General features: G+C 39.1%; 4 protein-coding genes and 2 pseudogenes across 4 annotated transcripts; 4 read left to right on the top strand and 2 right to left on the bottom strand.

Annotated features, from left to right (window-relative positions):
- The first annotated feature begins 16,056 nt into the window (after nt 1-16,056).
- Nucleotides 16,057-29,598, top strand: LOC139464295 (sodium-dependent dopamine transporter-like). The gene is made up of 13 exons (XM_071245818.1): nt 16,057-16,171; nt 21,369-21,500; nt 22,948-23,221; nt 24,329-24,461; nt 24,710-24,844; nt 25,093-25,196; nt 25,454-25,578; nt 26,756-26,868; nt 27,256-27,384; nt 27,896-27,995; nt 28,796-28,896; nt 29,117-29,287; nt 29,503-29,598. Exons 1-13 carry the CDS (start codon nt 16,057-16,059, stop codon nt 29,596-29,598), a joined length of 1,728 nt encoding a protein of 575 aa, XP_071101919.1.
- A 19,219-nt stretch (nt 29,599-48,817) lies between these two features.
- LOC139465144 (sodium- and chloride-dependent glycine transporter 2-like) lies at nt 48,818-102,341 on the top strand. The gene is made up of 13 exons (XM_071246834.1): nt 48,818-48,932; nt 88,671-88,802; nt 89,752-90,025; nt 91,206-91,338; nt 91,721-91,855; nt 95,854-95,957; nt 98,198-98,322; nt 99,067-99,179; nt 100,053-100,181; nt 100,490-100,589; nt 101,166-101,266; nt 101,633-101,803; nt 102,249-102,341. Exons 1-13 carry the CDS (start codon nt 48,818-48,820, stop codon nt 102,339-102,341), a joined length of 1,725 nt encoding a protein of 574 aa, XP_071102935.1.
- On the top strand, nt 78,758-80,242 carry LOC139464296 (uncharacterized; annotated as a pseudogene).
- A 1,750-nt stretch (nt 102,342-104,091) lies between the features above and the next one.
- On the top strand, nt 104,092-109,942 carry LOC139465145 (uncharacterized; annotated as a pseudogene).
- A 5,055-nt stretch (nt 109,943-114,997) lies between these two features.
- Nucleotides 114,998-118,293, bottom strand: LOC139464906 (latent-transforming growth factor beta-binding protein 4-like). The gene is made up of 4 exons (XM_071246497.1): nt 118,212-118,293; nt 116,658-116,780; nt 115,592-115,759; nt 114,998-115,083 (listed from the first exon to the last, which is right to left on the bottom strand). Exons 1-4 carry the CDS (start codon nt 118,291-118,293, stop codon nt 114,998-115,000), a joined length of 459 nt encoding a protein of 152 aa, XP_071102598.1.
- A 14,804-nt stretch (nt 118,294-133,097) lies between these two features.
- LOC139465146 (uncharacterized) lies at nt 133,098-134,387 on the bottom strand. Its single transcript, XM_071246835.1, has one exon. It carries the CDS (start codon nt 134,385-134,387, stop codon nt 133,098-133,100), a length of 1,290 nt encoding a protein of 429 aa, XP_071102936.1.
- Nucleotides 134,388-144,179: the final 9,792 nt, after the last annotated feature.

Genomic DNA, 144,179 nt, shown 5'->3' on the forward strand with positions numbered 1-144,179 from the left:
TAAGTGTGCACAAACGAGTGCGTATTATACGCGAATAAATAAGTCTTGTGTACATTAATCAATCGGAAGGGGTGCTAATTGGGATTGTTCACTTGCCAAAATATTAGCAAATATCGCCGTTGGCGTTTATTATAGCGGCGAGGTTATTACGTCGAATACGGTAACTATACTTTGCATTTATGTCTCAGAAATGACTGTTGATAAGATGGCCTCACTGAACACAATGAATAGCGGAAATACCAACTTGAATATAAAACCAATCAACTATCTATTTCCACATTACGGTTACTGAGAACAATATGTCATCCAAAACTAGAAATTACATAATGGACATCCGGTAGTATTACCATTGCTTGGGTGAGGACTTCCACTTTGATGACATCTACTCCGCAAACAGAATAAACATTGATATAAGCGTTGTTTTTAGGAAAACACTATTGCTTTTTAGGAAGTACGTACTATTGAGCGGTGTGTTTTGCTATTAGTTTTGATAACTTGGCCTGGGGGCGGGGGATCCAATAGCTAAATAGGGCCATAAATTAATCAAATTCTTTTTTACGCAGAAATACGTGGATTGTTATAAAAGCACATATGTCTGTACTGTTAAATCATATTTAAGTAGATAGTGAGAAAGTTTCAACATTCCGTCCATATGTATAATTTGAAATGCGACTGGAAAAATCTCAGCTCTCTTTTATGATTAAAACCCACATTAGCTCCAGTACATATAGTATGCTCCAATATGTTTCATAAATTGTTTTTAAATATGACATTGCATAAATAACTAAATTGTGTATACATTTGCTTGGTCTCGTCGCTATATGGCTGAAATAATGCCGATGCGACGTTAAATTTTAACTCACTCACTCACTCCCTGTTGTCTGGAACCGTTCCCTCAGTCTGTGAATGACAGACGGTGACACTTGAAGACGACGGGCCACATTCCTTATGGATGCACCATCTTGTAGCCACGCTATGGCCCTACTCCTGTCCTGAATGCTTAACGGTCTTCGCTGGGGCATGTTTAAGGAAATGTAACTTCACAGTGTCTGAAGCTTCTTTATAAAGAAAAGTTGCCACCAACTGCATGGGAATTCTGACTTTCACGTGCACTAGGTTGTTGTGTTTTGGCGTTTGAATCTGACATGGCGAGGGAGTCTTTCTGCAAACAAGTTCTTTCCTGTTTTAGCATTTAATCAATTTGACCAAATTCTTAAAAAAATGAAGCACTTGCAAAAATGCATGACTCAACACGTCATTTAAAGTGCCCTCAGTGCACACAAAAAGTTGCATTTAGTGAAGTTCATAAATGACCTAGCCACGTTAAGTTTCATACATGCCTATGAAATTTAGGGGTGTTTCCATACTTTTTTGTGTAGTATATTTTGGCTGATTGTTATCAGATGACTTTGTTGGAGAGATAGATTTGGTGAGGACAGGCTGATCAGAAAGAATCCAAGACAAATCTGTCTGACATTGGATAGAAGAAGTAGAGACGGGTTGAGAGACAGCTGCGGAATGATTCAAGGTTGAGGGAGTTGTGGACTGGTTTTTAACCAGCTTTTTGCGTCAAGGTATGACATGTTTTGTTTGCATTTGACTTTCATTAGTTTTTATTCTGTCTGCCACACAGGGCAGGACTTCGACGAAGCAACATGGTCATTGTCACAGTTAGCACACTTGATCTCTTATACACAACTGGTGCCATCATGATCACCTCCAAAGCGATAACAAATCACCGCGTAGGTCCGTGGCCAAAGTGTTGACAACTGAAGCATCGGAGTGGATTGGGGACATACACTTCCACTCCGATGTTGTTATAGCCTGCTTTAATAGTTTGTGGAAGAGATGCACGTGCAAAGGTCAACAAATAGGTATTTGTGTTTTGCCGGCTGTTCTCTTTCTTTACAGTAAAACGTTTAACAGCCGTGACAGCCTGATTCTCCAACTCTGCAGTGATTTCATCTTCTGACATATTGGCCAGACAACGAGGGCTGTCTCGAATAATGCCTCTGCAGGAGTTTAATGACATGTGTGCGGACACAGCAACCTCAACATTAGCAAATGTACTGATCGACAAAAGATTAAGAGATTGCTGTCTCCGCAAACATTCCACCAGGAGGGAACCACTACGGAGACGAGTGACATTCTAAACCTCGCCACAAATCCAAGAAACAGCTTTTGAAATGGCAAAAGGATTGAGTTTAATGGGTAGTTGATCCTTAGCCTCAACGACTAGGAATCTAGCCCACGAATATATATTTTGAGAAACATTGTCTGTTGAATTATCAAATTCAAGTCTCCTCTTTTTTTCCTTTCGATTTGAACCAGGTTGTTGAACACCTTTCTTGACTCAATTGGAATATTATTTAAGCATTAGACCTCAGTAATCTATTGCTAAAATACAAGCCAAAACTGCTTCATACGCATTTCCATCATAATACCATTTTTTATAAAGTGATAAACCTCCCCTTTTTTCAAAAACAACTATTTTTGTTTTCGATAGATTGACTGGCATTTCCCATTTAAAACAGTCATCATGTAAGATATTCAACTTCGTTTGTACGTTGTTGACAGTATTTCCAAACACAATAAGGTCTTCCGTTAATAGAAGTAGCAAACTATGAAAATATTCCGGATGTAACTTAACACCAGAACGACAATTTTGTTCCATTTTATAACCAATTCGTTTATGAAAAAAATGAAACAAAAAGGGACAAAGCATACACCCTTGACTCACACCCATTAAGCAACAAACATACCAGATACTCTGTTGTTTGAACGAACACAAGCTTTTACATTACTGTACAAGGATTGTAACATTTTACCCATTTTTGCACTCAAACCATGTTTGTACAATGGTTTCAACAGATGTCGTCAATGCCAGCTGATTTATTATGTTTCTAGGCACTGTTGCTTTCAAAAAGTTCGGATCTGGTGATTGTGGATTCTAAAATGTCAATTGTCAGTTCTTGCACATAACCATGACCTGTCACTATGTCCTCCACCTCACCAAGATTATCCCGAATACCCATTGGTTCAGAATTTAGCGACGAGAAAAAGTCCCCCAGTCTTGTATATCAATAGGGTTGTGTCGTTGCGGTCGTCGAGGCACACGTTTTATAATGTCCCAGAAACGTTTAGAGTCTACCGCTGCTACATTTTCTAGGTCACTCTCTTTACATTGTGCAAACTGGTCCTTCTTGATTCCACACAGTTATCTGTATCCATTGCAAGCTTTGTTTCATCTGATAAGGAATGCGTTATCTTTAGTTATTTCTGAACGCATTTACATAATGGCACCGTTAATGTTTTTTACAGAGTCATTCATCATCATCGGGGAACATGTCACTCGATGCCAAACCATAATCTATCACACTACACCCTTAATACCCAACAGGAGGCACGTGTGGCCCAGTCGTCTAAGGCGCCGCGATTCGCTGTGCAGAGTTGCGTCCCTTGGGCACGCCAGAAACCTGTGATTGTAGGTTCGAATCCCGGTTCGTCCCGGTGATGTTTCTAGGTTTGTCAGCACCATACCCGTACTTGTGTGTTTCACCGAAGTGGTAAACGTCTGAGGCCTGCGTCACTTCGGGCTTTCCTCCCACAATAAGCTGACACGCCGTGTTATATACGGAATACTGTTAAAAATGGCGTTAAACCAAACTCACGCACTCCCTTTATGCCCAATAAATGTTCAGTCACCGATTGATAGTCTTTTACAAATCTCCCATTTACAATATGTATGTTCAGAGTTGAACACATTTCCAAAAGAGTTTTTCCAAAGTAATTTATCACAAGAATATCTTTCCGTCTCAAATTGTGTAAAAACATCTATTAAAGTAATTATTACTTTCAAAATGGTGAATAACATCGTCCTCCACATAGTCCCGCGTCACAGCGGTTCTACTGTTCACGTACAATGGACCTGTGAAGATCCGGGGTAGAATAGGTCTTCAGCAAACCATTCGTGCCGTAAAAGTCGACTATGCTTGTCGTAAGAGGTGACTAACGGGATCGGGTGGTCAGACTAGCTGACTTGGTTGATGCATGTCATCATATCCCAAATGCGTGGATCGATGCTCATGATGTCGACCACTGGATTGTCTCCATGTACAGACCACCGTCATGTAGCTGGAATATAGCTGAGTGCGGTGTTAGACAACAGGCAAACAAACAAACAAACAAATCCAAGTACAATGATAGAGACAACAACATCTCTACCCCATTTTGTCTGTCTTTGTTAGTATTACCAGGTCGATCCCTCCGGCTGAATATATGTAAACACACATAATGTAGCTCTACTGTAACCAAACATACGTTTATCCAACAGAATAGTAATAGCATGTTTTCTGTATCGTAAATCAACACGTCTTACCAGTGAATATTTTATAAAAGGTATTCGTCCCGAATTCCTCCCGAAAGTGGACCTTTTTTGGCTGGTAAACAAAAAGGTTTATATTCTGTAAAAATGTCACAAAAGTAATTTTCTATTGACCAATTTTTCAAATAAAGCAACAATGTCAAGTTCAGATACAAAAGAAACAAAGCCAATGTCGAACAGTTTGATGGTTAAATCTTCTATATTCCTTGCAATGTCCTTGCTTTTGCATAACCTTCGACTTCGGTGGCAGCACCCGCTCCTGACCTACAGCTGACGATGTTCCACTTGAGTCGTGATCTGCGACTGGAGCCGACAACTGATGCTCATCACCTTCCAGAGTAGAGTGAGTGAGTGAGTGAGTATGGTTTTATGCCGCTTTTAGCAATATTCCAGCAATATCACGGCTGGGGACACCAGAAATGGGCTTCACACATTGTACCCATGTCGGGAATCGAACCCGGGTCTTCGGCGTGACGAGCGAATGCTTTAACCACTAGGCTACCCGACCGCCCCTCCAGATTAGAAGCTTGCATGTCCCCAGTAACGAGCCTGCCATTTTTATAATAGCACCTCTTGTTCTCAGAGCTAAGCAAAGTCAGTTTCTCATGCTGTCTCTTATTTCAAATTGCAAACCGAGCAAATACAATAAAAAACGTGAACATATTGTTACGTCTATTTTGACATTTTTCATTTTTGGTATATTAATTTTCTATTCAAAGAAATTCATTTAGTTCTTTTTACTACATTTTGGTATTTTCTTTTTTTTCCTGGTTACAAATCCGTGTCAGAATGCTCAGGGTATCTTCCTGATTTTAAAGGTACTTCCTCTCATTCAATGTTCTCTCAAGACAGACATGTTGTAAGTGTTCAAAAGGAAATCAAAGAAGATTTAAAAGGAATCCCAAAGAATTCATTAGGGGGGTGGAAAATCCACAGTATTTGTAAGTTTTTATTTTGTCATTTATATACTGAACAGCATTGAAAACGCACCACCATGAAAATGGATGTATTTTTATCCGGGCTTAATTCATATGAAAATATATAAGTGAATGAGTAATACACGACGTTCTCGACGAAGCATGAAGAAGAACAGCTCGTCTAAACACATTCCTATTTTTTTTGTGAGCGAAATCGCCAAAACGCATCAAATTGCGTGCACATCGTGGAAAACGTGTCTTGTTTCACGGGAAGCATGCAGAATAGGGCTATAAAAGACATACTTTGAAAAGTCACATCACTTGTTGTTGCAGACGTAAAGGGTACTGACACAAGAAATGCCAAGATTAACAGCAGAATAACGTGAACGTGCCTTGGGCATGCTTCAAGTTGGTACGTCAAGGAGAGTCGTTGCACAAGCAGGTACCAGCAGACAAGAACCACCAGACATCGACCAAGTCCGGGTCAACGTCGTGTAACTACACCACGTCAGGATCGCCATATTGTTCGTCGGCATTTTCGTGATCGTACACTTCCGGCTACCAGGACTGCAGCAACCGTAAAAGGCCGACGGGGTTGATCAGCGCTGACACCGTACGTCGACGTAGTACTCGGCGTCCATAAGTTGGACCCATACTCACTGATCGACATCGAAATGAACGTCTGCGTTGGGCCAAAAGGCATCGTCATTGGAGATTGCGGCAGTGGCATGATGTGCTGTTCTCTGAAGAGTCCCGTTTTCATTGTCGTGGAAGAGTTAATGCCCTTTACTACAGGAATAACATATTGGCAAATCACGTCATCCAATTCTTTCATCAGCACCAGTAAATGTAATTACTGTGTGGTATTACTGTTTCCTTTGTCGTCTTTCTTAATAATCCATCTCTGTCTGTTCTAATTAAAATCGGACATTGCTCAAGTTGTTTTTGTAATATTTCAAGATTCATTGCTGGTGCGTTTTCAATGCTTTCAGTTTATATTTCAAAATTTATTATTTTATCATAAAATTTCAGTATTTATAAATGTAAACAAAGTATGTTTGTTTATTTAAAGGTAAACGGTTTAATATTTGGGTATAAATTTAAGTCTTTTTTAAAGGGGCATTCTCACTATTACATTGATAATTTAAAGGTAAATTTATTGTATGTTAATTTGATTTATTTTTTATTATTTTGTTTGTTTGTTTACATTTTTACTTATGAGTGTTATTGTTTGTTCATTTTAGCTTGTACCGGTTTAACTGTGTACAGAAATAATGTATTTACCACCCACACATAGCAAAAGGTATCCTATATTTCCAATCAAACTTTGTTTATAAGAATGTTTTACATTAATGGGCGATATGTACGATATTAACCCTTATTGTAAAAAAATATGTTTTTCATTAAGGGTTGTTGGTTGTTACTCTTAATGTAAATGTTCTTACATTAAGGGTCAAAGTCACCACTCTTATCATGCAGTCTCACTGGTCTCCTTTGTTTCTAGTTCAGGTGGGTAAATCATTGGAAGGGAATTGTCAAGTCCATGGATTGTTAAAGATATCAGATCATCGATACATCTGAATCTAAATTTTAACATCTTGGTAAATGAACCTTGTTTCGACTTTGCCAATCCGAGCAGAAATTGAATATGCATACAGAAACAGATCAGCATGAATGGAATACAATGGGTGCCCATGTCATCATATCATACAATTTAGTAAATAATTATACAATTAATAATACAAAGTGATCATTTTGAAAAAGCAGTAACCTTTCTGTTTTGTTAACTGTCATAGCACACGCTGTGCGTATATTGCATAATATTTTAATCAGATCTCGTGCACATAAATGCTGCGGATTGGTGACAGTAGTTTGGCTTCGCTGGTTCACAATTGATGATGTTATAACCACATTCCAAACAGAGGTTTGCATCAGTCTGCCGATTTGTTTTAACCGAGGGACAACTGCGCTCTTAGTGTCTGGAATACAGTTGTGACTATAATCTAGTATTTCGACAGATAACCAGGTTTGACACTTTTTATGCATAGCAGCTTCTATATTCTTTGTAACGACGTTTCCGGGCTACTTTGTGCCCATTCATCAGATAATTACTGAAGTAATACTGAGTTGATAGGGTAGTATAAAATGTAGAAATTATATCCTCAACTTTAAGAAAGTTCAATGTGCCTTATTATATGAGGATTTATTTCTAAACTCCCAGATACCCCACACGATGATGCTAATCACCTGTTAACATTCCTTGTTGATATCGTGTTATTGTGACATAATGTTGATATTTGATTGAGTGAGTTGGGTTCAGCTCAGTATTGAACAGTATCTCAATTATGTCACGGCGTGTCAGCTTAAAGTGGGTGAAAATCCTGAAGTGATGTATTCTCAGATGTCTACCACTTTGGTGAAACTCACGAGTACGGGTGTTGGTTAACCTAGAAACATAATTGGGGCGAACATGGATTCGAACCCACGATCATAGGTTTCTGGAATGCTTAAGAAACGCAACTCTTCGGCGCCCGTGCCCCCATGATATCGGAAAAGACACATTTTTGTTTAATGGATTTCCATGATCAAAAACAACACTTGAAATTGCACTTTCAGAAAAGTGTGACTTTATTTGGAGTCTACAGTGTCATATATGATCCAGTTTGAGTTGACCGTAAATGTTCTATCGGCCATTAGAAAAAGAGTACAAGCTTTCGGTATAAGACAAAATACTGATTGTCACGTCATTAATTTTTCTACTCTTTGACATACTTGAAGCATATTTCATAAAGCTATTTCTGCAAGATGATCAGATGAATATGAAGAAAATGCTGTCGGTGCCTCCCGGTCATATGTAGAAGTATTGTGTAAATACATTGATACTGTATGTCATTGAAAACATCGATTACATAGATACATTTATTTGTTATTTGGTTTGTTTTTACATGTATAGTTCAGACATAATGGGATTCATTGTGAAAGCCTATGGCTAACATCACAAAGGCAAAAGGTAGCAATAGGTAAAGTGTGTGAGATGTCCAACATCTTCATATTGATATCCATTCTCACCTGAAAATATACTTCAAATTTCTTGTACTTTGATTACATAGGTGATGGAAGTCTGTATCTGTAATAAAATATGACATTAAACCATGTTTTAGACGAACTTCTGTTGATTTGCCTAGCATACATTGTATTGAACAAAATTAATTTATGGTGTGTATGTGATTAGTACCATTAAGAACATAATTACCAGTCAGAACATCATACTCATTGCATTTTGTGAAGTGGATCTCTTTGTTCGCGTAAAGAAATTGTTTTTCATAATTTATCTTGAACGCGACCATAATTATGCATGTTGATCTTGGATATGTGGAATACCCTGAGTAGACCCGTCTGCTAGAACTAGAAATTTAGGATACCAGTGAGGCAGCCTCATGTGTTCAACATTTAGATTTATGCTTAAAGATTCAGAGTGATAACACACTCTCCACAAGACTGTATGGCAAGCGGGATGACTTTCCCTTTATGTCTAGCAATATTCCTGCAACTCCAGATTTAGTGTTTACATTTAACAACTTTTTAGATACAATTGAGCATGCTCTTTCTACCAAAATTTCATGGAGCGTAATGCGACTCTTGCTCAGAAGTTGTTTAATCAAGGATACAACATTCAAGGCCTCACTAAAGCTTTCAAAATGTGTTATAGTAGACATGTAGTGGACATTTCCAAATTTGACGAATCAGTGACAAAAATTATGTCCGATACTATTCCCTATTTCCATGTGTTCGCATGTTTTTTAGGTAAATAGTTGACTTGCCTTTTCGTGTGTTTTTGACGGCTGCCCCCGGTGGAAAAGGATACGACCACCTTTTTTGCAAATACCTATATCATCACTATTTGATAGTGATTCATAAACACATTCTCATGAAATAGTCGAAATCGTACAATCCACTTTTCTTTTGGTAGACATTTCTAATGACGTGGAAAGAGCTTTTTCTATAATGGCACCGAGGGGCCAGTAAGATACATATCCAAATATTAAATACAAATGATGCAACACACGGTTGAACATGACACTTGCAGACTGAACTAACATTGAAAACCTATAGGCAATATCTTTCAAATGAAAACCATTTCGCAGTCTACATTGCACGAAGAATAATTGAGTCCTTTTATATCTTTCCCTATCTCAGTGTAGTGAACAGGATAGGCATCTCTGTGAAAAAGAAATGTTAAAGGCACAAGAAAGGTTGTAAATGGTAACCCAGTGTAATATAGAAACAAATTCCCGATCTTTGACGCGTTGACAGTTACTAGCTTCATTTTTCCATTTGGTGCCTTTGGTGTCTTAAGGTGTTCAGTCTTGGTCTTGAGTCTTTGATCTTCCTCCTCCAGTTGCTGGCAACTTGATACATAGGCCATCATGTTCCAACAGGAATATACTGAAACAGCATTTCATGTTCTTCAAAACATATACTTATGTAAGTACACCTGAAGTGAATTGCTGATAAATTTTCAGATTAAATATCTATACTAATTAATAATGTCTTTAAGTGTAACATTGTCATCTATGTCAATTATAACTGTAATATTAACTAAAAATATTTCAATTTAATGTATACTAAACAAGCTGAAATTACAATAATACAAAGATCGATAAAACTAAGCAGTTGTTTCTGCATGTGGTATTACAGCTAATGATGTTAATCATTGGACTGTCTGGTCAAGACTCGATTATTTACAGACCGCAGTCATATAGCTGGAATATTGCTGAGTGCGGCGTTAAACAACAAACAAACAACATTCAGATTCAGGGTCAGCTATTTGTTACAGTATACTGTCTCTGAGTAGGGTATTCATGTTAAACTGCGGCATGGTATCTCAGTGAGCTAGCACTATAAAACGACATCAGTCCAGACTAGTACAAGCAGCCACACACACACACACACACACACACACACACGTACAGGCACGACGCTATATAAGTGCAATTACCTTGGACGCGACATTAAAAAAACCATTTCACCTCACCTCACCTCACCTACTTGTTTTGGTATTGAGTGGGTACTTGGAGTAATTAATACTTTACGTTTTTGTAAAACATCAGTTTTGTTTTTCATATTTGGTAATGTGGGTTATAAAAACTGTGCTTAGATTTTCCCTATATGTTGTTATCCGTTCTGTGGTATAGTCATTTCATAACCCACCTTTTGATATCTCGGCCAGGTGCCATCGGCCTATTAATCAAGACCCGTGAAGATTCCGGTGTAGTATAGGTCTTCAGCAACCCATACTTGCCGTAAAAGGCGACTGTGCTTGTCGTAAAAGGCGACTAACGGGATCTGGTGGTCAGGCTCGCTGACTTGGTTGATCCCAATTGCGTGGATCGATGCTCATGCTGTCAATCACTGGATTGTCTGGTCCAGACTCGATTATTTACAGACCGCCGTCATATAGCTGGAATATTGCTGAGTGCGGCGTTAAACAACAAACAAAAAACATTCAGATTCAGGGTCAGCTATTTGTTACAGGGGCGCCGTTTTGTAAGTATGTGGTTCACAACAGGAAAGATACATTTTGTGAGTATGTGGTTCAAACAAGGAAAGAGACATTTTGCGAGAGGATATATGCTGACAATGCCAAACAGATGGAACTGATGAACAAATTGGTTGCATTCTATCAAACACATGGTATTTGTACCATTCACAACAACCAAGCTTTAACAGTATCTCCATGATCTATGCAAGCATATGTGTATGTATAAACGTCAGGTATGTACATATGTTAAATGATGGAGGCATTGTTACTATTTGAAGTGAGCTTTGGTATGCTGTGGACCTTGACATTATTGATCACTTCTTACAAAAATGTACTTTTGAGTCAATCCATTTTATGAATATCAAGAAAATTGTATAGTCAGTATATAGTTGCTCAGTTCATGTATGTCAAAAACTTTGACTACATCTTTGAAACTAACTGAATAATGGTGAATGTGAATGAATACCAATTATGGTATGATGATTATGTATTGCATCTCTATCAATTAATAATAGAATGTAATAATTGTATGTTTAGTTTGTCCACTGCATTGCTATTAAGACACTCAAGACAAACAGTTCAATCAAGTACTATTGAATGTTCACGCTGTTGTTTCTATATTGTTAAATGTATTCTTATAATTCTTGGACCCGTAAAGATTCCGGGGTAGAATAGGTCTTCAGCAACCCATACTTGCCGTAAAAGGTGACTATGCTTGTCGTAAAAGGAGACTAACGGGATCGGGTGGTCAGGCTCGCTGACTTGGTTGATGCATGTCATCAATACAAATTGCGTGGATCGATGCTCATTATATTAGTCACTGGACTGTCTGGTCCAGACTCGATTATTTACAGACCGCTGTCATATAGCTGGAATATTGCTGAGTGAGGCTTTAAACAACCAACCAACTAACCCACTTTATAGGACAACACTATTGACAATTGTCCACCGGAACTTAGACAATGGGGCAAGTTCGATCTGCACTGACAAAATTCATCTCTTTTATGTTTCTTTACAATACGTCGCCAGCTGGTCACGGACAATTCCCTTCTCCTGTTTCATAACCACATATGCCGCTGACTCAAAACCCGATATTGACCCCCTCATTCAAGAATAATTATGCTGTTATAGTCACAATCCTTGTTAATAACCGGTACGAAATCTTATCTTGTTACTTGTTGTCATGTACTTGTACGTGAAAATTCTCACCTTCGAGCAGACGTAAGTTTCGTGAACGGGTGTGTTGACATAAGCTGACCATGAGGCCTGCCGCACACCTTGATCCATCGCAAATACTTCTCTCGCGACCGTTTTGGTTTGTGGATATGTGTGAATCGAACCCCAGCAATACGCAACGGACATCTGAAGCAAAGCACTTCTCCGACATTGTTGACTCCAGAAATAAGTCTGACAAATCTGCAAAGAGCGCTCGGCCTTCTTAATGGCTCAAACTGACCGCATGCGCAAGTTTTGTTTGACAGACTAGATCGGTCTATTGCATGGATCGATGCTCGTGATATCAATCACTGGACTGACTGGTCCAGGTTTGATTATTTACAGACTGCCGTCGATCATATAACTGGAATATTGCTGAGTGCGGCGTTAAACAATAAACAAACAAACAAAAATTATCAATAGCACCTATGCGTTTAACTCATGCTGTTATAAACATAAGAAAATGGAAACACATTGTAACAAATCAAGCTAGTGATAACTGCAATGATAGAGGTTCATCATGTATATTTAGTTTGTGACAGAACTATTAGCTAGAAAGGAATTAATAGAGAAAGGACATTTCATATTTATCATCAGAATGTATCCGGACATTTCATATTTATCAAAGATTAGTTAATGAATAAGAAGAGAGGTAACACACTTTTCATTTGTAGAATCAACAAGTGACTTACAAAGTCAATAGAGAGATGCTAAATTTGGCACGTAGGTTTTGATATTTTTCCGATTACGACACACCATGGTCAGATCTAACTTGCATCCTATCAAAGTGAAGCATTGTTACATGTGACAAAGAAAGGTGAGACTCGAACATGTTAAATAGATACGTTCAGCACTAGCTGAGGGTGCGCGGATTTAGCACTGACCGAGGCAGATCGAAAGTACTCTGTTTGTCCAGTCAATGACGAGTCTAGCCTTTGTTATGTAGAAGTTGTATTTTGAAGATGGACTGGAGCGTTATTTAAAGTATGTGAGTATAAACCGTATGTTCAAGGGCCGGTGTATGAATGTTGATGGAGAGAGTTCGGAGTAAGAATCGATAGACCAATCACTCCTTGACTAAGATGACCCGATTCTGACCAAGCGAGTTGCTAAGTCTTGGCTCACCTTGCCTATGACGACACGGAACGACAATAACATAGGTAACTGCAGTAGGGCTCAGTTAACCCCAAAACGCAGTTATGACAATACTCGTCGGGATCGGATGGTCAGGCTCGCAGACATGGTTGATGTATGACATCGTGTTCCAATTGCCTAGGTCAATAATATCAAGCACTTGATTGTCTTGTCAAAACTCGATTATTTACCGTGATACAGCGTTTAATAACAAACCAACAACAATTTATGCTTTCGATCTTTTCCAAAGTATGTTTCATCAACGTTTGCAGTAGAAAGCAAGAATCATTTCCAGCATGGACACATGCTCTTTGGTTGTGTCTTAAAAAGAACCAATTTGTTAATCTATATAGCAAGGCATTCGCTGGCTTTTTCACTAAGCGGTCTTAACGTTGTTATTATTAAAGTGTCTAAGCAAACGATTCTTACCTATGTCTGTTCTCGAAGCTGTCTTTGCGCTAAGAAGCTTACGATGGGTAAGATGGCGGACAATTGATGTCGTGTTTAAGAAACGATTCGACAGTATATGTTTACTCCATCATTTCTGACGGTAAAACCAAGTATTTTTCCACTAGTACTTTCAAATATAGAAGGTACTTGCATTTCTATTTTATTAAATAGCTATATATATGTTATATATTGTCAACTTATTATTGAAATGCCCAAGTTGTTATGAATTGTTTAGTTTTAGTTTTATTCAAAACCTGAAATAAATTACATTTCTTTGCAAAATAATGGGAGGTTCATCATAAGCAGCCAGAATATGATACACAGGGGAAGTGTGTGTTGGTTACTTTCAGTATACTAGGGAGGAAATCACATAGGGGTCATGGTTGTCGTTGTCCCAAACAACCTTAGCGCTACGACTGTCGTAAGTCTATGTTGAGGTATGGGAGTTACGATTGCCTTAGCGTCAAGATCGCTTTGTACAACGGCACTATGGGGTGACAGGGAATGAACTAAAACCAATATTGTTTATATTCTTTAAAACACACCTGACTTGATCAGACAAAATTGTTTTATTGTAAAGTAATTTGACGAATAATGACTTGTTTTATTGGCATTCCTAAGAAGATGACGGATGAAAAAGTAGACACATCCTTATACAGCAAGTTCAGCCTTGTTTGACAACGGTATAAGGATCTATACCATAACGTTGCCATTACAGTAAAGTTGTTATCCATAAATTGTGTCTACTTTGAACAATGAAAATAAAGGAAGACACTATGTCCTCGAGTTAACAAAAGTTCAAATGTGAAACGTGGGCATAATTCCCATTGGTAGAAAGCGTAACCTTAAACAGAGGAAACGGAATATGAATAAACTCATTCTGTCACAGCCAGCTGTTACCCAAAGTCTGGCTGCCCCACACGACAAGTTTGTAGTTGTACCCACTGACAAGGCCTCAAATAACATAACCATTATATGTACGCATCACTACATTAATTATTTCATCAAAGAACTTGGTTTAAATGACATTTCAGATAATGATATATAATCCTTAATACAATCAAGGAAGGACTTTATTTATATTCACAGGAAGTACTTGAGACAAGTGGAATTAATATCATGTTGAATCTAAAAACTTCAAAAGTTGTGCCTGAAGTTTTGCAATCTCAGAAAAGAACGAAGTTCCAACATGTCAAAACATTTGATTTTTCAACTTTGTACACCACTATCCCACATGACAAACTAAAGGTAAAACATCGTTTCTTAGTCCCTTGGGATTTTGTTACCACAAATACAGTTACGTATCTATACTCAGCGGTTTAGGGCAATTTGTCAAAAATGAAAGCAAAAGCCATCTGAAGTTAAGTTGCGAGAAAACAAAATGAGATTGCTGGACTTCCTCATTCAATAAACAAAATATAATTTTCGGCGGTAAAACGTTTAGGCAAGAAGTAGGCACCCCCATGGGCACCAATTGTGTTCCCCGTCTTACGGATCTGTTTTTTATGTATATGAATCAGAATTTCTGCTGAGATTTGCAAAGTCAAAACAAGGTAAATTGGTTTAACTTAAGCTTCAAGTATATTAATGATCTGATGTCATTTAATTACCCACCTGAACTAGAAATAAAGAAGACCAATGTAATCGCCTTATCTATTCCGTATTAAGATCTGTTCATAAAGATAAAGAGTGACAAAACACTCTCCACCAGACTGTATGACAAGAGAGATAACTTTAACTTTCAAATAGTCAACTTTTCCGTCATGCGGAGCAATATTCCAGCAGCATTAGTGTTTACATTATAGACCTTTTGAGATACAATCGAGCATAATGTTTCTACCAAGATTAGAAAGACTGTCATACGACTCTTGCTTAGAAGTTGTTTGATCAAGGTTACAATATTCAAGGCCCCAGTAAAGCTTCAAAAAGGATTTATGATCGACATATGGAGGATATTTCCACATTTGACGCATCAGTGACAAAAATGCTTACCGATGCAATTCCTTATATGGACTTGTACCATATGTTCCTGTGTTTTCTCGGGTAAACAGTTGACTTGCCTTTGCATGTGTTAATGGCGGGTGCTACTGGTCGGGCAGGTATCTGGTATCATCCTTACGTGTATATTGACTTACAAACACATGCCCATGATATAGTCGGAATCGTAATATCGACTCTGCTTTAAGAGTAAATTGAATATGGTAAGGTTTTGTCGCTTTTATTCCAAAGAATTTTACTTGCTTTATAACTTTAATGGGACTGCCCGTTAGAGGTACATTTAAGTCTGGATCACTGTGTGGTTTAAATTGTCCACAGACGTGGATGCATGTAGTTTTTTTAATTTTGAAAACTTAAAGCGATTCCGTTGTGACCAATCACTGATTCAGTAATGGTGTGTTGATCTCGTTCCAGCTATGCCACCTGAACGATGGCGTCACCACTTGGACTACCTCGTCACCCTCCTCGGTGGCAGCATTGGCTCTGGTTCACTCGTCAAGTTCCCGTACTTATGTATGCGAAATGGCGGAGGTAAGTGACATTTGAACATTGAACATCGTATCATGTCTGTCTGTCGTGTTTCAGACAGATAGGAGTGAAAATGGTTTTGACCTTTGTTGGATAATGTATTTCATAAGGACAGGACCTTGTCACTATTGGTAATGTATGATCATACCATTGTCCCTGAAGTTTATTTGTTTTCAGGTTTTGCAATGGCAAATTATCTTCACTATTAACTAAACTGGCGTCCAAAAGAAACTTTAGCAACTGAAAATATAAATTTCAGACAAAGTATTCTTTCTTTTTCGATGAAGTCTATCTAAAACACATAACCTAAATACAACAATAGTGTATGCAGAAAATGTTAATCGTCTGTTACATGTTTGCGAGATAACACGCGAAAAAGTGAAAAACACGTGCACCACGGACAACTGCAAATGCACGTGCGGGTAAGGGTATAAAACCATTGCAACGGCAAGTCAGACATCCACAGTGATAAAAACACACAAAAGAAAAGCCACGACTCACAGTCGAACAACGTGAACGAGCCTTGGGTATGGTACAGATTGGAACCACCCACACCCATATTGCACGAACCTTCGGTTGCTCCCGTGTTGTCGTTACCAACTTGATGCAACGTTACAGACAGACAGGGCGGACCGCTGACAGGCCAAGAACATGGCCTCATGATGACCGGGGGGCGGTCGGGTAGCCTAGTGGTTAAAGCGTTCGCTCGTCACGCTGAAGACCCAGGTTCGATTCCCGACATGGGTACAATGTGTGAAGCCCATTTCTGGTGTCCCCAGCCGTGATATTGCTGGAATATTGCTAAAAGCGGCGTAAACCCATACTCACTCACTCACACATGATGACCGGTACTTGCGTACCTTGCACCTCCGAAATCGCTTTCTGACAGTGACGTCATCGGCGACAAATGCCTTAGGTCACAGAGTTAGTCGACAGACAGTGCCCAGGAGACTCAGGGCTCATGGAATCAGGGCTTTTAGACCATACAGAGGACAGCTATTGACAGCGCAACATCGTCGTCTGCGATTGAGATGGGCCCGGACTGTGCGACGTTAGCAACGACGTGACTGGCAGAGGGTTGTCTTCACTGACGAAAGTCGATTCTGTATGTTGAGGGCTGATGGAAGACACAATGTTTACCGCCGAAGAGGTGAAAGAACGGCGACGTGTTGCGTGCAGGAGGTCGTACCATATGGTGGAGGGAGTGTCATGGTGTGGGGAGGGATCTGTGGGCAGGAGAGGACACCGCTGGTCATCGTTGACGGAAACTTGACATCTCAGCAGTACATGGATAACATTCTTCGTCCAGTTGTCCTACCATTTCTCCAACAGCAGCCACGTGGTGTCATTTTTCAGCATGACAACGCTAGAGCCCATACAGCCAGAATTGTCACTAACTTCCTCGCAGCCAACAACGTCAACGTCCTGCCGTGGCCTGCACGCTCATCCGACATGTCCCCCATAGAACATCTCTGGGACTTGATGGATCGTCGTGTTCGACAACGACAACACTCTCCAGCTAACCGGCAAGAACTTATCTTGTCCCTCCAAGAAGAATGGCGTCAAATCCGACGTGACCTCATCAGACGACTGACTTTTTCTGTGCGTCGAAGAGTTTTTGCGTGTATTGAGGCATTTGGTGGTCACACACGCTACTAATGACTTGTTATTGAACGTGAGCGATTGTTTATGTACTCTGCCTATTGTCAATGATTCTGAAAGCTCGAGTTTTGTACCACACCTAGCTCTGGGGGGCTCTGACGTCATTCTCGGTCGCGGTATGATTGTCATTTTCAGTGTTGATTATGTTGATATATTGATCTTCTCAATACACTTTACTTCATGCATGTATGTTTTGTTGTTTTTGAGCAAGAGTGATTTCACACTCTGGTAAAGTTTCTTTTGGACGTCAGTTTATATATGGTAAATACTGTGTTTCTGTCGTCTTGAGCTCCACACATTGAAGATTAGGTGCAGAATAATAGCCATCATATAGCTGGAATAGTGCTGAGTGCGACGTTAAACAAAAAACAAGCAGACTAATAGCTAATATATTGATAATATGGAATATTGAACATTGTTATATGGCGGTGTAATTTATTGTTAAGCAATGATTGTAACTGTATTACATGGTTACTGTTGAGATTCATAAGAAGTCCACTGGATTGTATTTGGGTGATGATAAGTTGTCAGGAATGTAGTATAACTGAATGTTAGCAGTGGTGAGGAAGTTATTATTTTTAGATGCTCGAATTATCTGTAATTCTATCATGAATTTTGAAACAACTCGATTCTGATTGGTCAATCAGAGGCTATTAAATCACAATAAACCCCCTTTGATTGAAACAGATGGTTTGACGGCCGCATCACCGCGGAAACTAATATTCATAAAAAAAAGTATTTTTTTCAGTCATTGTCGGTAGGCATATTCCAAAATTGTATCTACAGTTACAGGTAACAAAATGCACAGTAGCGGTTACTACAGTATTCAAAGGATGTGTGACAATACATTTAGTGCAGAAAGCACGATAGAAATCAATAAAGCGAATGTATTTACGTTTTGGAGACAACAGAGAGCTTGGAATTTGGCGCTTTTCTATATACGGCCGTGACGTCATATCTTTTGTGTGACAATGAACGATATGACGTCATAATGGTTACGCGCTGTGTAGAAATAAAAGCCTTGCAAAGATTGCTTAGTTTTCTTTAGGGATGCCTACACCATGTTAGCATACTAAATTGCCGTGCTTATATGCTTTCGATGCCTGGCATGTGTTAGCGTGACGTATTACGGTGTAAACACACTGCTTGTCTATATACAGCGCCATATTTTGTTTACCGACTGTTGTCGGTGATTCCGTTATTCAGATCGACAACCCACTCAAAAGACTGGACTCAACCCATACCGCCTCACTCAATATATTTGCTAGCACCAAAGAGTTCGCGTTTTATTTAGTCATGGTAGAATGAGGATAAACATACCATGTTTTCAATGTAGAGCTAGGCTGCGAAGGGCGTTCAATAAGTTTTGCAACTTCAGTATAACACCAAGTCGCAGAATATCTTTTGCACTTTTATTTTTCAATATAATCTCCATTCACCTCAATACACTTATTCCATATGTCCTTCAAGCTTTTAATACCACTTGTATAGGATTCCGCAGATTGGCGCTCCCTATCTGAGGGAGTCGAAGCCTACGTTGACGATGTTATCAATCACTCCATGTTAGGTCAGGTACATTTTGTACAAGCAAAGGTGGAAGCTATTTCAAAATTCCACAAAACAAATAGGAAATTATGAGATTTCTGTGTGTGGCTGGTTTCTAAATTTTGTCAACATTTATCACATGTGGAGGCCCCTTTCACTAATTTGCTGGGAAAAAAGGTGAAATTTGTTTGGGACTGCAACTGTCATGCTGCTTTTAAGAAAATTAAAGCCTTTCTCATTAATTCTCCTGTTCTCCATCACCAAACCTTGAAAAATCTTTAAAATTGGCAGTGGATGCTTGTGACATTCGTGCTGTCCTGTTTCATCCGGCTTTGCTCATCTGTTAGCTTTTATTCACGAAATTTTGATAAGTTATTCCACCATTGAAAATGAAACTCTTGCTCTAATGTTAGCTTTGCAACAATTTGAACTGTACTTGGGTACCACTTTGTTTTCTATTCAAGTGTAGCTGGTGACATTCCACTGACCTTTCTACATACAGTTGTTATATGGCAGTGTATGTTATTGTTTAACAGTGATTGTAGCTGTGTAGCATTGTTTCTGTCGGGATTCGGTAGACGCTCGTTGCATTGTGTTTGGGCAGTGACCATCAGGAATGTACTATATTTAGAAGCTTTTGTGGTTCGGTATACGCGGATAGTAATAGTATGTTTATAGAAACATATGCAAGTTCTGTAATGTTCTACTACTGCTAGACGAGCCAGGGCATGGTATAGAAAGTTCCAGAAGCCCGATAGGCTGTATATATAGTGAGCCAAGAGCATGTCTTGTCTCTCACGCTTTTCACTGCTTCAGAACCAGTTTTCATGTGAGGATCATTCATCATCCTTGTTTCCCTTCCTAACCCATCTCGGAAGCTTGATCACTGTCGCCGTTAGGTGAATATATCATCATCACCGACTTTTGCTATCAACACTGTATTTCCTGACCGCTGCCATCATGTTATATGTTGTCTTTGATTATTGTACTACCACTCTATTGTGTACTGACATTGTAATTGCTTTTCAGTAATTTGTTTTGATTTGTAAACATCTTGTGTGACATTTTGTAATACATTTGTTGATTGTACTCCACTTTTTGGGTGTTTGTTGGTTCAACACAAAGTACTCTTATGTACAGATGTCTGGGTTAACATATTGTTTCAATTTGGGAATCGACTTGTAACAAAATGAAGAACAATAACCTAATGCGTTAGAGCCTGTCACCGCACGATTTTTATTTGGACGTCAAGTATATGAAAGGCATAGAGGTTATTGCAGATGCATTGTCTCGAGTTGGTAGCATGTGGTCAGTTCTGAATGCAAACAGGATAAACATTTTTCATGATTATTAGGTATAACATTTACTATTATATAACTGTACTGAGCAGTTTTCGTTCTTTTATCAGCAAAGAAAGTTCTCACTATGTTCAGACTTTCTTTCTCCAAGGAGGAAGAGTGTTATATGGAAGTGTAATTGCTTGTGCAACGATGATTGTAACTGTATTACATTTGTTTCTGTTGAGATTTATTGCATTGTGTTTGGACAGTGAGTAGTTGTCAGCAATTTAGTAATATTAAACGTAAGTAGTAATGGGAAAGCTATTATTCTTAAATGCTTGAATTATTTGAAAAGAATATCATTGATGGATATCAAGCATGACGTTCAAGTGACACTGGACGAGTCAGGCGTGGTGTAGCTAGTGATTGACTATACATGTGGAGGAGGTGCGTGCCTGTCATCGCACATTTCATCTCACCTTCTATCTGATATTACATCAAGACTAGCTTCTGTATGAAGATCACTTATCACCTTTACTTTCCAGCCTCGACCTATCTCAGTGAATATTATCACTGAACTCTTTGATAATAACACGTCGACACGTAACAAGATAACTCTTACAATAGGGTTCCGTTTCTTGCAAAGATGGTTGGTCATAAGTGTGAAGCATGTGGCATGTCTGATATTAGAGCTAAAATTTGTTTCCTCACAGGAGCGTTCCTGATACCTTACATTATCTTCACCTTCATCGGCGCTGTTCCCTGTGTGTTCCTGGAGATGGTGATTGGCCAGCTCTCTCAAACTGGACCTATCAACGTCTGGAACTTATGTCCACTATTTAAAGGTATTGTATAGTATGGAAATGGTTGTAGGACATAAGACGGACTATCAAGTTGGTGTAAAGAAAAAAACACTTGACAATTTGTTCCTGGGGGCATTGCTGTATAATCTGTCAACAGCACTATGGATGGACAACATTCCAGGCGCCTCTCTCCTTGACACTCATGGATAAAACACAGGCGCATAGAACATGTGTGCATTTGCTGCACATGTGAAAACTCACTAAAAATATATAATATACAACATCGATTGGTAACGTTGCAGAAATTTTCAGCAATATAGTATTTCACAAAATAATCTTAAGATACTCATTTCTGTCGTTTTTAGGTACATGTATATGCATAAAGATTCATAGTGACAACAAACTCTCCACAAGAGAATAGCAAAGACTTCCAATAGTCAACTTTCCCTTGATGTCAAACAGTATTATAGGACCTCTAGCTAAAAATGTCTACATTTCCCGAAATTGCAAAGAACGTCATATGACTCTTGCAAAAAAGTTGTTTGATCATGATTGTATCAAACAAGGCCTTAGTAAAGCTTTAAAATAGTGTGGTAAACAAATGAAGGAAGCGCATGAATGGCCAAAATTATATCCGATGTAGTTCCCTATTTTGACTTGCACCATATGTTCCCGTGTTTTTTTCAGGTGAACAACTGACTTGCCTTTAGTTGCATGCGTTTGCGACGGGTGTCAGTGGTGGGGCGGGATACGCCGGTACCATCACTATTTGATAAGTGATTCATAAAACACGTGATTATGATACAGTCGGAATCGCACAATGGACTCTGCAACAGAAGATATTTGTTATGACAATGTAAAGGGCGTTGTTGTTTTATTTCTACGACTCCGATCAGAGTATAGTTTTGTTTGCACTTTGTGCAGTGCTAATGGTAAGCAATTGGCCTTGTTGAGGACGATGGCTGTGATGTCAGAAACAACACAAATACAGAATCTTATTAACTTCTATTCTCATACTGCTGAGTGAAGGGTTGAACAACATAAAATCAAACACTTCTATATTAAAATTGTACTTTCATCTATTTATACCTCGAAATTGTGTATGAAACGTGTATATAACTGATTATACATTTATGGATCTATGCATATGAATGATGTATACACATTCGTGTCAATGAGTATCCATTCCTGATTACGTTCTGAAACATATGTATGAATGATAGAGTGAATGGATGAATGAATCAAAAGTAGTACCAGGAGGGTCGCAGTTCTCACATCAACCGTTGAAATTTCATGCAAGTGTTATGGACACACACATTTCATTTTGTTTGTTATGTTACTGATTGGCATGATATCCAAAGGGTAATAACAAAGAACATCAACCGATTTACCAGATTAATGTTTAGTGTTATTTTGGCAAATGATGTAACTGATATACTGTTCAGTGGTGTAAAATCAACCTCGTCTCTCTCAATCTCTCATTTAACAGGCATTGGTTTCGGAATTGCTTTGGTGATATGGCTGTATGTCACCTCGTACATGGTCATATTTGCCTGGTTTATGTACTACTTCTACCACTCGTTCCTCGACAAGCTTCCCTGGGCCAGCTGTGACAACTCCTGGAACACCCCTGCATGTATAGCAAATAGCAAAAGAAGCACCTTGAACAGTAGAGTAGGCAATGTAACTGGCCTCAGTCACAGTAACTTCACCAATGTCACTGAAACAGTATCGGGTATGACTGCTGCAGAAGAGTTTTGGAGGTATGTTGAGATTTATTTTATATTGTGGGTTAATCAAAGAGCATAAAACCAGAACCTGAACCATGATAATAATATCCTAGAGGACACACAATCCCGTGCATCGCTGATTTTCATAGACTATAATACTTACAGCAAACAAACAAGTTTAACTTTTGACATACTTTACAGAACAGAGCACTGTGAAACATACATGCATCCTAAGAAACGTAAATGTCTTCTTAAGTTGACGCTGGCTTGGGCGTAAGGGTCAGTTCACAAGTCAGTATCGTATATGACTATCATACGCAGTGACACTAGCTTGGAAACGGCGCCTCTTTGACGGTACAAAATGGTTGAGGGAGATTTGCGGAATGTCATTATAGAACTGGCCCGTGGCCTGTCACAGCTTGACCAACGTTACCAGTTGGCTTGTGAGTGGCGTAAGTGACGCTTCATTTCATCCCACACAAGGGAGTATGTGGATGTTCTGTTTTCCAATGAGGTATGTGTCCACACATGCAATGTGAGGGAGCGCATTGTCCCGATGGAAAGTGATGTGACGTCCATGGGTGGGTGTGAGGACGGATAACTCAATCACAACCAGTGAGTGAGTGAGTTATTATTTAACGTCACATCGGCAGTATTTCAGCCATATCGTGACGAGAACTGACATATAACACATATATTTAAATGGAATGAATATCTGTCAGCGAAGGACAGTAAAAATAACTAGAGTATCAGAGTTTCGATTTTAAAACTAGTTGAGAACATTAAAAACATAACATTTTCAATCAACAATACAATAAAAATGGGCTACAGATCACCAGCAACCAAAGTTAGGCCACCTTACAATACTTCTGCTACCTGTACGACTCCCCACATCAGTGAACGTCGTATTCGTACCTCGAGGAGCGGTGGTGTACCCTAGTGCTAAAAGCCTTTGCAGAAGAACTTGGTTCGAATCCCAACACTGCTACAATGTGTGAAATCCATTTCTACTGTCCTTCAGGGTGATATTGCTGGAACATTACTGAAAGCAGCTTAAAACCACACTTACTCATTCTCACCACGAATTACTGTAAATTCAAATTTTGGCGATTACATCTTCAATGATATTCCTTTTCCCAGATTCCACGCGTTACAGATGACTGATGGCCTGGAACATCTTGGTGGAATGCGCTGGCCCCTAGTTGGGTTAATGGCAGTTACCTGTGTGATCATGTTCTTATTCATCTTTCGAGGGATCAGAGTGTCAGGAAAGGCAAGTAACCAGTATCGGTGCAGTTTATGTACTTGTACTTATCGCACATGTCTTCACTTCGTTGGGCCCACTTTGTTTGGGACAACCTCAAATCATTGACGTTTAATATACGTTTAATCATGAATATATCTGTTTCCAACTAAACTATGCTCTGAAACTAGAATGTCTACAGTTGGCATTGTTTATTTTTACATTAACATAATCATGAAGCGTAATTCATGTTTAGACAAATCCTCAATTTTGTACAGGTCGTGTACGTCACAGTGGGCGTTCCCATCCTCCTCCTTTTGGTCTTCCTCGTCCAGGGATGTCTGCTTCCGGGCTCTGCAGATGGAATTTACTTCTATGTATATCCTAAATTTAAGAAACTTTTGGAACCAGGAGTAAGTTTATGATCTGATATGTCACCATAAATGCAAAATCCTTCTTTACAACGAATATAAGGAAATGGAAATTGCACTCATTCACTTTCAATATATGTTTTGATTTTATTATTTGAGTAAAATGACTCGCTGGTTTTGTATGTGATAGTACTCTTGCAAAGTTGTAATCATGTTTTATGGAATGGAATATGTAATTTAAACTGAGATGACTGGTTCACGCACACAGAAACTTGTTTTTTTTCTTGCAGATGTGGATAGAGGCATGTAGTCTAGCACTATACTCTTTAGGCATAGCCATGGGAAACACCATTACTATGGCAGGGCACAACAAAGTTACAAACAACTGTTTTAGGTATGTTAATACAGAACAAGGTAAATAAACCATGACGATCCGTGTTAGGATAGGTCTTCAGCAATCCATGCTTGTCATAAGAGGCGACTTACGGGATTGGGTGGCCAGTCTCGCAGATCGTATCGATCGATGCGCATGACAATCACTGGATTATCTGGTCCAGAATCGATTATTTACAGATCGCCGTCATAAAGCATATGTTGATCAGTGCGGCGTTGAACAACAAACAAATCAAAATGTAATGCTTTCTGTTTCAGGGATGCTCTGATTGTTTGCATCGCCGATATGCTCTGTCTCCTCTTTGTTGGTTTTGCTTTCTTTGCTATAATTGGACATGTTGCTTACCTACGTGGGGTTCCTGTAGAAGCTTACGAATCATCCGGTAATTTTAAATTCGTTGAATTTCGTCTCTGCATCTCCACATATTTTTGTTTCTATCATAACCAAATAACACTATATTCATCCAACAATAACACATATTTCCAACAGTTTTTAATAGTCCGAATCTATTATCGGTGGATCGTATTGCGAAAGGGAAGAACTTTGGCAATGTAGACCCCATTTGGATTTGCTTAGTGCTGATAATCATTTTTTAAATTGTTCGCCTATTTTTAACAAATGACTTTGCAATGACAAGGGATTCACATTATTAAAGCGTAAATCCGAAAGATCTCTTTTTCCGTGTCAGGGTACATTTCATTATCAGCTATTTGAAAGAAATAGGTCTGTGTAATGAATTTTAAATATGCTTGTTTTTAAATTTGGTGTGATGCTATTATCAACTGACATAATTGAAGACTCTGTCGCACGCTTCAGTTTACCCAAGAATTAAACTCACAGTTGTCTCTTGGACATTTGCATGTCAAATCACCTCATTTCTCATTAAGTTAGAAGACGCTCATTATTAAGGGGTGTTAATTCATTCACAGGCTCATGTCTATTTCTATATGTAATCTCAAGACACGATCACGTAGTAATTGCTTCTTGGCTTTTCACAACCAAAACCGTACACTAAACTTTCTGAAGATTAAAGAAGGGGTTTTGACGTTAATATTTCGAAGTTTCAATTTCTATGGGCCTGTTTGTGCAATTTCGAGTTTACTTCTTTAACACCAATGATCACCCATTGATGGAGGGAGATAAACAGGAGGTTAAGAAAACAGCACATGACACTTTCACTGATGTCATATCATAGGCATTTGACATCAGCGCTATGCAAAGTCACCTACAACAAACGACGTGTTTCATATACGAACATATTACGAACGTTTCAAAGAGGGACCTTGCCATGCGAGCCAACACTCGAACCCGGAAGTGAACGAACGTAACGACTATGTGATGTTGGGCGGCGTCTGCTACTTTAAAGTTTATGAACATGAACTACGTTTGGGAAGGAATTTTAAACTATAGGAACAAACTGTTTCCCAGGGACGATTACATGCATATCGACATTCATTCACGATTTGTGCGTCAGTGTTGCGTTGGACATGCTGCTCAATTTCACAAACATCTGGTCTTATCATTGTTCTTTTGTTTCAGTTATAATTAATGTATTTCAGGCTTCAACCTGGCCTTCATTGTCTACCCCGAGGTTATAACGTATCTCCCCCAGCCACATGTTTGGTCTGCATTGGCCTTCCTTGCATTGATGACCCTTGAAGTGGACTCAATGGTAAATGATATCATAAGGTTATTTTTGCTTCCGTTCAAGTATCCTATACTGTTGTTTGTATACAGCTGCAATTCAATTTTTTTACATATCTTGAACTAGTTTGGAGTGGAAGATTAAAAATGGAAAACTCCTGTTACTGAGTTTGGAAATGCTGAAATACAACTTAAAAACTGATATAGTTCAGGTAACCATCTTAGAAAAAACGTTACGGTCTTTAGATGCTGAGTCAGTCTACAGAATGTAAGAGTCGTCCTAAGCTGGTATATATTTTGAGGAAGTGAACTAGGGCATCTGTGATATATCAACACTTATCTTATTGAAAAGGAAAAGACCAAGAACGAATTCGAGACTGACATTGTCATTTTTCCTTTTACGTTCGCTTCACAGTTACCAGGGTTGGAGATAATGATTGCAGCCGTTGAAGACATATTTCGTGGACTAACAAAGCGACGATGGGTTGTCATTTGTGTAATCCTGTTGAGCAACTTCCTGTTTGCCCTTCCTTTCACCACCCAGGTATGGAACAACTGGAACCATTGGCACCAGAACATCTATCGATCATTGGATATCCAAAATTTTAACAAACTGTCCTAATCTTATCTAGCTTTTCCCGTGGGGATTCTGAGCTGGAGTTGGGACCCAAGGAACCTTTGCTTGTCGAAATTTGAAAAGACATTAAAAGACACATACACTTTGTTCTCTATCAATAGGTATTGTTTTTTACTCTTCAAGCGGACTGAGAAATATTTTGGTCTTCGTCATACCAAATAAGTACTCAGTCTGATTACGTTTTTGTTTTTTTCTCGTACAGTTAGGAAATTGAATTCAACTTCTATTCTCGGTTTCTATTATATCAAACTTAGAACATGTCAACACACATGTACTCTAGAATAGTGGTACATATCCTATCGTGAATAAAGTATCACGATGCATGTCGTATCGTGGCTTCAGTACATACCATAGAATGAATTGTCAGCCCTATTAAGTCGGCAATATAAATGTATAAATGTGAATGTTTCATTCCAAGGGTGGAATTTACATTGTGACTTTGGTGGACTGGTATGCCTACTTTCCTGCCATAGCTGTGTTTGCAATGCTAGAATGCATTGTTGTTAGTTGGTGTTATGGTAAGAATGTGTTTACTTTTTTCTAACAGTGATCAACATAATGTGATAACGTTAGATTTAACTAGCATAATGTTTGTTAAAATATGATCAAAAAGACTCAGGAACATATATGTAAACCTTTTGAGTTCAATATTGATCTAAAAGATTTGTATTATCCTTCTGAGACAGTCTAGGCTAGATAACACAAATTAGGATACATTCTAAAAATTCGAAATGCGATGTTATATAGCTATTTGGGAAACTACATGTCCCCGGAATGACGTTCACCTGCTCTTCACGTCGTCAGTGGGACTTTCATCTATATTTCCTCATGATGAACAATGTCGTGAACCAAACCATTCACTGACTATTTCGGATGCCTGAAAGACTTCAGTATCACTGTAGTTTCATTAGCTTTTCTTCTTTTCCATCATCTCTTCAACACACGTAATATAGAATACGAACCTGATTATCTGATTATTTGAGATTCACCGAAGTTCTACATCATTTGTCAGATGCTTTCCCAATAGATAACCAGATTACTGATCAGAAAATAGCATCGATGATCAATTGATATATTCGAAATTTGCTGATATAGGTTTTAAAAATCAGTATCTATTATCTCTTGCTTATTAATTGTTAAATTTTACATCAACATTTCGCAAAAATTGTGACAGAAATGTTGGCCATGTGTACTGTCTTGATCTTAATTCCATCTTTAAACTGTGACATGAAGAATATATTGTTTACTCCGTAAAGATGCCTCACTTTTATCTACTAAGACAAAATGTTCATTCATTATATGTTTGCTTGTGTTTTAGGTTTAGAGAGACTGAATCGAGATATCAGTGCCATGTGGGGAAAGAAGGTTCCCCGAGCCATGATGCTGTCCGTCAAATATGTGTGCCCGCTTTTGTTATTGGTAAGGCTATGAAAAAGTCTGAACATAAAACAGTCATGGCTAAGGAATTTACAAGTTAAAAGTAATGAGTGCCGTTTTGATTTTACACATTCTATAGAAAAATTGACACAAAGGCTTTTTACGTTAATTATGTTTGGGTGTTCTCGCTCAGCTTAATGATGGTAGGCGAAGGGCAATGAGCAAACTATCCACAGCACATTATATTAGCATTTTTCATCAGGCCATCTTCTGCTACTCCATCTACTCCTATCGCCCCCCTAAATATGGAAACTACATCTACCCTACCTGGGCAACAGGAGTCGGATGGGTGATATCAAGCATTTCCATAATACAGCTGCCCATTATTTCCATCTGGACCCTGTACCACTCGCCTGGTTCTACGCTAAAGGAGGTATATAAAGAAATTTATTCATAGATAGTTTTATAAAGTTTCATAATGGATGGATTTTTTTAATATTCTGTTGCAAACACCTTGATTTAATACAATAACTGAGGATTGTTTCGAAGCTTCTTACATGCCCTTTTTATATACACCGATGAATAGGAGATTCCTATGTTATTGAAGTTTATGTATGTATACTGTAATGATGAAACACTTATATTCAGAAATTACGGACATCACTTCAACCTTCTGTTCACTGGCGCCAACAAACGGGGTGGGATGAAAACCCTCAACAACCAATGCAGTCCCTGGAAGGCTGATGAATAACATGCTTAAGGGGATGTTCACACATAAATATATGAAAATGTTCGAAAATTGAACATTACACAGATACTGATTTTAAAGACTCACTTTGCAAAACGGATCAATGAGTATATCCTTTTGCTTAAGTCGCAGTTGGAGCTAACTGTTCAAAGAAATCATCTTCTTTAATTGTGAGTGAAGGCCGCACAAAAGAATGCCTCAAAGAATAAATGATATACTTTGACGTAATTATAATTAGGAGAGTGTTTATTAGATGATATTAGATATGTTTCCTGCCTTTTCCTATTGCACTGAACACATATCTAGGTAAATGTCTCTTTTTCACAACCTGCAGCAAGGCATTATCTGTTTTATTGCATAGTTAGAAATCACAGATGTGTATAAAGAATCCTCTTGATAGTTTGTTGTTGACAAATAGCAGTGATATCTATAAATATAAAAATAAAAGTGACAAAAATCATTTCCATAATCACAAGAAATGTCCACTGTACAATTTCGACTATATTATGAGCATGTGTTTGGAACTATAGAATAATGAACATCCGCACCCACGGCACCTGTTGCAAACACATGAACATGGAAGTCAATCGTTTATAAGAAAAATAAGAGTACAGATGCTGTAAGTCAAAATTTGGAATAGCATAAACCCCATAAATATAAAAGGCAACACGCAAAAAAATTAACCTAACACAGTGCGATGTAAATATCCAGACCAAAATATGGTTCGTGGGAAAACGTTATCACTATCCCCTGCCATGGTGCACATTAGATTAGAATTTGTTTGTGAAATAGTTGCGAATACTACTGAACAACATGGAACAAGTTAATTCTGTGGAATTACATGTTGCAGGTGCCTTAACTCTGTTGAAATACTTGAAGGAAGGGACGTAACGCAAGACAAAAACTAATTTATGGCACCAATTTTCGAACTCTTAGCTTTTCAGACACTGTCTACAGAGTAAATTAACATAAGAGGGAGAGAGAGTTTATGAATGTGAACTTCTTTATTATTGAGAACACAACGTTTCGGAGTATATGCTTACTTCTTCATCAGGTGAATGCACCTGATGAAGGCACCTGATGAAGGAGTAAGCATATGTGTCCGAAACGCTGTGTTCCTCATAATAAAGAAGTTGTCACCCATAAATTCTCTTTCTAACATTGATCAAGGGCCTTAACTGTGTAAAACACGAAACAGTTTTAAAACTATCCCCCGCTATGGGACACATAGAATATTCTTTGTTCTTATAGAAGTGAATACAAAGGTTTTTCCTATAAAGCCCTAACAAGAGATTGGCACTTGGGCATTTTATCTCATCAGACATATTTGTTTTATTCTATCCATAAAGGTCACGGTTATCCATTAACAATACTCTTGACATTGAGTTGTTGTTTCCAAATCGTAGTGTGGTTTGCTTGTATTTCAATGTGATATTCAGATACATCCTCTTGCACCCTAAAGTGACATCATAGAATCACTTCCTAATTTTAACCTATTATTGTAATAATACCGCGTCTGCAAAAGGACAAAGAATGAGTGAGTGAGCATGATTTTACGCCGCTTTAAGCAATATCACGGCGGGGGACACTAGAAATGGGTTTCACACATTGTAACCATGTCGGGAATCGAACTCGGGTCTTCGGCGTGACGAGCGAACGCTTTTACCATTAGGCTACCCCACCGCCCCTAAAACAAAGAATATACCTTACAATTCCCGGGTCAGTCTGTAGTCAAGTTTAAGATCATTTTCCTACAACCATGCATCATACTGGTACTATACGTAGTATAAGTCGTGCGTCATTTAAGGAACTGCCCAATCCGCGGATAAATGGAAAGCAATTGCCCCATAACTGGGAACCGCAACCCTCATGTGTCATCCGAGGATCTTGCCACGACTCCATTGTGAGTGGCAGGACATAGATACCCTTTTCGCGAACATGTAAGAGATTAAGGGATTTTAAGTGATTCTAATTTGCCTTTTACCCATTGGAATCTGTTTCTGCAAGTAATTGATTTTTCCCCGGCGTTGACGTTTTATATATACTAATACAGTCAAGAGTGACCATGCTCTCACAAGAATAGTGTGAATAAGAAGGAACAAAATAGAGCTCATTGAACTCAATCCTTTCATTGATCTAAAGTGAATTGACCTGCGGTGTATTATAAACATGAGGCTATGCCATTTCCTTTAGTCACTTGTTATAAAGAATGCAATATGGTGAACAGTCAATCATTATGTGGATCTGATTATGTTGGGATAATTATAATGGATTCATCCTCGGGCCATTGTCTTTGTTGTGATCATACTGTCTTATATCATTCATTACAAAAGCCTTTTTTGCTATTTTGTAGCATCTTATGTTTCATTAAATAACACTTCATGGATATCATCCACATGCTTCTGTTTTTCATTTTATAGACTATGATCCAAGGATACGTTAACTGTACATTAGTTAAGTGTACAATCATTAGTAGCTGTACGGTAGTTTGACATTTGTTCTTTATTCTAAAATAAATGTATATAAATTGTCCGAGGAAATACTCGAAAACAATAAGTATTCTTCAGACTGTTTAAACGAAAATAAATTGTTTGCCAAAAAATACATTGCTGAAGAAATATTAAGTCTCAGATCTTCAAATCAAATGCCTATCTCATGACATTCTCAAAACCAACTCCTCCTAAAAATATCAAAGCAGGATATTTTAACATTAAAGTGGATCAATACATTCCCAACCCACTTCGATGTTACAAATGTCAGCAGTTTGGGCAAGGTTCACAATCATGCAAGAATCGCAAACTATGCCATCAATGTGGGGAAAAATGACCACGGCACAGATGTTAATTGTACCAAACACCCTCACTGCGCAAATTGTTCTGGTGATCATGTCTCAAGTTCAAACTTCAGCTTCAGATCTTTAAGCTAAAACAAGAGAGAAATATTACCTTCCCTGAAGCAAAACGCTTGGTTCTGCAATTTGTCTCGGCGACCACAGCTGTGTCCTACTCGGCACCTGTGACTCGCACACCTTCTCGATCTGTCACGTCTGTCCATTGCCAGACAGATTTTACTTGGGTTTCAAGGAAAAGTATTCCCTATTACGGTCAAGTACTTCTTTGCAAACAAATGATACACCACAATCAGCGCCTGTGTCAACACCATCAATGGCAACTGCAACAACTCCAACACCTTCCCCTATTATCAAAAATGACAGCAAAAAAATTGATTACTCAAAACATTCAGATCGTGTGCCCAAGGGTCACCGCGAAGCCCATACAGGTTTATGATCGTTTTGACACATTTGAGGACATGGATGTCTCTCCTCACCATCCCCGGCGCAACAGAAGTAAGTCGCCGCGAAACGGGAGACGTAGATCTCCTGTACATCCACCAGTAACTTAAATATTATGAATCCACTGATCAGCAGTGGAATTGCAGAGGTCTCAGGACCAATTTTAATGAACTACATTTATTAATCCAAGATTTTACGCCGTCAGTAATCTGTCTCCAGGAGACGTATCTCATACAGACTGACATCTTTGATTTGCGTCGGTATAGTTCCTATCATTCATTTTCTCCTCAAGGTGTTAAAGCTACTGGTGGATCTTCTGTTTTGGTGAAACAGGGTGTCATCCATAGCCCTGTTTCTCTTCATACCAATGTTCAAGCTGTCGCATTACGGCTGACTCTGCATATAACATTTACTCTGTGTTCTCTATATCTTTCTCCTTCTTCGGTGCTTCAGAGATCAGATCTTCAATCATGATCAGCTTCCTAAGCCCTGCGTGATCATTGGCGATTTAAACGGCCATAACCCCTTATGGGGAAGTGTTGATGTTAATACTAAAGGAAAAGTCCTTGAAGATTTCATTTCCGATAACAACTTGTGCACTTTCAATGATGGATCAAGTACATTTTTACATCCTGCTACTGGAACCTCTTCCGCTTTAGATCTGTCACCAACAGATTCAAATCTATTAAACGAATTTACGTGGTCGGTCCTTGATGACTTGTGTGGAAGCAACCACTTTCCTTCACTATTAACAGTAAGTAATCCATCTGATGCTCCAACTACATCAAGATGGAACTTTACTTAGGCAAACAGGCCTTCCTTTCAGGAACTCGGAACAGACAGTTTAACACCTGATATGTTCAGGACTGTTACCCACCCAATCCAATCGTTTTCAGATACGCTGAATAAAATTGCTGATATAACCATCCCTAAGTCCTCTGCAAATCCACACATTCGAACACCATGGTTTGATAAAGAGTGCAAACAGGCTAGGAAAATGCAGGAAAAAAGGGGAGAAATATTTCCGCCGACTACTGTCCACAACTTAAATAATGATAAAATCACAAATGCCAAGGCACTCCGTACATTCAAACAAAATGAGCGTAGGTCTTGGAGGAGTTATGTCTCTAAAATTAATACTCGCACACCAATATCAAAGGTGTGGAACATGATAGCAAAACTTAAAGGGTCAAAATCGACTGTGCACCATCTTAAGGAAGGTGACCATCTCTTGACAGATAAAATAGATATTTCCAACAAATTAGGCGACACGCTGACCAAACACTCATCATCTTCTTCATCATCTTCAAACATATCAGAACCAACAGGAAAAGAAGAGGGTTGATTTTACTTCTCAAAATGGAGGAGATTATAATGAGGTATTTTCGCTCCACAATCTAAATACTGCACTAGGTCAAGCGCATGATACTGCAACGGAAGATGATAATATTCATTATCAGCTTCTGAAGCATTTGCCAATATCTCTAACTAGCTGTGTGTGCAAAACCATGGAGCGAAAGGTAAACAATCGACTGGTGTGGTACTTTGAAACCAACAATCTCTCAAGTAACATACAATGTGGTTTCCGTCAGAATAGAAGTACCATTGACCATCTGGTACGTTAAGAATCCTTTGTCAAAAATGTAATTGTAAATAATCAGCATGCAGTATCAATCTTTTTTTGATTTAGAAAAAGCTTATGATACCACATGGAAGCATGGTATTTTAAAAGATCTACATGATTTGGGGTTAAGAGGCCGTTTGCCTCAATTTATATCCCAATTTTTAACAGACCGACAATTTCAGGTTCGAGTGGGTCCCACCCTGTCTGACCATTATAATCAGGATCAGGGTGTCCCACAAAGCAGTATTTTGTCTGTAACTCTGTTTAGCATCAAGATTGATAGTCTGTCAAAGGTTTTACATGATTCCATTGATGGTTCACTTTTTGTGGACGATTTTAATATTTCATATCGTGGAAAAAAACTTGTGTACCATCGAGAGACATTTGCAGCTATGTCTCACCAAAATCGAAAAATGGTGTCTTGAAAATGGTTTTAAGTTTTCAAAAGCTAAGACCAATTGTATTCATTTTTGTAGGAAATACAAGCACCACAAAGATCCAGAGCTCTTTTTACATGGCAGTCCTATCAATGTTGTAGAAGAGGCCAAGTTCTTGGGTCTCAATGTCAATCACCATTTAACTTTTAAGCTGCATATTAACGATCTTAAAACTAAATGCCTGAAGGCTCTAGACTTGTTGAAAGTTGTTGCCAACGCAGAGTGGGGAGGTGATCAGTCAACCCTCCTACACTTGTATAGGTCTCTGATCCGCTCTAAATTAGATTATGGCTCCATCGTTTATGTCTATGTCTCGGCGCATTTCGAACGTCTCCTGTGGATAGCTTATATGTAGAAGCTGATGAACCATCGTTGAAGCAATGGCGTATCAAATTATCGCTTCAATACATTACAAAATTACGTTCTAACCCGTTAAACATATAACTGTATATTTTAACCCCTTAAGAAGAACTTTTTCATAGTAAGCCTAAGCTGGTCCCACCACGAGGCATACGGATTAAACCCTACATCACAGCTGCCAATATTGATTTAGATAATATTTCTCCTTTCACCATCATGTCGTTTAAGATACTGTGTTTGTGCCAAAGCTGGGCACCCACTGCCAATGGGTTGGACAGTCTCATTAAATTCATTACATAATCTGCATTTCATATTTACATTTTGATGCAAAATCGCACATTGACGGTTTCGAGTGGGAAGTGACTGGTCCTGAGCAGAAAACAGAAAGCCTTCTGTTTCACTTTTCAGGCCAGACGACGGCATCCAAGCGAAGGACTCTGCGGGATTGCGGATCTTCTCAACATACTGCACATAAACTCGATGAAGTGGTTGTTCAGATAGCCTTTCCTTGCAAAACTTAATCTTTGGCCGACTTGATATGGCACTTCGCTTGGTTGACACTCATTTCTGTACAAAACCATCGACAAAATTAGCAGATTATGTCCCACATCCTTGGCTCGTTTTAGAAAACTGTGGAATGCCTTGTTTTCATCATGAGTTTTGACATGCTTCACAACCTTTTTAATCAGATCATGAATATCGGTATTTCTGTGTTAACATTGTTCAATATTGTATTACTACAACGGATGTGATTGAAATGTTATTTCTCTCGTCTTCGTTTGATGTTGTTACATCGTATTCATAATTATGTGAGGCTGACCCAGTTATTGGCCAACGAGTATCCAATCAGCGATGCTAAAAAAGGCGTGGTGATATTACAGGTACAATATATCAGGTACTTATATATCAGGATCTTTTTTCGAGTGTCGCATTTATCTCGATGAAAACATCAACAAGGAAATTATTCCAGCTATTGGTAGTGAAGCCGTTTACACAAATTAGCCCTTGGATTGGTGAAGCCTTTATACCTTTACCAAAGTTTACAGAAGTTAAGGGGCTGGGATTTTGTTTTGCAAGATGGCAATTGAAAAGAAAGAGTTCCTGGCGGACAAAAAGTACCCATGAACACACAATTGTGATTTATAAGTAACATGGAACAATAAACAATCTATGTATATACATATATCACGTGCATAAAATAGAATTGCGATTAGTTGGTTTTTTTGGGTTGGGTTATACCAATAACGAGAAGCATCTAGCATACCATAGAGTTTGGTTTACAGCACAGGACTCGACATTGGATGGCCATAGCCGATTGTGAACAGATAAAAAGAGCATATTTTGAATTGATATCTCAGTGTATGTGACACAGTGGATATGCGAACTGTCAGCGCTTTAATATTGTTAAGGTATTAACGTTTTAAATTCAAAGACAATAAAATAATACAAGTGAATAGAATACCCTTCCATAATTAAGACAAATGGATACCTTAAACAATTCCGTCGATATTCGTTGAAATTGTGTGCAATTAACTTTTAAAAAAGCGTGAATAACTTAAATTCAAGAACAAATAATGCAAAAACAAACATATGCTATTACATCGTCAACTGTAGTATGAAGATATGTTTGGTGGTCGATGTTGTTGTTTGAGGCTATGTCACCATCAGTGTACATGTATCGGTGATAGCAGCACCTGATGCTGATATTTACAGAATACAATGATACTTTTAATTTGAGCGTCGTTTCTTGTCATTTCAAGTAATGGTTTTAATTTGTTGCATACCGTCTTTACGACCGCATATATGTGCACGAACGTGAACAATATAATAGAATTATAGCATTGTTTCCATTGTGTCCTCATGGGAAGTATCTGAGGCAGACGAAGAAAGTCCCCACTTTGTTTTGGGTTCGAACGACTTCTTGAATTTCTGGAAACAAAAACAGAATTATATGTATTAGACATAAACAGTGCATACAGGCATTTAGGATTAAATATATACATTAACACGATATTTTATAAGAGGAAAGGATGACAAATAAAAACAATGATAACAATTGTCCTCAACAATCTAGCATCATTGAAAGCAATGTACCCACCATAAATACAACAGCTTACTTTATCTTCTGCCTCGTCTTACTTGTGATATGGGGGCGTGTGATATGTGATATGGCCCAGTCGTCTAAGGCGCCGCGATTCGCTGTGCAGAGTTGTGTCCCTTACGCACGCCAGAAACCTATGACTGTGAGTTCGAATCCCGGTTCGCCCCGATTATGTTTCTAGGTTCGTCAGCACCATACCCGTGCTCGTGGGTTTCACCGAAGTGGTAAACGTCTTAGACCTGCATCACTTCGGGCTTTCCTCCCACATTAAGCTGACACGCTGCGATATAACTGGAATACTGTTAAAAGCGGCGTTAAACCCGACTCACTCACTCATTTTACTTGTTATATTAGTTGGAAACAACATATCAACATGAAATCATGACACACAAACAGCGAAGTCACAAATTCTCACACAGAACCGACCATGCACTGGAACACCGAATTACATTATGCAAAAGGTCGTCTCACCTCTTTGATTGTATTTCCCTCTGTTTTGTAAACCGTCCAGATGAAGACAACAGGTAATGGTATGAGTGATGCACAGGATATCATCCATCCAAGTCCCGTGGCCAAGGCAGGATAGATGTAGTCTCCGTACTTAGGGGGTCGGTAGGAATAGAGGGAGTAGCCGAAGATGATCTGTAAGAAGGATCACACACAGCACACAAACAATGCAGATTATTATTATTTGAATCTACATCGTTATAGGGATATATTTGTTTAGTGTATATAGTGAATATACTAGTGTATATAGTGAATATACTGTACATTATTTGTATGGTTCAATCAATACAGTTAACAATTAAAACTCAAACAGTATATTTTAGAAATATGTACCATGTGCTCAGTAACGGTAATGTAAAGTCAAGGTTTGCAAAACCAGAAGTAAGACATCTGAAATATCACCGAGCCTTATTAGTACATACAAGTATATGTCAATTATGAAGTGAACTTTTATGTTTCAATGCGATATTCCACATAGATATATAATAAGGACACTGAGGTATGCGTAATCAGATTTGTCCTTGTGGCATTGATTGAATATAAAACGTCAACCTCAGAGAATAGCCAGTCTCGATTTTCCACAGAAACAGGTTCCATTTCCCATAAAAATTATAAAAAAACTGATTACCACTGATAATCAGTAATGAAACAAAGTTTTCCCGAAATAAGTGCGCACGTCCTGCTCTACTGGTACAATGGCACACAGTGACTTTCACCATTAGACCAATAAATACATATACTGTCACTGTCACCTGAAAACCAATATAAACATAAAATATCACTGGCACCTATATACCAATATAAACATATAATGTAACTGCCACCTGTATACCAATATAAACATATAATGTCACTGTCATCTATATACCAATATAAACATAAAATGTCACTGCCACCTATATACAAATATAAACATATACTGTCACTGTCACCTGTATACCAATATAAACATATAATGTCACTGCCGCCTATATACCAATATAAACATATGATGTCACTGTGTGTCACTTATATACCAATATAAACATAAAATGCCCCTGCCACATATATACCAATGTAAACATATGATGTCACTGTCACCTATATACCAATATAAACATAACATGTCACTGTCACCTGTATACCAATATAAACATATAATGTCACTGCCACCTATATACCAATATAAACATATGATGTCACTGTCATCTATATACCAATATAATTTGGTTGGTTGGTTGGTTTGTTGTTTAACGCCGCACTCAGCAATATTCCAGCTATATGACGGCGGTCTGTAAATAATCGAGTCTGGACCAGACAATCCAGTGATTAATATGAGCATCGATCCACGCAATTGGGATCGATGAAATGCATCAACCAAGTCAGCGAGCCTGACCACCCGATCCCGTTAGTCGCCTTTTACGACAAGCATAGTCACCTTTTACGGCAAGCATGGGTTGCTGAAGACCTATTCTACCCCGGAATCTTCACATTCTGAGTGCGTGAGTGAGCGGGTTGGTTAGTGGGTGGGTTGGTGAATGAATATTCTTGTTAAGACGCCCCCGCAATATCATGTGCACTATTGGGACACCAAGATCAGTTGACACGTTTACATATATTAACCGTTAACGTTTACGTACATGCAGTACCTTTGAAAGGTGGACACAGGTTCCAGACTTTGATTGGTCCACTCTGAGAGAACTGACCAATCACCATCTCCAGAAACACACAGGGAATTGCGCAGATAATCGTGAACACGAAGTATAGTAACAGCATTGCCCCTTCAAGGCAATATTTTAAAAACATAAATACAGTAAGTCATACGTACAATAGATTCATAAACGTAATTTTAAGAATCCACCAGACAACTAATTAAAACAAACATTTAGTGGTCTTTAATATAATTACTTTACGACAAGGTCTGAGTTTATTAAATACCAACCTCCGCCATTTCTCATACACATGTACGGAAATTTCCACAAGCTTCCCACCCTTACCGAGTATCCAAGAATGGTCAGCAAATAGTCCAGGTGGGAACTCCAAGTCTCGTGATCCATTTCTGTCGTATAACAAACAGCTATAAAAAACCATTGCGTCTATATGTGTTTGTTTGTTTGTTTGTTGTTTAATGCCGCACTCAGCAATATTCCTGCTATATGACGGCGGTCTGTAAATAATCGAGTCTGGACCAGACAATCCAGGTATTTACATCCTAGGAATCGATCCTTGCAATTGCGATACGATGACATACATCAACCAAGTCTTGGTTGGTTTGTTGTTTAACGCCGCACTCAGCAATATTCCTGCTATATGATGGCAGTGTGTAAATAATCGAGTCTGAACCAGACAATCCAGTGATTAATATCATGAGCATCGATCCACATAATTTGGATCGATGACATGCATCAACCAAGTCAGCGAGTCTGACCACCCGATCCCGTTAGTTCGCCTTTTATGAAAAGCATAGTCACCTTTTACGGCAACATGGGTTGCTGAAGACCTATTCTACCCCGGATCTTCACGGGTTCGATAACTTTAGACCGCCGTCACTTAGCGAGTGTGTGTATGGTTTTACGCTGCTTTTAGCAATATTCCAGCAATATCACGGCGGGGGACACCAGAAATGGGCTTTACACATTGTACCTATGCCGGGAATCGAACCGCGGTCTTCGACGTGACGAGCGAACGCTTTAACCACTAGACTACCCGACCGCCCCACGCCGTCATGTAGCTGGAATATCGCCGAGTGCGGCGTTAAAAAACGAAAAAAACAAAACACCAAACGGGATGAAGATAAGGGACGAACCCCGAGAGAACAACGTCATGATTTCAGCGTGTGTGACTCTAGTTGATGAAATGATGGTAACCTGATGGGACGGTCTGCTGTGAGATGAACTGTCTGACAGATATAACGGATTAGGATTCGTTTTTGTCGGTTCCTCTTACAGCCGACCATCACAACATAAGCAGTTAAAAATGAAATTTTACATTGTGTAATACAAGAATAATCATTGAACCTAATAAACACGTGGATTTGTGCATGTCTATATAATATATGGACCCCTGAAGATCCGGGGTAGAATGTTTGCCGTTATCACTGGATTGTCTGGTCCAGGCTCGATTGTTTACAGACCGCCGTCATGTAGCTGGAGTATTGCCGAGTGCGACGTTAAACAAGGCCTCTTACGACAAGCATAATGTGAATGCAAACTGATACCTGACAGTATCATCAAGGCAAATACACAAATCATTGCACATTAGCATATATATTATGTCTGTATTACGACTGTAAAGCTTACTATATAATTATGTTTATTCAATTCTTTCTGCACAACAGCTGTAGATAGATAATTGCCTTGAGAGGCACGGTTCTCGTCATGTCACATTGGCGTCGTGTGAAGAGTGTCCATACACAATTTGGAAACTGCGTCGAGGATTGTCTTAACGATTTACTTCATCTACTGTGTAATGTAAATAAAGCAACACAACCATGTACATAATCGCAATAAACCTTTGCTAAACATTGAGTCCATTGAAATATTCCGACAATATAAACTTGGGTTTATAGTGTCGACACCAGGTTTCCTGAAACGTTGAGCTGATCCTGCCCACACGATGACACCCATCACAAACACATGCAAAGTCACGTGGAAAGATTCACATCAAATTGCGTGGGTGCTCATGATATCAATCACTGAATTGCCTGGTCCAGACTCGATTATTTGTTGGTTTGTTGTTTTACGCCGCACTCAGCAATATTCCAGCTATATGACGGCGGTCTGTAAATAATCTTCCCGTGAAGATTCCGGGGTAGAATAGGTCTTCAGCAACCCATGCTTGCAAAGTCACGTGGAAAGATTCACATCAAATTCTAAACGTCGACGCCACACAGTGATCTTGTTTTCAATCTTCTGCTGGAACAGATTCCTACGGAACCCTTTTAGGGCCATTTCCTTTTTTAGTTCTTCCGATATTATCTTGAAATTTCAAGATACTAAGTTGAAATTTCAAGATACAGAAGATGAAATTTCAAGATACTAAGTTGAAATTTCAAGATAGTATCGAAAAAAAAATAAAAAACCAAATGGCTCTAAAAGGCTTCCGTAGATTTCACAGTGAATAAGAACAAATTATATTGTCCTCGAAAATTCTTGAAAAAAATAATTATGCCCAAGACCATTGAAAAATACGGAAGCCTTTTAGGGCTTTTTTTTTTCGACAGTATCTGGAAATTTCAAGATAGAGAAGTTGAAATTTCAAGATAGAGAAATTGAAATTTCAAGATACTAAGTTGATATTTCAAGATTATTCACTTCAAACGTATTTTTACATCTTAGGATGTTAAAAACTTATTATCTTGAAATTTCAACTTAGTATCTTAAAATTTCAAGAAAGTATCTTGAAATCTCAACTTAGTATCTTGAAATTTCAACTTAGTATCTTGAAATTTCAAGATAGAGAAGTTGAAATTTCAAGATACTAAGTTGAAATTTCAAGATAGAAAAGTTGAAATTTCAAGATACTAAGTTGAAATTTCAAGATACCAAGTTAAAATTTCAAGATACTAAGTTGATATTTCAAGATTATTCACTTCAAACGTATTTTTACATCTTAGGATGTTAAAAACTTATTATCTTGAAATTTCAACTTAGTATCTTAAAATTTCAAGAAAGTATCTTGAAATGTCAACTTAATATCTTGAAATTTCAAGATAGTGTCTTGAAATTTCAAATTAGTATCTTGAAATTTCAACTTAATCTCTTGAAATTTCAACTTAGTATATTGAAATTTCAATTTTGTATCTTGAAATTTCAAGATAGTATCGAAAAAAACAAATGGCCTTAAAAGGTTTCCGTAGAAAAAAACATCAAACCGCCTGCAACAAGATATGACATTCTTTTTCACATTATTTAGGGTAGATCTCTCTTCAATGTTCTCTTGTGAACCTACTTGTTGAAATACTTTCAAATATCATTTGGTGGTGTACAAATTGGATTTAAACTATGATCTATTTTTTTCATAAATTTAGTTTTAGATAGTCGTGTCTCTTTTGGATCTGTATGCACCAACAGCGTGTTATGCCCATAGTTTGTAGTATAGTAACGGCGCTTGGTGGGTATTTTGCATCTGAAACTCCGTAAATATACTAAAATTAGCCGCACAGGAATATTCGATTAAACCCCATTTGACTGCCTTTCCAACGACACTAGAGCTACGGAAATGAAGAGAGTCATCTTTACAAAAAGGATATATTCAAAAGTTCTGCATACACAACAAGGCAAATTGGCATTATGTATAAGCATCGAATGTTGCATTGGTATATATGCCATCAATCCCAATTGCGTGGATCGATGCTCATGATATCAATCACTGGATTGTCTGGTTCAGACCCGATTATTTTACAGACCGCCGTCATATAGCTGGAAAATTGCTGAGTGCGGCGTTAAACAACAAACAAACAAACGGTTATTTTGTTGACTTTGTCGGCTCAGATATAGTCGTTTTTCTTCCATCAATGTCACTCAAGAGCCAGATTTTGTCATAGCGTTTGCTATGTGTGAAGACTATCAATATCTACTACATACGAAAAATCCAGACCCATAGGTTTAAATACATATGGTTCAAAATTAAAAAATAATTAACTTAAAAGAGGATAATTAACCTAAATGGGTCATCAAATGTTCATCTGTGCCGTCTATAAACAACAAACATAGGTTGCAATACATCCTCAGTATATGTTAACACAACACAAAATGAACAATGACTGGATAAAAAACTACATACATTGTATGAACAACTGTCCATGGATATATTACATTATTTAAGATACGCTTTTAAATTAAAACAGCCTATCAAAGTCTATTAAAAAAACAACCAACATGAATAATATTATATTATTATCCCCCGCCAAACAAAGTTGGCGGGGGATATAGAAACGGGCTCCTTCCGTCCGTACATACGTCTGTCCGTCACGTTTCGTTTCCGGAGCATAATTCATAAACCGTTCTATATTTTTTTATCAAACTTTGCAGGTCGGTCAGATACATGCTGAACTGGTGCCTTTTGCTATTTAGAAATTTAAGAAATTTTTATTTTTTACGTTTCCATTGCAGCAAGATGGACTTAGGTTCTGCGAGGGTAGGGTTCGTTTCCGGAGCATAACTCATAAACCGTTCAATATCTTTTCATCAAAGTTTGCAGGTTTGTCAGGTACATGCTGAACTGGTGCCTTTTGCTATTTAGAAATTTTAGATATATAATTTTTTTACGTTTCCATGGCAGCAAGATGGACTTCTTTTTTTTTACAATTTCCATAACAAGTTCCACCTCGGTTAAAAAAAGTTAGGGTTTGTTTAGATTTAATTATGTCATAAATTCTGCAACAGGGGCGGGGGATATAGCTACGTTAGTGGCAAACTCTTGTTTTCTTTTAGTACGGGCCATTCTATTATATACAAGGTGGGCGAATAGTTTTGGAACAATCGCAGAACAGGTATGAAAAAACAAATACTAACTACTGGCCCTGAGTAATAGTGTAAAACGTACAATGCGACAGACTGCCCTGTGAAACCCCCTAATCCTGATCATAATGATCGGACAGGGTGAGTCCAACACGAACCTGAAAATGTCAGTTAAAAACCGATATTAAAGTAGCCTTTTCGAGATTGAAAACGATACATACAGCTTGTTGTCTGTTGACAATTGCATTTGTACTGAATGATTCTAAACCACCAAAATGGTTAATTAAACTTCGGTTTTTACGGAAGCCGCTTTGGTTATATTTGATTAGATTGTTTATTTCTAAACACCAAACTAAAGATTAGCTAGTTAACGAAAGGGGTCGATAATTGAATGGATCTGTATGGTCCCTGTCAGGCTTTTGAAGGAAAATGTCCCTTTGTCCAGATATCATAAAAATATTTTGTGGTGTTTCGAGACAAGATTCAGGCAAGTGTTTTAAGTGCTGATAATTGATTTCATCAACTCCTGTTAAAGTATCATGAACTTGAGCGAAGGCAGTGTGTAGCTCATGTAGTACAAATACTTCATATCAATCTCCGCCATTGTCAGAATTAAAATTCACTTTTTCATCTCGTTGTTTTTGATATTTCTGAAGTTTTGGATGAACTAGATGAAGAAGAGTGTTTAGCTAAAGTTTCACCCATCCTTTTTGCAGTATCAGTTTTTGTGCTTTCATTGTTAACAAATTGACCTGGTGGATTTGTTACTGTATCTATGGTCACCACGTTTTGTAGCAAAAGCCCCTTGGATCAAGGAATGAAGTTATTCCTCAAGTTTGTCATGTTGGATAGTGGTGTTCAAAGTTAAAGTATCAAATGTTTTGACAGAATTGAACCTGGTTCTTTTCTGAGATTGTAAAAAGTAAAGCAAATCCTTTGTGTTTTCAGAGAAACCACATGGTTTTGTTTCGTCGTGTCTCAAAATGTATAAGAAAGTCATTTTTTTATCGTCAACGCAAGGGAATAACCTGTCTTGATTATCCCCGAAACAGTTTCCCTTTGGTGTGAAAGGCAAAATAGGTGAAATGAAACGTTGTTTGTTTGTTTGTTATTTAACGCCGCACTCAGCAATATTCAAGCTATATGACGGTGGTCTGTAAATAATCGAGTCTGGACCAGACAATCCAGTGATTGACACCATGAGCATCAATCCACGTAATTGGAGTCGATGACATTCATCAACCAAGTCAGCGAGCCTGACCACTGAAGGAAATACATATAGAGGTGGGTGAGGTGAAATGGGGTTTAACGTCGCGTCCAAGATCATTGCACTTACGTGCATGTACGTGTGTGTTTGTGTGGCTGTTTGTACTAGTCCGGACTGATGCCGATTTAAAGTGCTAGCTCACTGAGACACCATGCCGCAGTTTAACATGAATACCCCACTCAGACACAGTATACGGACTCCGAGCCGACCAGTCCTTGTTTTAGTCCCTTAATGCCGAGCGCCAGACATGGTAACAACAAATACCATCTTTTAACGTCTTTTGGTATGATGCGGTCGGGGATCGAATCCCGGACCTTCCGCTCTTCGGGCGGACGCTCTACCATTAGACCACAGAGGCGGTCAAATGTATATAGAAGTATACAGAAGGTCTCCTAAGTGTGTCACTTGTTCCTAATCCATACGATTTTCCGCAAAACAATATGTTTAAAAAATGAATAAATGAAACAAGCAGTGTCCGCCGCAATAAGACATCTGATACTGATATCTATTGCTTCATAAACTAGCAGTTTGAATATATCACATGCACGTTTTGTTTGTTTGCTGTTTAACGCCGCTCTCTGCCATATTCTAGCTATATGACGGCGGAACTTATCGCAAACACATGGAAAAGTATTTCAATTGTTCTCCTGAAACAACACGGGTGAGTGAGTGCGTTAAACTTTAACGTCGCATCGGCATTATCACAGCCATATAGCGACGAGACCAAGTTAATATATTTACAATTTTGATTTTTATGCAAAATTTAATTTGAAAACAAGTTGTGAAAGATATTTGAGCATATATTTAGAAACAATTTATGAAACATATTTGAGCTTGACAATATGATATATGCAGTTTTAAAACACTGGCTATAGGCCACCAGTAACCAAAGCTAGGCCACCTCGCTGGGGATCATGGGAACTTACGGTACCTCTGCTTCCTGCATGATACCCCAGCAGGATTTACGTCATCACTTTAGCTACTGGTGGTTGTGCACAATATTAGCCAATATTAAAACAATACACGGTAATGAGTTGGCTTAAAAACACTGGTTGATGATAGTGACATCGCTTATGCTAGGATGACGTGTCACACAGGGGGACAATAATTTTACGATCCTTTAACCCCCTGGACCGAGACTTCATTAATGTCAGTTGATGATTGATTGGTTGGTTGGTTGGTTGTTTAACGCCGCACTCAGCAATATTCCAGCTATATGACGGCGGTCTGTAAATAATTGAGTCTGGACCAGACAATCCAGTGATTGATATCATAAGCATCGATCCACGCAATTGGGATCGATGACATGCATCAACCAAGTCAGCGAGCCTGACCACCCGATCCCATTAGTCGCCTTTTACGACAAGCATAGTCGCCTTTTACGACAAGCATGGGTTGCTGAAGATCTATTCAGTTGATGACAGCATCACACCAAATTTAAAAACAAGCATTTATTTATTGACATACATATTTACAATTTCATAAAGGAAATTTCATATGCTGCTTAGTAAGTGTAATGTGTAATGATTTTTGTACGGATCACATAATCATTGGCAAAAGATTATGTAAACGTTTAGTTTGTTGCTTACTCTCAGGATGGGCAGAATGTAGTAATAATAGATACAGATTTAGAATCAAGAACAAAAGAAACACGAGTGTATATTGGCGTTGCTGTCGAAAAGACTGTCCAGCCACAATCAACACTTCAAACAGCTTTATCACAACTTATCGTGATGTACGCAACCATCCTGTATATGACAAGGAAGTTGTCATTCAAGAATTCCTCCCAAACCGGAAAACCAAAGTTTGGAGTGAGAGGAAGCCAGTTCTAACAACCCAAACATCTACAAGTATGTAGACGTCAGGAATGGCTCAATATTGTAAATGATTCGATTAAGGTTTATGTGCTCAGCTGCACATGATATTCACGATTCACAGCTGCCGTCTATCCACATAACCATCTCATGTTGCATAATCTCCTGAAGTTTGTTATTCCCTACATTACCATTTATATATTCACATATTAAGTGCTGACCACGAACCATCTGGTGATTAATAACAATTGGTTTGGAATTACCAAAAGATGATGACTGAAGTTAATATTGCCTCACGTGATCTTTCCAAAGCATCCCGGGGCGGTCGGGTAGCCTAGTGGTTAAAGCGTTCGCTCGTCACGCCGACGACCCGGGTTCGATTCCCGACATGGGTGCAATGTGTAAATGCCCATTTCTGGTGTCCCCCGCCGTGATATTGCTGGAATATTGCTAAAAGCGGCGATGAAATAGTTATGGATTAGAGTTAATTCTTCCTAAGAGCGAATATCCGAGGATTCGATCTTGAACGGTTCAACATGATGAAGTTACTTGACGTTTCCGAATGTGACATCATACGTTTACAAAATAATTTCTGGCTGCCAAAACAAACGAGAACAGTTGAAGAGTTTTTTTTAAAACAGGATAGTTTTGTCTGACGACATTGTCCAGATCATTGAAGCTAACGGTATAGTCATGATAGTCATGAAAACAACAGGCAAGATGGCGCCCGGCCACATGCTAACCACATGGTTGTTGGAATCTCAAAGAATATATATTTTTGAACCTTAAGCTTATCTTGCACTAGAGAAGTTAATGTAGACAGACGTGCTTGTTGTTATCCCGGTTCCCGCCAAAAGAAATACAATTAACCCAGGGCATTATCATTTCACGCACAATGTCTGATAGATACCTTCGACACAACCCCAAATAAAATCTACATTTGATGGTATCTTGCTTTCTCTTCATTCCATTTTCTGGGTTAATGTACAAATAATTAAGAAATTGGTTTTCAATGAGGATCCAAACACATTTTTGTACAATGCATTTGACTACGATTCGTAAATATGACCACAGAGGGCACTGAGTTCTACATTTGTTTCATGGTAATTGAGTCACTTAATATGGTAATTAAGTCACTTAAAATGGTAATTTAGACACTTAATAATGCCATGTCTATATGGGTCCATGCACTTTTATGATTTTACAGGTTTATTTCCTAGCAGTGATATTTAACGTCTATCTGTTGGCTTTATTTATTCCATTACTACCTCTTTATCACGCTGGCTCGCTGATGCAGCAACAGCGGTAAACGCGTCGTCTATTTGCGTTATTATAGTGGAATTCAACAGTAGCGTTTTTATCTCGTTCCAGCTATGGCACCTGAACGTTGGCGTCACCACTTGGACTACCTCATCACCCTCCTCGGTGGCAGTATAGGCTCTGGTTCACTCATCAAGTTCCCGTATTTATGTATGCGAAACGGCGGAGGTAAGTAGTGAGTGAGGGAGTTAAAATTTAACGTCGCATCGGCATTGCTTCTGCCATAGGTTAGGTTTATTGTTTAACGCCGCACTCAGCAATATTCCAGCTATAATGCAGCGGTCTGTAAATAATCGAGTCTGGACCAGACAATCCGGTGATCGATATCATGAGCATCGATCCATGCAATTGGGATCGATGACATGCATCAACCAAGTCGGCGAGCCTGACCACCCGATCCAGCTAGTCGCCTCTTACTGTTTCAGCCATATAGCGACGAGACTATATAGCGATTTATTTACAGTTGAGCAATTTATGGGCAGTAATATTTAAAAACAATTTAGGAAATATATCTGAGTATAACACCATGATGTATGCAGTTTTAAAACGGAGGTAAGTAACATTGTACAATGCTTTTCTTCGTCAAACATACTAAACAATTTGACTGATAACTCAACAAAATTCCAACTATATGGCGGCGGTCTGTAAATAATCGAGTCTGACCAGACAATCCAGTGATTAATGTCATGAGCATCGACCTACGCAATTGGGATCGATGACATGCATCAACCAAGTCAGCGAGCCTGACCACCCGATCCCGTTAGTCGCCTTTTACGGCAAGCATGGGTTGCTGAGGACCTATTCTACCCCGGAATGTTTGATATGAACTAGGTACACCGAAGTGCAAAGTTGGTTCAAGTGCGGTGGTGTAGGACGTGCCAAAAGGTGTCTGACAAATAGATGCAAATAATACGAGGCAGGTTTAAGATGCAACAGCAGGTATATTAATCACACAGTATTATATTACACACACAGTGACTTAATTTCACTGATCACAACGTCGTAGAGTTCGTAGAGCATTTCTAACACGTGCTAACAATTTCCCTGCTTCTAATATTATTCTAAAAAGGCAAAGATGAACAAATAACAACCTGAAGTAAAACAAACGTATGAATTAAGAGCTATTAAGATAAACATACTCATGTGCGAATGTTTTTTTACTCGGACTTCTGTGTCGCTAAAGTATATTTTATTTAATTGTCTAGAACATTGTTCGATTGTAATTCCAATTATACCCTATCCGAGAGTGATGGGCATTTTCAAATTTTAAAAATATGGACACTTATAGATAAATACATCTACTCTTCTTTTCATAATACATATATGATACATTTTGCTAAAATCAGAACACCAAGATTTCAAAATGCATTCTGAAATTGTATTATATAGAATATTCTATCGTCCTTGTCTCGAGCTCCACATTTGGTTTCTATTGTCCATTATATTTGCAATTGATTTACATCCTAGCATGTCCATGTTACTGTGTGTGGCTCCACTGTCCACGATAGTTTATTATTATGATGTTTATTACACAATTCAAGGGCGGGGACTAGTGACGACTACCGCATGTGAGACGAAGGGCGGTAAAAGGGGCAAGCAGAGATGGTAGGGATAGTTGATCTTGACGATAGATAAAGGAGATCATATAAATGCGCAGACACACTGTGAAACAATATGTACTACACACAAAAATTATGGGAACACCAAAATATTCTGTTATAAAAAGGAACATTTAATGACATGTGATCGTATCATTAAAATTGTGCATTAGCAGATTATCAAGCTTCAAAACAAAAACATTTACAGGTAGCTGTCATTGAAAAGCACACACGAACAAGTCGAATAAGAAATTGGGGGTCAAAAATGGAAATCACAATGTCAATAGCGAGTGTGTCCTCCACGTTGATTGATGCATTCGGTGCATCTTCGCCTCATGGATATTGCAAGGGTGCAAAGGGTAGCCTGTGGAATCGCATGTCATTCCATTTGGAGCCACTGAACCAGAACCTGAAGAGCTGGTGCAACTCCATGATTGTCCCCTACAGGTCGTCCCAGAACATCCCAAAGATGCTCAATTGGAGCCAAATCCGGTGGATATGCTGGCCGCTGCAACACAGTCACATAGTTCTGTTGCAGGAAGTCTCTAACGACTCTAGCCCGATGTGGTCTGGCATTGTCATCTTGCAGGATTGCTCCTGGACCAATGTTGTTCAACTGTGGTAGGACAAGAGGGCGCAAAATCTCGTCACGATACCTCACTCCATTCAAATTGCCTTGAACAAGATTGAACAATGGACCATTGTTGATTATCCCATCTCAAATGTGCCCTGGCCCAGGCAAGTCTTGCAGCTCGGTGAAGAGGACGAAGATGAGGACGTACAGCTGGACGACGTGACCTTAAATTAGCAGCTCTGAGGCGGTTCCTGATGGTCGATACGCTTACGTTGGTTTGTGTTGCTTGTCGGAGTTGCAGTCTCAAAGCACTGGCTGTTGTGAACCGGTTCCGAAGGGCCTGCAGCACAACGTATCGGTCATCTGCCCTAGATGATATTCTGGGTCTACCAGAATGCGGTCTGTCCTGCACTTCCCTCAGTCTGTGAATGACAGGCGGTGACACTTGAAGACGACGGGCAACATTCCTTATTGATGCACCATCTTGTAGCCACGCTATGGCCCTACTCCTGTCGTGAATGCTTAACGGTCTTCGCTGGGGCATGTTTAAGGAAATGTGTAACTTCACAGTGTCTGCAGCTTCTTTATAAAGAAAAGTTGCCACCAACTGCATGGGAATTCTGACTTTCACGTGCACTAGGTTGTTGTGTTTTGGCGTTTTAATTTGACATGGCGAGGGAGTCTTTCCTGTTTTAGCATTTAATCAATTTGACCAAATTCTTCAAAAAATGAAGCACTTGCAAAAATGCATGACTCAACACGTTATTTAAAGTGCCCTCAGTGCACACAAAAAGTTGCATTTACTGAAGTTCATAAATGACCAAGCCACGTTAAGTTTTCTACATGGCTATGAAATTTAGGGGTGTTCCCATAATTGTTGTGTGTAGTATATTTAAACATTCTTTCTAAAAAGAATTAAATAAATATTCGACCTATTCCTAAAATCCGTCGCTTATACATGTACAGTTATTATATGAAGATGTTCCATACTTTATATTATATACATCTATGTATTCAAGGTTATAGAAACGCGTTACTTTTGTCATAACTATGTCTGCGTTAGTGCAGACAACCACATTTATATCAGTCAGACGTTGATGTCTCTTTCTATTTACTTGTTTTTGGACCGGCTCCGTGGTCTAGTAGTAGAGAGTCCGCCCGGAGAGCGGAAGGTCCGATCCCCGGCCGCGTCATACCAAAAGACGTTAAAAGATGGTACTTGTTGTTACCCTGTCTGGCGCACGGCGTTAAGGGGCTAAAACAAGGACTGGTCGGCTCGGAGTCAGTATACTGTGTCGAAGTGGGGTATTCATGTTAAACTGCGGCATGGTATCTCAGTGAGCTAGCCCTATAAATCGGCATCAGTCCGGACTAGTACAAGCACAAACACACACACACGTGCATGCACGTCGCTATATATATGCAATTATCTTGGACGCGACGTTAAACCCCATTTCACCTCACCCCACCTACTTGTTTTGGTATTGAGTGGGTCTTGGAGTAATTAATACTTTACTTTTTTGTAAAAGATCAGTTTTGTTTTTCATATTTAGTAATGGGGGTTATAAACATTGTGCTTAGATTTTCCCTATATTGTGTCCATTCTGTGGTATAGTCATTTCATGACCCACCTTTTGATATCAGGGCCAGATGCCATCGGCCTATTAATCATGATGCTCGGTTAAACACACCCATAACAAAAGGTGCACCTTGTACTAAAAATATGAACAACCGCATATACATGTGTTTTTTCTCTTCTTTGAGATTCCAACCTATGAACAGCGGTTGCAAGACTAAGGACCGTAACGTGCTTACATGCAGTCAATAGCGGCGCCCTAGCATTTCAAATTTCAAGAATGTTTGGACATTATATAAAACCCATAAACCCATTAATCAGAGGCATCAGTATGTACAGAGTTAAGTGTTCTCATAATAATGGGTAATAGTATTATCATATTAGGTGCCATCGTGTCAAGGAAAACTATATGAAGATACAGTTAGGCAATCAATTATTATCCATAAAGATAAATCTGCTATAACTCAATCAGACTCTTTTCTTAAAATTCAAACCTTAATATCACAATTATCAGTATGTAACAAATTGTGTTCTCCACCAGATACTCAGTTAAACCGATTTCCTGTTTAGTCCTGTATGAGTTAGATTAGTTTGCATGTTACGCTTCAACGCAGAAGTGTTGTTGTCGTCTTCTGCAGTAAAATTGCGGATAATCCGCGGATAAGTTGCAAATAATTCGCGAATTATCTGAATAATTTTATTGTTTTATGGCACTAATTAGGAGGTTTTTGGGACTATCACGCCGCCAACGCGTTGCGGGCCATGGCAATTGTCTCCATACACACTATGCATACTATGATGCTACACTGTGAATGCATTCCATGGGCAGGTTATGTAATATGTGATAAATACATGTAATATATCCCTGCTCTAATAATGCTGTCAATAAATATTCTTATTGACATGAATATTTGATTTATGATCAACTTGCATCGTGTCTCTTGCCTGGTACAAATCTACATACATACATTTAAACACTAGCATATACGGTGTGATGAATACCATAAGCATTTTGGTTATATCACAGATGATGTATGTACATATACATGTACTGCGGTCGCTATATGGCTGAGATAATGCTGATTCGACGTTAGATTTTAACTCACTCACTCACATGGTCTGCGGTTGGTTCGTTGGTTTTTTAACGCTGCACTCAGCAATATTCCAGCTATATGACGGCGGTCTGTAAATAATAGAGTCTGGACCAGACAATCCAGTGATTAATATTATGAGCATCGATCCACGCAACTGGGATGGATGACATGCATCAACCAAGTAAGCGAGCCTGACCACCCGATCACGTTAGTCGCGTTTTACGCCAAGCATAGGGCGACTAACGGGATCGGGTGGTCAGGCTCGCTGACTTGGTTGATGCATGTCATCCATCCCAATTGCGTGGATCGATGCTCATGTTAATCACTTCGGTTAAAACCACATGTCATGTACATATATGGAGGGACGTCCTCATTAGTCTGGCCACACAGCTAACGTTGATAACAATATGAAGTGCATTACATTTACTCATACAAACCTGATTATTTTATACGCATTTGCATTAGACACATATTCCCATGTTATTTAAATAAAAAACAACTATATCACATAGATCCTTCTGTGCAAACTAGCTAGGAAGGCAAGGAAAAAACTGAACAATATTTACCTCGCCATCCTATGGTCTTTGAATAAAATTAAAATTAAAATACTAAATGCTAAAGCACGGCGTACATTTAAACAAAAAAAACGTCAGTCTTGGCAAACTTATGTCTCCACGATAAATTCACGTACGCCGATGTCTAAGGTGGGGAACATGATTCAGAAAATAAAAGGTTAGAGTTCTAAATCTAGTATCCACCATCTCAAAATGGAAATGAATTATTAATCGATTCTTCTGATATGGCCAATACAATTGGTGAAACTTTGGCTTAACATTCTTCCTCCCCGAAATATGTCCCTTAATTCCAAAAATAACAAAGCAGCAAGAAAAGAAACCTATAAATTTTAATTCAGATAATGGGGAACATTACAATGAAATATGTTCCATCCATGAGCTCATTACTGCGCTTGGGCAGGCTCATGCTACTGCTGCGGGGTCTGATATTATACATTATCAACTCTTAAAACATAAACATCATGTTTAGAAACCCCATTAACAATATTTGACAAAATTTGGACGTCAGGAGAATTTCCTTCTTCATGGCGAGAAGCTATTATTGTTCCTATACCGAAACCTGGACGTGATCATACTGATCCTCCAGTTATCGACCTATTTCATTAACCAGCTGTGTTTCTAAAACCATGCAACGCATGGTCAATAACAGATGAACATGGTACTTGGAATCAAAAGATTTAATGACAATATTCAATGTGGTTTCCGTAAAAATCGCAGTACCATTGGCCATTTAGTTCGATTGGAGTCATTCGTTAAGAATGCCATTATAAACAAACAACATGCAGTGTCTATCTTTTCGATCTAGAAAAAGCATATGACACTACATGCACTGCAAACACGAAAACGTCGTTTTTTTCCGTATATGGTCATTGGACGGAAAAACGACTAAATATTCATTAAAATTGATTAATTGGTCAGCGTCTAGAAAGTGTCCAGAAAAGGGTCGAGTTTTTCAAGCGTAAAATGGACGGAAAAACGATGCTTTTTGCTCCGCCTTGTACAACTGTTAACGGCCAATCAGATGGCGCTGGTCCCCCGACGCACGTGATGTCCAAGGCTTCCTTTCGGAAGCTTTAGGTTTCGTATTTCTGGCATGCCTTGCTCTAGTATCTCTCGCGCGCAGTGCAGCGAGATTTGCTGATAAGCTAGTTTTAGGATATGTTACATGTTAATGGAATTCAGACACGCGCCAAGAAGTCAAACCAAACAATGTTACTAAGTTTATTGTGGTAACGGCTATGTACAGTTACCCCTATCGGATAATGGGTTGTGTTTCATTTGGTTATAACAATAACTATTTTTTTAATGTGAAGTTTACAAGATATACGACTTGGACGCGAGGTCGGTCTCATGACGTTCTTCACGTGACTGTATTCTTGAAAAGGCGTAAACACTGACTACTTCCACATTCCTGGGGAAAACCCTTGGAATTCCCTAGTACGAATTCATACAGAAGCGTGGTTGCAAGCCCATTTAAGGATACCCTCGCTACAACCCATCCCAGAGAGAAAAAAACACGAAAAAAAATCCAAACTGTCGCAGTGACAATTTACAGAAATCTATGAATTTACCTTAGTATCTATTTGACACATCTTCACAATCACCTTTCAATGATCGGCCAATTGATCAGTGATGCCAAAGGCTTGAAATAGCCACAGGTTAATTAACAACTTCGAAAATATCTCCCGTCACGTTTATCGTGTCGGCCATTTTGACGTATTGTACTTGATGTAAATGTATTACGACGCTCTGTCATTGTAATTGACTTACTGAGGTAATTCTGTAAAAGATCTTCTCATCTAATGAGGATATTGTTTGGAATATATTTCTTGTAAACATACTTAAACATGTGTTCCTCGCTTTGGGGGGAACTATTTTATTCCGGGGTGGCCCATTAAATCTAGTAGTAAGTCAAGGCACCATGCGTGATCTGTTATTTTATGTGTTTAAATTACGATTTGGGGCGTTAATAAAATACACTGACGCAAGTATATTCTATTCAAATCAATTGGATAATTGAATATGCTTTCTTTTACATATTACATAACATCACTGCACAAAATATGAACAGTTGCAGTAACACACTACGGTAATCGCATCAAACATCATTTTCAACTGTACAGTATATCAGTATTTCAGTTATATCATGGTGTATCAGACTGATGTGGGATAAAAATCCGAAGTGGTTCAGGTCATCCAATGGGTGTTCGGGAAAAGGTGAGCGTATACTGCCACACAAGTGGCACCCGTCACAAACACATGCAAGGACAAGTCAATTGTTCACCTGAACAAAGCACGGAAACACACAATGATGCCCGTCCTCAGTTTTACCGAGCATGTAAATTATTTTGTCCGTCAAAAACATGGACGAGTATAAACAATATGTTCATTCACGTAATACATGTCATACATTTGACAAAATGTATTGACTCGGAGCATTATTGTTAATCACAGCGTATGCATTTGAACTCATCACCCATCCCATTATTGATAACCCTTCTTGAAGATCTATGAAATCAGAAGCTGCAACACTCTATCTTTTAACTGGCATGTCAGACTTCTATTTCATTACTCAGTTTTATTTGCACGGATTACTATGGAAGGGACATTGTCTCGTTGTCGCATTGTCGCATTGACGCCTTTACAAAAACAAGCAAAACGTGTCAAAATTAACAAAAGCGCGACAATTGGCCATTTGTCGCATTGTCGCGTGTTCGCATTGTCGCTCTTTGATAATCCTTTTCTTTATTTTACAAAAGGGCGACGATGCCGTAACGAGACATTTTCAAGGTCAAAATATGTCTCGTTGTCGCATTGTCGCCCCATCACAAATGTGTATAAAAGGCGTAAAGTTCAGTTATTGTTACAGTTAGGAAGTTCAAACTGATAAATGTACGTCTTGAAATGAAAACAGTCCGTCCGCGAGTCCATAAAGTTTTATTGTGAGCTCTTCTCTAAAAGTGCTTAGTGTTCAACTCCCAGTTCCAAACACGTAGTACCTCCTCAATAATCCACATACCTCCAGTGCAGTGGTCTTCCGGAAGATCTTACTCTTGACCGTATTAGACAACTGACGAGGGCATTGCCTAAAAGTAGGGCCGGGCCGGGCCAAGACGGGCCAAAGTGTTATTGGCTAATTACTTCATTATCGGCGATCATATATTATTATTGATGCAACATACACACATGACATTAATGAACAATCACCAACCAAAAACGTGAAACATAATTAGGTATTTCGGAGTAAATCGCTTGAAATCCAGAAAGTGGAGCTGTGTGTAAGCGTCGCTGATCTAGGTAACATGTAAAAGAGCAATCGTTAAACGAAATAAGATTTGAAACGTATCAAATACTTCTAGCTCTCGCGATATAAATTTCCATCTGTCGGCATAGTGTTTATATTTATAGGATAGTACTATATCTATGTAAATACCACTTAATAATGTCACTGTTCATCGTGTATAAAGCAGACACGTTGGTTAAAGTAGACCTCTTCTCCCCATACTCTCAACAGTCTCACAAGTGTTCGGTCCAACTCGGCCCGGGCTGTCAAAATCAACTTAAACCTCACAGATGTAACATGAAATGGATTCACACCTATAGATTAGTATTATATCTACCTAAATATCTCTTTATAGTGTCTCAGATCGCGTTTTTTAAAGAAAACAAGGTGCTCAAAGTGAAGCCCTTTTCCCTCTACATTCTCAACATAGTCTCTATCAGAAGTGGTGCTCGGTCCGACTTGTCCCGGGCTGTCAAAATCAATTATACACACAGATGTATCATCAAATGTGTTAATATCTGTAGCTTAGTATTGTATCTACATATAAAACACTTTATAATGTCACAGTACATCGTATTTAAAGAAAACAAGGTGCTCAAAGTGAAGCCCTTTCCCCTCTAGATTCTCAACATAGTCTCTAACAGAAGTGTTTGGTTTGTGGTAGGTCCGACTTGGCCCGGGCTGTCAAAATCAACTTTAAACGCACAGCTGTATCATCAATGTAGAGGGAAAAGGGCTTCACTTTGAGCACCAAGTTTTCTTTACATACCGCGATCTGAGACACTATAAAGTGGTATACAGGTAGATATTATATCATTTTGTCTTGGAACATCTATAAGATGTACAGCTACATGTATTTACCAAAAGAAAGAATCTACGTTTTTACTTCATTAAATAAACATTCACTCATTGAACATCTCCAACAGTTTTGTCCATGTTGAGATCCACTGAAATGGTTAGTTCACTTGTTACATTTATATAGAACAGAACGATATTTGTGATTAAATATGATTGTGGATACATTTACCTAGGCTATATTTTAAAATTCAACAATAGCTTGCGTGTGGTTTGTTTGGAAGCATAAAATCAACTATTGTTTGTAAAAACCATTTGTGTGTGTTAATATATATGTTTTTTAAAGGAAGAGGTGTTTGAATAAATAATTATTTGTGTGTTCACAAACCCCTATCATGTAATTATATTTTCCTGAATAACATGTTGTTTGCATGTAAAATAAATGTCCCTGTTCACCTATGTAGAAAGTCGATAAGCGAAATAAGACTGAGTAACAGACTGTGTATTATAGATCCATAGAAATACGATTGCATAGACGATCAATTCAGAATACAACAGGTGTAAAGTGTGGCTAATTGACATGTATCTCGATGACTAATTGAAATGTATTTCGCAGGTAATAATCAATAAACATTGTGACAGAAAAACAAGTGAAGGATTGAGTTGAATTTTAGTTTTGCGAAAAAGGTCCGTGGTTTCTGTGGATGAAACTAAGTTTGACAATGTTGCAAATGATCACCTTCTTTGACTTCATTACGGATTCCTCAACCTGTATCGAGGAGAATTGTTTACAGTTAAGTAAAATTCTAATTAAGATTTCTTAAAGCTGTCACGGTGGCAAATTCAAACTTCGATATCATGGTACACAGTTCTATTGTAAAGTCAGATTGGGAGTTCAAATTGGCGCTATGTATTTTTATCTCGAATTTGAAATAAGCGGTTAAATTTATATGTTTTGTTTGTTTGTTTGTTTTTTTGTTTAACGCCACACTCAGCAATATGCCAGCTATATGACGGAGGTCATGCAAATAATCAAGTCTGGACCTGCCAATCCAGTGATTGACATCCAAACAATTGGGATAAGATGATATGCATCCAATCAACCAAGTCAGCGAGCCTGACATCTCATGTTGTGGATGATAGGGATTTTGTCATGTTTTGAAGAAATGTCATCACTGGCATGCTTTTGATGGTACACAAAACGTAAGCTTTACCTCGAACATGCTAGTTCCGGTCACAAAATATATGCTTTATCTTTTACTGATTTTTGTATTAATAACATTACAACGTTTCTCAAGGTTACAGACTCCAAGGATTCATTAAAGTGCATTTTAAGCACCTAAAATTGACAACTAACACCCTGATCGCAAAACTCCTAACGATTTTTACTAAAAATAGATACGAAAACTTTTGCTGAACCCGAGATTTGAATGACTGACAAATCCGTACTTTCTTGTGTTCTCATACATAAAACTGCAGTGTAAACATGATCTAACATGGCTTAATGTGGAATGTGTCTAGGATTGTAAACTTTCCATATTATTCCAAATTGTATGCATACACATGTGTCATGTCTTTATTTGGTTTTGTGTCTCTACCCGCAAACATATGTGGCAAGATACACCTTCCATGATAGTGGACGATGTGGACACTGACAAAAATGTCTACAACATGTCCAAACATTCCCAAACAGACAGAATCATATGCTTTCTGAAAGTCAATCCAGCACATCGTTGTTGTCGTTGTCGTTTTTGTCGTCTACGTCATCATTATCCTTCAAGGATAGTGGACGGTATGGACACTGGAATATTTCGAATATTTGGAAATGTGTGCATTTTAATTAATATAAACACTATTTTAAGCGTCAGGAAACGGGATTTTTCTTGTCATGAATGGCGAGTATAACAACTTGGGAAGCTAGCTTGACATTTCGTTAGTACGGTCCTCATACTGTCTTTGCCTTGTTTCTCCTGAATCTCATTAGTTTCAAAAGAAACAGATAAATCGGTCATACAATGCTTTCATTGGATTTATCAAAAAGGACCATATCAGGTTTGTTCGCTTGGATACGTCTGACTCTGTATTTGGGCGTATTCCAAAGAATTTTATATGTAATTATCATTTCCCACGACGCCCTCTGCATATTCTGGGTCGTACCATTGATGGTCTCGGAGTCAAAACCACGCAGTACGGTAACAAGAGGATCGAACCATGCCAAAGATACTGTGTTTGTGTCAAGCTGGACATCAACTTTGACACAAAATCACACATTGACGTTTTCGAGTAGCAAGTGACTGGTTCTAGGTCGATTTGATATGGCACTTCGCTTGATTGACACTCATTTCTGTACCGTCCAGCACCATCAACAAAATAAACATTAACATTGATATTCAGTACTGCATCAATGGGTCGTTTAGGAAAATCCATTGAATGACTTGTTTTCAGTCTTGACATGCTTCACAAGAGGATCTTCAGATAAATAAATATGTGCAATAGTGCACGATTAAATTCAATCATGAAAGGCCTCCTTGTTAATCACAACACAGACGTTAAAATATGGTGATCATCCTCATCATAAACAACTATCATCATCATTATCATTATGATGTTTATGTTCCCGTCAGAGTACATCGTATTTAAAGAAAACAAGGTATAGATATAAACACATTTGATGATACAACCGTGAGTTTAAAGTTGATTTTGACAGCCCGGGCCAAGTCGGACCCAACACAAGCCAAACACTTTTGATAGAGACTATGTTGAGAATGTAGAGGGAAAAGGGCTTCACATTGAGCACCTTGTTTTCTTTAAATACAGCGAACCGAGACACTTTAAAGTGGTATATAGGTTAATATTATACTCGTTTATAGATGTGAATACATTTGAATATACATCTGTGAGGTTTAAGTTGATTTTGACCGCCCGGGCCAAGTCGGACCCAACACTTCTGACAGAGATTTTCTTAAGAAAATACAGGAAAAGTGTTTGACTTTAACGGACCAGTTTTCTTTAAATACGATGTACTGAAACATTATAAAGTGGTATATAGGTAGATAAAATACTAATCTATAGATATAAAACACATTTGATGATACATCTATGTGTTTAAAGTAGATTTTGACAGCCCGGACCAAGTAGGACCCAACACAAGCCAAACACTTTTTATAGAGACTATGTCTAGGATGTAGAGGGAAAAGGGCTTCACTTTGAGCACCTTGTTTTCTTTAAGTACAGCCATCTGAGACTCTATAAAGTGGTATTTAGGTGGATATAATACTAATCTTTAGATGTGAACCCATTGATGATATATCTGTAAGGTTTAAGTTGATTTTGACAGGCCAGGCCAAGTCGAACCGAACACTTTTAACAGGGATTTTCTTAATAAAATACAGTAAAAGTGCTTGACTTTAACGGTCCAGTTGTCTTTGAATGCGATATACTGTGACATTATAAAGTGGTGTATAGGTAGATATAACACTATTCTATAGATGTAAATACATTTGAAGATACATATGTGTGTTTAAAGTAGATTTTGACAGCCCGGGCCAAGTCGGACCCAACACAAGCCAAACACTTTTTATAGAGACTATGTTGAGAATGTAGAGGGAAAAGGGCTTCACTTTGAGCACCTTGTTTTCTTTAAGGACAGCGATCTGAGACACTATAAAGTGGTATTTAGGTAGATTTAATACTAATCTATAGATGTAAACACATTTTAAGATACATATGTGTGTTTAAAGTTGATTTTGACAGCCCAGGCCAAGTCGGACCGAACACTACGCTGCTAAAAATGAAACAACCAAGGTGAAAACTACAGCAGAGAAATTGAGAGTGAATATGATCAAGGCTGTAGAACAGTTACGAAGCGAGAATAAAGACATACAGAATGAACTGAATCAATGTAAATCTGTTGTCGAAGGCATAAAGACAAGTCTCAGTACACTGAAAGGGGAAGTAACAAAGGCGAGTGAAAACCAAGCTGTTATGCAAGCTGAATTGGTGACTAAGAAAGTTGATATAGATAAGCTGACAGCCATAACTGTAAAGTTGGACAAAAAGGTTACGGACCTGAGAAAAACTTTAAATGACTCAAAGTTGAAAGTGGATGAAAAGTGCCTCGAAATAACACGGATCTCGGATGATCGTAGTATGGGAATAACGAGTCTGAGGTCAAAAGTCTCGCTCCTGAGCAAAAGTCTTGACGCATTGGAAAGTGACGTCACAGAGGTTGATAAAACGTGTCGCACTAATACAAGGACAGCGACGGATATTAAACGGAAGATGGCGTCTATGGAGAAACAGTTGAAGCTTAAAGCTTCAGAAAAGTCACCACATATGGATGAAATTACAGTATCACAATGTGTAAATGTGATTGAACACACAGAAAATGGGAAGAATAATTCTAACAACAATAGCAACAATCGTGATCATGATACCTTACTTCAATGGAAACATACTGAAAGCAGAGATGCAAACGTGAGTAATTCACATGATGTACAAGATGATGTTACACGCGGACACGATTCTACAGACACTTCGCGAATTGCCACCAACATTACACAGATGGACATGAGTACTCAACATACTAATGGAACGGATGTATCAAAACGAACATACAGTCAGTGTGTACAGGGAAATCACAGCGAGACGTCTTATACTACTCCCATTAGTGACGGGTGTAACCACGTGTCCACATCTCAGGAAAATAATCCCTCCAGGAATGAGAGCAAGACTTTTGTTACTAGTTCCATTGTCAACAGCTATAACCAATCGTCCATACCTCAACCAACGGGAAACACTCCATCTAGAATTGTAGTACATGTTGGCACAGATCAGTGTGCTGCAACGATGGATATACAGGAAGAGTTCCGTGCAGCTCCTGCCAAAGTCAGGACTGCAAGGTTCTATGTGGGTGGAATACACAAGAACAATACAGCAGAATCTGTGAGGCGTTACTTGGAAAAGAAAGCTGTTACTGTTACCTACGTGAGATTTTTTAATCGTGATGAGAAGAGGACAGCATCAGCCCAGGTAAATGTCCTAGCCAAAGATAAAGATAAACTTGAAAGCAAAGACTTCTGGCCCGAAAATATTTTTATGAAGCCGTGGCTATCCCGCGAGCAATTCTGGCAACATATTAATGAAAGAAAGAACAATCAGATGACTTCCCCAGACTCAGAAACACCCGGACTATGTTGATAATGCCCTTGGACCATAACTGTCTTTCATTAATGTGTTGGAATGCTAGAGGCATCATGTCTAGCGTTCCTTATTTAAATGATTGCCTAAATGCTAACTGTGTGGATATCTGTGCAATAGCTGATCACCAGCTTCATGAATATAATCTGTGTTTTATGGATACTATTAACAATGATTACTACTATATTGCCCAAACACCTTTAGAACCAGAGCATTGTACTCGACGAGGCCTTCCTAGTGGTGGTACAGCATTACTTTGTAAGAAATCCATGAAGACCTTTATCAACGAAATCAACTTAGACTGTGATAGAATCTCTGGAATAGAACTGTCCTTTAAACAGGATCACTCCATGTACATCTTCTGTGTATACCTGCCCCCATCAAACCGCCCTGAAGAACTTTATTCTTTTTATGTGGATAATCTAAAAGACATTTGTGATGTATATTCCTTGAAAGGCAGTGTAATAGTGATGGGAGATTTTAATGCCACTGCCCGTGGACCTAGGTACAATCCTGCTCTGAGCAGTCGTGATGGAATTCTGTCGAAATTCCTGACCAGTTCAAATTTGTCCCCTGTGAACATGCAATCTAATTGTGTTGGTCCGATATTTACCTTTCAAGCTTATAATGGAGGTCCAGTCTCTGCCGTCGATTATATAATGATCTCAGAAGACCTCAAAGGACTAGTAGCTACTGCTTGTGTAAAAGATGATAATCCATTCAACGTCTCTGATCACCATCCGGTTCTCTGCACAATTTCATATGACAAGATTCCGACAGATGACGACCAAGGAAATGTCTACACAAAATATTCATGGGATAAAGCACTAGAAGATGGATCGATCCAGGACTATACATATGCAGTCTCACATCTTCTCTGGCCTATTTCTTGCCCCAAGGTTGGATGTACACATGATGATATAGACACCTATAGTGATCAGATAGTCCAGTGTCTAACAGAAGCAAGTGAAATGTATTTACATAAGAAAAAGTTTAAGAAATATCTTAAGCCATACTGGAAAGGTAAAGTTGATATCCTTCATAAGTTCATGTGGAACTGTAGAACTGAATGGATCAATGCTGGGCAACCCCGAGGAAGGGAACACAGCACTTTCAGATGCTATAAGGAAGCAAAAGATAAATTTAGATACGCTTTATTGGAGGCAGCAGCACAGTATGAAAATGAGTACTTTAAACAGATAGATGATTGTGGTGACCTAGATCAGAAGATGTTTTGGACTTTAATTCGACGTGGGAACAGAAAACAACAGATTGCATGCCTTGAAGCAGAAGGTGTGCAAACAAGAAATCCCCAAGAAATCTGTACCACCATGGCAAACCACATGAAACAGGTATCAAGCGATCAAGATGAGCTTCACTTTGATCAAGAGTTTAGGAAGCACATTGAGGCTCACGTGAAAAGAATACGTTTAGACATACAGAGCACTGATCAGTCATCAGTTGATCTTCTAACAAGTCCAGGAGAAATAACATCAATTTGCAAAACCCTAAAACGCAACAAGGCTGCTGGAATGGACAACATATTTTATGAACATCTTCGATATGGTGGAAAATACCTTACAAAGTGCTTGTCAGAACTCTTTAACCTCGTTATTACATCTGGATACATCCCTGCCCAATGGAAAAGAGGCACTATCATTCCGATATTCAAGGGAGGCAACAAGTCTCGCGTGTTACCGGATTCTTATCGAGGGGTAACCCTATTGCCGGTTATATACAAGGTATTTGAAGTCATTGTAAGCAGAAGAATCCCACAGCTCACCAACAGTAAATCCTTTCCATGTATACAACAATGTGGTTTCCAGAAAGGCCTTTCCTCCAGTGACACCTCCTTTATTGTACAAGAATCAATACTTCATTATAAAGAGCGATCGGACGTCATCAACGTAGCCTTCCTAGACAGTTCAAAAGCGTTTGACACAGTATGGCACCAAGGACTTTTATTCAAGCTGTATCATCTTGGAATCCCAGATGCACTGTGGAGGATATTTGACAATAGCTACAAGTTCCTCGAGAGCAGCGTCCTTGTTAATAACACAAGATCATACTGGTTTCCGTTATCAAGAGGTGTTCGGCAAGGAAGCGTCCTGTCGGCAAAACTCTACCTGCTATACATAGATGAACTGTTACAGAAACTGTCCACCAGCAAACTTGGTGCAGTGATCTTGGATATCCATGTAATGGCACCCACTCAAGCGGACGATATAGCAATTGTTAGTCCAGTATCAGCAAATCTGCAGAAGATGGTGACCATCTGTGAAAGATATAGTTCAGACTGGCGGTTTACCTTCTCTCCTTCCAAGAGCCAGATTGTCAGATATAGTGACAGAAAAGCAGCTGCTTCTAGTGTTATACTCTATGGACGTGATATCCCAGTGACAAATGAGCTTAAGCACGTTGGTATTATATTGAACTCTGAATTTAACTCATGGGAGAGAACTCTGGAGAGCTGCTCGAAGATGAAAGCATCAGCCATGGCACTCGTCAAATCGGGACTGCATGAACGCGCTCTAAACCCCATGACAAGCTCAAAACTTATTAAGGCAGTTTGTATTCCAAAGGCTATGTTTGGGTGTGAACTCTGGTCGATGATTTCCAAGGCAGAAATTCTGGCTTTAGAAAGAGCACAGAGGTCCATTCTCAAAATGGCACAGGGACTTCCACGTCATACTAGGTCTGACATAGTTAATGCTCTTCTCGGCTGGCTCCCCATAGAATCATTTATCAACATCAGGAAGCTACTCTTTCTTGGCCACCTCTGTAACTGTTCTAATCATCTGCTTTCTAAGAAGGTTTTTATGACTCGTATCTTCATGTATATGCATAAGTGTTCATCCACAAGTATGGGCTTTGTCCCAGACATATGTCGCATCCTCCACAAGTACTCACTGTACTGTCATCTGGAGGCATTTCTTAGTTCCGGTACATTCCTGGGACGGAATATATGGAAAAGAACAGTCAAAGAAGCCGTGAATACTTTTGAAGTACGAGCATGGCGGGAAAGACTTTCATCAGACCCTGACACTGTGCACTTTAAGAGTATTCATCCGGATGTGACCCCACACGTGGCGTGGAGGATAGCTAGAGACTATCCTGAGTTAAAGGCAGCTGCCTGTTTTGTTGTCCACATGTGTGCGATGTGGAGGCCGGGGAAATTACATGGTACCTGTACACATTGTGGTATTAACTACCATGACTTGCTGACTCACGTACTGTGCCACTGTGCGAGTAAGGAAACAATAAGAGAGAACTTATGGTGTGACATTGTGTGTATAGGTCCCGTTGACATCAGCGTTGAACTCCACAGCAAATCAGACTATGATCTTGTAGCTTGTTTGTTGTCCTGTAAGCCACCTTTGGATACTGATCCAGATACCTGTCGCTCTTACTCACGAAGTGTAATTCGAGGACTCTACCGTTTTCAATATATGGACGGAACTTACTAAGAAAATCCGTTACCACAGTGGTATATGGTGGTATTCTCTGACAAGGTAATTATTGTCATGTATTTATCTTTAATATTATACCTTGTAACTCTCCTATGGAGGAATAAAAGTATATATATATATATAGATGTAAACACATTTGAAGGTAGATTTTTGTGTTTAAAGTAGATTCTGACCGCCCGGGCCAAGTCGGACCCAACACAAGCCAAACACTTCTGATAGAGGCTATGTTGAGAATGTAGAGGGAAAAGGGCTTCACTTTGAGCACCTTGTTTTCTTTAAATACAGCGAACTGAGACACTATAAAGTTGTATATAGGTAGATATAATGATAGTCTATAGATTTAAAGACATTTGATGATACATTTGTGTGTTTCAAGTGCATTTTGACAGCCCGGGCCAAGTCGGACCCAACACAAGCCAAACACTTCTGATAGAGACTATGTCTAGGATGTAGAGGGAAAAGGGCTTCACTTTGAGCACCTTGTTTTCTTTAAAGACGATGTACTGATATATTATAAAGTGGTATATAGGTAGATATAACACTGATCTATAGATGTAAACACATTTGATTATACTCATATGTGTTTAAAGTTGATTTTGACAGCCCGGGCCAAGTCGGACCCAACACAAGCCAAACACTTCTGATAGAGGCTATGTTGAGAATGTAGAGGGAAAAGGGCTTCACTTTGAGCACCTTGTTTTCTTTAAATACAGCGAACTGAGACACTTTAAAGTGGTATATAGGTTAATATCATACTCGTTTATAGATGTGAATACATTTGAATATACATCTGTGAGGTTTAAGTTGATTTTGACCGCCCGGGCCAAGTCGGACCCAACACAAGCCAAACACTTCTGATAGAGACTATGTCTAGGATGTAGAGGGAAAAGGGCTTCACTTTGAGCACCTTGTTTTCTTTAAAGACGATGTACTGATATATAGTAAAGTGGTATATAGGTAGATATAACACTGATCTATAGATGTAAACACATTTGATTATACTTCTATGTGTTTAAAGTTGATTTTGACAGCCCGGGCCAAGTCGGACCCAACACAAGCCAAGCACTTTTTATAGAGACTATGTTGAGAATGTAGAGGTAAAGGGCTTCACTTTGAGCACCTTGTTTTCTTTAAATACAGCGAACTGAGACACTATAAAGTTGTATATAGGTAGGTATAGTGCTAGTCTATAGATTTAAAGACATTTGATGATACATTTGTGTGTTTAAAGTGCATTTTGACAGCCCGGGCCAAGTCGGACCCAACACAAGCCAAACACTTCTGATAGAGACTATGTTGAGAATGTAGAGTGAAAAAGGCTTCACTTTGAGCTCTGTGTTTTCTTTAACTACTGAAATATGAGACAATAAAGTGGTATATGATTAGATATAATACTAATCTTCAGATATAAAGAATCTTAGGAACTTGAGAAGTGCTTGGACAGTTATTAACACGTGTCGTGTCAGTCCTTTGACATTCGCGAATATCCACTTCCAGAAAACATCCTGTGTTGGTTTAACACGAATTAGTAAAGATTAATTAGGGATGCCCAACGCGTTAATTAATGAAAGAAGAGTAGTCAAAACACTGTCGTTTCCTGCCCAGGACATCACGCCCCTACACGCCAAGGTCGGTGAGAAGCATTCTAATCAAAGAATACACACAGTCAATACACAGTCATCTCGGCTTGGACACTCGTCCCGTGCAGACGTGTCCTTCCAAGCTCGCTACCCACGCTCAACTATGAGAGACATCGCTCTGTCGCAACCGACCCAAACATAGCTAAAACTACCACACTAGCATACATACACGAAAATTGGCCAAATTGGTGTCACATTTACACGGACGGATCCTCAAATCCGACCTCCAAACACACAGGTTTCGGAGTCCATACCACACAACCAACTAAAACCACACAATCCTTCCGACTCCCAAACAACCAATCAATATTCACGGCAGAACTAATGGGCATGGCCTCAGCCCTCCATAATCAAGAATCCAAAAAACACAAAAAAATCCTAATACTTACCGACTCCCTAAGTGGACTGCAAGCCCTCCAAAACAAAAATACCAAAAACCGACCTAAATTAATAAATCAAATACTTAAAAGTTCCAACGACCTAACTAAGGCAGGCAAACAAATAACCTTCTTGTGGATACCCGCCCACGTAGGAATATACGGTAATGAAAACGCCGATAAAGCAGCTAAACTATCCCTCAAAATCCCAGAAATAAGCTTAAACTTACCCATCTCAAAATCAGAAATTAAAAGTGTAAACAAGCAAAAAATCACAAAAAATGGCATAACCTATATCTAAACTCAAATAGCCAAATCAAAAAAGTGCTCAGCAAACCACTAACCAAACCAAAAATTCTCCATCCATCCAAAAAAATCGACAGAGTAATCACTAAACTCCAAACAGGACACACCAACCTAAATAACCACCTAAAAAAATTTAAAAAACACACTACAGGTAACTGCCCACACTGCAAACAATCAGAAACCCCAGAACACGCACTCATCCACTGCACACACTACCTAACACATCGAACCGCATTACAAACCACCCTCAATCTAAACAAGGCTCTAACTCTAGAAGAAATACTAAACCCACAAAATAAACTAGAAAACTTCAAGGCCTTAGGCGTATTCTTAATAAAAACGGAACTAATAAAACGCATCTAAAAACACAATAACCTACCAAATCAAAATCACATAAACAAACAAACATCCACCATACCCAGCTCCCTTAGTTCTCCTCCCCAATCCCATCGGCATCTATTCCAAATCTCAAAATTCCCAAATTCTATATAAGCAACCCCTAAACCCCACCTCTTGGGTTGCACAGACCACCTTCGCCCCTTTCGGAAACACATTAAATGGCCTGGCCGGGCCCGTGTGCGAAATACGCATCAGTCGGAAAGCGCACGTTAAATCTCCAAAGTAAGTAAGTAAGTAAGTAAGCTACCGAGGGAGCTAGTTGCCATCCTGGAGCCCTTGCTGGCTTTCAGGGTTGGGGACTACTCCCTCAGGACTTCCTACAAGTCCAACTCCTCCACCCTCTCCATCTCCTTTGACTTAGGTCAAAGAAAAAGGCCTCTGGTCAAAGCTCCGACCAAGACCAAGCCTAAGCAGAAAACCACCCCGGCCCCTATCCCTGCTGCACCACGCCCGGTACAGAAGGCCAGGCCGCCCAAAGTGAAGAAGGCTCCACCAGTCGCCGCCATGGAGATCCAGGAGAGCCTACCCACCACCCCTCCGCCCCCAACAGCAGCATTGGAACTCGCTCCCCTCGATTCCAGAGGGGAGGAGCCCTTTCGCACGCCTGTAGGGACAGGACACGGAAGGAAGAAGAGAAAGAGGAAAAGTATCTTCCCCCCCCCCCCCCTCCCATCACCACCTACAAGCAAGACCGCCGTAACACCAGGCCCCTCCCTCAACACCAGCCAAGTCCAAACCGACCCGGTTCCGGAACCAGTTGTTGAGGAAGACGTCCGTGTCGACCTTGCCCAGAAGGCCAGCCTCATCCTGGAGCAGCACTAGGTCCACCCTAAACCCTGCTACCAGCATGAGAGCGGCAAGGTATACCCCAGCAACCGCCCACGCCCACCCATGGTGCTGGTGCAGTACTGGGGAGAAGAGAGATTTGAACATGAAATCCACAGCTACCAGGATCTCTCGGATTTCCTGGTCGACTGCGATCTTCAAGTCAGCCCCCTCTTCATCACCAACGCCGCCGCCCGCCTCACCACCGCACTGTTCCAAGCTCTTTTCCATATTATTATTATTCTCTTATCACCCCCTCCTTCCCAGCCAAATCACACACCCCTAGATTATCATTTTAGGTTTACCTAATTTACATTTTTTGGGGTCGCACTTCTTTATTTATTCATTATGCTTTTTTCCCCCAATAGTATAAGTGTTTCCCCGTGTGCGAGATACGCTAAAGTGTAATTTATTACACACGGAAAGCGCACGTTAAATCTCCGAATGAACGAACGAGCACAGTCAAGACACTGACTTTTCTACGAGACTCACGGTATGTAGTCATAATCATCAGTTTATTACATTGTTGAAGGTGCATTTTTATTCAAACTCAATTAAATGAGCAAAACTATACGTTTGTGGACATTAGAGATCTGCCTAGATATGCGCGTTTCGTTTTATTATTCTGCAATCCATTTTTAGGATTACCCGCTGGCCCGGCCCGGCCCGACTTTTCTTGGCCCGACTTTTAGGCAATCCCCCCACTGACGAGTGCACGCCTGACCTGTGACCTCGTTGCAACCCTCGTGATGTGTTTGCCGAAGGGAGAGGTGTAGGAAATGTGTGCTCCAGCCGAGCGCAGAGCTCGCGACACACTGTATACTGATGTATACAGTATATTGAAGTTGATATACTGTATACTGCATGTGATACATATTTGCGGAAATGTTACAACTTTCAAGATTCAAGATTCAATTTGCATATATTTCATATACAACAGACCGCCGTCATATATCACTGGAATACTGCTGAGAGCGGCGTTAAAACAAATTGTTTTCATAATGGAGTGCTGCAGTCATTTAAAATAGAACCGTATACATATGTACATGTAGTACCAACTCACTCTATTTGTTTCGAATATTCAGCAGAAAATATATTATTAAGCAGGTCTTTGGGAAAAGATATCAGATTTTTATAAGCAGCCACATAGGGATGATAAAGGACCCCTCGCTGATTAGGTTCTTGTTTACTTAAGAGCAGAGTTGGCCATGTTAGATGATATAACCAAAATCCAGGCGCTCCGGCGGGGGGCAAGCTGGTCTTGTTAGTGTATGGTATGAGCTGTGACGTTGACCCAAGAGAATAATGTAAAACATGAGACCAACTCAAGTCTATAATGATTGGGAAAGTCTAGATTTCCACAGCTCTAGCCTGAAATTAAGAATTGTTCTATGCTCCATTTTAATTTGTATTATTTTCATTTTGTAGACATGGATGGACCAACCAGGAAAGTAATTGATGGAATATTAATATCACATGTTACCACTGATCCAGTTAAATTCATCACACAATAATAAATTAGTATTTGACATTACGGCATTTGATTATTAGGGCATGATCATGTACATGTTCACTGTAGTAATGTACACACCAGTCAACTTGATTATAATTTTTATCAAAGTGTAGCGCGGCATCAACGATTACTTTATGATATCCTCACTTGTCATCGATGTATTGACATCGAACAATGGACGGCAATTCGAAATTCTTATGGATAGCTTCAATAGGGACAGCGCCGGTGTCAGTACAATTTGCCTAGTTAAAATAAGTATCTACAAAATATAATCTGAAGCAGACAAGAACAATATTTTTTTATTAATGCTTACTTTCATGGATAGAATTAAGGCAATCTAGGCTTGCCAATTGCAAATCGTTCTAGACTTGAGCTGGATTCCTTTTAAATTTATTCTGTATGGTCTGGGAGACGAACGGGCGTCAGTATCGCATGGAGAACTGGGACAGCCTTAATCAGTGTAATCGGATATGTTGTGGAGTTTCGGTTTTGGGCTGTTTGCTGAATATATAGAATTGCGAGTTATGTATACTCTGTATTCTTTCGTCATGGTAGCATATATATATTCTATGTTGCTTTTTGAATTATCCACAAATAATGAGAACTACAATGCAAACCTCTCTCTGGAGATATGCAATAATACTACTGAAGGGCATATCTGAAAAATGGGACTTATCGACAAATATTTCTTTCTTAAATACTACCCGTTACAGGCATTCTGATCATTATATCATACTTTGTACAGTTTAAAAGTCAAATAATGGCAAATTGTGTATCTTTCTACATTTTGAATTAATTATATTTTCTGAAATAAAACCTTAGCATCAGATAGTGATATACACGAATATGATATATACTATTATAAATGAATTATCAATTTCGTATTATGAATTAGATAAACAGAAATATGATAGTAAAACAAATTATTTTAATCTATTCTTGTGAGTAGGTAACGAGAGATCTAGGCAACGCACTAACGTAGCCATTTATGAAAAATGAAATATTAAAAGTTTAGGGGTTTGAACATGCACATTGAATGACAGGGAAGAAAGCAACGCATTAAATTATGAATCAAATTATGTTATAAATATAAAAGAATATTTAGAAAATATAAGTTTAATTTCTCATTGTTGGAAGGTGTTTAATAATTATATAGATTTTGTTTGATTGTTTGTTGTTTAACGCCGCACTCAGCAATATACCAGCTATATGACGGTGGTTCGTAAATAATCCAGTCTGGACCAAACAATTTAGTCATTATCATCAAGAGCACCGATCTACGCATTTGGGATACGATGACATGCATCAACCAGGTCAGCGAGCCAAGTCGCCTTCGTAGAAGCATGGTTTGTTGAATGCCTATTCTAACCCGGATCTTCACGGGTATTTTTTTAAATAATAAGGTACAATGAAATTCTGTATATGTCCATAATAAGTGTGTATAAGTAGATGGATAATATGTCCATACACGCCAAGTAAATGGTATATGCATTAATTTAAATGCAAATGATTCAATGATGAGTTCTTTCACAAGTCCATATTTCAAGGCATGTGTTTGATATTCATAATAACTCCACAAAAGCTACACAATGGCAACAAAACGGTACCAGCATCACAGATACCAATAATACATGAGATACATATAATTACTTTAAAGTTAAAACATGTATCTAAATAGAAAATTAGAAGGATACACTTCCGACATTTTTCTTATTTTGTTTTCGTTTGGAGAGAGAAGTTGTGATTGGTATCTGATGGGTGCAAATAGGTGTTCCCTTCCGCCCAGGCCTTGCGGCAATGCTATAGCCCAAAATGAAACAAGCCTTGTTCAACAGGTTCAGACTCAAATTTCTATCCCACTTGGGCTCCTTTTAAATTTAAATATAATTTCTCGTGTCGATATGTGTCAGAAGAAATGAAATATTACAGCACTGGTGAATAGGTTATATGCGCATGTCAGCGTCGATCCTATAATATCCCTTTATGCAAAATACATATATACTGATGAATTAAGGTAGTAATACTACGCAAATATATGTCAAGATGCATACATCAGTATCATCTCGTGATCTTAATTCGTGCTTTGAGCCCTTTTTCTACCGGAGATTCTGGGGTGTTACATCACACCAGAAAGCCAGGTCCAAATTCAAGTCATAATTTCATGGTCCGTCTTGTATGTTGGAAACCAATATCGCAATATGGCTAAATATTGCTGAACGTGGTATTAACCCGATTACTCACATAATTATTCCATTTTCTACAGTCATCTACGAACACTATCTTTAAGGAGGTATATCTGTATCATCCAAATGTCCATACATATATGTCCACATTTATATGTATAAAGCAAGTCGTCCTGCACTCTTCCTTAAAAGATAAATGTTAAGCATTTCCTCTGTATGGATTTATATAATGTAATATTGTTTTAATGTAATGCTGATGCAGTAAACGTACCACAGACCTAATGCTAGAATAGCATCTAATTTCTGAAATGAACATATTTTACAGAAAAAAACAGTTGTTTAAACAATACTTATAAAATATAAGAACAAGGAGCCAAGAGCCAAATATTGGGCTGTGTTGAACATATTTGTTTCGGGGTCTTATGACAGACAAACCTGATGCCTTTAAGTATAAAGGTAAGTAAGTACAGATGTTGTACATATTCAAATATGTTCGTGATTAACCCAACCTTGAAAAATATTGAAAGATGAGTGGTAACTATTTACGCCATTATTTCAAATTAGAATGAGAGCACATCAGGAAAGCATGGTACTTTAATATACGTATCTTGTTAACCCAATATTCTTTTTTAAGTAAGAGCAGCATGTATATCGAGAGTATAGGTTTGGTGCGTGACTTATCACACAGTACTTTCAGAAAGTGTGCATATTCTGTTTATCGGTAATAAATAACCTAAGACGATTCATACGGGTAAATACGATTTACTTCAGAACTAGTATAGATTATTTAAGGTTAGGGGGAAATGTATGTAATTAACAGAACTTTGGCCGGGTTTGAAGGATTTGGGTCCTGGCTTGGCCTTTGTGTTGGACGTGTAGACGGCATTTCCAGGTTTGACGTATCAATGACAAAAATGATGTCAGATGCAATTTTCTGCCTTTTCGGGTGAACAATTTGCTTGCCTTTGGATGTGTTTGTTGCGGGTGCCACTAGTGGATCGGAATGAGCTCGCGTTTTTGCGAGCATCCAATGTCATCATTTATTATGATGAATCATGAAACATGCTCCTGATGTTGTCGCAATGGTGCAGTTGGCGCTACTTTTGGCAAGGGTTTCTCATGATTATGGAAATGCTTATGTCGCTTTTGTTGACCGATAAACATGAAAAGATATAATGTTAGTGTATATGGTCATGTAATTAAGAAACAAACGACGAGTGGGAGTTGTTTATTGTACGATAAACAACGACCGAGACTCGTTTATTTCTATATGAGATATCAACATTACGTACAGCCTCTTTTAGGGTGTTAAATTAGGAAAAATACACGCTTTACAATATTTACCCGTACTTAAATAATGATGATTCCTTGAATAGAATCCGCCAGCGGCCATGCTAGATAAATCCATTTTAGGATTTGAGTTTGGTCCCACATATCGTCACAATTTTCTCGTCAATCATCTGTACCTTTTCTCCCAATACCGATTGTCATATCACTCTCATTTTCGGATTCTCCAGCAACATTTATTGGGAACAACTCACTAGACACATACCTCTCAAAAATAAGGTCAAATTTACAAATTTTACTTTTCAAGTTGCGAGTGCATGTTCGAATCTCAATAAATGACGTCATGATAGAACAATGTTTTATCGTGAAATAAATATCGCTTCCTTCTTTGTTCTTTGTGATTTATCGCATAGCTATCTTATATCATCAAATGCCAATTTCTAATTGCTTTATCATGACGTATCCGTGTCATGTAGCAATAACATACACAAATATCGTTGACCGACGTTGAATAGTGTCATGAAATCTGATTATCCTCTTGTGTGCAATATTTCTGGTCGATAAATCTAACATATTCTTACTTTAAGAATAGCGACTATACATTATTATATATCCCTTATCAGGTCTCTGTAACATTTGCAAGATGATACAAATATAAAAATACAACTGAACCTAAATGTAATGTTTTAATATCCTTACATTGCTGAGTGCAGCATTTAACAACAAACAAACAAAACATAATATATTTAAGAATTATGTTAACAATTCCGATGCTAAAAATAATCTCACAATCTCCATACCTCTTCTCTCTCTCTTTTTCTCTTTTTTTTAATAATCTGAAGGAATAATAATGGCAATACTATCATAATTATCATCATTATTTATGTTACTTATCCTCAAGTGAAGTAGTCCTTCACACTATACATTCAGTGAAGAAGCCCATGAACATATGAACTATGTAACATACATTCATGGAAATTAGATGAACAGTTGAAGTAAGCAAATGATATTATTCGGTCGAACGTCTATCAGCCATCTATTCTATTCATGAAGAACATTTCACGTGGGACCAACAGAGGGAATATGACTATCGACTTGCTAATTATTTTTTATATTCATTCCAGCTCAAACGATCTATTGGCTTGATTTATTGTTATGGTATCCACAAAATAAGTAGGATCCGATTTTTTCAGTTTTTGTTGAAATAAAACTGATTAATATTTGCTGTTTACATATCAAAGTGTGCGAAATTGTTACAAAATGTTTGCCCACAGCAAGGCTACGTATCCCCAACATATTGTGCTAGGCACAGTATCACTGGACTGAGGGAGGGCGGTATTCCTCCTTGTGGGTCACCTGCTTGGCAATATGGGACGGGAAAACTGCAGGGGGTGAGGGCAGTTAAGTTGATGGTACAGACAGATAAGAGAGATCATTTTACAAATGTGAAACCTCAGTCCACAAAGGAAGAGGCGAAAGCTGAAACTTGGTGAGGTTTACCGAACAAAGGCAGTTATTTCTAGTTTCTTACTGACTCTCGAAGATACATTTAATAAAATAATAAAACGCACGCACACGCACACACACATCACATTCTTCTTTCCCCACCATTATGTCTACGTCAGCCATCATGGATCCATGCGCATGCTTTCATACATAATCCATCCTCCCACCATTCCCCAACATCCATCGAACTATAACTATATCCGCCCTCATGTATCGGTATTCGTGCTTTCATACATACATACACACCCCTACCATTCCCCTACATCCATCGCAGTATAACTATGACTATAACTGCCTTCGTGCATCCGCACTTATGTTCACCTTGCATTGCATATGCATCGAATTACACGTTTAACATATCGTAAATATTTTACAACATGTACATATTATATATCAGCAAACAGAGATTATTATAACGCAATAGATTTCATCCGTCAAAACATCACAGAAAGAGGGGCAGCCTGGAATTTTACAATGGCATCTGAATGCACTAAGACGTTCAACTGGTCAGGAGGTGAGAGTTGCGGAAGATTACGGTAAACTTCAGTTACAGATCTCCATTACGAATATCTAAAGTATGAATAAAGATCACAGCTTGCTATGACGTGTACTTCATGCCGGCAGAATTAGCAATGTCCTTAGCTCTAAATTGTATGTCTAAATGCTTATGTAGACAAAGACCCAAATGTATATAGGCATGACCATATTATATTCTACGCAAATATCACCACATTTAAAAACAAAGCTAGATTGAGTCTTTGAAGGGCATTAAGAACTGATACACACAAGGAAAACTATTTATGGATGTCAACGGAGGAACACTGCGTTTCGGAATATATACTTTCTCCTTCATCAGGTGCATATTATTAAATGCTATGAGGCAGAGAACATATATTTGTACCTGTAAGAACAACAAAAGTAAAAAGATAGCAAAGAAGGGAACGCAACAAGGGAAGCCAACAGATAACTGGCATGGCGCTGATTACCCCGCCTCCCGTTTGCCCATTGTCCATTTCCCATTACCAATCATTCATAAGTTAAGTTTTGGCTTTAATTTGTCCATTGATAATCAACCATCAACGTCTATTATTTCCACCCTAAAAATATGTAGTTTACTAAGAAAGTGGTATCCAAATATAATGTGTGTTACTGTTGACCACTTTCTTAAAGGCATTGTTGGTTCAAAGCTTTCGGTCATAGAAGCCGTGTCATTTTTCTCTTGTCAGAGGAGTACACAAAGTATACGTCATCTGGACTAACATTTTTGGTTCGATGGCTGGGTTAGATCGCCAACTTTGTGTTCTGGCGATTGGGTGCCTCACTCACAGTGTGGGTTCAAATCCCGGACGGGACTCAATCCAAGAAAGTACGAGAATCTGTACTTTACTCAGAAAGTGTTATCCCAATTATAACATTTGTTGTCAAGAAAACACAATAAATGTATATTCGGCTTTGGATGGGTAATGATATCACAGACACATACGGATATTGATGATGACTTGGAGGAGATTCGTAACGCACGTCTTCTCAATTCAGGGATTGGTGAGATTGGGGGGATAGATGATAGATTTAGCAACATGTAAGGTCCTCTTGAGTGGGAGGGTATTCGCAGATGGATTAGCATATGAACTATGATTCTCTTTAGGCAGAAAATGAGGATCCACGATGTTCGACCTGGTAGAAGCGTGTTATCAAACCTCACATCATTGGTTTTTTGACTGACTGTAGCGTCAAAACAAACTCATTCATTTACTTGAACTGAATGTTCATCTTAACTGTTATGGATAAGGGAATCTATGCCTCCGTGAAAGCGTGTGTGAGATGTAATGATAACATTTATACAGAATATTTTGATTGTCCTAACGGAGTTAAACAAGGCTGTATATTAAGCCCTCTATTATTTTCCTTTTTCATCAATGAACTGTCAAATGATGTTTCATCACATGGGAAACACGGCGTACAATTATTTCCTGACTTGTTTGAAATATTATTATTATTGTTTGCCGACGATGTTATTCTTGTCTCTGACACAGTAACTGGTTTACAGAACCAACTTAATATTCTTGATAACTTTGCAGATTCACATGGATTAACGGTTAATTTAGATAAAACGAGTGTTGTTGTATTTAGACGAGGAGGGCGGTTATCTGTTCATGAGAAATGGTTCTATAAAGGCAAACGTATTTCAACCGCCAACTCCTATAGATATCTTGGGTTTGTATTCTCATATACATCAAAGATGAACCAATGTGTTTCAGATCTAGCATCAAGGGGTAAACGAGCTTTAATGGAAATATTTCGCAATTTACGGAAGATTGGTTTTGTTGACACTTCCGTTTTCTTTAAAATATTTGATACTCAGATTCAACCTATTCTTTTATATGGTGCGGAAATATGGGGTGTAGACAGATTTGAAAAAATAGAACAAGTGCATATTATGGCTTGTAAGAAGTTTCTTAACGTTGGTTTGCAAACCCCAAATGCTATTGTGTATGGGGAATGCGGTCGGTACCCACTACATGTAAATGCTATGTGTCGTTCTGTAAAGTATTGGCTAAAACTGATTGAAATGGACGAAGGTAGGATACCAAGAAAATCTTATAATATGCTTGTATATAACGACAAGTGTGGTCGTCATAACTATGCTTCTTCTATTCGTTCCATATTATTTTCTCACGGATTCGGAGTAGTTTGGCTCAGTCAAGCTGTTGGCGACAAACCATCATTCATGAATAGTTTTAAAAACGTTTTGATAAATATGTTTTACCAATCATGGAATAGTACTATCAAGGCTAGTTCTAGGTACATTCTGTATAAAGAATTTAAAAGTCTCCTGGAACCAGAAAAATACCTTCCATTATTACTGAAATAAAATATCGAAATGTTTTGATAAGGCTTAGAGCCGGGCTACTAAGACTTAAGGTAAACGAAGGTAGATGGGCTGATATTGACTTACGCTTACGACTCTGCCCCATATGTGAAACAAGTATAGAGAATGAATATCATTTTACTTTAGAATGTGAATATTACAACGATATTAGACATCTGTATTTACCAACAACATTTTGCAATAATCCAAATATGCATAAATTTAAAACGCTACTGTCATCTTCGTGTAAACAATTACTTGGAAAACTATGTAAATACCTATTGCAGCTATGAAAGAAGACGTAATTATGAAAAGCCTGTAAACCTGTAAATTTGTACCTGACATTACCTTTTTTCATGTACCACACTATTTCAAATGTATGTATTGTATATGGGCCAGTGGCCTTGGTACAAATAAAGACTTCTTCTTCTAGATAGTCACGGAGCCATGATCCAGAGAACAGGGTGTCATTAGATAGAAATAAACTAAGTAATCATAGGATTACCAGAAAAACGGGGTTTTACACACAAGCCAATAAACTTCGCTCATTAACACCAGAGTAAGTCAGTACATGATTGAAAACTGCCCCATAATTATGTATGACATGCTTGTCGGGTATTGCTACATATATATGTGAAAACAAAGTTATTAAAATGAAGAGCAAAACTGATGAAAGTTAACAATAAACGTGTATACGTGTTATATAGTCACTGCAAAAATAATGATTGTTTGTCTTTAGTATTAACATTCAAATACGTTATATCTGTATTAGCGATATTGTCTTTGTTCCACCGGTGAGTCAGCGTTAGCCGTACTATCTCGTAGTATAATTGAATTTCTGAAGACATCACGATACAGTTTTTACGATGCATCACGTCTGCACTAGCGCTTGATAACAGCCTTATGTTTGGGTGTTTCAGTGGTTTAAATCGCTGCTCTTGATATTGTTGATTAAACTTTGATACTATGATCAATATAATGTTATGTGAGAGGTTGACTTTAGAACGGTAACATACTAATAGTATAAAGGATGACATAAACAGAACAATGAGAAGTTCGTCCAGATTAGTGTATAGGCAACATTTAATAATTAAAATAATTACATTCAACAACTCCCCTTTTAAGTCCATTTTCCTGACTTATAAGTAAATGCAAGAACAATCGGCCGGAATACAATGTATAGTTCTTGTCCACTTCCATATGACTATAGAGCATACAATAAGCTATCGGGTCCCGTTTAGATCGGTTTGGGTGGCAGCCTAGATAGCCATAGAATAGTTTCATCTTGGAATCTCCCATATCACTGGGGATCCTCTTCAATTTAAATGGAGTTACTCGTTACGATTCCGAACCTTCACGTGACTGGGTTTAGGAAACATTGTCAAATAGTGGTGACATTAAATCTAGGAAACAATACGCGAAATCACGCATGCACAGAACGGAAAATGTGGTCAAGGCATTAAGTAATCCGCATGCTTAGAACGATTGAATTCAGTACTTCCGCTAAGCGCTTCGAGTGCAGCGTCAAACGCGGGCCTGTAATCTAACACGCGGGGACTGACCAATGAAATCTGAGAAGTAGAAACACCGGTAGACGCTGTTGCTTGATTGACAATGTCAATCAAGAAAGGGAGGAGCTTAACGCTATCGTTCTCTCCCAGTAAATTCCGATGTCAAATAACGACGTTATTTGGACGGAAAAACGATGGTTTGAAAACGTCCAAATAACGTCGTTTTTCCGTCCAATGACCATATACGGAAAAAAACGACGTTTTCGTGTTTGCAGTGATGGAAGCACGGTATTTTAAAATATTAACATGACTTTGGATTACGAGTCCGTTTGCCTCAATTAATATCCACGTTTTTATCCGACAGACTATTTCAAGTTCGTGTGGGTTCAACCCTGTCTAATCATTATAATCAGGACCAGGGTGTCCCACAAGGCAGTAGTTTGTCTGCCATGTTGTTTAGTATTAAAATAAATAGCCTATCTAAGGTGTTAAATGATTCAATTGATGGCTCTCTATTCGTGGATAATTTTAAAATTACATTCCGTGGCAAAAATATGAATACTGTCGAAAGGCAACTGGAATTGTGTCTAAATAAAATCCAAAAATGGTCATTAGAAAATGGTTTTAAATTTTCAAAATCTAAAACGAACTGTATCCACTTTTGCAGAAAATACAAACCTCATAAAGACCCAGACCTAGCTTTAGATGGCAATTCTATTAAAGTTAAAAAAGGAAGCAAAGTTTTGGGACATCATTTTCGATCACCATTTTTTACCACACATTAAATATTTGAAAAATAAATGCCTGAAAGCCCTTGACCTTCTTAAAGTCGTTTCAAGTTCAAAGTGGGGAGGGGATCAGAAAACCCTCCTCCAACTTTTATCCGCTCTAAACTGGATTATGGCTCCATCATCTATGGTGGAGCCTGTAAAAGTAATTTCAAAGTAAATGATAGTATTAATCATCAAGGCCTGAGGCTTTGCCTTGGTGCCTTCAGAACATCCCCTCTCAATAGCCTGTATGTAGAAGCTGATGAACCATCGCTTAAACAACGTCGCATTAAATTATCTTTATGGAATATATCTAAACTGCATCAGAATCAGAATCAGAATACAATCTCATATTTCTGTTCCTCAATTTAATCTTGAAAAATATAGCCCCAACCAAACTCCTGTCTTCACCACCATGGCAGTTGGTAAAACCAGAGGTGGATGTAACAATAACTAAACTAAAGAAATCTGACACAAATCAACTCATTTATCAACAACAATACAATGAATTACGAAGCACATATAATACATACAAATCTATAATTACAGATGGATCCAAGGATGGTGCCGCAGTTGCATGCGCCACTGTCATTGGATTCAGGACTATATCCTCAATACTATCGGATAACTGTTCCATTTTTACAGCTGAATCCCATGCAATTTTAACAACTCTAAAATACATGGGTAAACCAGCTAAGCAGAAATGTAATTGAAATTATTAAATTATATAATGATCTTGCTGCTGGCCAATACGACATCGTCTTTTGTTGTTATCATTGGTAATACAATGGCCGTTGCTGCTGCTAAAGCAGCACTCAACGAATCTGTGACACCACTTCTTATGCCATATACTGATTACACGCCCGTGATCGGATCATATATCCGAGATCTGATGCAATAGAAGTTGGATACCAAAGTAGATACCTGTAAATATCATGAAATTAAACCAAATATTGGTTGCTCCTACTTGGGTTGTCCAGATTTGAAGAAGTCATTTAACGACGATGTCGTATTTGCCATAGTAGATACACACATGAATATTTGTTGGAAGGAGAGGATTCACTCCGTTTTGTATCCCTTGTGATGAGAGAATCACGGTCAGGTTTGTCCTGCTTGACTGTATTGATTTTGCTATCACAAGGGATACATATTTCAAATCATCATCTCTCAAGGATCTTTTTAATAATATTAATTCTCCTTTAATCACTGGGTTTTTAAAAGAAATAGAATTGTATTATTAGGAGATACTGTGTTTTCAATGTAGAGCTAGGTTACCTGTTGCACTAAATTGAATTTGAAACCGAACGCGTAGCGTGAGGTTTCAAATGTTAAATTTATTGCGGTTAAATCTACAGGTAACCTAGCTCTACATTGAAAACACAGTAGGTTAATCTCCATTCTACCATGACCGGTTTTTAGATAGAACTCTTCGAGGTGCAACGTTTTGTTGAGTGAGCAGGACACCCCATATATGAGAAGATGAATTCACTTTCCCATAGGGGTGGAAGGCTCTTTATAATAGCAACTTAAAACAATAACAGAAGACAAATATATATAACAATGTTTTAATTTATTCACAAATTACCTTATCTTATGTTTACATTTCAAATACTATCTCAGTGAAAAAATTCACAGAGAGCTTCAAACAGAATTCGAATACACCCATTCTCCCCACAGTCATAATGCACTCGATCAAACACTACTCCCGAAAGTAGTTATTTATAGTAACATGGCAGTTGGAGAGTTGGTACGGACCAGACATTAAGTGTGAAATTGTTGTGACATGTTTACCTGATTATTCGAAGTATTGTTCACTCTGATACCCTGGAGAATACCCGAGTATTGCCGCTTTTGGCTTGAGGAAGAGTCTGTGTTGTAAGACATCAACGACTGCTGATTTTTGTGACCTGTTAATTTTACAATTTCGCGCGCCTCAACACCGGCATGCGAGAGGAGAGTGACAGTTGTGGCTTTGACGCAGTGATTCGTATACACCTTGCTCAAGCTGGATTGTGTGGAAATTACTTTCATCTTTAGAGAGATTGTGTTGTGACCAAGGGGTTTTAGTGTGTACCATGTACCATCAGTTTCATGCACATGTTTTCGCGGGAGTTGAAAAAAAGCCATGTTACTTGGATTTAGTTTGGAACGGTATTTTTTTAAAGCTGCTACGGGGCATGATTGGGTCCCTGTTGCATAAATTCGTGGCTTTCCCTGCACTTTATCCTGCAACCCCCCGGAATGGTTTTTTGTACATCATCTGTTTCAACTGCAAATGAATGCACAGACAACCCCCTCTGGTTTTCACAACCCCTACGACCGAACCCAAGGGTGAGGTCAAACCATACTTTTTGCTGAAGACTCACACAGGCTTGTCTACTGACTGAAAATCGCGAATCTTGGACAAACCCCCAGGGGATATGGCATCGTGGTGCGTAGCATTATCTAGGCCACGTTTTTTTAGTTTACGCAACATGTCGAGAAACACGTTATTCGCAGTGTGCAATTCCTTATCCTGCAATATGTTGATGTTCCGATCATGTGGAGGAGCGCGAATATGACGGTGAATTGCTGCTCTCATACCAACGAAGGATGACTTGGAATAATGTTGGCCATCCACATTGCGAACCTCCGCATAAAAGTGCTTCAAAAGTTTGCACAGTTCCTCAGCCGGAGGCCCCTCAAATTCCACGGATTTACCATACCGTGTTGTGTAAGCCATTCTGAATACAATGGAAATAATAGTCATATTCATGTGATCAGGTAAGCAACTTTTAAACAGGTAAGAGATACATTTTAAGATTGGAACACTTTTATTAATTTGATGTAAATTTATTATTGTCATTTCTGCACATTCGTACATTAAATTATATTCATATAAACTTAAACATTGGGTTATCTTACGTTTGAAAATATGTATTCCCCAGTTTGTGGCCCTTAGGGTACTTTTTGCTCTTCCGTCTAGGAATATGTTGTCAAGATGAGAAATTTTTCGTCGCTGTCTTTTCGTCACCTCTAGGCCTCGCCAGCTGAGCATCTGTTGTAAATAATTTACATAAAAAAATTTAATGTCTAGCAAACTGATTTTATTTCAAATCATCTTCCCCAAAATGTATTTAAATGTCTTTTTATTTTGACAAATTGAATATTACCTAGGCTGATTTTGTCCGAGCATTCGGGTACTTCTTCATTAGGGGGGCGCTCGGCGGCAGGCTTTTGCCTTTTCGGCGGCGTGTCCTTCACGTCTGTCAATAAAGACAATGCCATCTTTCACAATTTCATCACAATTTTCTTTTTGTTAGGGGTGTGTGTGTGTGTGTGTGTGTGTGTGTGTGTTTACATCATGATATGATAGATTGAGCAGCAGACGACACATGTCGTTTACGTGTTTGTTCAACTGATTTTTTCAAAACATATTTCTGAAGATGTTTGTGTTATTATAGTCACCAGGATTGTCCAGATTGTAGAGTATTATGTCAAAATCATCGTCACTCCATTCAAATGCAGGGTCGAAATAGACATCGGCAAAACTTCCTATATCAAAAGTTCCCACTGACACGGAATTTGTGAGCTCTGCCATCTTTATTGGCAAGAACAAAGTGCACATGCATATCCTTACGCGGTAAAGAGGCCGTTAAACCAGCTGTTTCAATCAGAGGGGGTTTATTGTGATTTAATAGCCTCTGATAGACCAATCAGAATCTAGTAAATTCCAAATTCATGGTAGAATAAATTTTGATGATGTTTTGTACAAAAATAAATTTTAGAATTGATAGTATGAATTTATATCTGAGTTTGTTACTGGCTGTATTCTCGAAGGGGGTTGACGTACTGTACAATTATTGTTCCCCGGAGAGGATATCGTAAGTCCATGCCATCCAAAGAATATTCCTGACTACTTCTCCTTTAATCGTAGAATATATGTTCTTTTAATTTGGCTAAATTTGTCAATAATAGCCAACACCTGACGGGAAGATGTAAATCAGGCTGGGGTCCATGCAGCTAAAGTCCCCATGGTCCCTAGTATGGTGATCTACCTTCTACCTCACTTTATGATTACATACTACTTTTAAATATATTTCTGTGATAAGTCTAGTTATTTTACTGTCCTTCGTTGGCAGGTTTTTAATTTATTTATTATGTTTGACCCTTGATAGTCACGATATGGCTGAAATATTGCCAATGTGACTTAAAATTTTACTTCACTCACTCACTGTGCGTAACATATGCTCATTGTCAATGTGATATAGCAGTAGAGCGTACATTTATACACGTTTAGCTCGTACTGAACAGGTTATTACTATCAGACAGACGGTCAGTAAGACAGCTAATTGTATTAGTGTGTAGTTAATGTGTTGTATACATCAACTGTCGTCAGTAGATTTAAGTCAGTGCATCTTTGTGTTTTTGTCCAAATATTAAACAGCGCATTCAAGTAATGCTTTCGTGAATGTGGTAATTAAAGCATTATTTCGTCACGCTAACATTCGGTTTGATGTCCCATATGAGTACAATGTGAACCCTGTAATCTGGTGCACCTTCATGTCCACATATCCTGTCGATATATTGCTGGACTATTTAATAACCAGTGTATGTCCATATTGTGTTCAGAATGATCAGTTCAGTGTGGCGACCCGTGAAGATCCGGGGTAGAATAGGTCTTCAGCAACCCATGCTTGCTGTAAAAGGCGACAATGCTTGTCTGAAGAGGCGACTGACGACGAAATACAGCAGCGTGGTTTTTTATCATTTAGACACTTTAATCTCGAACTTAGCATACATTTAGATACGTCAGAGAGTGAATTCCCGTTCAAATATTTCCGCGTTATGACCCATCCAAGTGAACAAAAGAAAGTAAGGCACATCCAAACAAGGCCTATGTCTAGACTAACAAGCCACATTCCACAGCAATCTATAAATGTACTTTAGTCTCTATTTGGCACATATTCATAATCACCTTTCAATGATAGGCCAACTGATCAATGATGACGAACACGTCATCGCTGTGTAATCGCCACAGGTTCATGAAGAACTTCGGAAACCTCTCCGTCACATTTATCGTGGCTGTCATTTTGACGTCCCGTATTAGATGAATATTTATAATGGCGCGCTGTAACTGTGATTGACTTACTGCAGGATATTTTTGTGGTTGCAACCAAACTACAAGATATGTTTCTGTGGAGCATGTGGAGCATAAATACGCTCTCCTTTTGGTGAACTATTATATTCCGCATTACACGTTCTGAATGAAATTGTATAATACGTCCCTCGAGGTACAACATAGGAATATATAAAACATTATTAGAATTGACTTTCACTTTGTGTGAGTTCATTTGGGTAAATTCTTAAGTATTTTCGATAGACTTCCACCTGTGAAGATTCGGGAGATCTAATGCAAAAGAAGTGGGACACCCACGTGGGTATAATCAAATTACATGCAAAAAGGCCAAATATCGGTTACACCCACTTGATTGTTTGTTTGCTGAATACCTATTCTACCCCGGAATCCACCACGCAATTGACCCGTGAAGATTCCGGGGTAGAATAGGACTTCAGCAACCCATGCTTGCCGTAAAGGGTGACTAACGGGATCGGGTGGTCAGGCTCGCTATCGATTCTAATTGTGTGGATCGATGTTCATGGTATCAATCACTGGATTGTCTGGTCCAGACTCGATTATTTAGAGACCGCCGTCATTTAGCTGGAATATTGCTGAGTGCGGCATAAAACAACAAACTAAACCAAACCAATTGCGTGGATCGATGATCATGATATCAATCACTGGATTGTCCGTTCCAGGCTCGATTATTCACAGACCGTCGTCATGTAGCTGGAATATTGACGAGTGCGGCGTTATACAACAAACCAACCAAGCTTCACATAGTTGGCATTAAGTTGTAAATCGAGGATTTCAAGACGCCAGTCGTGAATATGGTGACCGTGACGTCATTTTCAAGGTTCACGTTAAATAACCCGTGAAGGTCCTGGGTAGATATAATAGGTCTTCAGCTATCCCAGCTTGTCGTAAGAGGCGACTGACGGGATCGGGTACAGACTTGCTGATTTAGATGATGCATGTCATCGATCCCAATTTCGTAGATCGATGCTCATACTGTCAATCACTGGATTGTCTGGTCCAGACCCAGTTATGTACAGGCCTCCGTCATGTTGCTGGGATATTGTGGAGTGCGGCGTTAAACAACAAACAAACAAACCTTGATCGAGAGAGGAATGAGAGTGAGTGAATATCGGTAATATTCCAGCCATAAGGCAATGAGAACAAATAGTCCTTTTAAGTTTATCTTTCGATAAAAGACAGTACAACAGTTAGGTTACTACCACATGTTGAGGACAAAGCAATGGAGGTCTATTTTTTAACAAAAGTAGACATATATGTAAGCTCATTTTTCAGAGAGCGACATACGTTAATGAAACACACAGTCGTGTTAACAATACGTTTATAGTATAGAAAATCATTCTGACATTAGTGTTTTCCTTTCTTGTCAGATATGTTTGTCATAAGTGTGCTATCTGAAATAAGACGATTTTCTTTCAGGAGTATTCCTGATACCGTATATTGTCTTCACTTTCATCGGCGCTATTCCCTGTGTGTTCTTGGAGATGGTGATTGGTCAGCTCTCTCAAAGTGGACCTATCAACGTTTGGAACTTATGTCCACCATTTAAAGGTAAACGGAAACTTAAATGCCAGATACATATATGGCGTCGGTCTGTAAATAATCGAGTCTGGACACAGACAATCCAGTGATAGACAGCATAAGCATCGATCCATGCAACTGGGATACGATGACATGCACCAACCACATCAACGAACCTGACCACCCGATCCCGTTAGTCGCCATTTACGGCAAGCATGGGTTGCCGAAGACCTATTCTAACCCGGATCTTCACAGGTTTAACAATATTGAGCGGATGGACTTGACACTCCAGAGTGAGTTGCGTGAAGCGCCGCTTTGAGCAGGCTTCAATTATAACACGGCATGTCAGCTATAATGTGGTAGGGAAGCTCGAATTGATGCAGGTCTCTTGCGTAGCAGGTAGCAAAAGTACTGTAAGTCCCCATGGTCCCTAGCATGGTGGTCTACCTTCAGCTGCTGGCGATCTACAGCCCGTTTTTATATTGTATCGTCTGTATTGTATCTGATTATTTTATTGTTCTGAAACTAGTTTTAAAACTATAATCTGTGATATATTGCTGGTTGTTGTACTGTCCTTCGATGGCAGCTTAAATATATAACATAAATGCATAACTTGTTCAAGTCACGATATGGCTGAAATACTGCCGATGTGACTTTAAATATTAACTCACTCACTCATTGAAACAATGTTGACATGCTAACGTTTGTTGCTCTGGTGTTTCCTGCAACAAAATTTCGCATATTAGGTAAAACGGTATTGTGGCGTGATGGTATATTACCACCGTCATATAGCTGAGTATTGTTGAGTGTTGTGTAAAACAAAAAAAACAGGCGATTGTAAACTTGGCGTGGCTGAATTCTAATGACAGACCCAATCGATTTACCGAATTAGTATGGTGTTGTTTAGGTCATGAAATATAAAAATATGGCAATATAATATATGGTAAACTCAAACTCAAGTGACTCTCACGTTTTGCAGGCATTGGTTTTGGGATTGCTGTGGTGATGTGGCTGTATGTCACCTACTACATGGCGATATTCGCCTGGTTTATGTATTACTTCTACCACTCGTTCCTCGACAAGCTTCCCTGGGCCAGCTGTGACAACTCCTGGAACACCCCTGCATGTATAGCAAATAGCAACATAAGCACCTCGAACAGTACAGTAGCTAATGTTACTGGCCTCAGTCACAGTAACTTCACCAATGTCACTGAAACAGTCCCGGGTATGACTGCTGCAGAAGAGTTTTGGAGGTTTGTTCATGGTGGTTTCAAATTTTGCTGTAACTGTTATTATAATAAACATCCACGTTTCATCATCCGAAATGTTATAAAGCCAGAACTATGGGTGTATGAGCATGCGTTTTCCAAAATGATCAATGACGTTATGCAGGGTTTGGTTTGGTTTGTTTGTTGTTTAACGCAAATCCATCAATCCACTCGGTTGGGATACGATGACATGAATCAACCAAGTCAGTGAGCCGGACAACCAGATCCCGCTTGTCGCCTCTTACGACAAGCACAGTTGCCATTTACGGCAAGCATGGGTTTCTGAAGATCTTTTCTACCATCGGATCTTCACGTGGTAATACAAATTGGGTTGTGAAAACTAATAGTGATCGGCATTGCACCTTTTGGTGTGATTTGCACTGAAGCACAAACTGAGGAACTGACTAGAATCATCATGAATATGAAAGAAATTACTGAATTTGTCTATTTTGGTTCATTACAATTCAATATAGAGTTGCGTATATGGTGCGTATCATAAGTGTGTACCCGTGAAGATCGGGGTAGAATATAGGTCTTCAGCAACCAATGCTTGCCGTAAAAAGCGACTGTGCTTGTCGTAAGAGGCGTTTTACGGGATTGGCAGGTCAGACTCGCTGACTGGGTTGACGCATGGCATCGTATCCCAATTGTGTGAATCGAGGCTCATGATGTCAATCACTCATTGGCTGGTCCAGATTCGATTATTTACAGACCGCCGTCATATAGCTGGAATATTGCTGAGTGTAGTATTAAACAAACAAACATCATATCTGTGAATCCAAATCCTGTCCCAAACTGGTGGCATCTGGTTTATTGTCTTTATGTGCTATATGTTGACGTTTAAGTACTTTTAAAAGATACCATTTTCAATTTTAGGGTGTGAGTTAGAACACATTACTGTAGTTTTAAAGGGTTTAGAACATAATCTGCAGGGTCAAAGAAAGTATACACCCCTGTTTGATGCTGGTTGAAAAGGAAACAAATTTTCGAGGGTGATGTATTTGATACGGGTATCTTCATTGTGTTTTTTTCACCTTACGTTTGAAGACCCTTGACAACTGCTTACGTCCTAGTGATAACGTTCGTAATGTTTAGGTCAAATCAAATAAGGTTTTGGCTTTCTTTTCCCCGGCAATTCATCTCCAGTGATGTTTATCCTTCCCAGATTCCAGGCGTTACAGATGACTGATGGCCTGGAACATCTTGGTGGTATGCGCTGGCCCCTAGTTGGGTTAATGGGAGTTACCTGTGTGATCATGTTCTTATTCATCTTTCAAGGGATCAGAGTGTCAGGAAAGGCAAGTAACCAGTATCGGTGCAGTTTATATACGTCTAGTTATCGCAGTAAAACGTAGTATGATTAAAGCTGTTATATGTTGCACAAGTTACAGGACTGATGCGTGTTTTCTGTAAAGCTATGAATACTTACGTGTCCTGAACAGTTGATCATTACTGTAATCTTTACAGCAATTATTGAGACAAATATTGAATTCGCCAGTTCCATTTTCTTTGGACCTGAGCACGTTGTTGAGAAGATTATAAATAATGCACATTTTGAATATTTCTATTTCTAGCTTCACATGTGGTCTAGTGTAGCGTCATACATGTGTTTGTAACTGGCATTGTTCTTATTAAACTTACAACGGCACACATCTTTGGACAATTCTTTATTTTGTACAGGTTGTGTATGTCACAGTGGGCGTTCCCATTCTCCTGCTTGTGGTCTTCCTCATCCAGGGATGTCTCCTTCCGGGTTCAGCAGATGGAATTTACTTTTATGTATATCCTAAGTTTGAGAAACTTTTGGAACCAGCAGTAAGTAAATGTGTTCATACGTCTCCACAATGCTTCCCAAATTAGCATTCAGAAGTTGGCCCGTTGGCAATGTCGCGGTCAGATTTCTTACGTTGGCCTTAGGTTGTCACAACCTTGGGTAACTTTTCGGAAGTCTTTTTCAAGGAACGGTCCTCAAAACTGACATCTTCTAGAGGGCGCTGTTCTTTGCGCCTTTCTTCAGATAGAAGACGCGACACAAGCACAAGTTCGGACATCAGATAACTGCTTTCCTCGACGATGGCGGTAAGTGTTTAAGTTATAGTGAGTGAGTGAGTTGAAATTTAACGTCACATCGGCATTATTTCAGCCATATCGTGACGAGAAAAAGTACTATATTCAAAATACATATATTGGGACCATAAAAACCTGTCGTCGAAGTACAGTAAAATAGCTAGATTTATCACAGATTTTATTTAAAACCAGCTGATAATCATTTAAATATAACTCCATACGTAACAATACAAGATAAAAATGAGCTATAGATCGCCAGCCACTGAAGGTAGATCACCACACTGGAGTCCATGAGGACTTACAGTACCTTTGCTACATGCATGGACCCTAGCAGAATTTACACCATCCTTTCAGTCGCTGGCGATTGTAATGTAAGATGTTTAATTTATATGTTTTATAATGTTCAATTATTTTTTCAAACAATACCCGAGAAAAATCAAACATTGTTCATTCAGAAATACCAGCATGAGTAATTATGTTTCTGGAAATTCAAGACACCAGCAGCCGAAGAAACTCGAGTTTGTCAGTATCTTATAGTGAGTGAGTGAGTTAAAATTTAACGTATCATCAGCATTATTTCAGCCAACTAGTGACGAGATCAAGTTGATATTTATATACAATTCAGTCATGACTACAAAGTTATATTTAAAACTTATTTGTCAAACATATTTGGGCATAACGATATTATCTACAGCTGATTAAATCACGGGTGATAAGACACCAGTACCCAAAGCTAGGCCATCTCGCTGTGGACTATGAGGACCTACGGTGCCTAGGCTTCCTGCACAATACCCCAGGAGGATTTACGTCATCACTTAAGCCACTGGTGGTTGTGCACACTACTAGCCAATGAGTTTGCTTTAAATACTGGTTGATGAGAGTAACATTGATTATGATAGGAATTACGTGTCACAAGAGGGACAGTCATTTTACAGTACTTTAACCTCTTGGGCAGAGCCTTCAATCATCTTTGTTGACGAAAGCATTACTCCAAATTTAAAAACAAAGCAATTAATTATCACCATACATATCTTAAATTTATGATACGGACCCGTTTCTTTCAAGTAGCTAAGACTACCCTCTGACACGGGAAAAAACATCTACTTGCAACACAAGGGATACACTTACGAGGTTCGTCCTCATCTGTTTTAAGCAAATATTCGTGGGTTAAATACTGCGGCCAATACGAGTGAGTGAGTGAGTATGGTGTTACGCCGCTTTTAGCAATATTCCAGCAATAACACGGCGGGGGACATCCGAAATGGGCTTCACACATTGTACCCATGTCGGGAATCGAACCCGGGTCTTCGGCGTGACGAGCGAACGCTTTAACCACTAGGCTACCCGACCGCCCCTGGCCAATACGACACCGTCGTACACTGACCTCATCATGTATTGACTGACAACCGAAGCAGGTATAACGGACTGTTGGTTTAAATTCATGAAGTTTATTGATTCCTACCTGGGGGACCCACCTCCTTTGCATGAGATCCCGAGTATAACTTTTGATGGTTGGTTTGAAAACGCTGTACGGTGAGTGAGTGAGTGGATGAGTTGGGTTTAACGCCGCTTTTATCAGTATTACAGTTATATCACGGCGTGTCAGCTTAATGTGGGAGGAAAGCCCGAAGTGATGCAGGTCTCAGACGTTTACCACCTCGGTGAAACCCACGAGCACGGGTATGGTGCTGACAAACCTAGAGACATAATCGGGGCGAACCGGGATTCGAACCCAAAATGATAGGTTTCTGGCGTGCCCAAGGGACGCAACTCTGCACAGCGAATCGCGGCGCCTTAGACGCCACCCGTGCCCCCACTCGTTGTACGGGATAAACAGTGGAGGTAACGATTTGCTAAGAGCTGCTATGCCTGCATGACTTGGTAACCAACAGTAGACGATGTCGTGGCAAGGAAAAAGATCATAATATTAATTGTTCTAAAATTTCGAGGATGATTTGAGGAGACATTTGTTTCCATGTTGCATCTTTAGCCTTCTCTAGGTAGAAAGAGATTGATACAATAAGTTGTTTATTGACAATATTTTTTATGATGAAGATTCTTAACGTAACAAATGGTCAGTTATTTGGCAGTTTCTTCAGACTCAAAGACCCGTGAAGATTCAGGGGAAGAATTGGTCTTCAGCAACCCATACTTGCCGTAAAAGGCGACTATGCTTGTCGTAAAAGGCGACTAACTGGATCGGGTGGTCAGGCTCGCTGACTTGGTTGATACATGTCAACGATCCTAATTGTGTGGATCGATGCTCATGTCAATCACTGGATTGTCTGGTCCAGCCTCGATTATTTTACAGACCGCCGTCATATAGCTTGAATATTGCTGAGTGCGGCGTTAACCAACCGACCAACCAATCAGAATTCAAACTGGTTGTCCCTCAGGAGGTTATTGGTTTTCCGAGTACCAGACTAAGCGATTGTTGACTATGCGCTCCATGGTATTACAAACACGTGTAGTTAAATATATTGGACTTTAACTGGGTTGATCTGTATTATCCCTTCCAGTCTTTGGTATAGGAGCTGATAATGAATGTTGTCGGTTGAGATTTTTGTTGAAGACATAATTTCTTTTCGGACATCAAATTATTTCTTAAAAAGGGGGAATGCAACCTATTTTTGTTTATATTAAAAGTAAATCCCTTTTCAAGTCAATAGATTATATCTGTGTCTATGTTTTATTCAGTGACCAGTGCACAAGGAGAGACCATGGCTACAGTTGAAGATCATCCAGTGATTAGTTTTTCTGGCTGGAAAGGCTCCTCACAGCCAAAGTTCCAATTTGTCTTTTAACAAATAAATAAAGGTCCCCTGAACCAGAATGATCTTTTGTCTATGTTGCTTTCATTATCAATTTTTTTATGGATCTCAAGAAAATGTATCATGGAACATCAGATGCATAGACTCAATCTTGCCCTCACTGTTGAACGTATGGGACAAGGCCAAGAGTGAGTGAGCCGCTTTTAACAGTATCCCAGTTACATCAGCTTAATGAGAGAGGAAAGCCCAAGTGATCCAGGTCTCAGACGTTTACCAATTCGGTGAAACCCACGAGCACAGGTATTGTGCTGACAAACCTTGAAACATAATTTGGACGAACCGGGATTCGAACCCACAATCATAGGTTTCTGGCGTGCCCAAGGGACGCAACTCTGCACAGCGAATCGCGCGATTCGCCTTAGACGACTGGGCCACCCGTGCCCCCGCATCAGGCCAAGAACAATTCAATTGTTAAACATCATTATGTTAGGCTTTGTTCAGGGCGTATTGTCTGATGTTTTTGTTTTTTAATTTGCCATTTTCTTGGGATAATCAGATATCTTTTAACAGTATTGATACATTTGTGAACAATATGCACAGAGCTTTGAAAGTTGTCTTGGCCCTACATCAAACAATCCAGAGGTCCCTTGCCAAGAGAGTTTAGCTGATAGAGTTAAAAGTCAATTCACCTTGCAGAACATATCGCTTGTTACGTGATACCCTAACTGGATTGGTACAAACATTTCAGGCTGCCTGGGGGGTATTGAGGATTAAAACAGACGTTATTCCTACGTTGAGCGATGTTAATTATCACTTACGTTGGGCCAACAATGGCTATCGACGTTGGGCCAACGTTGTGTTGAACGTTAGCTAAATATCGTTGGCAAGGAAACGTTGTCCAAACGATATTTAGCCAACGTTGGCTGAACGTCAGACCGACGATCAAAATAATGGCATTTTGTTTGATTTGTGCAGATGTGGGTGGAGGCCTGCAGCCTGGCATTATATTCCCTGAACATAGCTATGGGAAACATCATTACTATGGCTGGACACAACAAAGTAACAAACAACTGTTTTAGGTATGTAAATACACAACAAAGTAACAAACAACTGTTTTAGGTATGTAAATACACAACAAAGTAACAAACAACTGTTTTAGGTATGTAAATACACAACAAAGTAACAAACAACTGTTTTAGGTATGTAAATACACAACAAAGTTACAAACAACTGTTTTAGGTATGTAAATACACAACAAAGTTACAAACAACTGTTTTAGGTATGTAAATACACAACAAAGTAACAAACAACTGTTTTAGGTATGTAAATACACAACAAAGTTACAAACAACTGTTTTAGGTATGTAAATACACAACAAAGTAACAAACAACTGTTTTAGGTATGTAAATACACAACAAAGTTACAAACAACTGTTTTAGGTATGTAAATACACAACAAAGTAACAAACAACTGTTTTAGGTATGTAAATACACAACAAAGTTACATACAACTGCTTTAGGTGTGTAAACATAAAACAAAGAAACGAACAACTGATTTTAATATGTAAATACAGAATTCTTCATTATTTGATTATGCTTGGTATTATCATGATGATAATTTATTAATCGTTAATACACATATTCTTATCGAGTATATTTAAACTCGTTCAGGTGGTGATTGACATTATTATTATAACACATATCAAGATATTTGTTAAAAGAATTCGCACTAGAAGACCGCGCCTTCACGATTCACGGGGAGAATAGTCTTCAGCAACCCCTCCTTGCCGTAAAAGGCGACTATGCTTGTAAGAGGCGGCTAACGGGATCGGGTTGTCAGGTTCCCTGACTTGGTTGATGCATGTCATCGTGTCCCAATTACGATGATCTGGCGCCGCCCGCCGTGATATTGCTGGAATATTGCTAAAAGCGGTGTAAAACTGTACTCACTCACTCACCCAATTACGATGATATTAGTCACTGGATTGTCTGGTCCACACTCGATTATTTACAGAGCGCCGTCATATAGCTGGAATATTGCTGAGTGCGGTGTTTACAACAAACAAGCAGACACAGACACAACCGCACCTTTCAAGCACCCGACAATCTTATACAGTGAGTGACTCAGTCACCTCCTAGCAGAAAGTTTCACTCATTCTCCACAGGGCATCTAACTCTGACTGATTTGTAACGCTCACAGTGTTTAGTGTCCTTGTTATGTCTTATCCTTGTCATTGCATGGCATGCTGGTTACAAAAGAAAGTTGAGTAATACTCTCAATATAGCCAATCGGCAGAACGTTACCATTAACTCACATGGTGCTAATCTGTTTGCTCAGTATGGGATAGACAAACGAGGAGAGGGCAACATGTGGACATTAAAGGATATATATTAAATCATATCTGTTTCATGTATAAAGTACATGAAGTATATTCTTATGACAGAATGAGGACAAAAAAATGATTTCGACTCAACGACATCACGCCAAGTCCAATGATTGGTTTGTTTGTTGTTTAACGCCGCACTAAGCAATATTCCAGCTATATGACGGCGGTCTGTAAATAATCGAGTCTGGACCAGACAATCCAGTGATTGATATCATGATCATTGATCCACGCAATTGGGATCGATGACATGCATCAATCAAGTCAGCGAGCCTGACCACCCGATCCCGTTAGTCTCCTTTTACGACAAGCATAGTCACCTTTACGGCAAGCATGGGTTGCTGAAGACCTATTCTACCCCGGAATCTTCACGGGTCTAAACTCGATCTTGATCATTCAAAAAGTATGGCTTGAAAAGATGACAGATCTTTAAGAGGATCTGATTCCTAACAGTGGTACATTAGTAACAGACCTTTGCTCCAGTCCCACGAAACACATTTTCTACTGTGTGGATACTGCTTTAATACGTCAGACATATTGCAATGTTTATACTTTGAAACAACGTTTTACTCCAGTGCAAAGCCATACAATTATAGCATTTTGAAAGAAATCCATCTTTTTGACAAGACATAGGTTTTAACCCACATATTTTTTTCCGTGATATATGACTGACATGTTATGTGATCTTTGAATTCTACTTTTAAGGTTGTTCTTTGTATGCACTTGTTTGAATTCTTTTAACTGGTTCTAGCTGGACAATTGCTGATGCGGCGTAAAACTATACTCATTCATTCATTCATTGTAACAGTCACATGTTTTACGGTTTTTGTGTGACGTTTTCTCTACTGAATCCAAAGGTAGTCGTAGTCCTATTCTTTCCATATTGATTGCAGTAGTTGAGCTGGACTACACAACAATTAACTGTTTCTGTTTCAGAGATGTTCTAATTGTTAGCATCGCCGACATGCTCAGTCTTGTCTTAGTTGGGTTTTCCTTCTTTGCTATAATTGGCCATGTTGCCTACCTGCGTGGGGTTCCTGTAGAAGCTTACGAATCATCAGGTAATAATAGTAAAACACACACATGACATTTATGAATGTACAATGGCTGGCCAGGTATACGAGAGCAGGAGGCCACTGTCACGTGATTGGCATTTGATAGAAGTGCACATATTACATGGTTATAAATATGTCGAAGTGGGACCTGAATACCTAATCCTGGAAGTTATAAAATATATCTGGCAGTCGGAATCTACTGTTGTATGGAACTGCATGTACATGGTGCTTATGGTAGAGTAGGTTTTAGTTGGTTGGTTTGTTGTTTAAAGCCGCACTCAGCAATAATCCAGCAACATGACGGCGGTCTGTATATAATCGAGTCTTGACCAGACAATCATCGTGATATCATGATCATCGATCCACGCTATTGGGATCGATGACATACATCAACCAAATCAGCGAGCCTGACCACCCGATCCCGTGAATCGCCTCTAACGACAAGCATAGTCGCCTTTTAAGGCAAGCATAGGTTGCTGAAAACCTAATCTACTCCGGAATCTTCACGGGTCTCTCGCATCAGGGATACGATGACATGCAACAACCAAGTAAGCGAGCCTGACACCAACTGGTGTACAATTGTAACTCTGAAATGATTAAAAATTAAGACTGCTAAAGAATATAATCGACTTGGCAATTCCTTGAGAACTAGTACATTTATTCCTTCCATTCTGTCAATGTGAACTGGTATAGTCATTTTGTGCTTTCAGCTACCAGTACGGCGTAACATATATGATTAATCTATTGCAGGCTTCAACTTGGCCTTCATTGTCTACCCCGAAGTGATGACGTATCTTCCTTTGCCAAAAGTTTGGTCCGCATTGACCTTCCTTGCATTGATGACCCTTGAAGTGGACTCAATGGTAAATTATGTCGTTGATTTTTGTTTTCTTAAACTATCAATATCCGCCCATAAAACATATTAGCCATTCTGTCAGATGTGTTGGCATTCTTGGATACTTCCTACTTTCTGTCACTGTACATATTAATCAATTCTGGTATGAATCTAGCATGATTATCATCCTATAGTTGAATTGTTGAAATGGAATCACGTCTTAACACATTAAGTTGTCTTTTATACATGTATTTCATAAGAAGTGATTACATGTATTAATTATGAACCGACCCTTTAAAATACCAAACAGCAGATATACAGTGTAGCGAATGGTCACTTGGTTTCTTTTTTACAAACAGCAGGTATATAGGGTAGGGAATGGTTACTTGGTTTCTGACCCGTGAAGATCCGAGGTAGAATAGGTCTTCAGCAACCCATGCTTGCCGTAAATGGCGACTAACGGGATCGGGTGGTCTGACTCGCTGACTTGGTTGAAGCATGTCAGCGATCCCAATTGCGTGGATCGATGCTCATGATATCATTCAATGGATTGTCTGGTCCAGACTCGATTATTTACAAACCGCCGTCAAATAGCTGGAATATTGCTGAGTGTGGTCATAAAAAAACAGACCAAACCAACTTGGTTTCTTGACTTACATGACGTCATCAAATTCTTCCACCCTTCGTGTATCTTTTATAAAAAAAATGTTTGAGTAATGTTACGTCCTCAAGACCGCACAATTGTTTCGGTAATAGATAATCATATTCGTGTCGGTGTCGTACAATGTTCTGCACTACGGCATCCATTACATATTATCCTTGAACTCATTAAAATCTGGAACAACATGACTCAATTTGAATCTGATCCTGGTAACAGTTTCCTGAACCGTTTGCTTCACAGTTACCGGGTCTAGAGATAATGATTGCAGCCGTTGAAGACATTTTCCATGGACTAGCAAAGCGACGCTGGGTTGTCATTTTTGTAATCCTATTGAGCAACTTCATGTTTGCCCTTCCCTGCACCACACAGGTATGGAACAACTGGAACCATTGGCACCAAAACATCCGCAGATCTTCGTATGCAAGATATCCAAAATGATAACTAAATTTGCTATCTTATCTGGTGTGTCCCTTACTGGTATCATAAACGTGAATACTGATGTATGCTTAGGATTTTTCTGCTGTATCAAAATTAGAAAATGCCAACGCATCTATGCTCCATAATAGCGTCTGATGTCACAGTGAATAGGGTATATCAATGCATCGTATCGTATATCTGGGTTCGTTGTATTGTCAGACGTTTATTGCAGACATTGTATACATGCATGAATGTCTTAGGGTGGAATCTACATTGTGACACTGGTCGACTGGTATACCTACTTTCCTGCCGTAGCTGTATTTGCAATGCTGGAATGTTTTGCTGTGAGTTGGTGTTATGGTAAGAATGTGTATACTTTATTCTTACAATGATTTAGATAATGTGATAATGTTAGCTTAAGCTGTTGATCATTCAAATGTCTCATATTAATGCCTTAGCAGAATAGCTTTAAAGCCTTTGAGATCTTCAATGATCTAAATGAGTTATAAATTGCCCGATAGAGTATGGTATAGTTGCAACAAGTTTCAAGAGCATTACATTTTATCAGCTTTTCAAGACATGTAATGTGGATTACCCTTCAGGGTTTCCAGAAGATTTGAGTCATCAAAATTCTACCTCATGTTTGTCCGTCACCCTGAGTGCGGCGTTAAAAAACAAACCAACCAACCGTCACTTTATGGAAACAAACTATTTTGATGTAAATATCTAATCACGAACAACATGTATACTGCAAATAACATGGATGTTTAGCTACATAGATAGCCAAGAATCAGTAACTACTGTTCTTGCATGATAACATTTATTACCATATCATTAATTAAAGCAATAATTGCGATATTCATTTAACATTGAAGACGGTGCTTATTTACTTCTCACAAGAAAAGTCTATGTCATATTTGGGTTCGTGTGTTTCAGGTTTAGAGAGACTGAAACGGGATATCATTCTTATGTGGGGAAAGACAGTCCCCCGAGCCATGATGTTGTCTGTCAAATATGTGTGTCCAGTTCTGCTGTTGGTAAGGCTGCGATATATTAACATCAAACTTTTGGTATTGAGTCATCTAAAAGTCAAATGCAACGACTGGTTTTTTTTCTACCGTATGATTAAAAAAAGGGAACACAAATACGGGAGGATCTTGACAATGTTTTGTAATCTCAAACCTCAGTACTCATCTCAATACTTATTGAAGAGGGTGGATTAAGCTTCGTTATACTCACTCACTGCCTTGATTATATCCACGGTGGATTAGTAACTAATTATGATACTAATCGAAGAAACATATTATTGTCAGGTTAATCATCCTAATCAATGGTTAAGTGCCGATGGTTATCAGCAAAATGTTCACATTGCAGGCTACATGTCAACTAGCTTCTTTTAACAGGCTATCTTCTGCTACTCCATCTACTCCTACCGGCCCCCTAAATATGGAGACTACATCTACCCTACCTGGGCAACAGGAGTCGGATGGGTGATATCAAGCATTTCCATAATACAACTGCCCATAGTTTTCATCTGGACCCTGTACCACACTCCTGGTTCTACGTTCAAGGAGGTATAGGAATAAATGTTTTCTTTCTTTGTTGTTTGACGCCGCACTCGGCAATATCTCAGCTATATGACGGCGGTCTGTAAATAACACAATCCAGTGATGGATATCATGAGCATCGATGAAGGCAATTGGGATCGAAGTCATGCATCAACCAATTAAGCGAGTCTGACCACCCGATCCCGTTAGTCGCTTCTTAAAACAAGCAGAGTCGCCTTTTATGGCAAGCATAGGTTGCTGAAGACCAATACTACCCAGGATCTTCACGGGTCTATGAATAAATGTAGTCATGGGTGTTTATCTAACTGATGAATTGTGTACTGTTCTGCAAGCACCTTGGGTAAATACTGTAACACAAAATTGATTCGTGGATATATATTTGGACATACATGTCAAGAAGAAATCCGTAAGACGTTTTAATGTAAAGGGCTGGTTAAATGTTTCTATTCAGAGATTGGGTACAGCGCTTCAACCCAACGACGAGTGGCGTAATCTAACCAGCTGTGACGGGACTCGACAACAAATGCAATCTCTGGAAGCCTGATGAAACACAAGGAAAAATTCCAATATATCCAAATTATACATTCTAGTATATGTTGTGCGTAAAAAATACCATTTTGTATATCCAAAGGAAAAAACAATAAAAGCTTATTTATTGTTTGCATATATATATGGCCTTAGAGAATTCAAAAATTTCTTTTAAAGTGAAAGTAAAAATCATTTGTTGGCCAACAAAATGTAACAGATTCCTGTTAAACAGTATGCATACAGGAAAAGGGAAAAACATATGCAAACAATACAGTAACTGACGCACGGACTGACTAATCAAGGTCTGTTACATGCAATAATTGAACTCTTGTTTGGAAATACTAGAGCTAATGTAGTGGCAAGTTATTCTCCAATTAACTCTTGTCGAGACACACAAGGGCTATTGCAGTGCCAATATCTTCTCAAATTAACTCTTGTCTGGACACACTAGGGCTATTGTAATGGCAATATCTCCTCCAATTACCTCTTGTCTGGACACACTAGGGCTATTGTAGTGGCAATATCTTCTCCAATTAACTCTTGTCTCGACGCACTAGGGCTACTGTAGTGGCAATATCTTCTCCAATTACTCTTGTCGAGACACACTAGGGCTTCTGTAGTGGCAATATCTTCTCCAATTACTCTTTTCTGGACACACTAGGGCTACTGTAGTGGCAATATCTTCTCGAATTAACTCTTTTCTGGACACACTAGGGCTACTGTAGTGGCAATATCTTCTCGAATTAACTCTTGTCTGGACACACTAGGGCTACTGTAGTGGCAATATCTTCTCCAATTAACTCTAGTCTGGACATACGAGCGCTATTGTAGTGGCAATATATTCTCCAATCTACTAGTGTCACAAGGGACAGGCCATCTGTGTCGAATAGTTATTGACAACATTATGCTCTTAGCTCTTTTAAAGTGCTAAGATAGAACCAATAGATTATGCTAGAAAAGTTGTCTTGTTTTAATTTCGTGCATCCCTATTCACAGTAAAATAGATTGATCCACATGCCTACCAGGAAAGTCACTTATCCCTGACCATGTCCAATAGCTACTTTTCACCTGGTTTGGACAATTAGACGATGCGGGTTGATACTCTTAGGTCTGTGCTCAGGGACGGTGTTACGCAATTGGTACCTTCACGAAGTAACATTAAACAAACTATCGACTTAGTCTTGTGGTGTTCGTTTTCATTGGCATTCATAAACATGTTAGTAGATCATTGGTTATGCTGTCCAAAAGCGAGCAGATTGAGGTTCTTAGTCTAAATCAATAAATTGCAGCTTAAATAAATCATAGTAAGTAAGTAATTTCATAATTTACAAGAAATGAGTGAGTGAATGATTGAAAACATTTCATTTAAGATCACGTTTCAAAAGAGAAATCAAATATATTTTTTAATCACAGAGGATGCCAGAGAAAAATACATTTGAAACAGTTTAGTTTAGAAAAAGCATTACATTTCTAAGTAGATCATGCAATCCGAGGAATTATTACCAATTATATCACCATAGTTTGTTCTAAACATATTTATTTTCAAAATAAATTTGAATCTGGTTTGGCAAACAAGCTAGAGACCTATTTGATGCCTCTCCAGAAACATAAATACAATTAACAATAATGAATTGGTTATGTTGTACAAATTCTTCGGGATTTGGATAAATCCTTCCATACGAGTAGTGTAGGGGTTTACCCTAGTCCCATGAGGTAACCATCTAAGATGGCTACACTTCCGGTTTCGGGGGACGTGTGCATCCAGGATGGCGATACTTCCTGTTCCGATAGGCGTGCGGATCCAATATGGCGAGGAGGGTGAGGTTCTTTTTTTTCTTTCTCTTTTTGTTGAAATTTTCAAAGTGTTCTTTCGGGACAGTTGGGTGGCCCTGAAAAGGGCCGTAGGATCGTGAAAGACTTCCTCCTCACCAACATATTTGCTGTGCTGCACAGGCACGGATGGGTCGCCATCTTTCTTCTGACAGGACACTTTGTCACATGACTTATCTCAACTCTTATAGAGTGAAAACCTCCACCACCACAATTTCCTCCTCCTCAATTTATATATTTTTTCTGGTTTTAAAAGCAATCATTTTTATTTATTTTCTTGATTTTAAAACCAGCAAAATTACAATTTTGTCAAATTTAAGTAGTGTTTTGCAAAGAAAGAACTCTGAAACTTATTCAACTAGCACGAGCACAGAAATGACAGACAGTGTTATTACATCTCAACTCAGCCTCTACCCTCGGTTTGGCTCTATATTGGAGTTGACCATGCTTGTCGTAAGAGGCGACTATCGGGATCGGGTGGTCAGGCTCGCTGACTTGGTTGATGCATGTCATCGATCCCAATTGAGTGGATCGATGCTCATGATATTGATCACTTGATTGTCTGGTCCAGACTCGATTATTTACAGATCGCCGTCATATAGCTGGAATATTGCTGAGTGCGGCGTTAAACAACAAACCAACCAACCAACTATTGGGAGTTGAGATAAGTCATGAGACAAAAAGTCAGTTCAATGAATCAGTTTAATGAAAGCAACATCAACATATATACAAAGAAAATACGAATCAGTGGACAACTGCCGAGGGAGTGCTTTTAATGTCCCTCAAAGAAACCAACAAGTCTGTCCATGGCTACGTACATCCATTCAACATGTTGTTATGGATAGGATAGGATAAGTTTTATTCCATACTGAAAGGCCTCAGGCCCATAGTACAAATCTGTTTTCGGGAGTGGTTACAGATCCATTTAACAGGTCATATTCTAATTAACATAGCATGATAAATGAACATTGATAGATTTTTTAGAGTATCTTTATCAGTTGTTGACATGATCGTTGTAAATCTTTGTATAGTGGGATGTACATAACCAGGCAGATCAATATATTTTCTTCTAAGGTGGTCGTATTTTGGACAAACTAACAGAAAATGAAACTCATCTTCAATCACATTTAAATCACATTGCTCACATATTCTCAATTCTCTGTCTATGTTTCTATGCCTGCCTACTTCGATCCTAAGTCTATGAGAGCTGCATCTAAATTGTGCTAAACTAATTCTAAACCTTTTAAAGTTGATGTCAAACAAATAGTATTCTGGGGAAATTGTTGTCTTGAAAAGCTTGTAATAATTGCATTTTTCTGAACTTAAAACATGCGATGCCCATTTTTGCAAGTATATATCCTTAAGTCTGTGGCGTAAAGAAACTAAAAATGAATCTGGATTGTTTGGTACACATTGATTACGCCAAACATACCCATAGCCGCAATCATTTAATAACGACTTTACATCATATACCCAATATGTTGTTATGACGACAGTTACTACACGCTGTGTTGATCTGAATTGATCTTCTTGAAAAAGAAGCAGGGTGGGTGTGTCCACATCCATGGGAGGTAGCGCGTGCTTCATCGTAACTGATCATAATCACAGGTGGGTTAGGTGAATGTGCTGTTTTCCACGGCCCCTCAGTAAAACAGGTTTCCCACCACTGTTCCAACAGTGTCTGTGTTGACCTGACATCGGGGGAAGGAAGGATGGGTGTCCTGCCAATCATACAAGAAAAGAACCCTTAAGTGTCCCAATGATAACAGTTCATACATTCGTTTTTCTAATGGGACTGTGGCGTAATAATTCATGCATTCGTCATACTTGTGGGACAGTGATTGTAAACTTTGAGGTGCAAGGTGCAAAGTCCCCGTTCGGATTGTAGCGCAAAACGACGGTCGTTAGTCAAAGTTAAAGTATGTGAGTTGCGATAACCTTAGCACTACAATAATTTTGTTGAAGGGACGTCTGAATTCTAAAGGTGGACCGTTGTATGTTATTAAATTCATATACTTGATACAAATCCAGGCATTCACATACACATACAATAGAATAGCATGGTACTTATAACTTCAGATTGCCTGCATGTTAAACCAAGGGGTGATAACTCATTCTACTAGTCATTGGGCATCTCCTACAGTCTTAGTGCAACGTCCTGATGGCCGTTACTGATTTTGCTGCAATTTCCGCGTTCTAACTTGTTTGCCAAGAGTAGATGACTCTATCGATAGTCTCGAAGTAGCAAAACTGTATTGCACGATGGATCTTCAAGCAGGATACTGGCAGGTGGAGATGCATACAAAAGACCGAGAAAAAACAAATTTTGTGACAAGATCAGGCTTGTACGAGTGGACTGTTATGATATTTGGTTTATGCAATGCAACTAGTGTATTCTATTCGAGAGGATTATGGAGACTGTCTTAAGAGGTATGCAGTGGATTGAATGACGATGTTTTCTAGATGACATAATCGTCATTGGTACCAATTTTGAGCAAACTCAAGCACGTCTTGAAGCTAAAGCCAAAGAAATGTCACCTTTTTCAGACACAAGTATTTCCTCACAAGGCATCCACACTCCAACAGATAATATAGAGGCTGTACAAACCTGGCAAACACGACGATTGGTACCAATTTTGAGCAAACTCAAGCACGTCTTGAAGCTAAAGCCAAAGAAATGTCACCTCTTTCAGACACAAGTATTTCCTCACAAGGCATCCACACTCAAACAGATAATATAGAGGCTGTACAAACCTGGCCAACCCCAAAGTGTAGGAGATACATCCTCAGGTTCCTTGGACTTGTCGATTATTATTGGCGGTACCTAAAGAATTTTGCCAAAATAGCAAGACCTCTTACCCATTTCACCTGTCATTCAGTTGATTTTGAGTGGAGCGACCAAGCTGATGTTGCATTCATGCAGCTAAAGCAATCACTCATATAGGCTCATATACCAGGATATCCTCGAGTTGACGGTCAGTTGACGAACGATACTGATGCTTCAGGCGAGGGGCTTGGAGCAGTATTATCTCAAGAGCAGAAAGGCCACGAGGTTGTGCTGGGATATCTCAACAAGACCTTCTCACCTGCAGAGAGAAATTACTGTGTAACAAGGCATGAACTCTTAGCAGTTGTCACTGCTTGTAGGCACTGGCATCCACATGAATTCGGAAGACCTGTGATCATCTGAACTAATAATACAGCAGTAGCCTGGGCTAAAAAGATAAAGAAGCCTGTAGTTGGTTGGTTTGTTGTTTAACGACGCACTCAGCAGTATTCCAGCTATATGACGGCGGTCTGTAAATAATCGAGTCAGGACCAGATAATCCAGTGATTGACATGAGCATCGATACGCGCAATTGGGATCGATGACATGCATCAACCAAGTCAGCGAGCCTGACCACCCGATCCCGCTAGTCGCCTTTTACGGCAAGCATGGGTTGCTGAAGACTTATTCTACCGGGTTTTCACGGTTCCCTTTTTAGTAACGAGTCTTAATTGCTCTGGGAAGCCGATAATTACAAAACCCTCCTTGTCCTCAGTGGTATCCCTCGATAGAAATGGTTTCATTATACATGCCTTTGAATATTGTTTTTGGTGGGAAGGCATCATCCCTAACAATGACATGGGGCACAGGTTTATGGCGATGACCATGTCACTCACTGGATTGTCTGGTCCAGATTCGATCATTTACCGCCGTCATATACATGTAGCTGAAACATTGCCGAGTGCGACGTTCAACAACAAACCAACCGACATCCACTGTGGCTCTTCCGTTGGGTCCTACATCTGCATTAATGAACTTAAAATTTTCATCAACAAGTGACAACAGAACATTGCTGAAGAAATTTTTGGAGTTGGAAGTGTAACGAACCATTGTTTGAAGGGCCCCAATCGCAACGTGTTTCGATTTAGTGCTCCTGTACAGTGTTGTCTATTTATTTATTAGTTATCTTTTTTCATATATGGAGGGATGACATTGTAGATTATGTTTGTTTGTTGGTTAACGCCGCACTCAGCAATATTCCAGCTATATGACGGCGGTCTGTAAAGTAATCGAGTCTGGATCAGACAATCCAGTGATAGACATCATGAGCATCGCTCCACGCAATTGGGATCGATGACTTGTATCAACCAAGTCAGCTAGCCTGACCACCCGATCCCGTTAAGGGGCATTCACACGGTACAACTAGTTATATACAATTTGTTGCATGCAACTAGTTGCACGAACTGAAGTTGTATACAACTCTCACTTTATAAGACGATGTTTACATTACGTCATATGGCGTCTGCGTATGACTATGATAGCGGTGACGATATACTTGAGATTGCCACAGTTGCGTTGCTTGCGGATTGTTCACAAGTTAGAACCAAGCGGTCATGTTGGGTCAGGCCATGGATTGCTAGGCGAGGGCAATTTGGAGCATACAGCGCTCTTTTGGCTGAGCTCGAAACCGAGGATACAAAGGCCTTCTCCAAATTTCTTCGCATGAACAAGTCAAGCTTCACCGATCTCCTAGACGGCGCGTGTCACCTCTTATTGCCAAAACGGACACCCCCATGCGTGATGCCATTCCACCCGGTGAGAAGTTGGCCATTACTCTCCTCTATCTTTACAACCAAAAGGAGATCTATTGTTTCCCCGTGATCAGCTGTTATTGAAGGGCAAGGACACGATGAACAGGCAATACTCCTCACATTGTACAATGGCATAATCGCTTGTTATACATCAACGGAATAAGTGTGCAAGGAGCTTTGAACGAGGGTCTAACTGTGTGCCCGCCCGCCAGCTTTTCGTATTATTGTATCTGTTACGTTACCTAAAGGAAAGATTAGGCCAATCACTACCTCCAACAAACACATTGCTACATCTCATCATACCAGTATATAGGCAAACAGTAAAACTGAGTATGGGTGAATGAGAATGCTTGATTTTCGACTGTAAGTCTATTATCTTTAATGTATTGCCATAGAAAACATTAACGCTTATTTTGAAGATGAATTGTATTTATTTTGTACATGTTCAGGTATATTTCATCGATGTGAAGTGTCTGTTTTGAAATATAAAACCGTTAAGTGGGTTTTGAATAATTTAAAAAAGTAAAATGTAATAAGAAAAATATTTTGAAATAATAAAGCTGTATGTGATAAATTGTGCGAAAATATTTTTCTTATTACATTTTACTCATTTAATTTATTCAAAACCCACAAACAATTCTTTATTTGACACAAATACATAGGCACTTTAAATTGGCATGTTAACATTTAGAGACACAACCACCATCTTTGGCATTTACATTCTCATTCTGGGTCTGTTACTTAGAATTAATTACTTAGAAATGTTAGTTAGTATATATATCAAAGTGATAAAATAATTGACACGAGTGTGTAAATAACCAGATGCCATGAAACAGTTTCATTTACATTTGTTATTGATTCAAAGATGTGAAAATTAGTACACATGTACTAAATGAAATGGGTATGCAATTGTAAATGATATAACAATTGATTTAATTTTAAAATCTACTTTGTAATGATCTTTTTATTGGGTGGTAATGTTATCTCCAAGATTGAGTGATGCTATGTTGATAATCTATGAATACATATTTTAATGGGGGGTTTTAATTTTCAACAGGAGATAGTTACAAGTCATTGGCGTATCTATACAGAATACCAAGCAACACAATATTTGGATTTATTCCTCATGTCTGCCAAGCCATTTATGACTCATTGAAGGATGGTTACCTGAAGGCATTGTTGATATTTTTATTAAAAATTATTTCCTGAAAGCAAAGTTTATTGAAAACAATATAAATAGCATAGGCACCAGTTGACAACCTGGTCTTTTTTGTGTGTACAGTTTCAAGAAAGAGTACTTTAGATATGGTCTGGATAAACACACCACTATGTACAGAGTCAAAGTAAAAATTGTTGCCATGGAAACAGGAATCATTTTTAAAATCCTAATTGGCAAAATGCACCACATCATCCCCTAATTAATACATATAGAAGGTTTGGTAAAAACGATCACGTTTTTCAAATTGTGCATCATAAATAACCTCTAAATAACAATTTCACTTCAGTTGTCTAACTGAGCTTCAAAAAGTAATTGTATTCTTATTTTTAATTTTTGTCTCTTTCTGTCATTGGTGTCTTTGGTGATAATTCATTAGCTATGTATGTTGAAAACAACATGTCCCCGTTATTCTCTTTCGCTGCCCTTCTTTGCTCGAGTGATTATAGTGTTTGCAGAACTGGGGTTTGCAAACTGTTATTGTCTGAGCGCCTTGCTTTCTTGATTGGTGTTGACTCTGCCAGGGGGCAGAGAAGGGCAGTCTTCTGTATCCATTGGACTTGTCAACAAACTGTCAGAGGCGCTGCTTTGCTCCTGTTCATCTGTGTCTTGTCTCTCTGAGCTGTTCTGTAAATTTAAGGTTACAATGTTATCCATTATTTTTTATTTCAGGTTCCAACCTCAGAACAGGAATGGGCAGACATAAGTCAGGGAATCAGTGACAAATGGCAATTCCCACACTGTATAGGAGCACTGGATGGGAAACACATTGCCATTCGGGCCCCTACAAACACTGGATCATTGTCTTACAATTATAAAAAATTCTTCAGCATTGTTTTGTTGGCCCTTGTTGATGCAAATTATAAGTTTATTTATGTTGACGTAGGAGCCAATGGAAGACCTAGTGATGCAGGTATATTTGCAAACTCCTCAGTGTATGCAGCTACGGAGAACAATACTCTGAACCAACAAGTTGCATGCGTCATAAATGGACCGACTTGCCCGTTCACACGATGCAATGTGTTGCATGCAACAAATTGTATACAACTAGTTGTACCGTGTGAATGCCCCTTTAGTCGCCTATTACGACAAGCATAGTCACCTTTTACGGCAAGCATGGGTTGCTGAAGACCTTTTCTACCCCGGAATCACCTCCGTTGTAACAAATTGACATTAATATACCTGTAATAATATATGATCCATAATTATCCGTCAGGATACTAGCATCTTAGCCTATCGGCATTGTACATCTATACGCATGCGCGGCATGAGTCTCAGTAAGCCGTCGGCCTGTACAGACGTCTCTTAGTATATCAGTAAACAGTGATTAACCAAACACCGCGTTCGTTATGCAGTTCTCAGCTGATACGACAACCTGAGAATAATACATGGTGGCAGCGAGTGAGAAACGTATCTCGCCGACTTTAGAACTGTGAATTGTGAATATTTACCGCTGAAACAACGTTAGAAGAGATGTATAGATCGAACAGTTTGGACACTGAACAAAAGAAAAAAAACGAAAAATCATCTGTGAAATTTGGTGATATAATAAGCATCGATCCGTGCAATAGGGATACGATGACAGGCATCAACCTAATCAGCGAGCCTGACCCCCGATTCCGATAGTGGGCTCTTACGGCAAGCATGGGTTGCTGAAGACCAATTCTAACCCGGGTTTGCAAGCGTCAATCAATGCTTCACACTACAAACTATTTTTTTTTGGGGGGGGGGATTTGGTCAATGATAAAAATGATGAAATAAGCATGTTTTCATGATACTATAACCATGTTGTTTACCTCGCTCATAAGGAATGCAGTTGAAACCTTTCAAACGTAGACCTCGTCGGTCCCATTCCACTCTTCTTTGACAGAGTCTCCTGTAGCTCCTTCCTACACTAGGTTCGAAATATTTGTTGGGACTTGGTCTACTAGAACAGACATGACCGATTGTTATCTAATATACGTTGTAAACAAGAAAGTGACAAATAGTTGGATTAGGTTGCAATGTCCTAAGGTTACTCCTGCAATTAGATGTTACATCAGAGATCTAATGCAAAAGAAGTTGGACACCCTAGTGGGTATAAACAAATTACATGCAAAAGTACCAAATACCAGGCTCGCTGACTTGGTTGGTGCATGTCATCGATCCCAATTGCGTGGATCGATGCTCATGATTTTAATCACTGGATTGTCCAGACTCGACTATTTACAGACAGCCGTCATATAGCTGGAATATTGCTAAGTGCGGCGTAAAACAACAAACTAACCAAACTTACGATGCTTATGGTATCAATCACTGAGTTGTCTGGTCCAGACTCGATTATTCACAGCTCTCAGTGCGTCGTTAAACAAACAATATCAATATACGGGTGAATAACAAACAAACCAACCAACCATCCACGCAATTGGGATCGATGACATGTATCAACCAAGTCAGCGAGCCTGACCACCCGATCCCGTTAGTCGCCTTTTACGACAAGCATAGTCGCCTTTTACGGAAAGCATGGGTTGCTGAAGACCTATTCTATCCCTGAATCTTCAAGGGTGTGGGATGTTGTGATCGTTGGTTTCCAGAGGTCTTCGGAAAGGTTCAAGTTGGTCGTCCCGTGGATGACCGCGGGAGACCCCCCAAAATGCAAGAGTGTTGTCAGCCATCACTGTAAGTAAACCAGGTCGAGTTCCTATCTCAATGCAGTATTGACTCATATACTGACTTGACAAACTGACAGCCCTTGTACGTGAGTATACAACAAGGTTTGGGAAACCGAGATATCGTTTTCACAACAAATGGAAGGGTTGGTTGGTTGGTTTGTTCTTTAACGCCGCACTCAGCAATATTAATAATATGGTCTTAACGGCCATTTGTCATGCCACCACGCCTTTCAAATGTGCAACATGAACGTGCCATCGGCATTTTGCAGACGGGAATGTCCGTGGGTGTAGTCGACGGTCTATTTATTATAATTTACAGACGCGTCTACAGCAAACGGGTACCACCGCTGATCGCCCTCGGCCAGGTCGACCACGTTTGACGTCACATGCAGAGGATCGTCAGATTGTCTTACGTCACCACCGTAATTTATAACCGGTTTTTGACGGCTACATCAACCAGAAATGAACTGTTTAGGGGTAAACTGAGTGCGCAAATTTTTCGAAACTGTCTGAAAACTGCTCACCTTCAAGCTCGACGGCCATACTGCGGTCGGATTCTGACTCAATTACACAGACGTCAACGTCAATTGTGGGCACAGCGACACTTACGATGAATCCCGATTTAATCTTCGATTTGCTTATGGTAGGGCGAGGGTGTGGAGGCGCCGTCATGAACGTTACGCCCAGTGTTGTGTACAGGAAGTTGACAGATTTCGATGCGAAAGTGTCATGGTGTGGGGTGCTTTCTGTGGCAATGCACGTTCCAGGCTTCTTGTCATCTGTGACAACCTCAACGCTGCTGCTTACCGCGACCAGGTACTGGCACCAGAACTTCTGCCTTTTATGGCAGCACATGGACCCGGTTTGATCTTCCAACACGACAATGCCAGACCCCACCCAGCAATTTTGACAAGGAATTTCCTTCAGAATGCGGGAGTCAACGTCATGGACTGGCCGTCAAGGTCTCCCGACCTTAATCCCATCGAACACGTCTGGGATGCTCTTGGCAGAAGTCTGCGCACTCTTCAGTACCAACCACAGAATGTGCAAGATCTTGGCACCATTTTGCGGCAACCATGGCGTCGTCTTCCCAATCACAAGGTCATGCCCGCCGTGATATTGCTGGAATATTGCCAAAAGCGGCGTTAAACCATTCTCACTCACTCACAAGGTCCATGCGGAGGCGTTGTGTGGCAGTTGTCTACGCACATGGTGGTCATACATGCTACTGACTTGTGTGCCATCAGATTCTCGTGCTTGGGACTTATGATTTAAACTGTTGATGTTATTACCGAATACCGTAGGTGCTTGGAACAAATTACGGTTACCACCGTTAATTAAAATCCCTTCTTTGGACATTATTGATTAAAAATTACCTCAGCAATATTCCAGCTATATGACGGCGGTCTGAAAATAATCGAGTCTGGACCAGACAATCCAGTGATTGATATCATGAGCATCGATCCACGTAATTAGGAGCCATGACATGCATCAACCAAGTCAGCAAGCCTGACCATCCGATCCTGTTACTTACGACAAGTAACAGGCGACTATGCTTGTCGTAGGAGGCGACTAACGGGATCGTACTATGTTTGTTGTTTAACGCCGCAATATTCCAGCTATATGACGATGGTCGATCTGTAAATGATCGAGTCTTGACCTGACATTTCAGTGATTGACATCATGAGCATAGATCCACGCAATGCATCCACGTTGCATCGATCCAACATGCATCAACCAGGTCAGTGAGCCTGACCACCCGATCCCGTTGGTCGCCTCTTACGACAAGCAAGACTTATTCTATAGCTACCCCGGATCTTCAAGGTAATATATGGTATGGCTTGAATATACGTGACAAGTTGCGGCGTAAAATCGAACTGCAACGAATGAGTACAATTTTTTTATACACGCATATTGTGAGAGTGATTGGTATAAGCATGGTGAAAAACAAATACAACATTCGACGTCATGGCTTGTCCTGTGTATACTGGGATATAATTTGGAGTTGTTCGTAGAATAAACATAATTCCCACCGTGAGTGAAGTTCTTTATTTGACATGTTAACAAAGTAAAAAATACAAGGGCGTAAACGCTACTGGCTACATGAAATATATACAAAGTAAATCGGTCTTCAGTTTTGGTTGCTCAAGTTGCTTGCGAGAATATTTATGAAACAAAGTTAACAACGAGTTAAGAACACTGATGACACACAAAGTGGTTGTAATATCATTGTAGGTACACAACTGTATAATAACACAACTTTGACATTTAAAAGCTAAAGAACACACAGCTGTACGCGCAATACGTTTCTACACATATACATGCATGGGGGAAGGGTGCTAAAAGAATAATTAAGATAAATGGTGGAAATTTTACAAATATTTTCAAATCGACATTTTAATCGAATCCGAAGTCAAATGCGTCGCTGAATAGGTACCACGAATAAAGATCCTGGTATACGTTCTGTTGAGGGGGTTGGTAATCTGTAAAAGATGAGTAAGACATTTTTGTAAGTGGTTTGAGTAAACAATTAGCAAATGCTGTATTTACACAGTATGTGACATATAGGCGAATTAGAATGTAGCGATAATTTCTTCACAAGTGATGATAATTGTTTCACCTGGTATGGCACTGATGGTAATGTCCACCTGTTTTCTTCACTCACTCACTTTTTTATCACTGCCAGCCAAACAATAAGCACCGACAGCCAAACAATTAGCAATCCTACAAAGCTAACATACCTCTCCTCTCTAAGGCCCCTTGTGCTGAGTTTGGCCCTTGGTTACGCCTAACACTATGAAAGTGGGTTCGAATCCCGATTTGACATGTTTATTATTGTATGTTTGTCAGCACAATACCCGTGCTCGAAGGTAAACGAAAGAGACGTCTCATTAAGCTGACACACCGTGATATAACTGGAATACTGTTCAAAAGCAGAGCTAAACCAAACTCGCTCACTCACTCATTCACTCTGAGACATACAGTACTTACAGTAACAACTTTTATACATATAGGTGGCCATGAATGGCGGATAGCACATGCAGTAGTAGGTGCCCGGGGCGTTCACGCATGTGCCAGTCGGGCCGTACTGACCGTATGTCGGATTGTAGGCGTAGCCACAGATGTACGGGTTAGCAGTACATTCGTCAAAATCTGCCACTAAACAAAACAGAAAGGGTAACATTTTCACAATAATAATAAGAAGAAAAAGGTGAATACATTTGGACATGCAAGTTGAAGATCTTTGAGATCTGTTTTGTTTGTTTGTTGTTTAACGCCGCAATCAACAATGTTCCAGCTATATGACGGCGATCTGTAAATAATCGAGTCTGAACCAGACATGAGCATCGATCCACGCAATTGGGATACGATGACATGCATCAACCAAGTCAGCGAACCTGAGCACCCGATTCCGTTAGTTTCCTCTTACGACAAGCATAGTAGCTTTTAGCAGCATGCCATTGGGTTGCTGAAGACCTTCTCTACCCAACATCATCACGGGTTTGCGATCTCAGAAACGAATATTATTAAATTGTAGTTTTAGCATGTACATATACTGCAAAAACGGGATTTGTCAGGAAACTGATACTTATTATTATTTGGGCTTGATACCTTTACCAATCCATATAACGGCCGTCATATAGCTTGAATATTGCTGAGTGCGGCATTAAACAACAAACAAACAAAACAAAACCATGCCATATATGTTATGCACATTTTGTTATATAAAAGAAATCAATGAGAAGAAATATTTTTTTCTAGAATAGTACGTGTTGATACTATACACAATATAATTATGAAACATGAATGTTTAGTGTGAATGGAAGTTGTTTTCGCATTCACGTGGACGTTATTATTAATATCGCCTAAATTGAAAGCAAAATTGATCACAATCTAACGTAAATCCTTTTACGTTTGGTAATGTTTGAGGGTATTTAGTCCCAAATCCAAACTTTGACAAATATATGATGTCAAAATTATGCGAAATACATCTTAAATCAGAATGCAATTATGTTAATTCCTTTAGCAATAATGACATTTAATATGGATATCTTACCATTGCAAACATTTGGGTTTGTCGGGTCTGGCGAAAACCCTTGAGAACAATTGCATGTAGGGGTAGCTACAGCCGGAGGCAAGAGACATACGCCATTCAGGCAGCCCGCCGTGTCGCACAGAGCTGTAGTAACATATACGTACATCAGTAACATGTATAGTGAGTGAGTGAGTTGGGTTTAACGCCGCTTTTAACAGTATTCCAGTTATATCACGGCGTGTCAGCTTGATGTGGGAGGAAAGCCCGAAGTGATGCAGGTCTAAGACGTTTACCACTTCGGTGAAACCCACGAGCACGGGTATGGTGCTGACAAACCTAAAAACATAATCGGGGTGAACCGGGAATCGAACCCACAATCATAGGTTTCTGGCGTGTCCAGGGGACGCAACTCTGCACAGCGAATCGCGGCGCCTTAGACGACTGGGCCCCCTAGTAACATGTATAGGTAATACGTATTTTGTAAATGACATTGGAGGTAGCGTACAATGTAGACGTGCAGCTGACGACTGATATTCCATCGGCCTAATTGTAATATTGGCTAAACGTTGTACCATGTACTAACTAGCCACAAGATTTGTATGTTTGTTTGTTGTTTAACGCCGCACTCAGCAATATTCCAGCTTTATGACGGCGGTCTATAATTAATCGAGTCTGGACCAGACAATCCCGAAATTCACATCACGACCATCTATCCACGCAATTGGCATGATGACATGCATCAACCAAGTCAGCGAGTCTGACCACCGATCCCGTTAGTCGCTTTTTACGGTAAGAATTGGTTGACGAAGACCTATTCTACCCCGGATCTTAACGGGATGGGAGCCACGAGAGATGAAGCAGAATGTACAACACTTATATGTTCCCATGGAAACATAATTTATAACATTATATATTATTGTAGTTCCAAGATGTATTGTTTCACATCAGCACCGGAATGTAGAATTTGTTCAAAGCAAGTCTACAATCGTTTTTCACTGGAGTTTGTCTGGTGGCCATATAGGTCAACGGTTGTGCCTTCTGGAATGTAACTTAAATATTCTGTGTATGTAATTAAGGTTATCAATAACTGTAAAACTGGTACAAATTTACATTTTGAACTAAGTGATAAATAAAGAAACTCTTATCCCAGAGACGTGAATCAAATTTGCTTGGACTATCCATTGACCAAATCTAGTTCCCCTTTCAAATAATAATTCAAGGTAAAGGTAAAATAAGTCCTTTGGTGGCATTTAGAAGTTGATATAATGAGGAAGGGAGATAGTTCAATGGATATACAACTTCTGATCACTTGCTTAATAACGATGTTAGTATCTACACCGTAACATCGCAACCATTGTAATAAAGAAGTTTCATATCCATAGAACTACCTACCTTGTTCAAAGGTAAAATAAATTGGAAATAGCCTGGAAAAAAACCAAAACATATTATGCATTAGTCATATAATAAATTGTCCAAAAGTTAGTTTTTACATTAACACGTTCAAGGATGTGTTTGAAGACCAGGCACGTCATACACATACGTGAAAACCTCTCTAAATTAATGCGGTGTACCTACCCTGGGCATGAGTGTGGGGTAGATGGATGCTGACTACAAAGAAGAGGACACAAATCGCCAACGGGGTCCTGTAGATCTGCATTGTGCGAGGTGTAGCGCTGGGTACTGCAATGTATGTTTGTGGGGGTCTTATATACCCCCTGCATGAACGGACGCAAACAACTTTATAGCATTCTGTGTCAATTTTGGTTCATTTCAACAAGTAAAGAATTCGATCAGTCACCAAGGTCAATGTTATGCCTGCTTTTATCTATATACAAGTACCAGTGTATCCTCAATAGGATAATCCTTAACAAGGGGATACCTGAGTGTTTATGTGGCTTTTGGGGATATCTGTTTTTGTCCGCAGGCTGATGCCATCGCAGAATGAAGTAAACATGCATTGACCACATACTTGCGTGACTCATGGAGGTATACTTTAGAACAATTGCCAGGGGCAGTTTGCGACAGATTTTTCCAGCATACATTTGGGTTAGGATTGATAAACATGCTGTGGGAGTCTCTATGATATGCATTCTATACAGTGATAATATTGCAATATGCAGAAACCAATTATAACATATCTAAGAGAAAAATATTTGGGAGGAAATTGGTTGCCTCTTGCATACATATCCTGATTGGTTATATATCACGCATTAACTATAAGCTATGTTTCAAAGTAATCTTAAATCTTTAAATCTCATTCCGGGGTAGAAAAGGTCTTAAGCAACCCATACTTGCCGTAAAAGGCGACTATGCTTGTCGTTAAACATCCAAGTCAGCAAGCCTGACCACCCGGTCCCGTTAGTCGTATTTTTACGTCAAGAATGGGTTGCTGAAGACCTATTCTGATTTTAAACTCGTATTAATTTTTTTTAATGACTAATGACTCTGACATTCTTTATATTTACATTTCGACTTACAAAATAGAAATAAGTGTGTATGAAATTTTGCAGTGTGAAACCTGACGTCTGTTTCAGCAATAACATCGTACTTCATGTATGACGAGCACATTTTGTTAAGCTGCTACCAACAGTTGTTTAACGCCGCACTCAGCATTAGACCAACTATATGACGTCGACCAGTAAATAATCGAATCTGGACCAGACAATCCAGTGATTGATACTGTGAGCAACGGTCCTTCCCGTCGGGGTACGGTAATACGCATTCAGCCTAGTCGCCGTGCCTGACATCCATGGCGCCTGAAATAGGGTAAGAGAAGCGCTAGGATTTAATTCATTCTCATTCCCGATGATATGTCTTCTACATCTGCTGCAAAAGATACAAAATGTATTCGGTCTACTGACACATCGTTTCTCACTTGAAATAGTATTTATTGACATCAAATCTCATGATTTTTCGCGAATTACTAGTTACTGACTGACTGACTATGGTTTTACGCCGCTTTTAGCCCAGTAGTTAAAGCGTTCGCTCGTCACGTCGAAGATCCGGGTTCGATTCCCGATATGGGTACAATGTGTGAAGCCCATTTTTTGTGTCCCCCGCCGTGATATTGCTGGAATATTGCTAAAAGCGGCGTAAATCCATACTCATACAGCAGGGTCAGTGCAAATAATAGCGGCAAAACCCCATTCACTATTCATCAGAGCCAACTGTACGATTCCGTCTATATCATTAGCACGAGTTTATGAATTGCTATCATGTTTGATTGTTTGTTGTTCAACGACGCACTCAGCAATATTCCAGCTATATGACGGCAGTCTGAAAATGATTGAGTCTGGAACAGACAATCCAGTGATTGACATCATGAGCATCTATCCACGCAACTGGGATACGATGACATGCATCAACCAAGTCAGCGAGCCTGACCACCCGATCCCGTTAGTCGCCTCTTACGACAAGCGTAGTCACCTTTTATAGCAAGCATGGGTTGCTGGAGACCTACACCGGATCTTCACGGGTCTGATTATCGCTATCAAACAGTGACGATACCAGGTGTTCGTGACAAGTTGAGTGTATCCTGCCTAAATAGTGGCACCCGTCTCAAACACACGCATAGGCCAGTCAAATGTTCACCTGAAAGGAAAGCCAAGATTGATGCAGATCCTATACGTTTATTACTTTGGTGAAACGCATCATCACGAACAAATGCTGATAAATCGATGATCATAATGGTGTCAAATCTTGGAATCGAAGCGAATAATCGGCATTGTGAACAACAGCGGGTTTGTAAAACATATAGGTCTTCAGCAACCCATGCTTGTCGTAAAAGGCGGCTAATAGGATCGGGTGGTCAGGCTCGCTGACTTGGTTGATGCATGTCATCGATCCCAATTGCGTGGATCGATGCTCATGATATTAATCACTGGATTGTCTCGTCCAGACTCGATTATTTACAGACCGCCGTCACATAGTTGTAATATTGCTGAGTGCGGCGTTAAACAACAAAACAACCAACCAACCAACCAACCAATTGCGTGGATCGATGCTCATGATATTAATCACTGGATTGTCTGGTCCAGACTCGATTATTTACAGACCGCCGTCATATAGCTGGAATATTGCTGAGTGCGGCGTTAAACAACAAACAAACAAACATTAGTTATATAACCCTTGTAGTGTGTATGGTTTAGCACCGCTGCTAGCTCTACCATGGCAGGAATAACGGGAAATGGGTTTCACGCATGGTACCAATGTAGGGAATCGAAACCGGGTCTTAGGCGTGACGAGCAAACGCTGTACCCACTCCACCGCTTGAGTCTCTCATAACTTTTTATGCATAATCGAAACACTTTTCACCATTAAAAGTGATACATATTACAATTATCTTGCATCAAAACAACATTTGAAACTTGTTCAGATTTATTAGTCGAGAAAATAAATTCAAATAATATCATAAAAGACTATCGTGTGGCATACAAAACAGTATGTACAAGCAAACAGCGTTAAAACTATGCCCTGCCAAGAGGCACATTTTATTTGTTCATATAGTAGTGAATATAAACTATTGAAAAAGTGTCCTATGAAGCGGCCCGCGAAGATCCGGGGTAGAATAGGTCTTCAGCAACCCATGCTTGTCGTAAAAGGGCTACTATGCTTGTCGTAAGGGGCGACTAACGAGATCGGGTGGTCAGGCTCGCTGACTTGGTTGATGCTGGATTGTCTGTTCCAGACTTGATTATTTACAGATCGCCGTCATATAGCTGGAATTTTGCTGAGTGCGGCGTTAAACAACAAACAAACAAAAGCCCTATGAAGCCGTAAGAAGATATAGGCATTAGGGTCGCTTTATGTAATGAGAATTTTTTTTATTAAACGTGAAAGTAATGCACACACAAGGCTACTTCTCTGGAAAAATATATCATATACTCAAAATCTATAAACATGTAATTAGGGGTGTAACTCGGACAAAACATATTTTTGGCACCAATACAAACTCAGACTCAATAAGTATCTCTTAGGAAAGATTCCATTCAAGTAAGTTCAGTAGTTTTTTAGAAACCTAAATGTTGTCACAATGTGCTAAGTGAGTGAGTGAGTGAGTGAGTGAGTATGGTTTTACGCCGCTTTTAGCAATATTCCAGCAATATCACGGCGGGGGACACCAGAAATGGGCTTCACACACTGTACCCATGTCGGGAATCGAACCCGGATCTTCGGCGTGACGAGCGAATAATGTGCTAAGTAAAATAGCATGGATCAAGGGCAGTATCTGTGTTAAAGATAATTTACGACACCAATTTTCGAACTCAGTCTTGACAAGTACCTCTTAGATAATCAAACAAAGTTTCATTCATGTAAGATCAGTAGTTTCTGAGAAAACCTGTCGACATTGCACACACGATGTACACGAAAGTTGAAAAGCATAGAGCAAGGGCCATAACTCTGTACTTAAATAATCTACATTACCAATTTTCGAACTCAGTCTCGACAAGTGTCACAAACAAACGTGCAAATTTTCATTCATGTAACTTCAGTAGATGCCGAGAAAATATGTCCCGATTGCATAATATGCACTAAGTTGAAAAGTACAGTAAACATGAATTTCGGACACCAGATTTCGAATCCATTTAAGATCTTAACCAGTAACATCAGTATTTCATTTCTCTATGTTAAATAGTTTTTTGACAAAATTTTCCCCTTTGAGAAGCGGACGGGCGGACGAACTTCGTTCTCATATCCCCCGCGCCACTTCGTGGTTGGGAAAACAAAGTACGACTTCACAATTCGCGATATGTATTCGGAACGGTGGAATACAATAAGTGACGAAGGGTGGTTTATAGCCGCTTTTATCCGTATCATGATAAGGTACACAGGAAATAGGATTCACACACTGTAACCATGTAGGGAATCGAACCCGGGTCTTCGGCTTGACGAGCAAATGTACCCACTCCACCGCTTGAGTCTCTTATAAACTTTTATGCATAAATGAAGCACTTTTTACCAATAAAAGTGATACATATCACAATTATGTTGCGTCAAAACAACATTAGAAACTTGCTAACATTTATTAGACTTTCGTCTGCCACACAATACAGTTTGTACAAGAAAACAGCATTATAACTATCCCCCGCCAGGGGGCACATAAGACATTTATTTGTTCATATAGTAGTGGATATAAACTATTGAACAGGAGTCCTATAAAGCCGTAAGAAGACATAGGAATTAGGGTCGCTTTATGTCATGAGAACAAAATGATTAAAAGTGAAAGTAACACGCTGGCACGCACGCACGCACACGCACACACACACACACACACACACACACACACACACACACACACAAGGCTCCTTCGCTGGAAAAAATATCAGCATCTGAAACGTGTTTCATTTTTATCAGTCGAGAAAAAAAATCCAAACAATTTCCTTTCAGAATTTCGTCAGCCGCGAAATACAATTTTAAGAAATACAAACTTTGCTATTCACGCTCTATATTTTCATGATAACAAGGTTGGAATACGGTGAGTGACAACGTGTGCTTTATGTTGACATTTACAGACGAGACAGGGGTGAAGGAAGGGTCAGGTAGGAGGACAATGAAGGATATCAAAACACATCGATCAAAGTCAAAACCTAACAGAAATGTTTTTGTCCCCATATTAAATTCTGCATATGTTAAATTCAAGGTATACATGTAATTGCAATCGGTGTATGATGATTCAGTAAAATCCTTTGGACACACTGTGTTTGTTTCGCTGTTTAACGTGTTATGATCACATGCTGCAATATATAGCCTTCGTCTCCGTGAACTTTATGCCCATTTTTTTAATAATTCGTGAAGATAGGTACAGTATCGTAACATTTGCATATATAGTCACATTCAAATGATGTCTCTACATATAGATAAGGGCAAGCTTCTTCCTTTTGATTAGTCAGTGGCTTTCCCCCTGGCTATGGATGTGGAACACAGGCTTTATGATTACATATGAATCTTGTTATCATTTATATGCAATTTGAACTTTATTATTTACTATCGTACTTACTTCATGTTTTAAATGAGACGTTTTATATTTATATGTCACCACAAATTACAATTATTGCTTGTAAGCTCAACACAATTGACAAATACTTTAAAAGATATGACTAGTAAACCATTAATGTACGTTGAAAAAAATATATTGTAAATGCCAGAATCATGTATCTAGGATCAAGTGGAAGGTATATGGACAGCAGCGCTGAGAATTTATTCAACAAGACCATGAAAACAAAACTGCTTTAACTCAATGTTTACCACTCATGGCGGCCATTATGCGACGGCCATCTTACACACAACTCCGCGCTCACGTCTACAGGTCTTTTCCTGTGGTACGGTAATAAGTAGATTAGTAGAAGCCTCTCCCTCAAGTGTTCAAGTGGGCAGACTCAGCGGCGTCATTAGGCACACGTAACTGGAATCTCCGTGTCCACAAGAAACTACGAAGTTTACAGTTAGACCATTTTATCCCTATTGGAAACACTTTTTATATACACTTTTTAACGAGTACGGTTGGAGAGAAGATAAAGCAGAACTTCATACACGAATGGAGTAAGTCAGTCAGACAGGAGGAAAGTAGACATGGAACAGGAATGAACAAGCTCCGACTTTATCGACATTTTTGACAAGTTTTGAAGTTGAACGGTATTTGCAGTTTCCCCTACCCTGGTCTCACCACCGTGCTCTAGCTCTATTCCGCTGTACGGTTGCCCCGCTCCGTGTTCAGACAGGTCGCTACAATAATATACCATTGAATGAACGGGTGTGTCTTAACTGTCATGAATGCGTGGAGGATGAAAGCCATGTTTTATTTCATTGTCCTTTATATAAAAACATTACTGATAGCCTTTTAAACTATATGTGCGAATCTCTGTGATACTTTTCAAGTTATATCTGATGTTGATAAGTTCTCTTTTATTATGTCCAATGATGATTTGTTGTTTCTAACGGCCCAAACCTGCAAACTTTTACCTGAAAAACGCAAGAATATTTTATATAATGCTTAGATTTACCTTCGTGATATATTTTACCACTTATATATTCCACTTGTATTTATTTTTATGTGACCTCATCTCTCATAACACATATTGAGTGGTTCTGTACTCTTATGTTCTATGTATATATGTATGTAGTATGTTGTACAGAAGTGAGACGTTAATAAACAATTGTCTGTATGTCTGTCTGTCTGTCTCCATGATATTAACCTACTCTCATTTATTAAATGCTGCCCTTTCCCAGCGTCACGGCTATGGAGGTGAGACAAAGAGACCCGACCATCATAAAGTAATTAGGGTCCAATAAAAACAATGCTCCACCAAACCTCATAAATATGATCACTGAAAGTCGTACTACAGACGTTTAATGTCAAATCACACCAAAAGAAATTGAATAGCAATAACATTTAACAGGATCATGTATTCTCTTAACACCATCGCATAACATCATGTAGAAGCCACAACAGTACTCATATTTTCCAACAAAATCACATCTAAAAATGAGACATCAGCAAGTACATATAATAAAATGTGAATTAACATTTTTCGTCAGGAAATCAAAAGGTTATCTCCTTGTTACCACCTCCAGGTTCAGCTAAACATGGGTTCTCCTTTGGTCAAAAGTTTGTTCCCCCTCTAATGAATGTGACATGCGTTGCACACGAGTGACGAACGGGGTGCACACCCGTGTTCAACGCGTTGCTCACGGACATCACAGGCGTGAACTGTAATGGTCGCAGTTTCAACGTTCTTCAAAACAAATGATATTCTAAAGACTACAAGAATGTCCACAATGCAAAAACGTGTCCAGTATGGATTGAAACCTCGTTCCCGATGATATCATCTTTTCAAATAGGAGATCAAGTTGATTCCACTCACCTACCAATTGCATTTTCTCTCAAAGTAAAAACTTCATCAAGTGCCAATTCCCGTGGTCTTTTATCAACAAGGACCATATACAAATGGAAAGATGAAAATCAATCGACGTATGTTGACAACTGGAATAACCAATCGACAGAGATACATTCAGCATTCGACGATGCAGTAGCCTGTAACAAGGTAAACAGTGCAACTGATTTGTTTACAAACATGTTATCAAAATGTGCCAGCCATTGTGAAACTAATCCGTTTACATCAATCAACTGTCAATCAAACAAGAGACGTAACTGGTTTGATCCTGAATGTGAAAGTGCACGTGCTAGTGCGCGGCGATGGCTTCGTGCATTTCATGTCTCCGGTAGCCAAGCTGACAGACTGCAATATACATCGGCTTGGCGAGAGTATAAAGACTTGTGCTCATACAAAGCTCGTTGTTACCAGAATAATTTTGCCAACAATTTGGTAAATTATTTGAATAATAATGACAATAAGTGATTTTGGCGTACTTTGCAAAATAAATCGTTTGTGATTTCAAAAGACATTACTTCCTATGAATGGATGAGTTATTTTGAATTTGTATTTCATGGAAACCGTGAATGTAAAGATTTTATTGATTTTCATAAATCTGTTGATGATTTTGTGAACTCTATTTCAGCTGAAGTGATTGATAGAACTGTTAATATAGAAGGTGAACTAGATGAAGTTATCAGTATAAACGAGTTGTTATCAGCACTAGGCAGTATGAAGCCAGGTAAAGCACCAGGTCTCTCAGGTATATCAGTCGAGTTCTTTCAGAACGCTCCACCGGTTTGTCTGAACATGCTGTTGGATTTACTTAATCTAGTTTTGTCTACTGGTATATTCACCGATCAGTGGTCCTTTGGTATTATTCTTCCAATCTTTAAGAAAGGTAGTTCACGCGACCCCCAAAACTATAGGCCTATAACACTCCTTGACGTAGCTGGTAAGATTTTTGCAAAAATTCTCTGTAACAGGTTGAATAACTGGGCGTTTCAGGAAAGTTGTATCGTTGGAGAACAATCTGGCTTCAGAAAGGGTTTTCAGACCACGGATAACATCTTTGTTGTTGAGACATTGATCAGTAAATATCTTTCCTACAAAAAAGGTCGACTATACTGTGCTTTCATCGATCTAAAAGGGGCATTTGTTTCTGTGTATAGAAATGGTTTATTTTTCAAACTATGGAAGGGTGGTATCAAGGGACGAGTATTTAGAGTTCTTAAAAATATGTATAAATCTGTCAAATCTTGTGTTTCATTAGATTGTGGTCTTACAGATTTCTTTGATTGTATGTCAGGTGTTAGACAGGGATGTCAGCTGTCTCCATTTTTATTCTCATTTTTTATTAATGACATTGTCGAGGAGTTGGAGTGTGATGCTCATGGTGTTACCTTACATACTTTAGAACTGTTCATCTTGTTGTTCGCCGATGACATTATTTTAATGGACGTGTCAGTTGTTGGTCTTCAAAAGCGACTTGATAAACTATCTTTATATTGTGATAAATGGAAACTTACTATTAATACTGATAAAAGTAAAGTTGTCATTTTTAGAAATGGCGGAAAACTTAGAAATCAGGAAAAATTTAGGATAGGAAATGATGATGTCCCCTCAGTATCGAATTATAAGTATCTCGGTGTCCAGTTATCCTCATCTGGCTCGTGGAGTTTAACTCAGAAGACATTAGCCCAGCAAGCTTGGAAGATGATTCAAATCCTCCAGTCTAGACTAGGTAAATTCTCATATCTGCCACCAGATGTCTGTTTCAAAATTGTTGATGTAAAAGTGTTACCAATTTTGACATATGCATCGGAAGTTTGGGGATTCCATGCATCACCTGACATTGAAAATGTGCACTGTAAATTCTGTAAATTGACTTTGGGTTTGAGTAGAAACACACCAAATAGCTTTGTAAAATCTGTCTTGATGAGAAACTCCGTCAAAGTGTCACATTATTTAAAAATTACAAAATTTTGGCTTCGACTATTGATACAAGATAATAATTTGATTTTGAAAAAAACATATAGTTTTCAACATAAAAGGGCAGAGAATGGCAACGCTTGCTGGGCACTCAATGTTAAATCATTGCTGTTTTCTTACGGATTTGCAGAGGTATGGCTGCAACAGGGTGTTGGTAGATCTGACTTATTCTTACATCAGTTTAGGCAAAGGAGCGTAGACATTGAAAATCAAGTGTTGCACAATAATTGTGAATCTTGTTCTAAGCATGAATTGTTCTCTGCAGTAAGGGATAAATTTTCATATAATAACTGAATTCGATTAATTGATGTAACATTATTTCGAATTAATATCTTGAATTTTCTCGGATCCAATCATCGTCTTATGGTTGAAACAGGCAGATATCATAATATACCAAGACATGAACGTTTCTGTCCCCTCTGTGTTGTAAGTGCTATCGAAGATGAGTTCCACTTTAGTATGGTGTGTCCGTTCTATCTTGATCTGCGGTCTAATCTCTTACCCAATTATTATCACATGTTTCCAAGTCGTGAGAAAATGTTCTTATTATTCAGCTCTACTAAATAAAGTATTTGCAACAATTTAGCAAAATATGTATTTCTTGCTGTGAGAAACGTAATTTCATTTTCAAGGGAATACCTGTGTCATATAATTAACCCCAATATTAAGAGTTTGAATACTGCATTGTAAATCTTATAATTCAGCGCTCTGTCACATTTGAATGCCATCATACTCTGCACGTGTATAATGGGCCGGTGGCCTCATTACCTGAATAAAAGCATCAAATCAAACCAGTATGGATATCTCAAGGTACTGATTTGATTTATGAAATCACTTTTCTCATAACAGTTCCTACTTTATTGGAAATAACTTAAAACTTTCTATATCATTACAATGTGCTGTGTGTTTGAGGCTGATTAGAGCTCACGTACCAGCCGAGCTTGGAGGCTTCTACCTTGATTCGTTAACAATGACCGATGTTTAGGACACATTCTGCAACACCCAGCCAAGCGACAGTCAGGATAAAGCAATCTATGACGTAGTCAAGCGTAAGCTGGGACACAAAGACAAAGAGTCTTTCCAACAATCTTTGATTGAGATATACAAGAGTGACCCACGTGAGCTAAATCACATACGTGAAAGTATTTACGACCATGCAAGGGATACATGCGATGATTTTCCACCTTGGAAATTGGTATCCCGTAGAGCCAAGAACAATGATAAGCAGGCTGTTCTCAACAAGTACTCACAGGATATATAGTACATATTTCACTATGTGGAAGGTGGCATACCGGATCATGTATTGCAAGCAAGGGTACTCAGCCGAGCAAGCATTAAATCCATGGGAAACCAGTCTATGTGTACGCCTAATGAGTGAGTGAGTGAGTTTATGCTTTACGTCACATCGGCAATATTTCAGCCATATCGTGACGAGAAGTTATACAATATTTAAGAATATATGTAAACCAAATAAGAACCTGTCAGCGAAGGACAGTAAAATGACTAGAATATCACAGATTGAATGGTTAAAACTAGCATACAACAATAAAAAGATGTCATTACATAGTCATGAAACAGTACATTATAAAAAAGGGCTGTAGATCGCCAGCATCTGAAGGCAGATCACCATGCTAGGGACCATGGGGACTTACATTACTTTTGCTACCTGCATGGACCCCAGCCGGATTTACATCATCCCTTCAGGTGTTGGCGATTATTAACATACTTAGCCATATTAAAATAACATATATACTACGATTAAAGACAATGGTAAGAATAAATCTACTTTGAATGACGTGGTCTTACATACCCTCTCCAGGGGACAATCATTTTACATTACTTTAACCCCCTTCGAGGATACAGCCACTAACAATCTTAGTTATTGTATTTATCCTGCTAATAATAAAAAGTAGATTATATACACAACATATATTAATCAAAATTTATGGTACAATTCAATTTCTTTTAAAAAACCAATAACTAAATGAGAACTGATATTAAAAAGATCCTTAATAGATGAAACATTGACATAAGTACCCCTTGTGATGGCAAAATCAATACAGTCAAGCCGGACATGCTTGACTGTGATTCTTTCATCACAAGGGATACAAATCGGAGGATCTTCACCTTGTAACAAATACTCGTGTGTACATGTATATCTTGAATGGCCAATACGACATCGTCGCATAATGACCTCTTCAAATCTGGACTGACAACCCAAGTAGGTGTAGCCGATATTGGGTTTAATTTCATGTAATTTATTGATACCTACTTGGGCGTCCCACTTCTGTTGCATAAGATCTCGGATGTAAGATCGAATCATGGGTTTAAAATCAGTGTATGGGATCAGAAGTGGTGTCACAGATTTGTTGAGTGCTGCCTTTGCAGCAGCATCAGCCATTGTGTTACCAATGATACCAACATGGCTTGGTAACCAACAAAAGACGATGTCATATTGGCCAGTAGCAAGATCATTTATTAATTCGAGAATCTGGATTAAAAGTGGATGTTTGGGTGACATATTTTTAATAGCCTGAAGGCACGAAAGTGAATCTGAAAAAATAATGAAGTCTTTATATTTTGATTTCTTCTTGATATATTGTAGTGCTGTTAAAATTGCGTGCGCTTCTGCTGTGAATATGGAACTATTATCGTGTAAACGTGAAGATACTGTTCTGGATCCAATGATGGTGGCACTAGCAACTGCGCCACCATCCTTGGATCCATCTGTAAATATAGATTTATATGTGTCATAAGTGTTTCTTAATTGATTGTATTGTTGTTTATAAATAAGTGGATTTGTATCAGATTTCTTAAGTTTAGTTAATGTGAGGTCTACAGTTGGTCTTACCATCTGCCAAGGAGGCGATGAGAAAAGTTTTGTCGGAGCTATATCCTGAAAGTTAATGTTCGCAGCAGAAACGACTGATTGAATTCTTATTCCTAGGGGTTGAACAAGAGATGTTTTCTTATTGTAAATATCTTCGTACAGAAGATTAAAGACGCAATGAAAGGCTGGATTTGACTGATTGGAATATAATTTAGTGATGTATTGTAAAGATCGTTTCAGACGGCGTTGTTTAAGAGAAGGCTCATCTGCTTCTATATAAAGACTGTGAATAGGAGACGTTCTAAAAGCTCCAAGGCAAAGCCTCAGGCCTTGATGATGGATGGTATCGAGTTTTTGTAAATTACTTTTGCAGGCTCCACCATAGATGATGGAGCCATAATCAAGTTTGGAACGAATTAGTGACCTGTATAAGTGTAAGAGGGTTGTTTGATCCCCTCCCCACTTTGAATTAGAAACAACTTTCAATAGATCGAGTGCCTTCAGGCATTTAGCTTTTAGGTATTGAATATGTGGAAGGAATGTTAAGTGGTTATCAAAAATAAGTCTTGGCCTCCTTAACAACTTTGATAGGAGTGCCATTCAGAAATAGTTCAGGGTCCTTATGTGGCTTATATTTTCTGCAGAAATGTATACAATTAGTTTTTGATTTGGAAAATTTAAACCCGTTTTCTAGACACCACTTGTTAATTTTATTAAGACATAATTGTAATTGCCTTTCTATTGTGTGCATATTTTTACCACGACAAGATAGATTAAAATCATCCACAAAAAGTGATCCATCAACTGAATCATTTAAAACTTTTGACAAACTGTTAATTTTTATACTGAATAAAGTGACAGACAAAATACTGCCTTGTGGGACACCCTGATCCTGATTATAATGATCAGACAGGGTTGTACCCACTCGGACTTGAAATTGCCTGTCTGTTAAAAACTGGGATATAAAATGAGGCAGACGGCCTCTTAATCCAAAATCATGAAGATCTTTTAAAATACCATGTTTCCATGTTGTATCATAAGCTTTTTCGAAATCGAAAAAGATCGATACAGCATGTTGTCTATTTACAATGGAATTTTTAATGAACGATTCTAAACGCACTAAATGATCGATAGTACTTCTGTTCTTCCGGAAACCACATTGTATATTGGTAAGAAGATTATTTGTTTCCAAGTACCACACTAATCGATTATTTACCATGCGTTCCATCGTTTTACAAACACAGCTAGTTAGTGAGATAGGTCGGTAATTTGATGGATCAGAATGATCCCGCCCAGGTTTGGGTATTGGTATAACAATGGCATTATGCCATGAAGGTTGAAACGTCCCAGATGTCCAAATGTCATCAAATATAGTCAACAAAGTTTCAAGGCATGATTCGGGCAAGTGTTTCAGTAGCTGATAATGAATATTATCAGCGCCTGCTGCTGTATCATGAGCTTGCCCTAAGGCAGTATATAGCTCATGTAGTGAAAATACCTCATTGTAATCTTCACCATTATCAGATGTAAAATTTACTTTTTTCTTTTCCTGTTGGAGCTGATATTTTTGAAATTCAGGAACGTAATTTGATGAAGACGAATGTTGAGATAACGTTTTCCCAAGGCTATTGGCAATATCAGACTTATTCGTTAGCAAAGTATCGCCATCTTTTAGATGGTTTACTGTAGAATTTGATCCCTTGCCTTTGATCTTTTTGATCATGTTCCATACCTTGGACATGGGGGTACGAGAGTTAATTTTTGAGACATAATTCTGCCAGGATTGACGTTTTTTTTGTTTGAATAGACGTCTCGCCTTAGCATTTGAAATTTTGACGATGTTCAAGTTATGGACAGTAGGATGTTTACGGAAGTATTTCTCCGCCTTCTTACGACATTTACTAGCGTGTTTGCAAGTGTCATCAAACCACGATTTACGAACACGGGGGTTGATCGAGGACTTAGGTATTGATTCATCAGCAATTTCATTCAGTATATCTGAGAACAACTGAATCGGGTCAGTAACATTCTGAAAAGACGTAGGTAGTAATTTATCTTTGCATAAAGATTGAAATAAAAGCCAATCAGCCTTCACAAAATTCCATCGAGGTGAAGGTGGATCATCAGCGGGATTAATGGGTTTAAGCACCGTGGGGAAATGGTCACTCCCACATAGGTCATCATGGACGGACCATGAGAATTCATTCAACAAAACTGAATCCGTCAAAGACAGATCTAATGATGAATACGTACCAGTTGCAGGGTGTAAGTAGGTGTCCGAGTCATCGTTAAAGATGCAGAGGTCATTATGAGAAACAAAATCCTCGATGACTTTACCCTTTTGATTAATGATAGAACCTCCCCATAAAGGATTATGCCCATTTAGATCACCCATGATGAGACAGGGCTTTGGGAGCTGGTCGTACAGTTTTTGGAGATCATTATGCTGAAGATTTGAGGATGGAGGAATGTATAAGGAGCAAAGTGTGAAGGCAATATGCAGTGTAAGTCTAACTGCAACAGCTTGCATATTCGTGTCAAGCGGAACAGGACTGTGAACAACGCCCTGCCGCACCAAAATAGAAGCTCCTCCAGTAGCTTTATCTCCCAGAGGAGCGAAGGAATGATACGAACTATACTGCCTTAAATCAAATTTGTCGGTTGTTTAAAGGTACGTTTCTTGTAAAGAAATTGCTGATGGACAAATATCCGTTGATAATAATTGCAGTTTGTTAAAATTGTGCCGAAGTCCTCGGCAATTCCATTGAATCAGATTCGAATGATCCATGGTGGTTCCACCGGAGATCGTTCACGTAAACGTGAAGAGGAGTCACCACTGTTGTGGTGTGAAGATGGGGTGACATCCATCTCAAGAGGCTCAAAGAAATTATGAACATCTATAGATGTGTCAGTGAGAGTGGGGATCTTAGTTGTGATTTTTCTGTTTTGTTTTTTCTTTTGTTTTTTTGCCATTTCAGTTGATGGTTTGTTGGTAGCTGGTATATCAGGAGTGGGTGTAGATGGGGCCACAACCTGAGTCACAATGATAGAATCTGGAGACATTTCACCTGGGCTGACAGAATGAGTTGTTTGCCTGTCACATGATGTAGTCAGAGGCAGCGGGTGTTCAGAATGTGTCCACGTCAAGTCCATCTGACATTCTATAGATCTACTGGTTGAAGGGCGAGAGACAGCAGCAGCAGCAGCATAAGATTGTTTGGATGAAGGTGTCCGGCTATCAAAGAGTTTTTTGGCATCAAAGTAACTGATGTTGTTTTGACATTTGATTGTCAAAATGTCTTTTTCACGTGTCCAAAAAGGGCAGGATTTAGATGATGCTACATGTTCACCCTTACAATTTGTACACTTCAGGTCTGCTGTACAGCCTGTACCATCATGATTTCCACCACAACGGTGGCAAACAGTCGGACGATCACATGATTTGGAGCCGTTCCCAAACTTCTGACATTTGTAACATCGGAGCGGATTGGGGACATACACCTCCACTCCGATGTTAAAATAGCCCGCCTTAATAGATTGTGGAATTGTTGGAAGAGAAAAGGAGAACAAATATGTATTGGTTGGAACGATATTTTCACCATCTTTTCTATTGAAACGTTTCACTGATGTGACATTCTGTGATGTAAGTTCTTCCAAAATGTCATCTTCTGACATTTCTGCCAGGCAACGAGCTCTGTCGCGGATGATCCCCCGACTCGAATTCAACGTTCTGTGTTCAGAAACAACAACTTCTGTGTTAGCAAAGCTATTACATTTTAAAAGATTAATAGCCTGCTGTCTCCGTGCACACTCCACCAAAAGAGAGCCGCTCCGGAGCCGTGAAACATTCTTCACCTCACCACAGATACCTTCAATGGCTTTAGATATTGCAAAGGGATTGATTTTCAAAGGTAGTTGATTACGTGATTCCACTACGATAAACCAAGCCCAAGAATTTGAAGTTTGTGAAATAGAAGCATCGTCGTCAGATGAGAAAATCTCAGCTTCCAGACGTCTCTTCTTGTCATTGCGGTTTGAACCAGATATATAGTGAGCCATGACGAAATGAATTTATTCAGCACCCCTGCTCCCCACCCACCATGGAGTGCTACAAAGAGCGATGTTGTCCTGCACCGGATCTCCAACATGCAAACATCAGGGATACAGAGGTGGTATACTCCAGCAAAAACAACATGAATAGCTGTATTTGTCTAACAAATAAAATGCCAGGCTGGTCCGGCCCATGACAAGAAATTGAAGACATACAGAACTCAGAGGTCGAAAGTACCAGATTGGCCCATGAGCCACCGCCTTCTGGCGTAAGACTCTAGGCAATTTATACAATCCAAAATTGATAATATACACAAGATATGCACGGCCAAGACCGAAATTTACATTAAAATACAACACATGTGTGCATATACAATATTACGCACAGGGCCTGGCATGACCAGCCGATTGATAAGACCGGGCCCATCTTACCACCCGTCTAGGCGAAGTAAGGGTCGAAGTAGTGTGTTGGGCAAAGGAACACAGTTCCAGGAACCAGTGCCCTCAACTACCAGACTCCCGTCCTCCGCCGACACAGGGACGCAACCCACGGCAAACGGGCTGCCCACTTTGGTCGCCTCTTACGACCAGCAATGGGGTGCTGTGGAAATATTCTACCCCGGTTCCACACGGGGGAAGAGCTATTAGCGCTACCCAGCACTCACCACGAGAAGGTTGCTCTTCACGAGTGCCGTACGCCTAATGAAGGGGATGACGATACAACTGTGCACACTGCAGCTGACGTCATACCACTCGAGGAGAGTGACTCAATATCTACAATTCTCAGCCATGTTATACAGATAAAACAGTGCATTGCTCGTGGAAATGATATGGCTGAAAACAAATTAGCACAATTGGAAAACAAATTCACCCGCGAAATGAACTTACTCAGGGAGGCTATCTGTGAAAAGGACAAACTTGTCAATAACAAACTGAGCGACTCTGAAGACTGGCGCACAGAGCTGAGGGCAGAGCTAAAGTTGTGCAACCAACAAAACAAATCATATCGTGATCATATTATTGAACTGGAAAATGAAATGCTCCAGTTGAACTACTCAGTTGACTCCAAACTCAAAGTCATCGAAAACAAGATTACCACTATATCTAACAAGCATAAATCTAATGGTGAAAATAAACTTGACGTGACAGTAGCTCATGTCGTCGAATCACATAAAACAGATGGACCATCTACCACAACTAAGTCTCCAACAGCATCGATGTCAAATACACCTGATGTTAACACGGATGAAGACAGATCAGCACAAGACAGGCCAAAGCCGTGTGTTCACTCAGACACCCAGCGTCGTGAACGTGAGACAACACCTACCCAAGATAACATCGCTACGGGCAAGGATAAATCAGCACACGATTACCTTGATCTAACTGAACGGAACTACGACTATGACTTCACCTACCAGGATGAACATAATAAAACAGAGCCGTGGCAACAGGTGAGCTCGAGCAAAACCTATCGATACCCCACTGATAACCACCTCACCCACGAAAAACCGAAATCGTACCCCATCAGATCACTGGCAAAGACGTACCACGCCCTAGGAGTACCGAGAATCCGGACAAAACGACTAGTTCTGTACAACATCAAAGCTGATGAACCATTTGACTGATATACGAGTACGCCCAGGATATGCGTGTGCGTGTCACCTTTGTCCGACTTATGAAGAAACATCAACCCTACAACAACCAACACACCTACACTGTGCAAGTGAACATCGACTATGACGACTATGAACACTTCGTTGCTACTAATCCAGATTTTTGGCCTCCAGGTATTAAAACGAGAGAATATGTACCCAAGACCCGGATGACATCTCGTAACGCCGACTCTCATACCCACAGGTAATAAAACATTCTTGTGTCACATCCAGTTTAGAAGGGACACTGTGATCAAGGTGGGTGTACTCCTAATGACGCTATCATTATCAACATGGAATGTACGTGGAGTTCTCCACGGTACGGACTATATTCGCCAGACATTGTCTCGACATGTTGATGTTGTGGCCCTACAGGAGCATTGGCTGCCGGCAAATAGAATGTCTAAATTAAATATGTTTCAGGATCTAAATTTGATATCCTATAATGCTGTTTCTCCGAAAACATGCTGTTTTCGGGGATCAGATGGATTAGCAATCTTAGTTAATAGCAACAGCGAGTGGAAAGCTCACACTATCACTGTAAGCACAGACCACGCAATAGCTATCAAACTAACTCGGTGACACTACTGTGATATTTATGTAATAGCATGTCGCCTACCTTCAACTAATGTACTACATTCTGTGTATTGTGACGCCCTTGAACGCATAGATATGTATGATGACCTCTGTGAACAGGGTGTTACTTTTATCCTTGGTGATCTTAATGCAGATATTTGTAAGCACTATCTCTCTGCCCGGGATAAGTTAGTTAGCACTGCTATATCTGATAGACACCTCCTACACACCATTTGTGAGTTCGCAACCCATTCCCCACGTTATGCATGTAGATCCAAGGATAACACCTTTTACTTGCAAGTTCCAATTGTATCCCTAAAAGTGAATATAAACCTTATCTTAAACCATTCTGGAAACCTGATGGACTAAATGATGCACATTACCGTATGAGGGTTGCTCGACGTGCATGGCTAAATAACGGTAAACCCAGGGACGAATACTCAGATTCGCGCATCTCTTATAAAACTGAGAAGAGACACTTCAGGCTCCTCTATCGAAAATCGAAAAGGTCCAACAAAAAGAATACCCTAAGGGAGATTGAGAGGCCAGCTGAACTTGATATAAACTCTTTTTATAAAACGGTTAGAAAACGACGAGGGCGGGTGGCCGAGATACCTATACTTAACTATAAGGGCGAATGTGATTCTACACCCACAGCTATTTGCAGATTATGGGGTATATACTTTTCAGATTGAGCCAAACCCTACCATTCCGAAGGATTTGATGATGTATTTAAAGACGATATAACTAGTAAGGTACAGATATTTAAACAAGTACGAGAGAGGCCTGACGAGGAATTGGAAAAAGAATGTCAAGAGATAAGAGAGGCCGTCAAATCCCTCAGCAGGAATAAATCCCCAGGTCCGGATAAGATTACAAATGAACATATTATCTATGCAGCAGAACATTTTATTTATTCCTTACGTATACTTTTTAATCATATGATGAAACTACAATATGTACCCTATGATTATAGACTTGGTATGGTCATACCAACATATAAGGGGAAGAATGAAAAATCTGACCCTCGAAATTATAGAGGTATTACTCTCACATCATGTCTCTGTAAGCTCTTTGAAAAAATACTGCTCAAACGTATAGAAGACAAACTATGTAGGCTTAACCCAGACTTTCCATATATGCTACAGTTTGGTTTTAGAAAAGAACATGGAGCTATTATGTCAGTATTTACTTTGATCGAAGGCATTCAGTATTACATACAAAGGGACTCTGCAGTCTATGCAGCTTTCTTAGATAATGAAAAAGCATTCGATAGGATATGGCACGATGGATTATTTTACAAACTACATAAACTGGGCATTGGAGGTAATACATGGAAATTACTACATCATTGTTATACAAATAGTTATGCTTATATTTCCTACCAAGGTGAACAATCAGACAGATATATGGTTCAACAAGGTGTTGGCCTGGGTAGGGTTATCTCTGCTTGTTTTTTCTTGTTTTTATAAATGACCTTATTACAGCCCTTAGACAAGCACAATGTGGTATTCGCGCATATGGTATGGATATTCCTGCAGTCTTGCTTGCCGACGATACTACACTTATCAAAGGAATGCCACAAAGGAATGCCACTTTCACAATAATGATTAAAAACTGAACCGCCCTTGCTAGCGTTTACTGACTTTCTTTTGTATCCACCTTGACTCATCTAAATTCGTACCTCTCGAAATGGTTCATAATAAGTGCTAAATAGAAACCACAAATCGTAGTAACTAAGCCATCAATCAATATATAAATATGTCAATTTGAGTTTCAACCTTTCTTTTAAGTCGGGAGTACAGTCAATCACCATTGCCAGATGACGTTCATTTTGTGATATACTTTACATGTTTTAGGAGGTTTTCATTCAGCATACAACTATTTAAGTCTGAACTGCATTTTATGAACGTATTAGCGCACATTATCATGTACGTTCAGATTAATCGAACCACAAAACTTCATTGAATTAATGGCCCACTAAAGCACGTATGGTGTAATTACGCTTAACACAACCAGAATTAATGGCACATTAATTAATTGAGGTTTATCGACAATTTAGTGTTGTCATTAAGGTTTGACGCAAACGGATAAAAGTAAAAGATCGCAAATGCAAAGTTTGTCAGACAAAAGCTTGCGAGGTGTTAAGTCCTTGTTCTAAAAGTGATCGAAATAATTCACAAAGTGACCCAGGCGCAAACTGGGAAGGCAATAACATGTCACAAGAAGGCCTGACATGTCAGATACCAAGGTAAGAGATTTAATCTGTTGAAGGATACCAGCCTCCTTTCGTGCAAGACAATATTGTAATACAATTTTATTCATGAATTATGGTAGATTAAATAAAATTGAAACAATGTTGTTTCATGGGAGATATTTGTCCATCATTTTACGCTGAAAATAAGGCGGGTCGTACATGTAATGGTTTCTAATGGTTTCTGAGATCGTGGTTCTGCAATTCAAATCACTTATAAATAACTGTTACTTAATATATTATTTTATACAGGTATAGTGGGGTAAATATGTTTTCAAGTGCCATGTGATTCCTTTACTAACTTTTTGTCACAGTTTATAAAATCTTTAAAGGTAGTACCTACATTGTAGATGTTGAAATCCAATCCAATCAAACATTCTACTGAAGGACATTTGCTTAGGCAAACTGTTGAAAATGTGAATGTTTGCCATGGTGATCTGTTGAACGAGGTTACGGTTCTGTGGTTGGTTGGTTGGTTGGTTTGTTGTTTAACGCCGCACTCAGCAATATTCCAGCTATATGACGGCGGTCTGTAAATAATCGAGTCTGGACCAGACAATCCAGTGATTGATCGCAATTGGGATCGATGACATGCATCAACCAAGTCAGCGAGCCTGACCACCCGATCCCGTTAGTCGCCTTTTACGACAAGCATGTTGTGACTTATCTAATTTCATCAATAATAAATAAAGCGACAAAACCCTTTTCCATATCCAATAGAAAACATCAATAGAAAATAACAGAGTCGATTGTACAATTCCGACTAGTCAAGGCAAGTCAATTGTCCACCTGAAAAAACATGGGAACATATGGGAAAACAGGTAAATGCATCGGACATCATTTTTGTCACTGGCGCGTCAAATTTGGAAATGTCCTCCACATTTCTACCATAAAACTTTTTCAAAGCTATACTGAGGCCTTGAATGGTGTAACTTTGATCAAATAACTTCTGAGCAAGAGTCTAATGACGCTATTTGAAATCTTGGTAGAAATATTGTATTGCTCGATTGTATCTACAATAAATGAGAAATGTGAACACCAAAGGCTGGAGCTTCTGGAATATTGCTCGACAGGGAAGGGAAACACTATTGGAAAGTTGAAGTCAACCCTCTCTTCAGACAGTCGTGTGTTTGGTCACTATTAATATTTATGCATAGATCTAACGTTGACAAAGATGAAGCCGTCTCACTAGTCTCCTCTATTTCTAGTTCAGTAGGGAAAATCAGTGGAAGGGAATTGGCTATTTGAACGATATCAGATCATCGATATACCTGAAAAACTTCTTGGCCAAATTACCTTGTATTGACTTTGCCAAACCGAACAGAAATTCCGATTCATATGAATAAAAAACAGATCCGCAAGATAAGGAGCACAGTTGGTGCCCACGGGACTTGCCTACTTCTTGCCTAAATGCCTCACCCCCAAATGCTACGTAGATGTTATCAATGAGAAAGTCCAGCGTTTCATGCTAAGATAAACGAGACAACCGTCAAGAACAAGCCATTGGTATGATGCATTACGTCATGGGAGTTTTGGCTGCAGCTAAATGACAGTCATCAGGCTGATGGTCCGTTGGAGGCACACTGGACGGACGGGAGAAAGACCTAGGAGTGTCAGAACCCCTGTCACCACCATCCAGGAAAACGCTGCATACGACTAACGGGATCGGATGGTTAGGCTCAATGACTTGGTTGACTCCATTATGTACAGACCGCCGGCATATAGCTGGGATATTGGGAGTGCTGCGTTAAGCTAACAAACAAACAGAGCCAAACAAATAAAAGGCCCGGGAAACCTTTTGAAACCGCCCACAAGCTGTATTTCTTTAAAAAGTATGTGTCTTTCATTGTAAATAACATCTTGGTTGGCTGATACGATCAATACCTGCATATATTGGTGAAATCCACACAGTCATATAAAGACATCTGAAGGCGACTATGCTTGTCGTAATAGGCTATGAACGGGATCAGGTAGTCATGATCGCTGACTTGGTTGATGCATGTCATCGTATCCCAATTGGGTGGACAGAAGCTCATGGTGTCAATCACTGGATTGTCTGGTCCACACTCGATTATTTACAGGCCGCCGTCATATAGCTGGAATATTGCCGAGTGCGGCGTTAAACAACAGACAAACAAACTTTATGACAAAAATGCCTACCGGCATTCCAATGATTGTTATTAATGTTAGTTCACATAGACATTGTCGTGTTTTGGTTTGCTGTCCTTGGCTGGGAAGTACTTACACTGTTACAAGATGACGTTGTTTATTCATGTTCATGTTTATATATCTCTAATTCATGGTGTAACTTATTTGTATTTTACCGTTTCAACCCAATCCTCTTTGGAATAACCCTATGGAATCTTAGAATGTACACTACTGCGTTGGCAACGGCGTCATATAACAAAACAAAACATGATTTAAATGAGTCCGACATCACGACAAGAATTTTCCCCATTGTCGCATTTTTGGAAACTATTTGGTATTTTTAAATCAAAGGGCGACAATACGACAACGCAACATTTTTAAGGTTAAACTATGTTGCGTTGTCCCATTATCGTCCCATCTATAATATTTAGACCCCTGAAGATCCGGGATAGTATAGGTCCTTAGCAACCCATGCTTGCCGTATCGCAAATGCGTGGATCGATTATCATGATGATGCTCACTGGATTGTCTGGTCCACACTCGATTATTGTAGACCGCCGTCATATAGCTCGAATATTGTTGAGTGCGGCGTTAAACAACTAACAAACTATAATGTGTAGGAAGGCATTAAAGTGCACGATGAGTTATTATTCAATACAAGACAATTTGTCACGTGTTGGTTAGCTTGGCCGTTTTTGCTTGGTTGTGGACAGGGCGACAATGTCCTTTCAAGGATTATATACGTAGGTCATATTCCTGAATAATTGGATTAGGAATGGCATACTCGTGAACGCGGCTCTGTAGTCTGTTTAGAGATACTAGATTTGAAGGATACTGTAAGCAACATTCATGAAATCAAATTGTAGATTTTACTTCCATATTTTATCATAAATATCTGACACAGCATGTTACAAAGAGGCAACGGTTATAATTAAAGTAAACATAACGTACCCCTTCATTATCTCGAAACCACGTTTTACGCTCTGGTCACAGCGATCTGGTCCCACTCGTCTGAATCTGAAGATTCCGGGAAAGAATAGGTCTTCAGCAACCCATGCTTGCCGTAAAAGGTGACTATGCTTATCGTCAGAGGCGACTAACAGGATCGGGTGGTCAGGCTCGCTGACTTGGTTGCTGCATGTCATCGATCCCAACTGCGTGGACCGATGCTCATGATATCAATCACTGGATTGTCTGGTCCAGACTCGATTATTTACAGATCGCCGTCATATAGCTGGAATATTGCTGAGTGCGGCGTTAAACAACATACCAACATTTCACGAAATCTTCTAAGAGATTTTATGACTGCTTCTTTAAGTATTGGTACCACTCCCTCGCTTCATTCAATTGACGATATTATCATCAATACAAATATTTTCTTTCAGTGGAATTTAGAAGTTGGTGTGATGAAGTAAGACGAGTTCTATGGATGAACTCGTGCGACGTTTCGGTGTAGATCCTAACACCTTTATCAAGCAAGTGGTGGATAGTGCTAAACAACATAGGTATATATACTTATTAACATCAAAGTTTATACAGTAAATTGATTCATGGACACAGTTCGATCACCGATCCAAAAGACGTTAAAAGATTGTGCTTGTTACCCTGTCTGGCGCTCGGCATGAAGGGGCTAAAGCAAGGGCTGGTCGGCTCGGATTCAGTATACTGTGTCTGAGCGGGGTATTCATGTTAAACTGCGGCATGGTATCTCAGTGAGCTAGCACTATAAATCGGCATCAGTCCGGACTAGTACAAGAAGCCACACAAACACACACACGTACATGCACGTCGCTATATAAGTGCAATAATCTTGGACGCGACGTTAAATCCAATTTTCACCTGACTTCACCTCACATGGTTGAGTGATTTCTTTCATTTCGTTCACGTACACAACACTCATGACGTCATTCACTGGATTGTCTGGTCCAGCTGGAACATTGCTAAGTGCGGCGTTAAACAACAAACAAATCTTATGATGATCATTATTTGTTTGATCTCCGTGGAAACTGAGGTTAGACTACAGGTCCCAAGAAACCTTTCCTGGCAGTAATGATTGAGAGTGCTGGCAACTAGGTAGTCCTTTTAAAATATCCGTCGTCAAAGGACAGTAAAACAAAGGTATATCACAGTTTTATTTGCTAGCAGTAAGGGGCGACTAAATGGATTGGGTCATCAGGCTCGGTGACTTTTTGTAGTATGTCAACATTCTTCGACGGCGTGGATCGATGCTCACAATATCACATACACATAATTTGTTTCACTGCATGGACGTTGTACCAAGAACAAACACCTTGACGTAGCAGCTATCCTGAGCATCGTTTTAGCCTTGCAAGTGGAGATTTAATTGAAATAGTTTGAACGAATTTGATATTCTGATGAATTGGAAATTATGCTTTTGAAGAAGAGTTGAGTGAGTTCAGTGCGATATTAAAGCTACGATCATTAAAGATCATGTTTATTCAGGAGGTTTAAAGTGTGTCATGTGTCCGCTTCAGTGCATGTCTCTGAATACCTTATACATGTTTATGGCCATGGCGTTTATTTTCTTCGCTTCACACTGTTTTTTGTCGGCTATATTTTACCCATTCGTCAGTAATTTCAGCCTGACCATCCTGACTGTGTCAGGATCACCCGACACCAGTAGCTAAAGTGATGACGTAAATCCTGCTGGGGTATTATGCAGGATGCCAAGGTATTGTAAGTCCCCATGATCCCCAGCGAGGTGGCCTATAGCCCGTGTTTTAAAACTGTTTTATATTGTTATGCTCATATATGTTTCATAAATTGTTTTTAAAAATAGTATGCATGAAGTGATTTTAAATATTGCTTTGCATAGATGACTCAATTGCTAACATATTAAACTTGGTCTCGTCGCCATATGGCTGGAATAATGCCGATGCGACGTTAAATTTTAACTCACTCACTCACTCACTCAGGATCACCCGAACCCTCTGTGTTGCATTTTTTTTTATAATAATAATAATAATAATAATCGGCTGATGATGAGCCTAACCAGCCTGACTGTGCCAGGATCACCTAAACCATCTTTGCTGCATTTAAAAAAAAAATAATCTGTAAATAATAATAATAGGGATGAAGTCGTCCATGTTCAGGACTAGTCACTTCCCACTTGAATCCGTCAATGTACGATTTTGCATCAAAATGTAAATA

The sequence above is a fragment of the Haliotis cracherodii genome, unplaced genomic scaffold (genome assembly GCF_022045235.1).
Source record: "Haliotis cracherodii isolate W230 unplaced genomic scaffold, xgHalCrac1.p SCAF_17, whole genome shotgun sequence".
NCBI classification, from domain to species: Eukaryota; Metazoa; Mollusca; class Gastropoda; order Lepetellida; family Haliotidae; genus Haliotis; species Haliotis cracherodii.

Bases quoted from the DNA above. Each gene is read 5' to 3' on its own strand.
- LOC139465144 (XM_071246834.1), top strand. From the start codon at position 48,818: ATGGCACCTGAACGTTGGCGTCACCACTTGGACTACCTCATCACCCTC. The intron at 48,933-88,670 runs GTAAGTAGTGAG...ATTTTCTTTCAG, and splicing joins ATGTATGCGAAACGGCGGAG to GAGTATTCCTGATACCGTAT. The intron at 100,182-100,489 runs GTATGGAACAAC...TGAATGTCTTAG, and splicing joins CCCTTCCCTGCACCACACAG to GGTGGAATCTACATTGTGAC.
- LOC139465146 (XM_071246835.1), bottom strand. From the start codon at position 134,387: ATGGCTCACTATATATCTGGTTCAAACCGCAATGACAAGAAGAGACGT.
- LOC139464295 (XM_071245818.1), top strand. From the start codon at position 16,057: ATGCCACCTGAACGATGGCGTCACCACTTGGACTACCTCGTCACCCTC. The intron at 24,845-25,092 runs GTAAGTTTATGA...TTTTTCTTGCAG, and splicing joins AGAAACTTTTGGAACCAGGA to ATGTGGATAGAGGCATGTAG. The intron at 27,385-27,895 runs GTATGGAACAAC...TTTCATTCCAAG, and splicing joins CCCTTCCTTTCACCACCCAG to GGTGGAATTTACATTGTGAC.
- LOC139464906 (XM_071246497.1), bottom strand. From the start codon at position 118,293: ATGCAGATCTACAGGACCCCGTTGGCGATTTGTGTCCTCTTCTTTGTA. The intron at 116,781-118,211 runs GTAGGTACACCG...ATGTTACTACAG, and splicing joins ACCCCACACTCATGCCCAGG to CTCTGTGCGACACGGCGGGC. The intron at 115,084-115,591 runs GTAAGTACTGTA...CATCTTTTACAG, and splicing joins TATGTATAAAAGTTGTTACT to ATTACCAACCCCCTCAACAG.